General features: G+C 36.6%; 1 protein-coding gene across 1 annotated transcript; it reads right to left on the bottom strand.

The window, feature by feature from the left end:
• Window positions 1–58,225: 58,225 nt before the first annotated feature.
• CDH7 (cadherin 7) lies at window positions 58,226–130,406 on the bottom strand. Its single transcript, XM_072851312.1, has 11 exons — window positions 130,197–130,406; window positions 100,325–100,619; window positions 92,722–92,841; window positions 90,248–90,415; window positions 88,666–88,853; window positions 77,936–78,189; window positions 73,732–73,868; window positions 71,586–71,707; window positions 70,020–70,137; window positions 67,709–67,960; window positions 58,226–60,194 (listed from the first exon to the last, which is right to left on the bottom strand). Exons 1-11 carry the CDS (start codon window positions 130,404–130,406, stop codon window positions 59,701–59,703), a joined length of 2,358 nt encoding a protein of 785 aa, XP_072707413.1. The 3' UTR covers window positions 58,226–59,700.
• Between the last annotated feature and the right edge of the window lie 13,773 nt (window positions 130,407–144,179).

Below are 144,179 nucleotides of genomic sequence, written 5' to 3'. Positions count from 1 at the left end.
GCTTAAATATTTGATGAATCAATACCTTTCACTTACATTTTGGCCAATTAAAATCTAGTGTCAACATAGCTTCTAGTACCTAAAATTAATAGCTGACAAGGCTCAAAGCAAGTGAAATGGAACTCAAGTTACGGGGGCCTAGCTTCACAAACATTTTAAAAATTGGTTATTGTTGTCAATTTCGGAGCTTTGTTACTATATTGACAAGCTTGTAAGTGAATATCTGCCTAGATAATACCTGATAGACAAAGAAATGCTGATTCAATCCCATTTAAGTAATAGGGAACAGATGATCAGGAAAAAAGCAAGTTGAAAAAGATCATATTAGAAACTTCTTAGAGAGAAGGGGATGAGTGTAAGTGTGTTCATTCTTACAGTTGTGCCCTGGACAACAAGACATCTCTTACAATTTTTGTATCTATCAATTACATTCAAAGGACAGCGCAGGTCAGAAGGGAGCTCATAAGGTCTCCAGTCCAACCTCCTTCTCACAGCAGGGCCACTTCTGAGGTCAGACCTCTGATTGCTCAGGGCTTTTTCCAGCTGGGTCTTGAAAACCTCTAAGGATGGGGATTGCACAGCATCTCTGGGCAGACTGCCCCATGGCTCGGCTGTTCTCAGGAAGAAAAAGCTTTTCCTTATATCCAGCCTGAACACCTCTTTTCTCAAGTTATGCTCATTGTCTCTCCAGCCTGCCTAGGTCCCTCTGAATAGCAGCCCTACCACTGAGTATACTGACAACCCCCACCCCTAGTAATTATCTGTATTATAGGTACATATCATCCCAGTCAGGCTGAAGCTGGGTTTATGTTTCCTGTGTGCATAATTTTCAGATGTTTCAGACACTATGAGTAAAGAACCTGGGAAATTGTCAAATCTCTCTCTGTTAGTATCACCATCTTCTTTCCCTTGAATGAGACCTTCCCTCTCAATTGTGTTAAGATTTAATTTAATTTTTCTTCATCCTTAGATTCCTTCAACAGGGTGACAATTTGGAAGTTGGAAGACTTATGCAAGAACCCAGTATTAAAAGAAGTTTTTGACTTTCTGAAATAATCAGCTCTCTTCCAGCTCTTTTGGGCCAACCTGTAAGGTTTGCAAAGCTCTAATTGGGACATGACTTCAAATTTCACCTCAATTACTGTTTGGCAACATTTCTTTCTCTCTTGAATATTTACACAAATTATAAAGCATTAGTTCAACAAAAATCTTTTGTTTCCCCCCCCCCAACTAAGGGAGGGTCATGCTTGCAATTTTTCCTCCATGCTTTAAACTCAAAGGTTAAAATATGATGTTTAAATGGTGACAGAGAAGTCTCAATGAAGAAATTGGGGTCTTTGACCTCAATCTCTGCTGCTTGGAGTGGGAGGGGGGGAGAATCATTCTGTTTGCTAGCTGAACCACAGTAACCTGCACCTGACAATTTAACCTATTAGGTTTTGAGCATTTTCAGATCAAAAGCATCAAAGTCTGTGTAAATAACAAATAACAATTGTCTCTCATTTAAAACTAAAAACAGAAAAACAACTACTTAATTACAAAATTAAGTACATAGCCTGTGAGAAATTATATATAATGTATATTTTTAATAATTTAATCTCCCACCTCCTAGATGAGTCTCACCATATTTCCATATTAGATTTGGTTTTAGCTTGTATGTGGTCATAGGAAATCAGGCATTGTAGTGATTGATATCAGAGGAGTAGGCAGGTTTAGAACAAGGTGAGATGATTAAATTATTACATGAAAGTCAAGAGTGAAGTAAAAGTAAAAAACTTCAACTTAAAAACCATTTAAAATCCCATTAAAAGTGCAGAAAGGGTTTGGCTTTTTAATACTATTGTTCAGCAAAAATTAGTCTTTGTTGTTTGAAGTGTAGATAGTGGAAACACAGAAGTAAATTCATGACCCTAAGACAAGTTCTCTTACCAATATACTAAATTATGTATTTCTAGAAAGAAAATTCCATAATCTATGCCTAATTTTGCAGCCTGACTTGATAAATTGTGAATTAGAAAAAGGGGAGGAAGGACAGGCATTTATCAATGGCTAGCTTTGCTTCCGAATACACTGAAATACGTTGAAATATTGAAATATATTGAAAATCAAGTTTGGCTACCAAATTAGACAAATGGTAACTCCCATAGCAAATAAATGACTTGTTGGAATTCTGCTGTGCCTCAGTAAGAAGTAAAGGCAAATCTGTAAAAAGGACAGTCACCTAATTTGCTTTCTTTTGTGCATCTTTTCTCAGTAAGGTCAAAATTGAACACATGTGATACAATAAGAAGTCATATTTGATCACTACTAAATTGTGCTTCAAGGCTTTCTGTAGCTCCATTTGAGAGATTGTATATATATGGAAGGGCTGGGGTTTTTATTCTAGTATCTCTTCAAAGTTATAACTGAGGTTTTCTGTCACAAGTTCCTTGCAGGGAATCCAAGCTGCTCCCTTTTTATTTCCAACAGTTGATTCATGCTTCCTGCACAGCTCGGAGGTCAATAGGTGGGGACACAATAGTTTATGAGACAAGAAAGAATAGTTGGGACTTGTGGGAGGTGGGCACCTTAAGAAAGTTCTGTTACTGAAGTAACTGGAAACTCAATACCACAACCAAAAAGTCATTGTTTTTTCTGTTGTACACTTCTTGATTTTATAAGTCATTGTTTTTCATTCTGTTTTGAAATTAAAACTTGTTTGAAGTATTGATATATTAGGAATAATATTCCTCATTCTTATGCCTTAAAAAAATGCTTTCACTATTCTGCTTGTCTGCTTTGCTTGTATAAAAGAGGTACTTTGCACTTTCAGTGTCTTTATGCTCTCCTGAAAATTGATTTTGGAGTTGTCCTCTTAAAAAAAATCTAAAACCAGTGCATGATAATTTTTTAATTGTTTTCTAGCTTCAAGCATAATTAGCAAGTAATCTGCAAGAACACATACTTCCTTTGCTCTAAAATTCATTAATAATGCAGTCACATATTCTGCAAGGTTATACATGGGACTTGCAAAATGTGGTATCATGGGGTTTATTTAACAAATTAAAACAGAGGGGGGTCACAGTTCAAATAAATTTAGACAAATATTAATATGATCAACATTTGTTTCAATGTACTATTTTTCAAGGAAGGAAGAACCAGAAAGGACAATGTAAAGAGGAGCAGAACAGAGTTGAAGAACAACAAAATAGGCAATTTTTTTTGTTGTTTAAGTACAGGTTTTGAGAGTAAGGGGAAGTGGAGAAAATTAGGTGGAAGAACATGAAAACAGAGAATGAAGAAGAGTTATGGAAAATATGTGAAAAGGAGGAAAGGAAAAGGGAAAGGCAAAAAGAAAGAGAAGAAAGGGGAAATTATCTAAAAGAAGACTAGAATGGTAGAAGAGGTGAAGGGAACATTGGTATGTAAAAGCACTATCAAAAATATCAATAAGGAGAGATCTTTTACTTCTAAACTTTACACTATATAAAATCATAACTTTTTTTTCAGTCAAAATTCCCTATAATTAAAAAATTCCTGGTTTTTTTTTTCCAAATGACTTTATTTTTCCATTTCCCAGAAGTCACTTATGAGTACTGCCATGGTTTATATAATTCAGCATGTTAGTCACTAAGGATAGTAATATCTATTAGAAGGTATCATAATATTCCTTTCCCTTTACTAAAAGGCAAAACCAAAATAATCTATCCTGTATTACAGGCAACAAAATAAGAGATATAATTCCATACTGTTCCAGATAGGAGTCATTCAAGATATAAAATTCAAATTCACAGGTCCACATCCCAGGGCTGATCTGTGGCAGGATTTTACTTTAGCTCTTCTATTAGAGAATAGAAATAAGAGTACAATTTGAAACTCAACATTCTAGGGCATTTAGGAGAGATGGATTTGTCTGAATTATTTTCTACTGTTAGCCAACTCTGTCTTTGGAGAGACAGAATTTCTTCAAATTTCAAAAATTAAAAAAAATCAAATACAGAACTTGATTACGAGGGAAATCTGAGATGTAAAGACTAGAGTATTACCAGTACTATAGAATCATCACTAAGCAATCTGTGGCTGGACATCTCATTTTTAAGTATGCAAACCTTTGTTTAGAACAATAGTGGCCAACGTTCTGTAACTACTTAAATGCCTATTTATATTTTAGTACCTTCTACAAAGTCTTGTCACCAATGCAAGATTTATTGGTGGCTTCTTTTCCTGTGCTTTTGTAGGATGAATTGTAATTTACGCATATTGGTGAAGGTAGGAGGAATAAAATAGCCAGACAAAACCACTGAGACTATGAAACACACATATTAACAAAAGAATTGATTAACCCAGTCAAGAGTTCTCTGTAGACTTCTTTTCTTTCACCAGGTGCAATATACTGTCTGAACAACTGGTGAATGCTGACAGCTCTATACAGAGTAACCAGGGCACTGCCTGCATTACATAGCAAACTCTCCCAAAGACTGGCAGAGAGAGTTATGTGATCCACCCAGGTAAGTCCATCAGAATGCTTTGCACACATTCCAGATGCCATAAGCCATCACACTGATATGTAATTTGTTTTTCACATGTTCCTCTTTGACAACAGAAGCTCAGGAAAACGACATTGTTTGGCACAAGATTTCCCCACTGAGCAAAGATCTATGGATTGTACTCATGTACTAATTGAAGATGCTTAATTATCAATGAGAATGTGGAAACAGGTATCGCTACCACTACAAAAGGATTCAAGCAATTTTTGGAGTCAACATGATAAATATTTGTTAACCACTTAGAGCCTTCCAATGTGTTTGCTGGTGTTACTAATTATTGACAAATTTAGTTGTGATCACCAGCTAAGGATATACAATGAGTAGTTTTGGAATTCCTTTTTGGGTACATATCATCCTAAGAAGTTATTGTTGACCAAAGTGAAACCCAGGTTATTATTCCCAAATATGCTAAACTTTGCAGTTTACAGTATCCTTTTATGCCTGCAAATGAAGAAATAAAATAAACTACACTGTCTAGGACTTTGTAAATACACTTGAATTAATTATTGATTAAATATAGGACATTTTGTGTTGTTCTTACATTGAACAGTGAATTCCTCTTTGTGTAGTGGTTTACTAGTGGGCAGCTTCAACTGAAAAATTAAAACTCAGAAATTAAGTAGTTTGATAAAGACTCTTACAATCTTCATGTCTGCTGTTAGTACATAACACAAGAATACCTTTCTGTGATGGAATTGTTTTAGCAAACTTGTTCCTGAGCTGAAGCACTATTAAAAATGTGTAAAAATGACTCCCAGGTTTCCAGTAAAGTAAAATATTATTGAATTCTGTTTTAGCTGTCTTTTAATAAATAAATAAATATTTTTCACTGAATAAAGAATAGCGCAGCATAGACTAGAGGTCATATGTCTATATGACTATACAAATAACATGGATGGACAAATGACCAATCAAATGCTATATTTTACATAAATGTGTCCAACTGAGGCCGGGAGAGTGGGGGGTGATTGTAATAAGTTTATAAAGTGAGAAAAGTAATCCATGGAACCAAAGGCGCATTAGTTTAACATTAATCGTATATAAAGCTTTAGAAAGAATTTGGAAGAATAGAGCAATTAAAAGCACAGATGTACATGGAAAGTAAAATAAAACGCGTTTTGAATAAAAATTCTATTTTATCAAAGAGAGATACTGCTAGATTAATCTAACAAGTTTGCTTTGATAAGACAATTAAATTTTAAGCTAAGAAGTCCAACAGTACTCATTTACCTGGACTTAAAGACTCTGCCATATTGGCACAAAACATGTAACAGATCTTGAGCATTAAAAAAATTCATGAGGTCAAGAGGTAACATTAAGAAGGAAAGTTACAGGTTGCTATAAAATCGTTGAGAATCTTTCTTGCTTAATATATTTTATTTACTACTATGATACAAGTAAGTAGAATGAGTAGATGAAATTTGTTCAGGAAACAACCACAAGAGAGGGTTTTTTTCCCAATACAGAAGCAGCCTGGGATATCACCAGGGAAAAACAATGTAAGAGAAAATCTTGAAATGCAATAGAATCAAGATTAATTTCAACAGTCCAAAACATTCCTGAAGAATAACACAAATTTTAGCTATGAACTAGGAACTAGTCATCTGGAAAGGACCAGAGAAGAAAAAGGCACAGGCTTACTAGCTGAATATAACATGTCTATGAAGCATTAACATGATGCATGCAAGGATAGTCAGATATGTTTGTAGGTCACTGAATTAATTTTCGTAAGGATAGAAGGTAGTTTAGTGTCATTGTGCTTTAGTGCTATAGGACACTTCATCTGGACTATTGTGTATAATACTGATTATCCAAGGCAGATGTTTGAGAAAGTTGATTTTACAGAACTGTTCAGCAAAGGGCTATATTGTCATGAGAACAAAGTACCTGTACACCCATAAAAAGGCCGTGAAGAAAATTAGACTGGGAACAAGAAGGTTTATAACTAATTGAATATTAAGACTGTGGAAAAAAGTCTTGTATTTTCAATCAGGTTGGTAGAATTCCAACATGTAAAGATTAATCTACAAAAGCTTATGAAAGACAAACATATATGAGATGATACTTGATGTAAAGATGAAATGGAACTGACAAAACAAAAGGTCCCCTCCAGTCCTATGCTCTTGTTTTCTCAATAGTTTCATACTAGGCTCTTCTCCAGTTGTTTGTATTACTAAGAAAACTTTTACTGGTGTTAACTCTGAAACATCATCTTGTTCCTATATTTTTTTGTACCTATTTTATAAAAAAAGCTAGTGTGTTATTTAAGAGTATAGCCCTGCACCATAATTCTCTCTGTTTTCCAAGGTATGTTCTAAATTAAAGTTCCCTTTCCTTAAACACTGTATCATTGAATCTGAATCTTCTATATTAATTCCGTCTTTCAATTTCTGTTACATGTCATTCTCCTTTTACAGAGAGGTTCAGACTTCCCAAGAGTATGGTAAATATGAATAATTTTCCATGTTAAAACCAATCTAATTTAAACTAACTGAATTTTCTGTCCTCCCTTTGATGATGTATGTAGCATATTTCAAATATCACTAAGGAAATCAGCATTTGTCTAGTTCATGACATTTTAAAATTATAATTGTTCTTCATGCTAATTCATTTTCTGAAAATCTTGCTATGTTTATACACTCTTAAATGTCATGATGAAAATATTAACATCATAGGCATTTTTATTCATTATTTCATGTAAGCATCCACATGGGGATTATTGAATATAGTGAAACACATCCATTTGTGTCTATTCAAAGTACTAGCACTGTGCCTGAAATGAATTAAAGAACTCCAATATTACAGTCTTAACCTGAGTAGTATTATACTTACTTGATGAAATATTCAGAAGTTTTATGCTTCAAATTTTATTTAATATTGTGAATTAAATACAACAGTTAAAAATTTTTGCACAGATAATTCTGAATGCAAGTTAACTGTCGTTCCTTACCAGTGCCACTTTAAAATATGAGTCCACTAAATATTGCCTATTCTCAATCAAAAGTCAATCTTATTCTATTTTCACTCACTAATTCCTGACCCATGCCTGTGTTTCCACTATTCTGATTACATTAAACGTCCCTCTTATCTAATAAATCAATATTACTTATACAAAATTACCTAAATGTACTTGAATATAGTGATATTAGTCTGATAACCTCCAGTTACTGACCATCTAAGATGTTCTTTTTCCCCTGTCATAACAGAGCAGACTATAAGAAGATAAAAAAAAATATTTGTCTTTCAGGAGTTGCAACTCTCAGCCATTGTCTCCTCCAAAACAAATCTCATAGGGACTGAATCAATATGCATAGTTAACAAATCATGTTATAGAAATCATTGATTCAAACCTTCTCTTGCATTGGTACAATGCATCATGAAGTCACATTTCTTCTGGTAGCTGAAGCAGACTTACCGGACAGAAAGCAAGAAGGAGACAACAAAGAAATCAAAGGAACAACTGCATTACTAAAGGCATAAACTTGCTGAGGAAAGAAGAGAAATGCTCACGGGGGGCAGCCCTGGTAGAATTCCAGGCTCACAACCCACAACATTGTTTAAGTTAATGATATTGACAATATGTGAATGCCAAATCAGATGACAAGCAGACAGAAATCATTTTCCAGACTTAAGAACAAAAAATTTTAATGAGCTTATGATTAATTTGTAGTCCTCTACAGGGGTGAAAATCACATTCTTTAATGTATTTGACAGTTGATCATACATGAGACAGCTGATGTGGCTTTACTGCTATTTTTTCCATAGACATGACTGCAACCACGTTTGTGCCAGACAACTGTCTCATAAAAAACTGTTACACTATCCCAATGGCTATTACTGACTACTAGCATATTTAAGTTAGAAGGAAAGTTTCAGTGACTTCTCATTAACTACCACTAATTTTAAATATTAAAAAAAAATAATGAAGGACTATGCTAGCTATATTATGAAACTAGAAATCTGCTTCTTATTATGAGTTGGTGGTCCTCTATCTGGAAGCCCTTATATTCTCTTGGAGAGGATGAAGCAGGCCAGTTGCATTAAGAAAGGAATATTTCTCTTCCTTGCTCAATCAATTTTGCTTAAGCATCAGCAAAAAATAGAATCGTTCATTGTACAATGAATATTTGATAGGCAGTTCTACTTTTACTGAGCCCTAAGTGGAAATGAACTAGTGAGGAAGAAAATTATCAGATTTTACATATCTAAATTATATCATCAAAGTGCCCCTTTCTGCACAACCCATTTGATTCTAAGTTTGAGAAAAAAAAGTTAATGAGCTTTAGTACTGTCTGAAACGTGTGAACATTATGGAAAAATCTTAAGTTTATATCTAGAATTCCACAGTCATTTGCTACTTTCTTTCCAAAACAATTACACTGGCATTAACAACTTTTTTTTTTTTTAATACACCAAAAATTAATAATAAAACTTAGTTACTCTGCAGAGGCTGCCATATTACTATCTAACGCTGCGTTAGGATTTGAGCAAACCAATATACTTCCTACTACAATAGATGAAGAACAGGAAACTTTTCTTTTGTATATTCAAATGCATCGTTCCCTCTCGGTGCCATAAAATACTTATTGTTTTTTTACAGAATTAAAATTCCTGGCTTTGTTAGCACAAATGTTTATTTACTTTTTTCTATATTAAAATGCTTTTGCAGAAAAACAAAAAAATATGGTAAGAATCTTTATATTAACAAACAGGAACAAAACACATGACAGCATCATATGAAAGAAGTGAATTATCCAGAAATATAGAAAATCTGATGTGTTCTTTAATTACAATGAGGGTATATTTTTCCAACTTGCTTTCACATAAACTCAAAATGAGTAAATATTTATAGTGTATAGTGCAACCAACTGAAGTAATACTACATATAGATTTTTATCAGGAAAAGGGTTATCAATATTCCCACCTCAGTATATAATTTTATTTTAAAAAATCAACTCAAATATTTGTCCTTTCTACCTTGAGTTAAGTTGTATTTTCCAGTAGATGTACTTCCAGTATGAAAATCACTTCCAGTATGACTCAGAATTATACTAACCATGTTTCTGCTCTGTTTTGAATGGATGAAAACTTAAGTGAAGTCTGAGAAATTAGTTCATGCTTCTTTCAATATGCATAAGATCTTCAAGGACACAATTTTATTGTTAACAGGAGACTTGTCTGCATATACTCAATGTCATGAGGTAAGAACAATATCCCTGATATAACTAAATAATTCTCAAAATAGATATGTGAATGAATCTCTGGATCATGCAAGAGAAGGTAAAACATCATGGAGAGGTCATTGCAACATCAACAGCAACATGTGAGGACTCACAATATAATCTAGCTACCACAAATGATGGCTCAAGACAGTATTACCTTCCAGATGGAGGTTACCTCTGCTCAGCTAAGATGAGGTAACTAAAAATGTTCCTGTTGTTAATGAATAAGACCTTCTTGACAGTGTTTTAAAATATGTTTTGCATCTTAAAAGTGCTAATACAGTTGAAGACTATTTGAGAATTGTAATGAGTATTCTACTGCCAACCATTAATCCAATACTGGGTTATGTAAAAACATTTTTTTACATTGCAATAAAGTAGAAATGTATATACTACAAGTTACAGGGTTCAGCATGAAAGTTTAAAATGGAGGAGACAATAGACTTCACCTTAAAAATTTGTTAAACTTTTCTAATATATTGCCAAAATATGTTTAATATTTTGTGGAGCTTTTTTTCTCAAATTCAAATGACTAAGAATAATAATAATGAACTGGTTAAAACTTTTCAGACTTATTATTTTTCCACTGAAATTAATCATGTTGCCAAACCCATATTTTCCACACAAAGTTTGTTTTAATAAGACTATATATTTATAATTTTTAATAATATTCAGTTGACAATTTTATTTTTAGTTTCAAACATTCAATTTCAAAGTTTGTTGTAAATAAACTACTGCCATTAATGCAAATTGGAATAAAATAAAAATATTTTCAACAATGTTGAAGTCACCAAAAGATTTTTAAATTAGAATTACTGAATTTGAATTTGAACTATTTGAATATGAATTATTATTTTCTGTTATGGACCCACACAACAATAGAAAGTAATCATCAAAACTACAAACAAATTGAAGGGGTAGGAAAAAGGACTTTGCAAGAACAACTGTGTATGCTCTGACAAACTTGCTATGCTACTCAAATTCTTCTTATACTTTCTTTCATAAAACATTAGATACATTTTAGCTTATTTTTGTCAGCTATCAGCATATTTTGAAACACATGACCAGAAGGGACAGGGTCTCCATGACCAAACATAATAATAAACAGCTCTATAGCAGTCATTAATCTACATTGATCTATAAGAAACATGACAGTCCCTCTCACATCACCAGCCACACATCATTTTCACACCTTGCTGAACACTCAAACACCTTAGCATAGGAGACAGAACCCACAAAAACAAACCTCATGCTATAGAATGAGCAAGATATGTCAGGAATACATGAAAGCCACTTCTTCCATTTGTTCGGAGCTATTGCTTAAAATTATTTCAGTTCTTTTAGGAAGAAATGAATAATACAGATGGAGGAGAACAATTCCAACAGTACTTATTTATTCCATCCAGGAAAAATTCTTCCTGATTCCAAACCAAGTTTTTTCTGGCTGAGTAAGCAAAATGCAGAAATTAAAGGCCCCAACGACTTTTAATGTAATTTTAACTTTGATCCCTTGTGTCCCACTTTAGGTATAAAGAAGCTATCATGTTTCAGGGTAAATGAAAACAAGAAGTTGAAAGAAAGGATAGTTTTGAGGGAGATAAATTCCTAAATGTTGTCTTAAATACAAACAGTTGAAGCCCTGGAGCACTCTAAAGAAATTCCATACATACAACATAACTGTTTTCCTGTTCTGTGAGTAACTCTAAAAATTTATTCATTTTTAAAATGTGGTATTGTAGTTTGCAATTTTCCCTCTTGAAGAACAAGTTTAATATTCCTCCTTGATCATGTTTTAACATTGCTTAAATAGAAAATCACTTGCATAAAATCCTTTCTTTCTTATTTCTTATAGGAAAGGAATGCTGGTTGTCTTTTTATACGTATCTCAAGTATTGAAAACAATGGATGTACAGTTGGTAACAAGCAAGTAACACTCTTAATGTAATTAAATATACAAAAAAGTAGTGGCTTTATACCAACTAGCTTCACATTTCATGGCTGGAGATGGATTCATTACTTATGAATACCATGGACATTAAATGTCACTCGGAGCCAGAAATTTGTTTAAACATTTTAATATGTTTTTGAACACTGAGCATTTTAATAATACCTTTTTTTGTAGTGAAACATCTGCAGTCATTTAGAAGACATTCAAGAGGCTGCTGTGTCTGGGCAGAATTATTAAGTTGGAGTAGGGTGGAACAGACTTTCTGTAAAGCAGATTTAGCCTGTCATGGAAGCAACGTCACAGCCCCCTCTCCCTTACAGAACTAATGCTCTGTGCACACATACCTAAAGTATCATACCATTTTGAATGGTATCATTGCAATTGTGAAATGCAGTCCTCTGATACATGGACACCTGTATCAATGTAGGGAAGCGGGACATCAGTCGATATAGGTTCATAGTAGAATAACAGACTTGAAGATCACTGCCATTAGTAAAACTGAGATGTTATTTTGATTTTTAAATTTTTAGGTTAACTTGGTCTACCTTGACTCTACACAGGTTTAAAAAATTTCACATTCACCCCCTATTTAATAATGTAACTTATAAAATGTAATTATTGTTTTTCTTCAACATCCCACTTTAGGAGACCCTTGTAGCAATTAGTAAATGTACATAATAGTCTTTTTTGATTTTGTAAACCCATTACAGGAGACATTCCTTCTTTATATTCCCTTATCTTTCATATTTCTTCATGCATAGCACAGTGCCACACTGCATTGAAAGATAATAGGTAAACTATAATTATATTTCAGCATTTAATTTTTGGCAACAAATGTTTCTTAGAGCTACATTTTGTCATGCTGTTAAGTATATTTGGATAAAATCCCTGGAAAACACTTATGAGCATAGCTGATTAAGAACTTAATTTTCCAAACGTTGGAATTAAAAGTAAAAATAAAAACTGGTAGACGGTACATTTCTTTTTATGGCATTCCTAAGTATAAAACCAGCATGTCACATGTAGCTGCTGTCATAATCTTGCCATATCTCTGAGGAGAATGTATTATAAATAGCAAACATAACAAGCGGATATTAGAAACAGTATCTGCATTCTATTGAAGGATATGAAGACAGTCTGCTGCAGGGCTACATAACTGGTACTTTTCATGCCTATTACATTAAAAATAAAGTAATGTGGTCACTAGAAAAAGTGAGTAGTATCAGCTACTAAATTTTATCCCATTTATAGAGGCTAGTAATCGATTGCCATAACTATGATAATTACCTGGCACATGTTAGCAAATGTTGACTTTATTAATAGTAACTATTAAAAAAAAAAACAAAACCAAAATCTTTATGCTGCACTGTCCTTCACTTTGTGTAATAATGTTATCAGTACAAAGTGAGTATAAAGCAAATGTAAAATTCTGCTAAAACAGGAAGTTAGTGGTTTATGTTCACCTTTCAATTATTTGCCATAGTGTAATACAAATGTCACAAGATAAAATATAAAGATGAAGCAAAACCAAATAGACAGATTCTAATTGTGTATAAACTCACTGTGATCAACCCTCCCAGTCTGTATGAACTGCATGCTAAAGCCTTCCCTCTACCAAAAGCCATAGTATCTTAAAAGAAGGGTGTTTTAGAAGTAGCTAGGAAATGAATGACACCTCTTTCTGCTCTCCTGCAACATTGAAAAGGAGCCCGGGTTGGGTGTACAGCTGGAACCTAAGTGACGCCAGCAATATCAGTTTCAGCAGCTCTTGTTAGCTGACTTCAGCCCATAACTGAGGATTTGAGTTGCCCACCTCACTGCTTTTGATCCAGATACGATTCCAGAAGCACAGGTTGCTGATGTCATTCCTTCCTCTTTGCTACCCAGGAAGAGACTCTCATCAAGATTACTCTCATCAAGCTGTAGATTTCATTTTTTTTCTCTCTGTGCTACTAATTCAAGTAATTTTTGATGTTGCACTCCACTTACTCCTTGGAAGTTATATGCACAAAGCCAAATGAAAAAAAATCTTCTGACCTCATACTGTTGTATACAGTTAGTTGATTCAAACAGGGAACACAGACAAATAACAATCCCCCGTACAGCATGAAACATACTACTACAAATTGTTACAATTATTACAAATGTTAGGTGTCTGAGAATGAGAAATGTATATAGTAGAAACATAGAACAATTCAGGTCAGAAGGGACCTCCAGAAGTCATCTACTCTGATCCTCTGCTTAAAGCAAGTCTAATCAAACCAGGTTGCTCAGACTTGTGTCCAGCTAAGTCCTAAACAACCCCAAGACTGGAGACACAACCTCTCTAGGGCCCTGTCCCAATATTTGACCACCTTCAAAGTAAAATAAAAAAACAAACGAATGAATGAATAAATAAATAATTCCTAATACGTAATTAGAATTTCCCATGTTTCAGTTTGTGTCCATTGCCTTTTGTCCTATTGCTTTGCACTTTGAGAAGAGTCTGCTCTGACCTTGTCTGTGCCCATGGCTGAAGTAGTTCCTGTCAGTAATAAGGTCTCCCCAAAGCTCTCTCTGCTCCTGGCTGAACAAGCACTTCTCTCTCTCAGTCTTTCCTTGTATGCCATCTGCTCCAGCTTCCTGACCAGCTTGGTGGCCTCATTCCAGTAAGTCAGTGTCTTTCTTCTGGTGGGGAGTTCAAAACTGGAGAGAGTTCTCCAGATAACATTCCCAAATGAAACATTATGTGCATTTAATAATTTTAATTCATGGAACTAAAAATAATCTTGAAATGCCTTCAGTTTGGATTTGAAAAGTGTAATGTTTCCAACATTGTAGATGTCAAAGCAATTTCACTGGCTGATTCAGCTTCAATTTTGGCACAATCGGCAGACTGGCATCTTGAGCACTTAGAACTCGACCAGAATATGAAGAAAGAACAGCTTGTTAAGCAAAGAGAATTCAAGGGCAAACAAGGTCTGGTGAGGCAAGAAACATTTTAAAATTGATACTGAACCTGCATGGAAAACAACAGAGTGAGCTGAAAAAGCTAGAAAATGTGCTGAGTCATCTCAATGTTATTATTTAGGTATGTGGAAAATAATTTGACCTTAATGGCACTGGAAGACCAGTAAGAAACATAATTAAAGATGTTCCTGATCTAGTAAAATTATGTGTTTGGTTTAGATACATGAAAAAATATATAGAACTACTTACGTGGCTAAATGTAAGGGCCATGAAAATTATCAGAGGACTGGAACACCTCTCCTATGAAGAAAGGCTGAGAGAGTTGATGTTGTTCAGCCTAGAGAAGAGAAGGCTCCAGGAAGACCTTACTGCAGCCTTTCAATATATAAAGGGGGGTCATAAGAAAGATGAAGAAGGACTTTTTACTAGGGACTGTAGTGACAGGACTAGGGGCAATGGTTTTAAAACGAAAGAGGGTAAATTTATATTGGACATAAGGAAGAAATTTTTATGATAAGAGTGATGAGATACTGGAACAGGTTGCCCAGAGAAGTTGTGGATGCCCCATGATTGGAAGTATTCAAGGTCAGGCTGCACGGGGCTTTGAGCATCCTGATCTAGTCGAAGATGTCCCTGCCCATGGCAGGGGGGTTGGACTAGATGATCTTTAAAGGTCCCTTCCAAACCAAACCATTCTGTGATTCTGTGAAATGTTAGTATGTTGTTTGATTGTGATCCATCAAAGTATTTTAAGTCATGGCAGATATAGCAGCAAACAAGCTAGGCACATATAGCAACTAGTGCTAAAACTGTATTATATATTACTGTTCATTATTATATAGATATCTGGGTTTCACAGTTCTTTCTCCATGTCATCAGCAGGTTCCTAATCCTGGGTACAATTAATTCACCACTAATTAAAAACTCTGATATAAGTTCCAAGATCAGTGGAATAGTTTCATTTCTTTCAGTGTTGTTTTTAATTTAGCTAATCCATCTGGCACTACTGGACATATAAAAGACAGTAGGATAATAATGGTTTTATTATATATTGAAAAAGCCAGGTAAATCAGCTTTTTTTTTCTGGACAGCAATGAAAGTCTGGATCACCCAGTCAAACCAGAGCAGCTAAAGGCAGCAGACAGATAACAAAGAATAGGAGACTTATAACAGAACCCCTGGGACACCTCAATACATGTTGGACATAGCACAGAAAGGCAAAAATACAAACTCTCAGTATATGCCAAGATTTAAAGCATTCTGAATCACTGCCTGAGAAAAATCTCCTCCACTGACAACCTCTAGAATTGGTTCAGGAATCCTGCTATTGAATAGCTAGAAAAGATGGGACTTGAAAATATGTATTGTTTTACTGAGGATTGCATTACATAATTTCATTTATTTCAAACAATTATTTTCTTCAGGAGAATTGCCCAAAAATAAGGTAGTACATACAAGCTGGATGATTAAAACACCTTGACAGTCCAAATAAAATCAGAAAAGTAAAATAAAGTGTACCTTGAAAAGTCATACTGAATTAAAAAAATTAACCACATGTTTAAAGTCATTCCATAACATTGTTAGTGTGAAATATCTTAACTAAACATTTTGTTACCTATCAAACGTGTCAGTGAAATTATATGTTGAAAAATTAATAGCATCATTTTGATACATCATTTTTCTTTTCTTTTCAAGTATAAGAAAAGTGACAGTTAAACAGGTTAAATACTTTTGAACTATGGGAGCACAGAGAATAACTTGTGGATGCTAAACAAAGGGCAACATGATATTGTAGTCTTTGTAAATAATAAGTCTGTGGAGCTAGAGATTATGGGAGGTCTAGGACTCTAGATGCCATTGGTTTTGGAATGATATACTGATTGAAACTGTCCAGTAAAAAGAGGAGAATTCAGAAAGAGACACAGCATAATTTAAGTCTATCCACAAAAAATAACAAATTCTGTTGTGCATCTACAGAGGGTAGGGATCCTCTGAAAAGAAAGACCTTACACTTCCTCTCTTGTTGACTGTGTTCTGTCTCCAGGGTAAAATGGTCAAGAATTCTTAGAATTAAAAGAAATGTTCTTGGTGGTACACAGAAAAATCCAAATCAGGAGAGCAGGTGGAACTGTATGGTTTATCTCTTTTTGGTCTTAAATTCTAAAGCTAGCACTGTGGTTAACATGCAGGTAGCTCCAGATAGTTTTACTTTCTGGAGTTCGGTGATTACAAAGTGGTTAAAAAAAAAGGAAAATTACCCATAAAGGAAGGCTCTGCAGAGAAAAATCTGTGAAAACATAAAAGGTTTCTGCCTGACTCATAAAGGTGATTTAGGTTCAAATGCTTTAAATAAATGGATTAGCATAAATGGATTAGTTAGACAAGTTTTGCACACTACTTTGAAAAGATATAGGCATCATACTTGTTCCTAAATGGCCTGCATAAGTCATGCAGAAAATATTTTTCTCTGGGTCAGTTAACTAATGAGATATGATTCCATTCTTGGGTACCAAATAATGTTGACTTAGCTGTTATATGAATTGTGTGTCCATATGTCCGTAAGTGCACATCTGTTTGTATGTGATGATTATATAACTATACAAATATTGTGATTAATTTATTCTTAACATCTTTAGTTATTGTTATCTTGGTCTGCTAATGCTTTCCAACAGGTAACACTACATAAATAGTTAAATTAATAAGCACATTATTAGTAATTGTAAGATTCATTTTTATGATGCTTTCAATTAACATGAATCAACTGGTTAGTTGGAAATGTCCAACTGCTTGCACATAGTGGAATCATTTTATATTAGTCAAAGATAATGTAATAATGTAATAAAAAAAAGGATAAGACACTTCAACAAAATTATAGATATGCCCAGAGAATTAATTTCTGAGTACCTCAATGTCTTCTGCAGAAAAGGAGCAGAGTTCCTAAGTTAGTAAGACTGAGACCAAAGGAGGAGTATTTACTACCTCATGTCTTGTGATTTCCATTCCAAAACTGAATTCAGTTGTTAATTTTCTTAGAAGATGTTCTTACAAACTTTTTTCCAGCTTATTTGAGCCTTCCCTGTAGCAAAGCTTTCCAATAGCAGGAACATATTTAGTAGACAATCTTTAAGCAATGCATTCTCTGTGTGACCAATTTTCGTTTCATGTTTTGTATGCCATTGACTTTGACCTTGTAACTAGTGATAATAAATGCCACAGTCCTCCTTGACTGCATCATATTTCAGGACATACTCTCAGAAAGCATCTCTCAGAAGCACGTTACCAGTGCATTATGTGCCATATACTTATGTATCTATTAGCCATGACAGAGAAGGGAGTGAAATCAGACCCTGGAGAATAGTTAAACCATTGTCTTATGCCAAGACAAGCCAGAGTCATTGGACTAGTGAGCTGACACCTTGCATGTCTGTAGAGCTTCAGGGCTCAGGCTGAAGGGACAAGGCATCTAGGAGACAGTAATGTGGTACTCTGCAAGAATGCAAATGCTGTTAAATCAGGGACAATCGTTTGAAGGTTTACAAGTTATACCTTCATATGATGCCTGAATTGAATCCACTCCTGCATAATACCCCTGTAGGGTTTTTTTTAATCATATATTATTAGTGTGCCTCATTCTGATGATATGTTACAGCGATAAATCATCAGTTTGCTCGTGCTCTGATGAGCTGTTGCTTCAGCATACGATTGAATCTGTCATGCAAATGATGTATTAATAAGGCATACCAATGGTGTGTTCTGCAAAAGATGGCACTGCCCAGAAAACAAAGGGTTTAGGAATGTATTCAATATGATTGCAGGATAAAAAGTCAGTCAGCATACAGCATGCTAGGAGCTGGTTTCCCAGCGACACTGTATAATCTTATTTTTCCAAACTATTTCTGGCATTATGCTTTTGCAAGTCTAATTTGCAGGAAAGAGGCAGGGGAAAACACTTTTGAAAAGTAATATTTCAGTTGAGATAAGACAACCGGTATAAAAACAGCAGCTTGCTTTTTATCAAGCAAGAGGTTTTAACATCACTGTACAAAGAACAAGGTAGAAGAGAAAGTATACAAACGCATTAATTTAGTTCTGTGATGCAGCTAAATGAAGGAGTAGAAAGCTGCTTTGATAGATATGAAACTTATATACATATTTAACTTTGTCCATGAGTAATAATCACAAGATCACATCTGTTACTGTGACCTTAAAATTATGTCCATGATATAACTAATAACATAATAAATCTTATAAAAAATTATCACATCTCCACCCCAGTCCTTTATTTTAATCCAGATAGAATAAAATAAAACAATTAACAGCAAAAGCAATCTGTGATATTTGTAAGCACTTTGCTAAGTATTAAATTATGATGATAGATTGAAGGCCATAGAATTTTCCTGGTTTTAACTTCTCTTGGTTTTTGCTTGAAAAAAATTAATCTTTGAATATCAGATACCTTTGAACTCTAAACATTTTGGAATACTTTCCAACAGACCATACTAGTAGAATCATACCTCTATAGCAGTGAAACTTAGTTTAAAGAAATTATAAATATTCCTCCAAAATTCTTGAGATTTAAGTTAAATTTGAATAATATTTATCTGATTTGGGAAAGCATTATGTAGAAATCTTAACTAACCTAAGTTTGTGTGAAAGAGTATTTCAGTAGCCTTTAGAATTTGCAAGTCACAGAGTTTTCCAGCAGACAATGAAAAAATGTTAACCTACTTTGGACACAAATCTGGTATTTTGTCAAAAAAGTATTGAGTATTATATAGGTGGGTATATATTTATATATATAAAATAACTATATATTATTATATATTATGGGTAAGAAGAATATATATTATGGGTAAGAAGAGTATATTATTATATATTATGGGTATATATATAAAAATTATATATTATGGGTAAGAAGAATATATTATTATCTATTATGGGTGTATATATATATAATTTTATATTATGGGTAAGAAGCACCTATTCTGGATTACACATAATACAAGATCTGAAAAAAGGTGATAAAAATTGTTCATACCATAATTATATAGCTAATGGTGCCAGAATGGTGCTATATATCACAACTGACGTAGCTTCCCAGACAGAGCTCTGGTGGGACCACGCTGCCAGCCAGGTGTCAGGCTGCAGGGTGTGCCCTGCCCTTATGGCAGTATCAGACAGCAGCAGTGAGCACAGCTCTGGGAGGTGTGCCCAGGTAGAGGAACTCCTCCACTTAGTGACAGAGCTCTGGGAGGAGGTGAGTAAATTAAGGAGTATCAGGGAGAGTGAGAGAAAGATGGACTACTGGAATCACACCCTACCTTCCCTGGGACAGGCCTGACAGGCAGACAGGATGCATGATATGGAGGATTCCCTATCCTCGCTCTGCCTGGCTGAACACAGTGACTTAAGGGATAGGGGCAAGGGCGATGAGTTCCTGCCTGGCACAGCAGGTACATCTCCTCTGTGACTACCCCACCTTCCAGGTGCCCTTGGATAACAGGTATGAGTCTCTGCAAGTGGAACCGAACAGTAACGAGGACCATGGTTCATCTAGCTTGGAGGTGTCACTGAGGTTAAGTCAGCCTATGCCCTGCATCAGAACTGCTTCCATAAAGAAAAAAAGACGGGTCATTGCCATAGGAGATTCACTCCTGAGGGGAAGAGAAGGCCCAATACGCAGACCGGACCCACTTCTTAGGGAAGTCTGCTGCCTCCTTGGGGCCACGGTTAAAGATGTGAAGAGAAAGCTTCCTACCCTGGTACGGCCCTGAGACTACTATCCATTATTGATTCTTCAGGTAGACAATGATGAAGTTGTAACAAAAAGTCTGAGGGCAATCAAGAGAGACTTTGGGGCCTTGGGATGACTGGTTAAAGGATCAGGAGCACAAGTAGTGTTCTCCTCTATCCTTCCAGTTGCCAGGAATGATGAGGGAAGAAACAGGAAGAGCCAGTAGATCAATACCTGGCTCCAAGCCTGGTGTCACCTGCAGAATTTTGGGGTTTTTGATCATGGGTTGGTTTACACGACACCAGGCCTGCTGGCAACAGACGGGGTATACCTGTCTCAAAGGGGGAAAAGGATCTTTGCACAGGAGTTAGCAGGGCTCATTGAAAGAGCTTTAAACTAGATTAGAAGGGGGAAAGGGATAAAACCAGGCCTGCTAGAGATAAGCCTGGAGGTTGCATGCCAATGTTTAAGGTGCAGTGTGCTAGCAAGATCTTTCAGTCTGCCATCTCAGTGGAGGTAGGGGATGGAGATCCATGCAGCAGCAAAGACACGAGGATTATTCATGTGTTAGAAACCACGGAAGCACCTGAGAATGGTCACGTAGGAATTAGGGCTTCTCCCCTCAAAAAGGTGACAGGATCAATAGCCCAACTGAAATGCATCTACACCAATGCACACAGCACGGGCAACAAACAGGAGGAGCTGGAAGCCATTGTGCAGCTGGAAAACTATGATATAGTTGCCATCACCGAAACATGGTGGGATGATTCACACAACTGGAGTGCTGCAATGGATGGCTATAGACTCTTCAGAAGGGATAGACAAGGAAGGAGAGGTGATGGGGTAGCCCTGTATGTTAAGGGGTGTTTTGACTGTCTAGAGCTGGATGATGGTGACAATAGGGTTGAGTATTTATGGGTAAGAATCAGGGGGAAGGTCAACAAGGCAGATATTGTGGTGGGAGTCTGTTACAGACCACCCAACCAGGATGAGGTGACTGACAAACTATTCTATAAGCAGCTGGGAGAAGCCTCACGATCGCTAGCCCTTGTTCTTGTGGGGGACTTCAACCTACCAGATGTCTGCTGGAAATACAATACAGCAGAGAGGAAACAGTCTAGGAGGTTCCTGGAGTGTGTGGCAGATAACTTCCTGACACAGCCGGTGAGTGAGCCAACTAGGGAAGGTGCGCCGCTGGACCTCTTGTTCATGAACAGAGAAGGACTTGTGAGCCATGTGATGGTTGGAGGCCGTCTTGGGCAGAGTGATCACGAAATGATAGAGTTTTGATATGTGGAGAAGCAGCGGGGGGGGTCAGCAAAACTGCCACCTTAGACTTCCGGAGGGCAGACTTCGGCCTGTTTAGGAGACTGGTTGACAGAGTCCCCTGGGAGGCAGCCCTAATGGGCAAAGGAGTCCAGGAAGGCTGGACATTCTTCAAGAAGGAAATATTAAAGGCACAGGAGCAGGCCGTCCCCATGTGCTGAAGACGAGCTGGTGGGGAAGAAGACCGGCCTGGCTGAACAGAGAGCTTTGGCTGGAACTTAAGGAAAAAGGAGAGTTTATGACATTTGGAAGAAGGGGCAGGCAACTCGGGAGGACTGCAAGGACGTCATGAGGTTATGCAGGGAGAAAATTAGAAGGGCCAAAGCCCATCTAGAACTTGACCTGGCTACTGACATAAAAGACAATTAAAAATGTTTCTATAAATACATTAGCAACAAAAGGAGGCCTAAGGAGAATCTCCATCCTTTATTGGACGCGGGGGGAAACATAGTGACAAAGGATGAGGAAAAGGCTGAGGTACTTAATACCTTTTTTGCCTCAGTCTTTACTAGTAAGACCAGTTGTTCTCCGGGTACCCAGCCCCCTGCGCTGGAAGACAGGGATGGGGAGCAGAACAAAGCCCCCATAATCCAAGGGGAAATGTTTAGCGACCTGCTACACCACTTAGGCACATACAAGTCTATGGGGCTGGATGGGATCCACCCAAGGGTCCTGAGGGAGCTGACAGAAGTGCTCACCAAGCCACTTTCAATCCTTTATCAGCAGTCCTGGCTAACCAGGGAGGTTCCAGTTGACTGGAGTTTAACAAATGTGATGCCCATCTGCAAGAAGGGCAGGAAGGAGGATCCAAGGGACTACAGGCCTGTCAGTCTAACCTTGGTGCCGGGGAAGGTTATGGAGCAGATCATCCTGAGTGCCATCACGTGTCACGTACAGGACAACCAGGCCATCAGGCCCAGTCAGCATGGGTTTATGAAAGGCAGGTCCTGCTTGACTAACCTGATCTCCTTCTACAACAAGGTGACCCGCTTAGTGGATGAGGGGAAGGCTGTGGGTGTTGTTTACCTAGACTTTAGTAAAGCCTTTGACACCATTTTCCACAGCATTCTCCTGTAGAAACTGGCTGCTCATGACTTGGATGGGTATACTCTTCGCTGGGTAAAAAACTGGCTAGGTAGCTGAGCCCAAAAAGTTGTGGTGAATGGAGTTAAACCCAGTTGGTGGCTGGTCACAAGTGGTGTTCCCCAGGGCTTAGTATTGGGGCCATTTCTCTTTAATATCTTTATCGATGATCTGGATGAGGGGATCGAGTGCACCCCCACTAAGTTTGCAGACAACACCAAGTTGTGCGGGAGTGTTGATCTGCTTGAGGGTAGAAAGGCTCTTCAGAGGGATCTGGACAGGCTAGATCGATGGGCCGAGGCCAATTGTATGAAGTGCAACAAGGCTAAGTGCTGGGTCCTGCGCTTGGGTCACAACAACCCCATACGATGCTACAGGCTTTGGGAAGAGTGGCTGGAAAGCTGCCTGGCAGAAAAGGACCTGGGAGTGTTGATCAACAGCCACCTGAACATGAGCCAGCAGTGTGCCCAGGTAGCCAAGAAGACCAATAGCATCCTGGCTTGTATCAGAAATAGTGTGGCCAGCAGGACTAGAGAAGCGTTTGCCCCCCTGTACTCAGCACTGGTGAGGCCATGCATTGAATACTGTGTTCAGTTTTGGGCCCCTCACTACAAGAAAGACATTGAGGTGCTGGACCATGTCCAAAGAAGGGCAATGAAGCTGGTGAAGGGTCTAGAGCACAAGTCTTATGAGGAGCGGCTGAGGGAACTGGGGTTGTTTAGCCTGGAGAAAAGGAGGCTGAGGGGAGACCTTATCGCTCTCTACAACTACCTGAAAGGAGGTTGTAGCAAGGTGGGTGTTGGTCTCTTCTCCCAAGTAACAAATGACAGGACAAGAGGAAATGGCCTCAAGTTGCACCAGGGGAGGTTTAGATTGGATATTAGGAAAAATTTCTTCCCCGAAAGGGTTGTCAAGCATTGGAACAGGCTGCCCAGGGAAGCGGTTGAGTCACCATCCGTGGAGGTATTTAAAAGACGTGTAGACATGGCACTTAGGACCAATGTTTAGTGGTGGACTTGGTAGTGTTAGGTTTACTGTTGGACTTGATGATCATAAAGGTCTTTTCCAACCTAAATGATTCAATGATTCTATGATTCTATGATTATGTTGTTGCAAATACTATAAAATGTTTTCAAACTACCAGCATTCTGAATGCATTTACTAAAACATATGTAAAAATAATTTTCAGTATTTTCTGAAGTGAATATTGCCTGTTAGTGATAAATATATAGTTTGTTCTGGTACTTACCTCCCCTCTTTCTTGTATGAATTACTGTTTTTATTAATTTATTTACTTTTCTTTCTGCCAAGTTTGAGCATTTATAGAAAAGACGGAATAATAAAGGTCTAACATGAAAAATCTGTTTCCAGCTGTTGTTATAGCTTCAAATTATATCTTTTCAGTGAAGCATCAGAACTAGATATACAGAAAATTTAAAAGATAAACAAGTAAAATAAAATAAATCCTTGACCCTAAACAAAAATGTTTTAAGGTAATGTTTGCAAAAGATTTTGATTATTGATTTCATTGCTTTCTTTTCCAAAAGTTGAAGTGTGCTTTCCTATCAATATGAAACATTCTCTGTCTGAATGCTGAACACATATTCTTTTGGAAGTAAGTAAGTTTGAGCATTTTTAAGTTTTCTGTGAAAGAAATCAATATCAAATTAGAACAAAGAAGTAAAGCCTGAAGGAAAAATTGCCTCTGCCTGGCCATGGGCTAGACAGCTCACTGGTGAACATTTAAGAACATAAACTACCTTTGCAATGTATGATCTCCCAAAAAGCTATCAATTCATAATACTGATTTTCTGAAATCATCCAAATCCTAGCATTTAGAATAAATGTGGTTTCTTCTAAAGATCTCTCTGCCATTTTACCTTTTTTCCTGTTTAGTAAAATTTAAAATACTTTGCCAACAGTATAGCACAACAACAATACAAAGAAACTAGAATATGCATGACAGTTTCTTCCCAAAGTAAATATTTACTCTTTCCTTCAAATCTAATACAGTAAATCAAAAGGAATAAGAATTATCAGAGACACCAGAATGCCAGCACTGAGAATAGTTTAAAACTTAAAATATAGAGAGAATCTGAAAAAAGTTTTATAGGGAAATGGTCTTTTACAAATTAAAATGTAAATTTCCTTCTTAAAGAATACTGAAGTAGAATGCTTTGACAATTTTAAATTTGCTCTCAAAGTTTTACTGAGTTTTTAATCAGGACAATAGTGTGCTGGGAATTATTTCGGTTTTGACAATTCATTTACTGTCAGAAACATTTCAGTGAAAAATTTCCAATCAATCACTTCATAAGCTCTCTACTAAATGCTAGCATCTAATTTCCCCATAAAATGGCATCCATCAAAAATGTGCCTGGTTCTTCTCTTTAGCTAAAAAACAATAATTTTTTTTTTTAATAAAAGTTTCAAGATTAGATGAAGAATCTCTGAAAGAAGATGGTTTGCTCATTTTTCACAGCTTACAGACTCCATCCAAGATTTGGTTTGTTCTTTTCCTTGTGATTCCCATCCATGAAATTTCTGGATAAAAAAGCTGCTGTCCATGTTATTGCCTCTTTATATCATTTCTGGCTGGATGCTTGCTTGATCTTCTTTCTACTTTCTGAAGGTTTATGTAGTAGTTTGGACACTTCCAGTATGTAGATAGAATGAAGCATCCCATCTATTATCTTACATGGGGTGTCTAAATGTTAGGGAACAGTGAGGGTAGGTGGCTCTACAAGGGAGGCGAGCTGGCAGCCAAGGGTGACAGCATGGCTGGTAGAGCAGGGACCTCATGGAGGTGGGATACGGTCACACAGCTCCCAAGCAAGGGAGACAGAGCAGGACTGGTGCCAAAAAAACAGGGTCAGATACAGGATGGCTGGGCAGGTCTGTGGGGACCATGGCAGTGGGCAGGGGTCCAGGTCAGCACAGTCCCCCCTACAGTGCAGTTTGGGCAAGGGCTGAGGGCCTGAGCTCCAACACAGTCTCCACTGGAGGAGGAGAGGTCCTATGGAGGCCGATCACAGACTTTCCTCACTGCAGCCTTGTCCCAGGTCACTGCCACACTGCAGCAGAGATGGCACTCATCTTTTTCATAAACAGGTATTTTTTTATTTACACAGTTCCATGAATAATTTTCTTAGTTATTATTGTGTTCCCAAAGTCTGTCTTTCAAAAATGCTTTCTACAGAAACCATAACAGCAGTCCAGCTGAGGATGACTGGCAGTCAGGCAGGGGTTTGTTAGGGATAGCATGCTGTCTTCCTAGTCCCTGAGACAGACTTCCCAAAACTCCCTCTTCAGAAAAACCTCATGTCATTCTCCCATCTCTCCTTGCTGTACTAGAAAGGAGGAAAAATGTGCAAAAAATGCAAGTTTTAAACATTTTTTTTTGTGTTGTAATCATCTGAGTGACAGCTAATTTTTTCTACAACTGAATTCAGCATAATATTTCTATTTTCCTATAAGCTGATGAAATGGGTACATGAAGGATCACAGCTAGTGTATAGCCTTGCTCCAACTGTAACAAGAAATAAAAAGAGATTTGGGAAAGTGTAGGTAGCTTCTCACCACCAAAAGTGTTCCACATACTCACGGAGTCATTAAATGCCTCTCCTGCTTTCCTGCTCACTCTTGAAGGTATTATGAGTAACTCCTAAGATTTTTCAAGAGCTTTGCACTAGAGAAAAAGCACACTTTCCCAGAGAGAAAAATGAAAATAGATGTCAATAATATTTTAGGAAGTAATTAATATATTGGGAATGAATTGGACCAGTACATAAAGAAAGCAGAACCAGAACCACAAAATCACAAATCTGAATTCCTTTTCTTATGACATTCCAAAATGTGGGGAGAAAAATGCCTATTTTCTAAGAGTCAATTTCAAAAATACTTCTGAAAAGGACATTGGAAACTAATGTCTAAAAAAAAAGGTTTCACTTAAAAAATGTTGGCACAAAATTCTTTCTATAGCCAAATCTCTGAGACTCTTGACTCTCTACTTTTTGTTTTTCCTCATTGAAACATTGGGAGGCACAGGGTGTCTGGCCAATATTCTATAGCAAGGGTTTAGAAAATTAAGTCTCTCCAGGTTTTAAGACACCCTGCTGCAGAGTCAGAAACCTAAATTCTGAAAACCTCACTACAATCTGGTATCCATCAGTATCTCAGGGAGTACAGCTTGTGTTACGAGTGCCCTACCTTTAGACAGCTTAGACATCAGGACTGTTTCCCTGTAACTGACAATGAAAGCCACAGCCACCCAAATCAAAGGCATTGCTGAAGTTACAGAATAGCAGAAATTGGTGGATGCTACTGAAGCCTGTTTGTGGCTAATCAAAAAAGTCAACAAATCAGGCCAACTCATGGAAAATTTCATTTATGATTACCTTATATTTTCTAGCAGAAAATTAGTAATTTGAAAAATTACAAAGATACTCATATTTTGCCATTGATTTTATCCCTAAGATTAATGTTCTGTCATAACAGTAGCAAGTATTTGTTGGGGCGGGGAAGCTAGAAAATAACACCTGAAGAGTTTGGTACAGAGAATCATAGGCAAGTGTAAATTGTACATGAAAGGTCCTGTATAAAACTCCCAGAAATTAGTGACAGGATAATTCCCATCTTCTCTTTGCAAAACTCAGGTCAACCCTCACAGATAGAAAACATGTCATCTCTTCATTATAAGTACTAGTACAGTAACAGTTAATGTCACACTGAATGGAAGAGTTTGCTCCTCATGTTACCCTGGAAATTTCACAAGTGTCTGTTCAAACACTATGACTATAATGCATTTCCTATATACTGAGGAAAGATGCAATAATCTTTAAGAAACTATGTCTCTGAGGTTCCTTATTTGAAGGACCTGACCTACGTATCCTTTCCTGTGGAGCCATCCTATGTGATATGATCTGTATTGCATATTTAAGAGAGTTTCTCAGAAGGTAACTGTGCCATTTCATAGAAGTTAAAATATATACAGCAGATTATGTACTTTCAGATGCAAAGGAACCTGATGTCTGTATGTGAGGTATAATGACAACTGGCATATAGAAAAGATGCAAACAGTGTGGACACAAGTTGAAAGCTAAATTAAAAGAAAACATTTGGTTTCCAACAGGTATGTTGAAGGAATCTTTGTGTGCAGATTGGCTAGTCTTTTATTTTAGGCTTGAGTAGCTGCCATACAATAGTCATTCTCAGCAGATATATTAGTCAATGATTATGTAGGAAACAGGTTTTTAAATATGCATTTCTGTTAGTATAGATGAGAGCAAAACATATCCAATAGGAGAATTTTTTCTCCTTTGAGGCGGAAACAAACAGCCTTTCTCTGCCCATTATTGTTTTGGTGAAATTTCTTACATAAGCTAAAATTTTCATAAATTTTGATAAATGTAATAGTGTCAATATTGAAGAAAGTTCTTACAATGTTGATTAGTCAGAAAAATCTCCAGAAGGCCAATTCTTGGTCCAGCAGACTAACCCAGGTACTTGGAAAGATTTATTCTTTACCTGGGGTTTTCCAAAAGTGGAAAAATTATTTTGTTATATTTATGAAGCTAAGCAATATTATACAAGTTTTCACTATGATACTACTTTCTCGAGAAATCCTCTATGATTTTTTTCATATTCTGCAAGCAGCAAAAAAATAAAGAAATATATGTGGATGAATACAGTTTCTCTGTAATGGACAAAGCAAGATAAAACCAGATATTTAAGAGCAACGATAACTGTTCAAATGATATTTTTGAAGAACAATACAAATCAGCCTCTAGTGAGCAAGATTCATATTTGTTGAATAAGAGCTACTTACAGTATTAAACAAAATTAATTCTTTTTATATCTTAAAAGAAGTGTCCTATGCATTCATAAGAATATTTCAGATGTTGCTTAAAAATAAAGTGGTTTCCATTATGAGTGCATAAAGGAAGAGGAAAGGTTGCTGGAGTCTGCTAATTCTATGGCAGCCAATTTGTCTGTTTATTAAAATGTTTTTATTTATCTTTTGAAAAACACTTTCACAGAGAGAATATGATTGCACCTCTTCAGAGATGAAATGTATAAATGTATTTTATAAATATAAAGGAATAAATAGGAATTTATTATAAAGTTTTATTCCTCTTTCTTATACGATTGTTCCTTTCCTAACTTGAGCCTAACTCATACCAAAATCAGAACACGAAGATTCACACACAGTTTCTCTCTCTCTATCTCCCCTCTGTGTCTCTCCCCCTCCCACTCCCCACTCTATTTCTCATCATTTGGATGACAATGTTTGGCAATATAATGCTAACTAGTAAGCAATAAGCCACTACGAGATGTCTCCATGATATGATCTGTTGTTCACATTTTATAGCTAAACTTCATATGAATATTCCCTGCAGTACAAACATATGATTCTATTTAGCATACAATAAAATATTAATTATTTAAAAAAAAAAAAGTCCTGTTTAGCCTGCTGGTACGGTTCAGTGGAAAATACATTTCCTTTGATTGATCACTACTGCAAGGCTGGAACTCAGGTTTCATTCTCTCTCTCTGTGCTGATCTCCCTCCTTTTATATTCAGGTGAAGTTAAAATTATTAGCATGATGCTGACAGAGATGCTGACATGAGGTGTTTGAAACAAAAGTTTTTGAATTATTAATGAAACTACAAGGGCAAAATCAGACGATTCAATGGAAGTTGGGATCTTAAAAAGACCAATAATGGGTACTAAATTTTAATGAAGTTCCAAAGTAACACTGAAAAGCACCATTTCATTTGCCATTAACCTTTTTGATATGCTGCTCTTTGGACTTTAACTTCCTTAATAAAGGGTGCCTCCTAATGACAAGGACAGGTGACATTTAAGTGAACATGTTTAACTGGAACATGGCAGGGGAGTTAAAATCAACTGGGGTTAAATATGAAGGGATAGAGCAGGTTTAGAGGATATCACCAAAGACAGAAAAGGGAAGGAGGAGCTGTGCAGAAATAGATAACACTGGGTTTCCTAAAAAAAAAAAATCACTCTGAAACAGAACAAATGTAACTTGAGAGATAATAAAAAGCTCTAAATGTCTTCTCTGAAGAGGTGCTGAGAAGACTCAGTTCTTAAAGCTCTTCATGCAGAAATATGCCTAGCACTGATGAGGAAGAGACAACACACTCTAATGTCACTTGAAGGCTTAAGGCTGGGCACTAACCTCATGCTGTGTTGCAGGACCTGGCATCTGTATTCAAATTCTTGCCTTTCTGTCTATTTGTAAACAATCAGTAAGAACTACGTGTATGTTTAGAGAGCGCCATATACCTAGTAAGCAATACAGTTAAGACTTAAACTTTAAAAAAGGGAGGGGGAGGGGGAGGGGAAAGGAGTTTATAACATTGGTGGAATACTATTCTACCAAATGAGTCCAACTTGGTTAAGTTTTTAAAGCAAAATTGTTGGGATTTTTATGAAAGTTTGTAAGTGAAATTACAAAGGATATTTCAACAATTGGCATAAAAATGAAGAGTCCTTACTGTCTGAAGTTTTTCTGAACATAAAAAAACTAAGGTTTCAACAGCTCCCAAAGAGCTGTTTCATAGTCCTCTGATTTCTACTGGGAAGTTTGTTGACCCTGTGATTTGGGGAACTTTGGGGGATGATAGTTTTCTTTATGGAAAAGGCATGAAAAATTGATGACAGATTAATAAGAAAAGTCTTGCCTGAGACTAACCTCTATCCTTCAAAAATGTACCCATTACAGGACAGTTGCTGCTGATCCTTCAAACTGTAGGGATATATACATAGCTGCAATCAGCAGCCCCAGAGGCAGCTTATTTTCACTTTTTAATCATTGGCTTCAAAAACTACCCTATTGTCACGTTGGGTTATCTCCAGTCCTCCACAGGTGAACATTTTGTATTTATTCATTTTCTATTTGGGGTCTTTTATCTGAGGTCTTTGGGGAAAACTTCTAATGCTTACACCATTTTTTTAATTACCTCTGACAATGTCCTGACAAATGCTATCATTATTCCTTCTTTATTCTCCATTTTTCCTCTTGGTTCTTTTGTGTATATTCTTTTTTTCCTTTTTGTTCCTTTTCTTTCTAAAAAACCCACCAACTTTAATGATACAGAAGAAAATTATATTGGAAAACTCTCTCACTAAACTGCTAAGGAATTATGTTCAATTTTTATTTTCTCTATTTCATTCAATAATTCCAGCTTTTCTGCCTTTGGAGAATCATAAACTCTTGACCTATACTCTTTATATACTTCATAATCTTGCTGATGGGTTTGAAAAACCTAGTTACTCAAAAGGGACAAATAAAATTAAATTTTCTGCAGCAGATGTGATTAAGAAGAATCTCAGTTTTTACATGGATATAATTTCTTACTTAATATGAATAAGCAGAATTAGGAATAACTAGGAAGAGCGTCTCTGCTAGAGGTGTGTGGTGATTGAAAGACAAATGACTACGAGATTAATTTGGAAAATAGAAAGGAGTGATCAAAATGTCTATTTCCTAAGGTCTCCTCTCCTCTGTGATTCGTTTTTTAATGGTTATAGATCCCATTGTCCACCTGGAGATGAGAAGTTGCCTGCTTTGTATTAGTATATGTATGTATTAGTTTAAATTGTCCATATAAAGTCAATTAAATATTTAACAATGAAAAGTTTTTAGAAGTTTTTTATCTTTCTAGGAACACTGAATCACAGCATTTACAATTTCTGACCAGAAACCAGTGTAAGTGATACAGGAGAGGAACATGCTAAATGAGGAGAGGTTATGAGTCCGAAAGTCAAATAGAAGAGGGATTCAATCACAAATATGAATTTGTCTTGGCTTATAATTATTACCCACTCTGTTCAAAATATCTCTTGAAAATGATTTTGAAAAATTAATCTGAAGTAGGGGAGATTTGATGGAAAATCTGTAAAATCCTCCACTCCAAACCTACCACTGTTAATACTTACTGTAGGTGGTTTTAATCAATAGACACATAAACATCCCTTGCCGGAATTTACTACAGTGCCTAGACACAGGGAACTTTATTACTGTATTAAAAGCTGATGCTGCCTAATAAGAACATTTATCTACCTCACATCACTTTTACAGGACATCAATATTTAACTATTTGCATAGTGTTCCTTTTATTGCATAGTCATACGAGCCTTATCCAGAAACACTTCAGTTCTGGTTCAGTGACTATGAGCATGAGAACTGCAAGGCGCTGTTAAGAAGATATGTAGCATTCACAGCTTCTACACATTTTGAAGGGAACTGTTTTGTAAGATTAGAAGTCTAAGCAAATATAACAAGACCCTCTCTAAAACATGTCTATAGTCAAATACAAGCACCTTTACTTTACAAAAATGTATATAATGCCTTGTAGACATATCAAATGAATAGTGATTTCCCAATGCTGCTAACTAACAGGAGGTCAGAAGTAACAGTAAATTAGGTGGGATTATACCTGTGAAAAAGTTCAAGAGGTGGTATTCTCTCTGCTCCCCATATGTACCTACTGCATCTTGCAACTGGAAAGTGAAAACTATTTAAAAACGTGGCTTGTTACACTTATATGCAGCTTTCTTACATTATCATCTTTTTATTGCTTGCACCTAGAACAAACAACAGCCTTTCTTGCCAGCTGTGACAGTGTGCTCCCCCCCCCCCCAACCTGACTTTTATCTCCAGTAACCCTGCTCAAGCGATAACCACCAGTGGTGGTCGTAATGGCTGCATCTGGTCGTAATGGCTGCATCTGGTCGTGACGGCTGCATCTGGTTCAAAGTGGATTCACGAGACAGATAACAACACAATAGCCAAGGGCTGTTGTGCAATGTGCCCACTAACCACAGTGAAGAAACTGAAATCTGTGGTTGGCATGCAAATATGGCTATGGGTCAATCATCTTACCCCCATAAATAGTGAGCAGCCCAAGAGCCCTTGGAGCCCTCCTGCACAGCAGTGGGCTGCATGCCAGGATCTCCCCTTGAGCAGGGACGCCTCTCAAGGTTACTTCTCGAGGCTGAGAGATTCCTTGCCGCAACAGATCCTCGGTAAGTGACTAATAGAATGCTAAACTTTGAAATCTTAGCTAAGTGATAGAAAAGAATGATTGTGCATATATAATCCTTTAGACACAAAACGTTGACCAAATCTGGGACTAGGATTGGATCCAGCTGCACCTAGATTCCTGCCTGAGAGGAGGTTAGAAAGCAAGGGGGTCCTTTCTGAATCTCATGACTCAACAGGAGGGTCTCCCTGACGGTTTTTTCCTGTCCTCTATGCAGTAAATAATCAAGTGTATCTTGCCATTGAATCTTGTTAAACCACTGTCACATTTACCATTGAACCTTGTTAACTCACTGTTTTATATGAATAAAGTATATTTTTGCTTCTCTCTTACAAGTGAAGTGCATCACTCCACCACGACACCAGCCTTAAGTTATTCAAAATATTTGCATATTTTTTGCACCTAAAAAGTGTCATTACCAACACAATTATTGCATGTGTTTATGTAAGAGGATGGTTACTTGTTAAAAGAATGGAGATCTGCAAAACTGATGAAGGAACAAGAAAGTGCACAAATAAGAGGATTTGCAGTTGTTGTGGTTTAGCCCCAGTTGGCAATTAAGTACCACACAGTTCCAGCTACGAGGAAGAAAATTAACTCTATCCCAGCCTAAACCAGGACAGTAGTCTTGGGCTCCTGCCTGTGTTTAGTGTCCCAAACAAGTAGCCTGCCTTCCATAATCTTTGGATCCTGATGATTTTACTGGGAAGTGCAAGAAACCTAATCATCTTAATATTCACTAAAGATTAACATTCATCCTATACCTTTTACTGAAAACTAAACACAACACTGATTTCTACTAATTCTATATTCAATGAGGGTTTCTTCATACGCAGACCATCTGTAAGAAGCTCTTCAATATTTATCTCTAACAAAGGAAATGTCTTTTTTTCTTACATATCTTTTTGAGTGCAATGAAACATTTGATAGTTATCTCCTTTGTGTGATAGGATATGAAAACATAGAAAATGAGATTACTTAATATTCTTGTTTTGGGAAATAAATTAATGAGCTCTTTATGGCTTTATTTCCTCCTAACCTAATTCTGCAGCATATTTGCTCCAATTTTCAAAAGCTTTAGTTAGTAACCCTAAACTGTGATTTATAGGTGTGTCCCAAAATGAGATGTCAGTAATGTTCTTTCAGTATCTCTAGGGCTTTTAAAGGCTTATGCATTCAAGGGAGACTTGATTGTTTGACAAATATAGTGTTAAAAACGAGTTGAAAAACTCACAGAAACATAAAAATGAAGTGATGAAAGGGGAAATCTGGTGCAAAAAATACTTGCTGCATTCCCTTCCTAGTTACAGTATCTTCAAAAGTATGAAGCTTCTATGTCTGATGTGGAGAGAAAAGCACAAGAAAACCAATAGCTTGTTAAGAAAATTGTTGGGATGTCAGTTAGTTTCCCAAAGGATAATTCCGTATGAAAGATTTTGTGAATGACAGCTGCTCCTGTCACCAGTAACTGATGAAATGGAGGTGACTGCTCACAGAACAATAATGGCAGTATTAGGGTCAAAGGAAGAAACATGTCAAAATGTATAAGTAATATAATTATGGGAAACCAGAAGAAGAAAAAAAGTGGTAAATATACTGATTATTACAGTCTCAACTCTTTCTATTCTTCAGTTAATTTTTAAGCAAAAGAAAACAACATATCGGATGAAATACCAGATATAAAATGCAGTAGAAATTCAGTAAGTCATTTAAAATTTGAGATTAAAATAAATTAAAAATAGCAAAGGTCACAGGGTTTTGAGAATGAGCATTAAATTCACTACTGAAGAGAGGCCTGTCCTCATCAAGTCCATTATAATTCACAGAAGCATAGATAAGTTTAGGTTCAAAGGAAAACTCTGAAGCTCATCTAGCCCAACCTTCTGCTGAAAGCAGGATTACATTCAAACTGAGATCAAGTTCAGAATCTTGTCCAGCTGAGTTCTGAAAAATTGTCAATAATGATAGCAATAATGATAGCAGAAAAACTGGGAAATTCCAAAACTATAAACATGAATTTTGACAGCTTGAGCTAAAAAGCCAATCTTTTAACAAGTCTTATGTACTTATATATATTCTTATTTTTTTGTGAATTGAGGAAGGTTGGGTGCTTAGCCCACATTCACCAGTCTGCTACACTTGTAATTCATCTTTAAAAGGGATTAGGTTAGCTCCAGCCTGTACTGTCTATAAAAAGTCTTGTGCCATACAACTAGGTCTTGTAATGCTGAGAGTTATGCTGATGAGAGCAACTTTAAATGTGTCTGTACTTGACACTATATACAAAAGAAATGGAAGCCCAGCAGCATACCAGCTGATTGAAGGAAATGCTCTGATTCAGAATGAAATTTGGGGAATAAATTAAATGAATCCAAGGACAGGAGAAAGTAGTTTACATTTTAAAAGTGAGGAAGACCTGATGAGACAGCAAATATCCAGTAGAGAAAATTCATTGCTCAGACATCTCAAAAAGTAAGAGGTAGAGGATAAGCTATTGCTAAGGAACACTCCATGTTCTGTTGTCAGCACAAGCATAACATTAGCAATAGCAGCTGGGGAAAGATATTGGCTATAGAAGAAAACTCAGAAACCTAAAAAAAAAAATTATATTGTGAAGTGCTCATCCAGAGCCAGGTTTGGTAAACTTTTTTCAGGTTTTTTTTTTTTCACTTTCAGTGGAACCTTTTTTCCCATCAAAACATTTTTTTTTTCCCCTGAAAATTAATGTTGTAAATCAAAGGCTCAAAAGGCTTATTCTTTTTATGCTGTATGTATTTTCCCCCATCCTTTCTCCAGTGCTGCTGTTAATGTTTCTGAGACGATAATTACCCCTCCTTGTTCTGCAGACTAAAACACCTTTCTTACTTCTCCCATATCTAACATTTTTTTCTCCTTGACACAAAGGAAGTCTGAAAGCATATTAAAAACAGTAAACATAAGTAAGTTAAACTCGGGGTGTGATTTGATGTAGTTCTTTCCACATTTGCTAGTTCCCAAGGCTTGTAATTATTCTGGATCATTTGACTCATCTGGTTTATACTGGTGGCCTACAAGCATTTACGGGCACAGCTGAGGCACCCACAAGTTGTAAGAGGGACCTCAAGAAGGAAAAGCCAGGGGCATGAGAAGCCAGAGGAAGGCATATGACCCTTAACAGTTACTACCAGCCTGTCCTTCGTCTGAGGTTTGCTTCTCTTTTAGATACAAAGAAGAGGTGATGGGTTCTAAAGTTTAGTTTTCATAACTACATTATTTTTTCTAATTAAGAACATTAGTTGTCACTACAGCCTTGTCTCACTTTCTTCTAAGTGTTTTTGTTGAGAAAGTGTTATCTTCTCCTCCCTCATTTTAATTTCAGAATAAATATTGTGATTTTCAGTTGCTAAAATCCTAGCTGCAAAACAGAAGAATTGAATGGCATTCAGTTGTTAAAAGCAAGGAGGACAAGTTTCTCTTATGGTTTTGACTGTGTCTTGGTTTTGCTTGAATTCTTGTAATTAATAAGATAAAAGTATGTTTCCTATCAAAACTTCCTGAAATGTAATTTCCCAGAAAGCTTCCCCTTTTGTGGGTTTTTTTGAGGTAGGGGTCCCTGGGCTGAGACGACGACTGCAAACTGCACTGTCCTTGTTCTGCAGAGCCCCCTAGGGCACCAGGGACCTTCACGCAGAGCAGCCACCACACGCCAGCAGAGACCAGCCTTGCCTTGGAAGTCCAGACCCTCCATAGCTGGAGGAGAGGAAACGAGAAAAGGGGGCCCCACATCACACCTGCCCGAAGCAGGGATGGAGGGCAGCCTGCCTGGACCGTGAGTCAAAGACCTTCGTACAGATGTACCTCTCCTTGAAATGATCACAGCAGCGCCATTCTGCAGGGCCCAGAGCATGGGGCCTTGCCAAGGACTGAGGCCAGCTCAGAGCTGGCATGGCTGAGGGGGGCTTGTCCCTCTGGGGCCCTGGAGAGAGGCCCCGATGCCCTGCGGGGACACCCTGCACTGGCCTTAGCCCATCCCTGTCCCCACAGCTCTGCCTTGGGCTCCACCAAGCCAAACCCATCTGCGGGCCCATGTCCCAGCCCAGCCTTGGCTTGTCCCTGTCCCCAGGGAGGTGCCTGATGCCCAGGGCTGGGGCTGCCCCATTATCCCCCCTGCTGCCCCACTCCTGGCTGGGGTGGTGGGACAGGCCCTGGCTGCCGGGACCTGTCCTGACGTGGCCCCCAGCCCTCACAGCACCCTGACACACTCCTGCAAAGAATCAGGAATGAAACTGCAGATTACTTTCAACTTGTTTTCAGCCTGTGCATGAACTTACTATAGTAGTAATATCAAAATTAAATAAACTCTGAAGAGGAACAAGAAAATGGGAGTTACTTAATTATTTTCAATTAATTTTAATTGCTGACATTTTGAGCAGCAATTTAGTTTCCTGAGCTTTCCCCTTCCCCCTCTCTGGATGACATTGGGACTTCTGCCAGATTTTTATTGCTTTGGGTTCCCTCAGTGCTGTTTGAAAAAGAAGAGATTTAACAGGTGAAAAGTTTAAAATCCATTTAGTCAAGTGACTACATGGAGGCATGATAGCATTTGAAAGCTTAGCAGTTTATTTTGGGGAGGGAAGAGGGATAAAAGGAGCCAGCTCATCAGCAGTAGACTGAAATCCACCTTGCCAGTTTTGTGTACTTATGTTATATATAGCCACTGCAGCCGCACACACATCATGCACTATACAAGAACAGCCTTTGGAATCATTTGGACTAATAAAAAGAAAGAGGTTTGTCTGGCATAAAAAGGGGGTTGGTTGTTTTTCCTCTCTTTGGCTGCTGCCGCTGTTGTTAAAATAGGACAAACGTTTTAAGGTAAATCTTATTAGACAAGATGGAAGAAGACCAGCAGCCAGAACTGACAATAAAAGGCATGTGGAGTTTTAGATACCATAATCCATTTATAGGTATAGTCATTTTCAGATGAATATTTCTTAAGAAGCCACTTGCAAACATTTGCAAAACTTCCTGCAGTTGTCAGCTAGATTGGTCCCACGTACCATCCTACCCTTCACTGCGTAAATGCTGACACCCTGCTTTTTTCTTAAATCCACAAGCCATTAACTACTGACAACTTGCCTTCTGTCTCTGAGGTACCTTGGTGACTATAAGATCTCTTCCACATTCAAAGTTAACCATCTTACGTTATGTCAGGGTTTTGCTGCTGCTGCGGTTGTTTGCAGATAAATAATTGAAATGTTCCACCTGTGTCATCTGGATCAATGTTCCTGTTTTATTCTACCTGTACAGCTCCACAATGCTGATAGATTTTATGGTGCCAGTGTTTCCAGCATTATAGCCAGCATAGTTGTTGACTATACGCATTAGCCATCATGATTGAAAACTCTGTTAATCTGCTTGTTTCCTGTCAAGACATACTGCTAAAAAAAAACCCCTGTATAGCCCTCATGGTCAAAAATTGCTAAATGGTCAGTTATTGGTTCACTGAAAAAGGCAATGAGTCATATTGATATTCCTGAAAGGCAGAATTTTTCTGTATTAAAAATAAATAAATAAATAACTGAACATTCCTATAACTTAGTCCTACATTTTAACAGTTACAAAATGCTTCTACAAAATGTCTATATTTATAGAAAATGGTCACATACTGTTCTTACATAAAAGCGCAGCTGGATATTTATGAGGCACCAGTTTTCTATAAATATAGAAATTCGGTAATTATCACTGTTGTGCAGTAGTAATAAGCACAGCTGGGGAATGCTGCTGGTGTTCTTTCATTGGCTACAAAGCTAAACTTCAGATTTGCAGGTCCTCTCTTGTTCTCATTTGCTTTCTTATTCTACATGGGAAAAAACAACTTGAGGACATCAGAGTTAAATCTATGCCTAATCCGTACATCTGGTTGTCAATGACACGTTCTGAGGCAAGAGGAGTCAGTATGACTGCTTTGCAAAAAGCTGAAACTATAAACAATGGTACTTCTATCCCTGCCAATACCTAAATTTCCTAGCTGTTATAATAAAAATCTCTTAAGTCTTGCATGCTTGCTTCGTACCTTTCTGTCTCCTTCCTTCTTTCATTTCCTCCTTCCCTCTTTTTTATTGAGCAATCAAATACCAGTGGTGTTGAAACTGAAGGGCAGTATAGTGTGGAAGAACACTAACTCTACAGTGATAAACAGCTAACCTGAACTAATATTCAGGAGACCCTAATTATTTTGAAATTATCTGGACACATAGGCAGCTGGTGGCTAACATTCCAAATTGTCACCTACTAATTAAATGTGAGACATTCATGTATAGACTTCATTTATAGGTTGTAGAGCTTGAAACTGCCTGACTTCATAGAAATTGCAGTATAGTAAAAAAAAAAAAAAAAAAAAAAAGGCATTTAATTGAGGTATTTCTGTATTTCTTTTTATTTCCTCTCACTTTGGACTTCCAGAACTAACAAGGGGCTGGTGTCTTTTGTCTACTCCCTCCAACATGCTGTGATACTTAAGAGGGTCAGATAGCCCTTTTTTGGAGTACATCCTTCATGATCTGATACAATTATCCTTAATATCAGAATTTCCTTTATCTATGCACACCCCTTGAAAAACAAGATGTCCCCAAAAGCTGATTGGAAGAGTGGCCTTTGCTGTCCCTTTTCACGGGCCTTCCAAGCTGGCTGGCTGTGCAGAAGACAGCTGTACTTCACTCTGTGAAAGCCATTGTAGATGTATTTCATTCCACTTCCTTTTCCACTTTTATAAACAAGAAATAAATTTTTCTTATTGAATCTGTGCCTTTGATGCATTTTCAATTTTCTCCAAACTATGTAGACGGAGGAGTCATGTAACCACCAAGTTAGACTAACCACTGAACCTCTACTGGATTCCACACAATGATTTTCAAAATAATCCTACAAGATCTATGAAGTACCAAAAGCCAGAATGAATTGGTTTCTCTTCACGGAAGGCATCTTGTTTAATGGCTGTTAAGGGAAAAATTTTTGGAACTTGTTCATAGTCTGGCTGTATTTCAGGTTTCGTCATTCTTTCTTGTAAACCTCTAGGGCTGGAAAGTGCTATCTGTGAAACAAATGTTTAGGGACTACATCTTGATTGGTTATTTGGGGTTTGGGGGTTTTTTTGTTTGCTTTGCTTTGTTTTGTTTTCAGCTCATGCAGAAGGAGGATATATAATAAAATAGAAAATAAGAAGAACAAAAGAGAAATAGAGAAGATAGGAAGTAATGTCATAACATAGTAGCAAAAATGTAACAAAACTTAGTGCAGGCCTTCTAGGGGGGAAAGATGATTTTATTAAAAACCAAACCAAAACAAAAAACCCGACTAATTTAACTCATTAACACTCACACTGATACTCACATACTCACAGGCACCAAGATCTTTGTGTCTTAGCAGCCTCTCCAGCGTGCAGTGACCAAGGTGCTTGTACAATAGCAGTTGGTCCCAGGATGATACAGATTCCAACGAACAGCAGCTACTCATCATCTCCTCAGTTTCTCTTAGGTTAGTGACTACATGCTAGTTTTGCATGTGTCTGTGGGACTCTTCAGAAATTGATCTCTCCATCCTGTCCAATCTCTATGAGTCTTCAGAATTTACTCAGTTATTTGTCTATTGATATGGATGTTTTGAGAATCAACATGTAGGTGAGTGTGGCTTTTGATGACCACCTGATAATCTACATGCTATCAGCACATGCTATTTTTATAGGCCTCACTTTCTTCTGCTTTTCCTTCCATTGCTTCTATAGCTGAAAAATCCAGTTCATTCTCCATTCACACCAATCTTAATGATTTTACTGCAGTTCCCTACAAATGAAAGTTGCAGAACCAATTTCCTTTGTTTCTGTTTGTTTCCCTGGTGTCAACTAATAGATTAAAGCCATTTCTCAGAATGCAATGGTATGGTTTTTACACAGTTTGTAAGAAAACTGTGCAAATTGGTAAGCATTACTGTCTGGTCAGATGTGACAGCTGACAAATATGAGTGAACTCGTAATGGTCCATGGTTCTCTGACTAGTAAACTGATCATTACCAAAGAATATGAAGTTGCTGAAGGACAGTATGTTTATACAATGTCAGGAAGATTGTTTTGAGGAAAACAAAGTCTGACTGGGATAAAAGGCAAGGAGAACATATCTGCCGAGAGATGTGAAAGCACTTTCCGTTCCCAACTTTCATCTGGGTGGTACAGACAAGGACATATCAGCTGCCTTGAGTCCTGGAACTGCAATTCCCATCTCAAGGTTGAGAAAGTCTTTTGAGAATATTTCAGCACATCATCTCCTTGCTAGGTTTCTTCTATATTAATTTTTCACTTTTGATTACAGGGCCTTTAGTCTAAACTATGGCCATTCTTACATTCTTATGGATATTAACTTCCTAATCTGGTCTGTGTCCTGACATACCTCTCCAAATTTTCAAGGTTTCTTTGAATGACATCATCTTCTTCTTACCTAAAATGCTGATGTAATATTAAAAATTATTCAGATAAATATATTGTAATTTCTCAAAAATACAGCAAAACATGGATATTTTATTTTCTCTGCAGTTTCATCTAGACTACAGTTATTGCCACTTAAAAGCAAGAGTGTGTGAGGGGGGAGGAGAATATAAATGATGGATGATTACTCTCCGTTATAGTGGTGAAAGGCAGCCAGTCACATCTCCCTTGACTGTAGGCCTCTACTTTCAATCTGTGAATGAAAAATACAAGTATGAATGAGAAACAGTTAATCACATCTTGTAAAAGCTTTTGTGGGACCTCATGCAAAACAAGCCCACAAAAAACGTTAAAATTGCAAATCTGCACTCCTTCACTGTAAACCACCTTTAGAGTACGTGACAAATCAACTAAGGGGCAGCAAGATATACTCAGAGACTATAAAAGGTTAACAAGTAGATGTTCCGTATTTATTCTGTGCATTGTTAGATATTTTAGTCCACTAGCACCCTGAGCAAAGTTCTAATAGGTACATTATAGCACCCAAAAGGAATACAGCAGGAATCTAGTTTTCTAAATCTGTGCATAGGTTTTAAATAAAACCTCTGCAGAGATGGTTAAGTAACAGTTTTTATAGGTATGCTACAAAAATGTAATTTTAAGTGGGTTTGAATGCATTGGTAATCCATTGGAAAATTTCATACAGTTTGAATATTTTAACACCTGCCTGAATTCATAATTAAAAATTGATTAATGTTATTGCAAACACTGGAAAAAAGATACAAGCTCATGAAAATGCATGTGTTTGTTATTATTTTGTATTTTTTCACTTAAATATGGATCATAAGGAAAGAGACCTCTTCCCTGTCTTTCTTGGTCTGATTCAACACTACCTTAGGTAATCACTATCTTGTGTGCAAAGAAGTGTAAGTATGGTCAGAATAGTGGTATTTTACATGCATTCTGAAAAGCAATAAGAAATTACACAGGCTTCAGGCAGTAGAGAATTGTATTCCCTGCCTACGGAGCATTGCGCACTACTGGCTAGTGCCCAGTTTTGCAAAGGTAAAAGATGCACAAAAGATTTATTGACAGCTGTTTTGTCAGGCAGTGAAGCCTTAATCAAATACACTTTCTTGCTCCTCCTGACTTTCTTATAAATTTATTTTTGTTCTTTTTTTTACCAACATACAGAAGCACAGATAACTCTATAAGAAGCAGAGATAGAGATTGCCAGAAGACGGCGCTTATTTTCCTGGCAAACTTTTGCTTAGTGATTATATAAAAGCCTGTGACAAGGAAAAATTCACCTAAAATAACTAACTGCTGGTGTTAGAAATGTTATAGGTCTGAATGTCTTTCTGCACTGACTCATCCCTTGAAAGTTACACCTGCTTTTGGGAATTACTGTTCAAAAAGGCACATTGTGTTACCTCGGAAACAGCTGCGACTGCATGTGTATATTTAGATAGAAGGTATTTCACTTCCTTCACATTTCTGCCTGATATGCCATTTACTTTTTATTTAAGCTGTTAATGCAGTCAGTCCTTTGCAATCACATCTGCTCTCTTTTAAGTCTACTCAGCTGCAAAAGATGGTGCGGTAAGGATGCACCTCTGGTGACACATCCAACATTTCTACAGGAGAAAGAGTAAAAGAATATTATTAACATATTTAGGACCAGAAAGATAAATTCTATGCACCATCTGTAGAGGATTCAATATTTCATCAAGACAGGTCGGCTAATAAAATCATACAAGGTGACTTCATTTCCTTTCATTTCACTTTGCCATTGAGAACAAGGGTATTTGTCTATAAGACAGGTGTTTGGCAGGAATGAGGTCTAGCTAAGAAAAAAGGAGACTTAAATTATGGAATCTTATTTTAGTTACTGGCATTGAATTGTTGTGTGGCCTTGGGTAAGTCACTTAAACTATCTATGTCCTGATTCTTAGTTTTTTCTGTGTAAATAGACTTCTAATACTTGGCTAAATGCTATTAAGCTTGAAAAATACTTTGAGTTCTTCACACACAACACATAATATAAATGTAAAGCTTTATCACTATGATTATTATTCTCATTCCACACTGACCTTTCTCTAATTAGGGGAAACAACTTTATTACTGATTTAAAGGTAGCATGATTCAGCTGTCAGTGAATCTAATATTATAAGGCATTCTGCTTTCTGTAGATGAATGATATTTATTTCAAAAATATGTACTTTGTAAAGCTATTATGTATAAATTACTAAACATTGCTTTAAAACAGACAACAAAAGAACTGAGAAAATATAACCTACAATTTCCTGATACTTTCTTGTCATGATAGAGCAGAGAAAGCAGTGGAGAAGACAAAGATTAAGAAATAAAAAGTATTTTCATACAAACCTGTTTCTATACTGGTCTACATTTCTTTATTTTTGTGTATAAAAATAGTAAAACTGCTGACTGAAATTATGAAAATCTTATGTTTCCTCCTCAGTATTAAAAATATGAATTTCTCTTTGCTTAATCTTAATATATCACTTTTTTTTCTCTCTAACAAAACCTCTTTACTTTTTCCCCCATTTTTGTTCTGGAGCACTGTACAGAAAAATACTGGAGATGCCTTCTGAATTTCTTGCTCTTTTCTATACAATGATATATAGAGCAGCATCAGTCATGACAACTGAGTGATAAAGATTCCTGTGTGCAAATATCACGAGGCTAGAGCCTGCCAGGGTGAGCTGTCTTTTCCCAATTAACTGCTGGGGAAGTGGTCTTGAGTGGCATACAGTAGGGGAATGATAACAGGTGGTTTCAGATATTCATCCAGAAATGACAGAAATTGGGAAAGATAAGTATCAGTAAAGGGAAAAAAGATAAGTCAAAGTTGCTTAACTAAAACCAATGATTTTGTAGTTATATACATATGCAGTGGTTAAGACACTCTAACAACTAGAATTTTGTTCTTTACAATATCAATCCTAAATTTTAAAATATTACATGCATTTCATCTAATCTCAAATCAGATTTATACCCATTCAGTAACAGGAACCCCAAATGTTGCTTTAAGGCCCCAAAGAACAAGAATTACACAAATTGTGGTATTGCTTCTGTTATCAGGTTGGAAAAACAGTCAATAATACAGCTTAAACTCATAAATAAATACAAATAAATAAGGAAACAGAGCTTGCAGAGGAAAAAAAAAAAAAAGAGCTATAGTAATAGAGTCCAGTGCCCACCACTTATAGGTTAAAGAACATCTATTTGGATAGGCATCAAAAAACCTTAGCTGAATGTCTCACAAGTCACAACACTATCTTCTCTCAACAAACCAAAGACTTCAGTATTTCATCATCAGATCAAAAGCTACAAGAATGTACAGAAATATAGCTGAGAACATCAAGGGCATTGACACTGTTCTAGATTCCTGGAAGAATGTGAGCATTTGTTAGATGAAACCATCTAGGTAAAGGACACTGCATAGCAAATTAAAACAAATTTCCAATGTTTTCTGCCAGTTAGTCTTTGGGACAACTTCCTGACTACTAATTTAATGATATGTGGTGATCACTTGAGTATCTAAGCAGGAAATACCATGTAGGCACTTGAAAAATTTTCAATATTACTAGAGCCACTTGTGAAGCTGTACAGTAGCCTGTGCCCAGTCTCCAAGTGCTTTTTGGGATGGAGAGTAAAAAACAAAACACCAAAAAAGAGCCAATTTATCCATCTAGGAGGCAATCTCAGCAACCTGTAACTTCTGTGTAGTACCAAATAAATAGGGTTCATATTTTTGATCAATGAATCATTTAAGTTTATTTCAACAGCCTTGGAAAATTTAAATGAGTTGAATACACATATTCTTTCATCATGAGAATTAGGTTGGATGTATTTTTGTCTTATGTGATCCCTTATTCTATAATCTTTTCCACTTTTGTGTTAAAGCCAAAAACATTAGACAGGTTATCCCAGGACCTTACTTAGAAACATCTTTCTAATTGTGATGACAGAATTATTCATGACCATTTTGTATCCATATGGTCATGTATAGCATTGTCTTCTAAAGCAGATCATTCTTGTCCTTATATTTGCACACTTACAAAGAGAGTAATCTCTCAACATTTGTTTTACTATTTCTTCTAGCATGATTTCATAGGGATTTTTGCATTCTCATAGTCATCCTTATAACCTTTTTCTGCACCTAATTCGGGTTAATTTCATCCTTATCAGATGAGTAATATTGTACAGAATATTTTGAGCAAAATCCTGCCAACATGTTACAAAATGGGAACAGTGTTTTCCTGTCTGTACTGAGAATACCTTGCTTGATGCATCCCAGGATATCATTAGCATTTTCACAGCCATGTCACACTGTCACATCCTATTACTCACAAATGTATTAAGATTTTTCTTTTCCTTTATCACATACAATTGATGTAGTTTACGTTTATAGGCACAAATTCTCATTAATCCTGAAGTATATATCTTTGTACTTTGTATTATAAAATCAAATTTAATTTCCATTGCTTTAGTCCACAAGTTCATCCGATTCTTCCATTTATTGATCTCGTCTTCCAGAGTATGGGTAATACTTTCCACTTTGTATCACCTGCACATCTCAGAGCACCCATTTACTTCCTGCATGAAGGTCTGTAATGAAAATATTAAACAAACCTACCCCAAGAATCACAACTGAGGAAAATCACTGTCTAATCTCTTTCCAGCCTGATCTGTTTGATGTAACTTGTGTCACTTTACTGTTACTTAGCTATTCATAATTTCTGATGAATATAAGTCCATTTGAAATATCACTTTCTATAGGGAGCTGTCTGAAGTGCTTTTGTAAGTCTAGATAGATTGGACTGACTTGACTATGATGATCTAATAGGTAAGCTGTCAGGAAATATGCATATATATATACTTGCAAACGTATATATATATATGTGGAGTGTATCTAATGTGCTATCTCTTTAATACAATTTTGTAACTTACTCAAGGGTCTGCAGAGTTCCACAGATTTGGTTCTAAGCCGTTATGGAGCACTGAGGCCTATTATGTACATACATCTGATGTATATGCAGTGTTGTATTTGCTGCTTTCCATTCAGAGAGCATTGCCATCACTCATTCATAGTACTGGACTTTCAATTTCAAGTGATGATTCTTTTAAGGAACAGATTCTTCAGAGATAGAGACTAAGGGACTATTCTTATTTTGTTAGAATATGCAGTCTAAGCTTTGTTTCCATTACAGATATCCTAATTTCTGTTACTTTTTTTTTTTTTTATGGTACGTTACCATTATTTTTTCTGTATAGCAGTCACATTAAAAAAAAAAAAAATCCGAGGCAAAAATATTCCTTTGGCAACTGGAATAGATTAACCTTGATCTTTACTCCTTTCTGAGCATGTATTAGTATCACTTTTCTTCTGTTTCCTATCCCTGCTCACCCTTTTCTATATTTATCTTTGACACTGACAATTGTAATTTTCTTTAAAAAGGTTTGCTTAACTATATTTTGACTATTTTCACTTTGTTTCTGTACTTCCTTGCAATGGTGTCATAGGTACCCTCCTTGCAGATTCTTTTTCCATAATCTGTGCTTGCCTTAATATTCTTCTGGACATGTTTGAGGTTGTTTTGGTTTTTTTTCATTCAGTAAGTCTTGTACTTCTTCCATATCAGTTACTTTGCCCTCCCGCTTTGAATAAAAGATTCTGTTCAAATTTGTCCTTTTTACAGAAAATAACTTTTTGCTTGTTCCACATTCAAATCTTTGTGTTCCTCGTTCAAGCCAATCAACATCACCAATTAGAAGTAAGAAACTAAAAAGTCAGAGGCTTATTTTTGTCTTGCATTTCAACACATAAGTCACAGATTACTTTCTGTGGCTAATTCTGTTATAAAAATACTTTCTGATCTAAAAGAATTTATTTCACTGTTTCATTTTAGTATTTGGTGGAGATATCTACCAGCTCCATGTACAAGAATATCTTGTCCCTACAGTTATTATATCTATTTCACAATACATGCCTAGAAAATGGTAGTTTCATAATTATGTTACTTATTACTTCCAGAATTTTACTGAGATTATGACATACTGAACATCTACAATTTCATATAGGTTAAAGGAAAAAAAGTGTAAGAAAAAAGGAAGACATTGGAACTTTGTTAAAAATTGAATGTAAATTCTATCTAAATACATAGATGGTTTAATGATTACTTTTTACCTGATTTGAACATAACTGCTAGAAGTTTTGAAAATTGATCATGGCGGCTGATTAAATATCAGAAAGGTTTTATGACTGACCTTAATTTGAATTATCTTTGCTTATTCAACTATTTTCTTTTGTTTCTAATGCTATTATAAAAATGCTGAATTAACAGTCCATTAACATCTGAAGCTTTCTTGATCTTGTTCTGTGATGGCTAGTACAGGTTTTCTTCACCAGTGGAACTAAAAAAAATGACCTAAAGGGAACATTTTGAAATCAGATGGAAAGAGGGAGGGTATTTTAGTGTATATGTTAATTCAGTACTTTTTGTCTTTACTGAGACTGCCGACAAAGATGTTAAATTAATGGTCAGCAGTTATGTGAAGACTTATTCTCTATGACCTAGTTTCAAAACACAGTTCATTTGACATAGGCTCCCTGATAGCCAGCTGAGAGTAATGTAATGTCTTTCAAATATTATTGGCTAGCATCTCCTTCCCACTCACAACTCACTATTAACTTCCTGAGACATTAAGTCCTTTTTCTTACTCTGTCCTTTCCACTACACAGTACCACAATTTCTTGAAAAGTTTTTCTTTTAGAATTCATAGAATACAGAGGCAGAAGGAGAAGACATCAGGCAGTGTATTGGTTCTATGTCTTTTGCCTGTCTTTTATAAGAAATAATAGGCAAAATCCTGAATACAAGTAAACACTGGTAGAGAATTTTGTTCTAGGTGGATCTAGAAGGCAGCATTACCAGAAGCACTGATTAAGAAACCCATTGTTGCAATCTAATTTTGCAACCCAAATAGTCAGAGTACCTAGTACATCTTGACCTTTTAGAGATTGAGAGGTTGTATAATAAAAGAGGTATTAAAAGAGGAAAGAAGTGAAGGGGAATGAGGAGAGGAAAAATAACAGAGAAAGGTGAAGGAGTATGGGTGTAACAGAAGTCTATAAAATCATGTGACCAGTCATCTATTATTCAAGCTGTCAACATGGCCAACCTAAAAAATACTGATGGACTACCACTACTAATTGACCTTTAAATTGTATGCTAATGTTATACTCTATATCTATTTTAGAGCTAGGAGAATGTTAAATTTATTTGCTTGAAGACTATAATTTATATTTTTAGTCTCCCATGTTCAATTACATTTTCTGAAGTGCACTAAGTTCAATAATTCATACTTAACAGCTCTCTGATGAATACACTCCATTGTAAACAAGATGTCCTGTTTCTAAGCTGGTTAAAGTTGCATCCTTTTAGTCTAACATCATGTTATCTTGCACATAATCACTCTTCTGCCTGTTGGCTGTAAATAACACGTGTATCTAGCTCCTTGGGCAATATGTATAAAAACTATTAAATTTTCCCTCTGTCTTGTAATCTAAAGGTCAGCACGATCTTATTTATAGAAAAATCATAAAAAATAAAAAGAATAGGATGTTTCAGGAGCTATTACAGTTTTGTCCTAAGCCCAGCTAGCTTGCTATTCTTCTAAACACAAGATATTCTGATTCTACACTTCAGCTCACACTGCGTGTCAAAAGATTAGGTTCTATTAAAAAAAAACCCAAACAAATAGTAAAAAGATAAGCTTTATTATTGACCTACTATTATTGACCTACTGCATGACCTTCTTCATGCAACAGGTGGAGAAGGAAAGCATAGCAACTGAAAAATAATTAGAAATGATAAAAGACTTCATTGTGAACTACCAAAGATTCCCAAGAAAAATCAAGGAGGCTTTCTAAAGAATTTAGCTTATGCAGTTTTAATGGGAATTGTGCAGATAAAGTTTCATGTAATGCTTTGGTCATTTGTACATAAAAGACTGGTATGATCTCTTTCACTATAATAACAACATATAAAAAGTTGAAAGTTATATATGACCTTTTTTCTCTTATAACTAGATTGCCTAAGGTAGAAAGTCTTGTCACATTTCACTGTCTAAAAAGTGTTGTGCTCAGATGTCTGGTCTCCAGGGAATTTAGAAGATGAGGGAACAGTTCTGATCCTGGCCCTTTGAGGTGTTTAGCTGCCACACTGTCATTAATCATGTGCCTAAATACCTTTGAAGATCTGAACCTGGCTTCATTCACTGAAAGACATCTTGTTCTTGGTGTCAATTCATTGCTGCTCTAGTACAAAATTATTGCCACCATATTGCACATATTCTGAGCTGCTGGATGACAAATAAAACAGCTGCTGTAGTTACAAAAAGTCCTCTTTGAGCTCTTTGAACTCTTATGTCTTCTGTTTCCCTGACCTTTTTTTCATTTAAGCATGTGAGGTCCCATTTAGTTTAGAAAACAATTTTGGTATCAGAGTATTGGCATCCTTTTTAATTCACTCAGCAAAAATTTGAGCAGTCCAGCTTTATTGGCCTGAATCTTGATAAATTATTTCACACAGAATATTTTTGGACAGTATGATCCAAAAATGATATGATGTATGATCTTTAAAATTAATGTATCAATTTTGTCTGTATCAATTGGTTTATATCATTTCCATCCACCATCAAATTACAGAGATAAAGTGATAGAGCAAAACCTGTTTTGCTAGTGAAGTTGATAGCTTACCTGAGCTGCCTTCACTTTGGTTTTCTAACAGAGCAGTGATTCCTTATGCACATGGCAGATAAACTTTAGAGATATTATTCAATGAGGTAGCCTGTTCAAGACCATTAGCTTTTCCCAAACATTGCTTTGCCAGTATAACTTGCTAGTGAGGGAGCCTTTAATTTCCCATTTCCAAAGGGAGGACAGATTTTTAAATTTACAAATCCATTGGGTTTTTTTTGATTGAATGGCAAGAAGGATGAATTAACTTTCCCTCCTCAGATGGAGCTTCCATGTCAATCAAGTTTATATTTATTAATCTCAGATTAGTTAAACCATAAGGTTTACAAAGATACATGTTTTACTTTAGGAATGGATTTTAACAAGCAAAGCTGTGAAAGTAAATTAGCTGAGGAGGATACACACTCTCAAAACCTTTCCTGGTTACTTGCAAATATGGCTTCTTCCATATTAAAACATTAATTAAGTATTTGTCTTTATCTACTTGTATACTCAACAGAAGGATATAAAGCTTTCTTTTACCTCAGAACAAAGTATATTAGCCCTCCAATATATCTATATGCCACTGTTTCATTGTGGATTTGAGAGAACACTTACTTCAAAGACAGAGTGAATAAGCAAATTGATTCAATCTTTCTTTGTCTGAAACTCTATGGAACACCAAATGTATGAAATGAAAGTATTGGCAACCTTTATTTGTGTTTTTTTCCACAACATTCCATCCCACTGGTATAACTATCATATTGCATTCGTATGCCTTCCTATTGCCAAATCATTCTCAGGAATGCTTGTTGTCTCTTGATGCTCCCTAGACATCCCATATACAACACTGAAATTATGTTGTTGCTGACATTGGCTCAGGAATGGTTTACTCCAGACTTATGCCAGGACTGAATTCTATCCACAAGTATATTTCATATTTTCAATTTAAAAGAGAAAACAAACAAACAACACTTATTATGTAGATGTTACCATACTATTTTCATTCTCCAAAATATTGAAAACACTTTGTTCCTCTTCAGGCCTTTATATCAACAGATGACAAAGACAAATGAATCAACCAATGTCACAGAACAGTTCAGTCACAAAGCTGGGCAGATAAAGACATTCTGATTCCAAGACCAACAATGTCTCTTTTCAGTGGCATCATTAATATTAGTAGTTAGAGTAACGGTAGTATTGCTGTGCTGTTTCGAAGGCCTCATCATCATCTGTGACCAATTGTATGAAGCACCGTACAGAGAAAATTCAAAAAGATAAAACTTTCCTCTAGGAAACAGCAGCTGGAGAAAGAGATGAGCAGTGGATATATATAGGAAAGGATGAAGAATGAGACAGCAAGGCATTGTCATTCAGCATGGTGTCTGCAAACTATCAGTCTTAACTATATTGTAGATGAAACAGACTGCCAGTCATCCTCAGCTTTGGTATGTATTTGCTTTACCTCTTCATGAATGCAAATTCACCAGAAGACAACAGAAATCTTTTTGGTTTCTGAAGTTGTGTTTTTTGTAGTACACAAAGGCCAAACTAAAGTAAGACAACTCTTAATGCAGATGACAATAATTGGCTAAATGAGACTGATTAGAATACATGCCATTGAAAGATACCTCCTCTGCTTCTGTGTTTCTTTCAGTTGTAGTCAATTGGATTTATGTACATATTCACCACAGGTGTTAAATTCTAAAAGCTTCCCCTTCCTGTCTTCTCTGTATATATCTACCTGTTCCCAGAAGGACAAGAATTCTGGATTGTTGGTTACCTCTGTTTATTTCCAAGGAACTGTGGCTTTTGTTTGTTGAAATAACCCCACATTTCACAGTAGCTATTTGAATTAAAATCCCTTCATGAAAGTGCTTTGTGCATGAGCCAAGATGGTCTATGTTAATCTTTGAGTCCCAATAAAGTATATTGACCTGTGATAAACCACAGTAAAAAAAGTCATACGTAATATATTAATCTATTTCTTATGATCAGCTGTTACTAAGTATCAATTTTTCATATTATTTTATTTTATTATCATATAATAATTTACACTGAAAGAGAAATCATAGTTCTACCTCAAAGCTAGTTTGTCAAGGTCATATAAAAAGAGTAGGAAACTATTAAGTCTTTTTCCTAATTCCCAAGCTTTGACTTTGACACTGGCTTGTTCTCCGTTTACTTTCTACATATGATTGCTACAAACAATAATGAATATGTACCCAAACCAGCAAAATGATATATTAGCAAAAGCTTTAGTGTCATATATTATCTTTGAGGGGACAGAGGATGGAAGGGGAGAGAAGAGAAAGGGGGAGTCAAAATGTTAATCTTTTCACTAACGTGTTTTAAATAAATTATTTTTTACACTGCTTGAACCTTCACAGTGTCCTTGGAGGTAAATATACCGCACTTGTTCATCACTGTATTTGTTTTCTATATGTCACAGTCAAACTCTACTAGAAACTGAAGGGGAAAAAGAATATGAACAAACATCCAGCCAGAAATAGCAACTGCACCAACAGGTTGTAGGCCTTATGAGAGCTCCATTCATGTGTTCAACATACATAAACTAGGAAAACTTATTGTTTTTAGCAATACCAAATTTCTTATTAAGCTTATCATTTAGATATTTAATCTTTCTCCTTAATAGTTCTTTCTTTATATTTGAATAAGAATATGAGACCAAGCCAAGTACTGTAGACTGTTGGAAGATATTGTTCCACAGGAAGGAACCATTTTTAGCTCAGAGGATATTTCGAGTAGCATCTGGTAAAATGTTATTTTTTACATCATTAGTTCATGTATGAAGCAATAAAAACACCAGGAAAAGCTTGATACTCTTAATTTCTCTGCCATTTTGTTGCTCCAGCCCCTTTCTATGTTAATAAAATCTCAAGAAACAGCAAGATAGCAGACTCCAAAACAGGAAGATTATGATCCATTTGGATTGTATCTACAGTCATGGAAGTCAGCAAAGCTACAGATGGTCACGCAGTCTGAGGAGAGGTATAATAATGTGATTTTATAACTCAGAAATTCTATATGTTCTTAATTTTAGTGAGAAAGATTTTTTTTTTCTTCAGTCGGTATTTCACCATTGGTACTTCATCAAGTGTAAACCTTTTGTAACACTGTCTGTATTTTGCATGTGCACAGAAATTATCCTTGTGAGCAAGGGTACTGTTGTTACAGCAAGGTTATGTGTACTATGATGACAGTAAGTAGTTTATACCATGAACAACATCCTATTAAGCTACTTGCATTGCCGTTAAAGGACACAGATTGTAGCTTCTAAAAAGGGAAAGTCAGTAGAAGAGATTGTGTAAAAAGAAAGGGTATCCAGCACAAATTAACAGTCTCTCTTCTTGATGCTGTAAGTGGTCATTTATCAGTCTCCCCTAACAATGTATAAATCTTGACACCTCTTGAAAGTCATAGGGAGATCTGCCAAGTGCTTCAACATGATCAGGATTTCACCTAACATTTTTTAGGTGCAATAGTAAACACCTTTTTCTCCATATAATTTCAACAGAGTGATAATAATAAAAGATGTTTTGATCATTAAGGAAATATAAGGACATTAAAATTCAGCCTGACCATTCTTGTCAGACTCGAATGGTCTAATGTGGCTTGAATGTCTGGCTGGATATCACACTTATCCTAACTGATAAGTAGTTAGTCTCAATGAGAAGAAAAGCTATCAATGTATTAGGGAGTGCTGAGGTAGAGCAATAATTAAAACACTGCATTAAAAGTCAGCACACATAGGGGCATTTTGTACTTGTGCCGTTTTACTTTTGTAACTTTTCCCTCTTTTTCTGTGCATCAAGACCATGATATAAATAATAATGATGAAACTGAGCTACAGGTAACAAATGTTGACAATTCTAAAATTTGATTTTGCTAAACGTGTAAAAATCGCTGATAGTACTGCCAGAAAATGGCAGTATATTTTAAAGTTGTAAGATTAGACCCATGTCATGATTTGAATGGTGTTAGTGGCAGCTTAACTATAGATTGTGAGCTCGTGTTTAGAGAAAGTGACAGATTAGTTTCACTGCAATGTGTTGATGCTATGTTTAGCTTTTTCTCCATAGCTTCTTGGCATGAAAGAGAAGGAACATCTCAGGACTTTCTTTTGTGCTATTAACAGAAGAGAAAACAGTTGGTTTGAAGTCAAAACTAAAGAAAAATCAGGATATACCTGGCTGGTATGTTTTTGATCAAAGAAAAAGAAAAACAAAAAATACAATGAAAAAAGTCAACTCATCCAAACACAAGTTTTTCACCAAGAATACCAGTTTTAACAATAACAAAAGAAAAAAAAAAACCAACAACTTCACAGATCTCAGTTAGCATGACCTAGGAATCAAGACATCATCAGGCAGGAATAATTGAAGAGAATGACCTAGTAAATAGTCTTTTAGCCTTTGTGAGGAGGAGACCAAGATCCAATTCCCTACTGTGTCTAACTTAGACTCAACATGAGTTTGCTTTCATGTACAGTGAAAAGAAATTCTGACTTCGGCAGAGATGGTGGGGAGCAGAAGGAGAAAATAAAATGATTGACTTTTTTCTAGCCCTGATTCAGCATTCAGCTTGTTCTTATGATGCACAATAGGTGTATGACTTTAGTTAATCAACCAAATATTAAACTCCATTAAACTGTACACCATTTCTAGGAATAGGAATTTAAATCTGATACCATTTTATCATAAAATAACCTATGGCTTTAAAACATCATGGAAATAGCAGTCCTTGCAATACTTCTAACAGCTTCTAAACTATTTTGGGTCAAAATATGAAAACAATTTGCTTTTATTGTGAGAGCAATCTTAAAAGTTTTGCCTAAGTCTAAACTATATTTTTCTCAATTGGACATTAATGGGGATAGACAAAGTTTCTGAGACTAGGGTTAATTTTTTTTTTATACTCTCTAGTTAAATAAGGTATTTTAAAATAAATAGTGTGTGGGTGGAATGTTTAAACAGACATATAATTTTAGGAAATATGTGTTCACATATGAGATAATAGAAGACGCATGCATATGATATGCATGGTGCACAGTGAATGCATGAAGCACGGTGGCTTCAAATCAGATTTTCTGATTTCCAAGAAATTCCTATGCTGTTTTCTGCTTTCATTGTGTTTGATTATATACACAAAGATTCCATGACAATTTTGTGTCCTATAATGCTTAGGTAAATCAAATTTTTTCAACCAATATGTTTCTGTCTGCAATTGTATGGTCTAAGGTTTCACAGATTTTATGTACCACATTGAAAGATTTTTTTTCTCTTTTATGAGAAACGATAAACCATAGTCATAAAGCAAAGTATAGCATTCATATATGGATATTTTTTTTCATTCCCTTCATCTAGGAAATAGATTATTTCTGTTGCGTACTGTGATTCTCCTAGTTTAAAGAACAAAACTGTAGGTAGATATCCATAAAAAACTTTCCAGTAAACAATATAATATGTTTTTAGCTACACTGATACTGAGCAGAGGAAGAATTCTTGGAGTGGAAGAAATGGTGCTGGGGTGTAACTATATCTCAGGATGTATCTGGGAAACTTAGATAGATATCTGGGAAACTTAGATAGATATCTGGGAAACTTAGGGATGCCATAGTTAAGACTGCAATTTGTAGTCCTGTGGTTATCTTGTAGACTTTTCTGTTTCTGTCAAATAAATAAAATGACTTTTATATCTTTTGCAAATCACTTTTAGAGTCACAGACCAATAAAAATATACTTCATTCCATCTGACTATCACTAATGAGGTGAATACAATGTTGTCTCAAAGCAGTATTGTTCTACATAGATTTTAAAACAGAAAAATTCTACATATAGAAAAATAAAATCAGCCACATGCCAGGCTGCAACTAAGAATTTAACACTAGATTTGATGTAGGTAATTGTGTTTACCTTTCAACTCTTTAATGATCTTAAAAGTCAATGTAATTGTATGCTTTATAGTATATTTATTTCTTTTTCAGAATGACAAGCTACTACTTTTCTTTATATCATACAAGAGCACTTGTCCATAAAAATAAGATGCTGTCATTTTATATTTCATAACATGCTTTCATCCAAAATCTCAAAGAAATAAAAAGGACAGGAAATATTTTTATATTGATGAGTGCCAGCACCTAAAGGATAAATAGGATAAAATAACTGACAAAAGACCTTAACTTTAAAGGGAAATTTCCCTTTAAAAACAACAAAGAAAACAACAAGTAAAAAGGAAACTTTTTTTTCCCTCTTAATTCTTAGGGAGAAGGAGATGTTTTGGTTGGTATCATCAAATTTCATAAGTCCTGCAGTGATTTTATTAACCCAGCCATCAGAATTAGTAGGCTTAAGAAGGCCTGTGCTATGTCTTAGTGGCGATATAACTTAATAGAGTAAGTACACTAAGTTTATTCTTTTGAATAAAAAATGTAAGTCAGAATGCCCACTGTTTAACTTTGTTGAATTCAGTAGATTTTACATTGGTCAAAGCATAGTAAGAAGTCTTGCCTTAAATCTTTTTCAAATGGGTTAATTTAAGTGGGTTTTTTTAGTAGCACTCTTACAACCATACACTTTTCAAGGTGCTTGGAAATCTCAATTTAAAGTAACCCTATTCAAATGCCATATGGTGGAAGGAAAGAGCTGTCGGCATTTCACTATAAGATGGGAGTGGTTGCAGTGTTTGACATACTTTTTAAGGAGGACTTGTGGCCTCTAGTTAGATACCGGAGCTCTTCAGAAAGTTAAATAAATAAATAAAATGGGAAGTCTTTTTAAAAGGCCTTTGTAATTAATTTGCTCCAATAGTTTCATAAACTTTCCAGGACAGAGAAAATATTTCTTCTATTTAACACTGTTTAGTCAGTAGAATATACTTTATGACATCAGGCTATACAATATAAATAACACTCAAAGACAGAATTTGGATCCGATTATAAACTGTGAAAACCTAAACATATTATGGTAACATCCGTCATCAAACACAAGGGATTTCCACCTTTCTTTCTTACTTCAATAATATAATCAGCAGGTAAGCATATATAATGTAACAACAAATTTACTCAATTATTTTAGAACTGTGCAACAGAAAACATATGCAAGAGTTTTTATGGCAATAGAGTAAAGCATATTTCTTTCCATAGCAAACACACCAAAAAACCCCAAACCCTAACATAGTTTCATAACAGGGGAGCTTTTTGGTTATTTACAGATATAGAAAGTGGAAAAGCAAGGGAATTGTGTTGTTTACTCTAAATCACATTTAAATCTCCTTTGAGTGTTACGTGTTAAAATCAGCATTTTTGACATCTTAATCCAGATGCATGAATTATCTTCCCACAAATAACAAGGAGATTAATAAAAAACTGTTCTCAGCACCTTGTTGATTTAATACCTGCTTAACTCCTGCAGCATATCTCGCTCTCATTAAACTGCATACACGTGGTTAATTTTCTTTTTTTTTTATTTTTTTTTATTGAAAATCATACATGTATGACTAAAAGTCATGAGCAATATCTTTCAGTTCCATTACAAAATCTGTCATATATATATATACACCTATATATATATATTTAATACAACTAGAAGCAAATCTACTGAATTATGAAACAATGATTGTCTACCAAAATGTAACTCAAATTAAATATGTTGCAGATGATTTTTTTTTTTTTCTCTGATGGAGCTGAAGGCCACTTTCACATAATTAATTGATAATGCTGGGCTGCAAAAATTACAAAGCCTTAATGCTAATTCCCATCTCCCAGCCTGGTGTCACCCATACATTAGGATTTTACTACCAGGATCCTTCTTTCAGGAAGAAGTAATCTTAGAGTGAGCATCATCCTCTGTGGAGTACCTTCTACTCACAAACAGTCCTGCAAACAGTTCTGTATGCCTGTCCGTAATCGCAGGCAAGTGAAGTCATTTCAAGTTAAGTACAAGCAAAAAAGTTTGCAGGAGCAGAGCCTAACTTAGGAACTCATTTACAGATTATCTAAAATAAAACAGTCTGAAATAATACTTAAAAACTCTATTTTACTTGAATATATGCCTTATTATCTAGTAATAAATCATGAAAGATGAAGTATAAATATTGTCAGAATCATAAAAAAGTTGTCTTATTCTAAGAAATACTACTTCAAAATTGTACAGTATTTTAAGCAACAGCAGTTGTCCTTCTGTTTTGGCACTCCTGAACCAGTGTAGAAATTATGTGTAGTGAAAATTATGAGTTAACACCTTTGGGGAAAAATACTTATGTGCAGCTGGATCTAAAGATGATTTCTGGAGTTAATAGCATTACATTGCTTAACAAAAGAAAGAAATTGAAAAGAGTCTTTTACTGTGATTCATCAGCAGCAAAAGAGAAGAGGAAGGAGAAAAGTAAGGTGTTTACAGTCTTTGAAGCATATAGCATGTTTAACCTTGAAAATTAAATCTTGCTTTAAAGACACTCCCAGCTACCTCTGTAGTCTTCTTTCCAAAAATTCAATGTACAAATATTTTATTTAAATGTCTCAGACTTTGTAATGGCTCAGAAGAACAACTGCATGTCCTTGTAGCTGCTCTCCTTTCTGAGAGATGAATGGTGGGCGAGATTGCTTTACTGTAATTTCTCCATTTCCATGCTTCATTTCCTACATTTATCTGAGACTGGAGAAAAATCAGCATGTTCTGACAAGTGTAATACCATGAGGCAGTAAAATGGACCTGAATTTAGTGGAGATTGGAGCTCCAAAATAAATATAACACTTTATGTCAAATAATAATAAAAAAGGATAAATTCTCCTGTACAAATCAGAAGAGATAATAAAAAATAGCAAATAGATAGCAACTTCTTTTCTATACCTACATGGGCATCACAAAACTTTCCAACTATAAGAATACCACTCCATAGTTCTTATTTTATGTGGCTTGTAAACTACTTCAGTAAGTTGATGACAAACATTGTGGAATTTCTTAGTACAAACAGTAATTTTTGCATAAAACTACCCAGAAAATTACAGAGACTTCTAATTAAATAGTTCTGACAACAAACAAGGAGAAGAAAAAAAATGATCTGCTGGACTTTTGTTTGTTTTCATGTCTGTCCTCCTGTTTTTGGCCTAGCAAGCTGCATGCAACACTGTAAAGAAAATTTGTTAAAAAAACCTTGCATGTGTAAATACTATATATTGTAATGTTGTATTGAATGATATATTATATTTGTAAATTTGTTTCCTCTTACACTTATCTCATACCAGAGACTTGATGTTCTAGACATAGCAATTCTGCGAAGGCATTACAGAGTATCATTGGCTCATTGAGGTCACGGTGCATAACATGCTCTTGAAAGTGAGTTGCCTCTGCAGGTATCTGAGGGTTGCTATCTATTTGAAAGTGGCTGAGCATTTCATTTTATCAAAAATGCCACCAAATGCTCATATTCTGTGTGGTCAGTGCAGTCCCTAGGACAAGTCTAATGAAGATATGTTCCACCAAGGCAAAAAAACCTAAAAGGTTAAAAATGGAGAAATATTTACAACTTTCTTCAGTCTGTAAGGATGAGTTTTCTGTTTTAGTATTCTTCAGTGCATTTTCAGAGAAAGGTTCCAAGGCTATGAGTATAAGCAGTCTGGTCCAGTCCCATACATATCCGCAAGCCTTTTAAAGCGAGGGCCCCAGTCACTGAGGTAATCGTAGTTCTGGTCAGAGTTTGAGCTGATCGAATCTAAAGAACTGAGCGACTCTGCCACCGAGCCATTCCCCTCAAACGCGTATGTCTGCAAGGAGTCGTAGGGTGGTGCACAGGGGTCCACATCAGCTTCTTTTAGTCTTTCCCAGATAAATTCCCTAAAAATGACATTATCTGGGATGCTTTTAAAAGTTGGTCTGCTCAAGAACTGAATCTCAGGTGTCACATCCCTTCTGGTCTTGGTGTCTCGGATAATGTTGAGGTTTCTCAAGGCAGCCATGTCAAAAGCCTCAGTGTCTTCTTCTCCACCACCCTCATCATCATACCTGACAATGTTCTCTCTGATATCTCTCTCTTCATCAAAAATGAGGGGCTCTTTTTTCCGTCGCCTCATGGTGACAATCAGTAAGACAAGAACTGGAACACAGAAAGACTGGAATTTTAGCAATGCTAAAGTTTCCTCATATTTTTCCTAGTGGTGGAAATACTCATTGATTTATATGGCAAAGACCCAAGGAAATAGCAGGCAATTTATGCAGTTAGATTTGAAACCTAGCAGGTTCTGAAACAGCTTTTAAACCATAAGCTTTTTAGATGTTAAAGAATCTATTTCCAAAACCATTCTGGATTAACGTCTTCATCTCTAATTCTATATCCTATGCTGTCCGCTAACCATAAATTTTAGGACTGGTTCAGTCTGACTATTAGAATTTCACAGCCATGAAATAAAAAAAGACCTTTTCCTGAACTCTTAATTGCCCAAGTGATAAAAACACATTCATAAAGTAACTGAATAGAATTTAACAACCACGGTTTGGGAAGTGACTGAATTAAAGTATATGGTCAATCTCTGCTGAAAAAAAAATATTAAAAAATCATAGATCAGAGAACACTGAATTGTTAAGCAATGTGTAAAATGAGACTGTCTTAGTTCATGGATTAAAAGTATCTCTATATAAGACTTCACTTTCCTATAAAGTGCAAAGTACTGTACTTGGGGTTTATGAATTTCATCTAATGAGAACTGCTAGGGCTGGAGTTTATTGGATCAGCCAGTGCTAGAAATGTAATTATTTTTTTTTAATTTTAATCCTTAAAGTTTCTTTCAGCTTGAAAGGTAATACTAAACTGCAGTGACAGCCAAAAGAACTGGGAGAAACTAACTCAGGGCTCATCTTGTTAAAATACAGTTTTGGTAGAGAAACATCATTGCTGACACACAAAATATGGAACCAGTAATATGAATATTGCACCCATCTGTAGGACATGATGGAGTGTGAATCATCCTCCTAGAAAATGGTTAATACTATATTGTAGCATCTGGATAACATTTGCTGAGTTAATGATACTCCTAGAAAATAGCAGGCATTACTATGACTGTAAAAATAACAGTACGTTGAAGAGTAAGTATCATTCCATATTCAATTAATCTCTTCTGATTTTATGTTTATTTTTAATCCTAAGAATATGTGATTATATGCATTCATATGTCTAAGGTTTATAATCTTTACTTACAGTACTTTGATAAGCCAACTAAATGCTGTATAAACATCTGGAAAAGCAAAAGCTGATATAGATAAAATTAAGCTTGAGCTTCCCTAGGTAGTCTTAGAAGTGACCTCCATAAATTGCATGACGTAGGACTGTCATTCTTGAAAGCCCTTCTTTTCATGGAGGAATTTTTAAAATCAATATCAATCTAGTCATTGTGAAGCATGATTGAATATTGGGATCACTTGGTTAGAATAAACCAGTCATTCAGAGACTGTACATGCAAAAAACTGTATCATATGTCTACAGACGTTATGGTACCATTTGGAATTGGCTAAAGCATAAGATGACTTTAAAGGCAGACTTGCTGCAATTCTTTTTATTTTCCTTTGGAGACATTTATGTCTAAAAATAAAACTGGAAAAAGTTCAATTTTTTTCTAAACTTTTTGACAAATATATTAGGCAATATTTTTTCCCCTTTTTTCAGTAGCTACCAGGCACACATCATGATCTGTCTACTAACAGATGTCTTGTGACTCTATATTACTGCAGCATCAGCATCACTTTCTCACTTTTTTGCCCCTGGCCTCTCCCTGATTCATGCTTTATATATTGAATTCAGAAGCCACTAGTTTGGGGCATTTTGCTTTGAACAATATTTACATAAGCAGTTTGACAATATAAGATTTTGACCTTTAAAGTGGCTTTTGTGAAATTTCAAAACATTCTGATATTTATACAATACAAATTGAGCTGTAAATTATACAGCAGAGAACACAAAATTGTCATCACAGAGACAACTGCGCTCCACTCTTAATGTTTTTCCTTATTATAAAAGATATTTTAAAGTGAAAAACAAATTAGCTTGCTGACAGTACAAATATACATTTAAGACAAGATTGTTATTGACATAACTTTTTAATTATTATTTTTAACATTTACTGCCACAATTTTTATTGCCATATAAGTAAGGAGCGAATAATTTCCTTTACTCGAGTGTAAATGCATTTTCACACCACTGTTCCTCTTAACATACTTCATTTTGAAAGTTAAATACCTGCAAATAAGTGAAAAATATGGAACTTAGTAGGCAGGTCTGCCTAAAGGTACAATAAAAATCAAGATACAATGAATGTTTTATATAGTATTCCTTGTACATCTCACACTTGCTTGAAGCCAAGAAAAATATGGAGTCTTTCTAAAGGTTAAATATTTTAGCATTCAGATGGCTTTATGAGATTATTAATTTCTAGCCTTTCCAACAGCTATGAACAATAAGTTTAACCTCTAAATGAACAAAGCTTTAGCTACATTGTAGGAACTGCAGAGATGAATACAAGCGCAAAACAAATTTCACTGATATCTAAATCGAGTGCAAATGGTTTTAAAGCTTATCCATTTCTCATTAAGTCATGGTGGGTTTTTTTTCCTATATTTATCACAAAATTAGAGATTAAGTCAGTAATTAGTGACTGGCTGAACATCTAGAAAACCTAATTTTATGCTTTTTAGAGAAGAAATAATACAATGGAAAAGCTTTAGGGGCATACGTATTGCATATTGAGGCCACTAATTTGGCTCCATACTGGTACACCGAACTCATGGTAGAGAGACAAAATGGCAACACTGATTTCATATGTGATTTAGCAAATAAATAAACCAATCAATATTAGAAGTAACTAATTATAAAGACTACATAACCAGAACTAATAAAGATAGATCTAAACTAACTTTTTTGTTCTGATTTACCTGAATTGTTAGAAATGTTGATTTTGTTTAACAGGTACAATAGCGAAGAGAAAATGTCATTTGTATTTATATTAGCTGTGGTAATACATCGTTTTATCCTTGTGTCAGTATAGATATAATGATAATATTAATAGTTTCAGTTCGCCAAATCAGTCTCTTAACAAACAACTTTGAATATAAGAGTGAATTTCTGCTTTGCCATTTTTCAGTGTGTTTTATGGAATTATTATGAAATTTCTATTTTGGTATGATCTGGTAAAAAATCGGGTTTATGTCACCTGAGCATATTTCTCTGTTTTAGTATTAATCTTTCCTTTTGTACTCAAGGCAACTGCAACATAATTGTAAGGAAGCCATAAAAGCCCTGAGAGAACCTGAAGGGGAAGACTACATGCAGAGCTATACAGTAAGGGCAGAGCTAAATCAGAAGCATTATCATGCCTCGTATACGCTACACCCCTAAGCCTGGCATTTACTATAGTAATAAGCCACATCAGCTGCAAGCAAATCTGCACATTGGTTTATGCCTTAGGTATGTCATGATTCATAAAGCTGAAGATTGGAGATCCTCAGCCATCTAAGCAGCACACTAATAACCTATTTAGTTGTACCTTGCAGTTGCCAGTACAGTCAGATGAGATTGGGGAATTACAGAGGCCAAGACTCAGGAAACCTGCATTTAATTCCCAGTTAACAAGCTTCATATATAACTGTTGTTTAATCAGTTTGGATTGATATTTGCAAAGTGACTGTGACCTTTAAATGCCCACACTGAGTGTCCCTAATAGGCTCTATAACTTTCAGAAAACAGCTTCTGCATTGCATACTCAACCACCTTTTGAATGACTTAATTTGGATACCCCGAAGTTAAAACAGTTATAGATTTATCACTTTTAAAACTGCAAGACCAAACCCCACACATACTACGTAGTCACCTTCTGTATGCATTTTACCTATTTAGAGAATAAGATCCTTATGACTAGGACTGTTTCTTCTCATTTACGAATCACACAATTATGTGTGCTGATTTAATTGGGTTCTTGTAGGTACTGTGATAATAGTAACAAATTCCTCCTCTTTTAACTGGAAACATAATAATTTAAATCTGTATTTTGAAGTTTAATCAGCGTATTATTAACTTGTAAACTCTAGTACCACACTAATAGGAGGCTTTCTTAAGAAAGTGTTACCTTAGTTAGTACTTAGATTAGTACTACCTTAAGAAAATAGGTAGTACTAATAGATTATATTCCAATGTATGGAAGATAAAAATAATGAAAAAGCATTATGTCAATCTTGCTTTCCATTGTTTCAATGTAAATAAAATCTTTAACCTTTCAGATATGATTGGGTTATCTACAGGTGAACATTCTTTTTTTGCGTGATTTTATGTACACATTTTATGCTAAACACTTGTTACAAAAGCAATTATTGTGTCTGGAAGATGCTAACTGAAAAACAAATTACCTTGAATTAAATTACCATATAATTTTCAGAGGAGTTAAAAAAATCCTACTTACTTCTCTAAAGATTATGTACAGTCTAAAATGAATACAAACTAGCTTATCATATGCTTTTTATAGAATAAATTGCAAGCACTTTTTTTTTTATTTTTTTCTTTAAAACATTGCCTCACTGCAGAGTGAATAAATTTGAGTAATTAACAAAGTATTGTAACTTTCTTGTGGAATAAAATTTAGAATTCAATCTCCATCAGTCGATAAGAGGAGGGGAAAAGATTTTGGTAAAATATTTTTAACTGCTAAAAATTATTTTAGTTTGAAAAAATAGTCTACACCATGTTATATGCAATTATAATGAATAAGTATGATTTAGTAACGTTCTTCCTTCTTAGCGTCAGTGAAAACATTGTGCTTACCTAAAATTAATTGGTTGCTTAAGTAAAAATAATAACACTAAGAAATCCCACTGAGATGATCTGAGCCTTGGTCAAGACAAATGGTTATTTATTAGACAAAGGGATGTATGGGGCAAGAACAAATATCAAAGTATATCATACTAACTTTAAGAAGATAAGAGCTTGTTGAGAATTCAAGATACTAGTGCCAGAATGCATGTGTCCATGACATTTATGCAAATCTCATGCCTCCTCCACTTTACAATTGGCACTCACATTCAGATGGCATTGATGAATGTGACTGGATTTGCACTGTGTGTTAATCTTGGGTCAGAAAAAAAATTTGATCTGGTAGCCTGTCTCCTCTTTTCACTGATAAACTCTTACACAAAATTTGCATCCCATGGTCCCAGCCCTGGAACCACTTGCCAACAACTGAAGCCTATTTTTTATGCTGTGTTAGTGGATCTTCAGGTTATTTTCTCAGGAATGGATGTGAAAAGAAAAAGGGAAAAAGAAGAAAGTAAATTCCTAGCAGTACTACCATTCAGCTGATCCCAGAAAATGTCTTCTGGGAACAAATGGGAGAAGAAGAAAGGCTCTGGGACCAGAGAAGCAACAACACTTGACTGGGGTTTCAATGGGCAGCAGTGATGCTTAGGCATCTCTTCCTTGTGAAGACTGGCACCTGGCTGGGAACAAAACAGCAGCAGGATACAGTACGCAAATGCAGGACTCAAAGCCAGATTTAGCATACAAACGCAACCCAAACTGTGCCTGCAGCTTTGAACTGTACCCAAAAGGAACAGTTTAGATTGGAAGTGATGACAGCACATACAAATGTTTATTTGGATAAACAGTGGTGATGCATTCAGACAGCTATATTTGGAAGTCCAATTCTTTGACAAATAAGATCAATGGTAAGGTGGTCATATGCCAGATTCCCCTTCAGTCTACAGCCTATTATTCAAACATTATGTTCAGAGAGCTTATCCTTAATTCTTTAGCAAATGCTTGTTCAGTACATTCTAAAAATGACTGGAATAAAAACTCAGGTTTCTTGATTCATTGGTCGTATTTGAACCCTGGTGTACTGAGTAGAATAAGCAAGTTATTGCCTGGTAACAGGCTGTGTCTCCATTCAATGCTTTTCTTTAAGACTTATGGCTCCTATTTAAGAAAAGCTTATGCCCAAACCAGGCTGCATTGTATTTACAGTAGTTTCTTATGTAATCTTCAGAAACTCCCTTTTTATATATAACAGAAATGGTGACATTTCAATTTGGGATGAAGTGAATTGCTATTGTTACAGAATTTTTCTCCTTAAGAAGATAGGACCACAGTTTTAAATAGGTGTTTTTCCACTGATGCCAATGCTAGTTGATGTAAGAGAATCTTTTCTATATCTTTTTGAACTTTACCATTTAGGTTCATGTTGAAATAAAGTTAATTTGGGTTTATAAATGGCCTAGAAATGCTACTAGAAAAATGGTATTTAAAAAATGTTCATTAAAACTTTTGGCAATCATTCCCTTCTATTTCTCCTTAAACCTAGGCCTAACCATGTATTGAGTGAGTTTAAACAATCTTATGTTCTTAGGGTTTTTTCTCACAAAGATGGAAAACTCTGGAAATGCCACCCCCTATACATAACAGCTATTGAGTAAGTTGGTTGGGTTCATTTCAGAGGTAGTGATTTTTCTTACTCTATAACAAGAATGCAAGAGAATTTCCTTTTTTGAGTCCTTTAGAAATGTTTGTAGCAGAAGGGACATTTCCTTCTAATGGTTTACAGTGAGGTGAATCAAAGTCAATAAGAAGAGAAATCTATACATTGTTGAAATGCTGCCATGAACAGAAGTGTGGACAAAAGTATCTTGATTTGACCTATTCAAATTACTTGGATAACAGTGACAGATAAATCACCCCTGGGATTATACCAACCTGAGGACACTATGGGCTTACCCTTTCCCTTAGACTGATATGTACAGCCAGGGAACAGAAAAATCTCTCCATTGATAACAACAGTCAAGAAAATTCTTGTGTGCTGAATCGGGGTACCCTTGTTAACATGTGATCTTTCTAACGTTAAGTAAAACTGCACTTCTGCTCACCTGCATCCTGCAGATGGTCCTTCATCTTTACTCCTTGATTTGAGCCTTTACTACGACCATGTAGTCATTTTGTTTAAGGACTAGGCATGAAATGAGAAATGCTAACCAAACTAGGATGTTGACACTGTTCCACTGTTTTCCACTGTCTTTTATCTAGCTGCAGTTTCACTGCACAACATAAAATCCAACTGTGCTACCAGTTGCAGAAGTAACAAAAGATCATTCTGTAGAAGATTTTCATTGAAATATGATGATTCCCATCAGTAAATTACATCTGTTGTATTTTCTGAATGTCTTTTGTTCTATGCAAATCAATAAATATTTAAAAATAGTTCTATCTCTGAAAAAGGGACACACACCGATACTGGTTATACAGTAAGTATGCTAAACCAAATATTTCCATGAACTGCATTGTCTATCTCTTAAATATTACATTCGATGCAAGTGATCTTTTTTTCTTTTACTATTATCTCCTATATACATCTGGATGCAGCTTGGCATAGAAAGAAAGTAGAAAGTATCTGAACTTGAAAATCCCAAACTGAAAATTTGTGTGGCTCATAATACAAAATGCTGTTCTGCCTGGAATGTTAGGTGTCCCTATTTACAGAAACTGAGGGCCGGGAGGGGGTGCTGAAGCTTATATACATATGTATATATCTATCTTTTGCTACTATACATTGAATGGAAAATAAGGGTAACAGGAAGAAGACGTACCTAGCAGTGTCAAGACACAAGCCAATATTGCTATCAGGGCTCCAGTGCTAAGTCCTGCAGGCAAGATATATGCTTCTGCATTGCATGTCTGAGCAATACCATCTGCATCACAATCACAGACTCTGATGGTGAGGGTATTAGTGCTACTAAGTGAAGGTGATCCACTGTCCACAATGAATATTGGCAAGTAGAAAACAGACTGTTCCTGTCTCCGGAACCCATTTCTTCTGGTTAATACTGTTGCAGTGTTATCTAGATAAAGGAATAAAAAGATAAATATAAAATACATGACCTTTCTAAAACTCAAGCCTATAAATAATACAGACTTTTACTTAAAAGACTATAAACACATTTATGTTATTTCAACAGGTTTATCTTTCCTGGTCATATATTTTTGAAGCTGCAGAGATAGGATCAGCTGAGAAATTATATGCAACCAAAAAAAAAAAGATTTCGGTTTTCCAAGAAAGACTGTTTCAAAATTGCAGATGTCTATTTGGTTTTAGTTAAGCTCACAGTTTCACACTCCTGATAGACAGTTGAAGATGAGATCATTACACAAAAGAAAACATTCACCCTTCAGTGATCAGATTAAGTATCTATATACCTGTTTCAGGCCTAATTTCCAAGGGTTTGTTTCAATTATTTACAGATATAGATATCATATTAATGGAAGGGATGAACATATTAATAGGAGAATAAGTTCTGAAGACCAATGAAATATTTTTTGAACGCAAAAAAAATCCAATCGGTGCACAAATACAGGTAATTACACATCTAACAAAGACACACACTTGTTTTCAGTCTCATCTGAGAGTCAAGATGACTAATATAATCACTCTGAAATGTGTTGTTTGGTGCTGCTCTGAGTCAGGTGATTAAAAAGGCCATGTGTTTCAGAAAATATGTGCAAAACTCACTGTGTTCAATACAGGTTGACAGCTCCTGAGAGGTAGGGAGTTACTTCTCCTAGAATGTATAGAAAAGGTCGGTCGGTCGGTCTGTCTATCTGTCTACTTATCTATCTATTTATAGACAGATATATTGATAGTCCTGTAAAGTTATCTTCTTGTGTCATCTATTATGACCTATCTGGTAAAATATGCAAGCACTTCTTCATATAGCATCATATGAGATATGCATAAAATTAATTAACATCAAAAGAGGCAACTGGTGCTGTGTCTTGTAACTCCATCAATTTTACTGTTATTGCAAAAGTCTATTATTACATTTTCCAAATAATAAGTTATCTGGAAGAGGGCCTGTCTTTTCATTAAATACTTCACAGTAATTGTAACAATGTCAGATTTCTAAATAAAGTCTTATTCTAATACATTTTTATTGTTTTCATCATTATTACTATTACAGTCTTTAGTTTCGAACTGCAAGCTGCTTATATGAAGAAAATTAAGCATGTCAGCAACTACATGCAGGGTAAGGCAATAAATAGCTGTGTCAGAGAACTTTATTAGGTCACATGTTATACTTAGTGAATGTTGTTCAAAGTCTGTCTGTACAAACAGTATCCTTTAGTCCACCATATGTCTGTTTTTCTTATTTCATTAATAAGGATGACTTTGTAGCTCTGGTTTAGTACTGATCTATAGAAGAGCAATGCAAGACTAACATAGTGTCTATTTAGTTCTATTTGCTTCAGCTAATAGCTAAACTGACTGATACATGCCCAGATGCCATACTATGCGGTGCAACTAATGAGAACACTAATTAGAAGCATGTTCTCAGATATTTTAACTAATAGAAACGTGATGTCAATGGGAGTCTTCGCATAAGTCTTTGGGGAAATAGTCATAAGAAGTCTGTGTAAATATTGTAGGCAACTTTCATTATCAAAAGCATTCTTCAGTAGGTGGTATACTTACTGAAAAGATGTGTTTTTCTAAGAAAAAAAAAAAACCTCTGTTTACTGTGCACTCATTTTTTATGCCCTGAGTTATATTAATAAAACATGAATTCTTGGACATTTTTCAGTCACTGCCCCAAGGTAAAATCTAATTTAGACAAAAACCTATAAATACAAGGAAAAACTGTGAGAAGAGTGACTTCTGGGGGGGGGTGGGGAGGAAGAAAAGAAAGATTTAAAGCTGCTCTGTTTGGCTGAAGGCTTTAAACAATTCAAACAACAGTTTAATTCCCTTGACAAATAATCTACAGATAAAATTATTTTGCAGGCTGATTGTACTTTAATTTATGTCCTTACCAGAATAGAAGTTTATGTAGGTCATAATCAGCACAATATATTCAAAATGAAACGTGTTAGTGGTGAATATTTTCCCCAAAAAAATGTCCTTACCTTTGTTGTCCTGCAGTGTAAAATTGTGGTTATTTGCTGCCTCTGCTGTTAAACTGAAGTAGAACTGATGGCCATTTGGTGGGTCATCTTTATCAATTGCACTGATTTTCTGGATGACCTGTTTTGACATACATCGGGGTTTCATTGTTTGGAATGGGAAGAAGCATAAATACATGTACACTGTATAACCCTTCTATTACCTAACAAAGCATCAACCCTCTCTTGAGTCCTGTTTATATCACATTTTGTTTTTCTAATCTCCTAAGCATGTACAGACACCATTAAAACTAAAATGTGACTCAACACTTTACTTTCCCTGTATCAACTTTATTGGCCAAAAACAATATCTGCAGGGCCTGTGAGAAAGTTAGGTCCTGTCATTGATCGGGGCAGGGAATATAAACTGCAGAGCAGTGGAAGAAGTGTATCTTCTGGATGGCCCTTAATGTAGTTGTCAGTGGCTGCAATTAACATTGCATTGTAAACTTTCGCAAGGAGAAGGTTATGATTTTGAGCATTTTAATTCATTTAATTTTTTCTTAAAGACATGAAGAGGAAAAAGCCAAGTCACAAGTATATTTTCTGGGTTTTTTAATTATCATTACTATTTTTCCAATTTTATTTTCTAAAATTCTGACAAAATCTGTTTCTAGAAAAAGGTGTCACCATTGCTTACAATCCATAAAGAATGAATACTCAGAGCTAACAGTTCTGACTAGATCACAGGAAAAACAAACAGGTACTCCAATAAGAGCACATGTATTCTGTGTTTCTTGTGAACGCAACCTAATAACGGTAGTGTTTTCTGTTGAGGATTTAAATTATACTGTGATTTTGAAATGTGCAATAAACGACATATGCCACAGGAAGGACAATATTCTGGAAGAAGGACAAAAGTGCAAAGCCTCCTAAGGAATATGTGGGATCTATGTGAAGTATCGATTAGTTTTCTGGGAGAGATAAGAGAGAATGAGAAAATATATTTTTTTTCTGAGGTCTTACAAAGTAGAGAGGAAAAGTCCAAGTATGGGAGACACCAAGGATAAACAACACCAGATACTTTTAGTTGAGTCTAGGACTACTTGGAAGACATTTGGGGAGCTAAAAACACTGGAGAATTTGGTAGGAATACATCTCCCTTGTGAAACTGTGGCCTTATGGCCACATATTTCCTAAGGGAAATAAAAGCGTGTACTCATTTTAGGAATGGTAGGCCTTCAGTCTCAGAAGAACCTCCATGTTAAGACTTCCCACTTCCAGTACAATTAGGAGGAAGTATGCATTCTTAATATTATTCAAAATTAGGTGAGGTTGGCAAAATGCATCCATTATGTCAATAAGAAAGCCATAAATTTTAACAATACCTTCAACAGGTAATTTTTACACCTGAGTCTTTCTCTTCAGAGGTATGGTGAAGATGCTAGGGTTTGTTTGCTTGTGCTGCACATTAAAGCATCATTTTTACTGCCATAAACTTATTATATTTTATCTTAAAGCTGTCAGGCTTTCATAAAGAATGGCTGGCTATCTGATAAAAATAAACATAAAAAAACTATCATGCCATACCTGACCAGGCTGAGCATTTTCACAGACAGTTGTCTCATACTCCATGGCAAACTCAGGGGCATTGTCATTTATGTCAAGGATACTGATGGCTACATAGCCTCTCCCAATCTGTGCTGGATTCTCTATAGGAAAAGAAGCCAACAAAACAATCAAGAAAACCTCCTTGCAAGTTATTCTTTGGGTCAATAAGTTTTTCATTTGCAGTCTTCTTTTGCATATACTTATCAAATCAATTGCAATCCCTCCTAGAAAGACAAAGGAAGCTCTTGGCTTGATCTTCTGGACCTAGTGGAAACAATGTTTATGTTTCCCAACAGCTTTAGTTAAACTAAGATTTTTACTCTCCAGGATAAACTGAAAATCTAACTCACTAATCACAGCATTGAATTACATCATATGGAAGGGTAAGAGCAAGATGACATAAAACCATCGCCAAGGAGTATAACTAGCCAGAACAGCACTATTCATATCAGGACCAGCATGGTTATTATGGGTTAAATAAATTTTTGTTGCAATTCAGATTGATAAGACTATTAAGGAGTTAAAAACAGAATTCCATCAGCTATGTATAACAAAAAAAAGAGGAAGCTGTATTCCCAAGCAAACCCCAAAGTATTTAAAGTGCACACACAAAGTATTTAAACACTGTCATTAACATGCTGGACACCTTAAATATGAATCACATTCTTAAACTGATGCACATTTCTAGCTAAAATATGAAACTATGCAGGGTCCAATGTCATAATTTAATCTTCAACAGTAGATATTTTGGACTAAGTATAAAGGACATCAGTGTGTGCTATACTTATTTTGCTAGATAACACTTCTGTTTTGGAGCAGGGAAAAGAGAGCTTGCTTTTTTTTTTTTACAAGTGGTGATATTAGTGATAAAGCAGAGCAGAATGGAAAACTGTACAAACCTTCTTTTTATAGGGTTTTGCAACCACATTTTAGTCAGTATTATAAGTATTACAGCAATGCATCCGAATGTAGATCATGCAGTGTTTCGTTTTGTTTTTTATTCCACATGTGAAATACCAGAGGAGTAAGCAATTTTGACACCAACTTTTTCCTCTGTTGACCTAAGCTTATTGAAAACCAAGCAGGCCATGAACATAAATTAAAGCCGTGTTAGGTATCGTTGTGGTTTAGCCCCAGAAAATTTTAGCCCAGAAAATTAACTCTATCGCAGCTGAAACAAGGACAGGTATTACTTGTGCTCCTAGCCTCTCACTTGTGTCAGGTATGCCCTTTGTCTACCTTGTCAGTTTTGTTACTACACAGGAAAATTTTTGGTTTCCATGCTGGCCTCCTAGACCAAAATTCTGCTCCTGAGAATACAAGACAAATTCATATGGACGCTAAATGATAAACGTTTGTTTTCAGGTTAAACATTAAATTAACCTCACTGAAAGCAAGAAGTCAGGATTTTTAAAAACGCAGGTCAGAGAACTGCTAACTCTTTTATTATCACAGCCCAACAGAGTAGTAATAAGGATGAAATTTGAAGAAATAAATTCTTCAAACATAAATGCAAAAATATATAGTTTTTGACAGAATATTTTCAGAGCTGAACAAGTTTAGGTTTAAACTTGCATTAACAGAATTCTTGTTGCATGTGCTTGAAGAGTTCAATTCTTCAACACTTTTCATCTTACACCAGAAAAGATACCAAGTACAAAATATCCTCTATAGTCTTACTTTAGAGTCAGGAAAGTGAAACCACACAAGCATTCACATCCCCTTTCCTTCATACCTTTTAAGAATGCTGTGGCTGACCAACAGGAATCAACTCTAAGTGCGTGCCATCACTAAGATGGTCTAACTGCTCTCCTCTATACTTCATATCACTTTTTCTCTAATGACACTTGGCCTGAGACTGATGACTTAACATATTTCGTCTTCCTTTGTACTTGTTTTTCAGAAGTCAAAAGACTACACAAAGTGTGAGGCAAAGGAAAGAGCAAATACTTAATCTGTTGTATTTCTTAATTTTTATCACATAGGTTTCTTTTACATTGAGTAAGAAGTTATTTTTATCTGCCACCATTTGAAACTGTCATAATTTCTCTCAATGCAGCTGATCACAACCAAGCTGGAAGTTTTACACATAAACAGCCAATAAAATCTTTAAATTGTTACTTACGACTTTCCATAGCCAAAACTGTGATATTATGAACAGCATTAGTTTCCCTGTCCAAAGATTTGGCAGTTGTAATGACTCCACTGTTGGCATCAATATTGAAATACCTCTCCAGGTCTGTGTTCCGATCTATTGAGTACCTAGGTAAAGGATGAAAGAAAACTTTTGATTTATGTTCAGTTACAGCTTGTAAAAATATTTCATTTATTTCTTATTAGAGAGAAAAAGTTTCCACTGTTTCCTGATTTTGAACTTTGTTTTGTCCAGTTTCTCTGGGGTGTTGAGAGAAGCAAAGCCATATGAAAAGGCAAGAGTTATGCAGCGCCCTGTGCTGACCGTGGCAGGCTCTGTTCCCACAGTGCCCTCTTAAATTAGGTTATAGGTATCCCACTCTCTTTTCTTTCTTCCTCTCTGCTGTAAGGCAAACTTTCATTTATTCATGGAATAGCATCCTCTTGAACCCCAGCTAAGAAGAAAGTGAGTTGGAAGTTTGCTATGTGGCTGTACCAGCTGGCTGCTGCTCCCGTGGGGGCTGGCAGTCTGAGCACAGAGCTTTCTATCACCAGCAGAAGAGCCCCTGAATCACCCAGAGCTGCAGGGGCAGGAAAAAAAAGAGACATGATGCAGAGTGGGTCAAGGGATTGCATGTCATCACTGTCAGCTCCCAGTACTTTACTGTCATTAGACAAACGCAGGCTCATGCCCTTAACTCTTTGGCTTAACATATCTTTTACCTCCAAATTTGTTTTAGGAAGGGGAAATGAGCTCCTTAGCAAACAGAAAATAGCATAAGGGAAAAAGGTCAAAATGCCTGTGGGTGTTTTGCTTATAACCCTTTTGAGAGAAAGGGATAGTTGATTAGGCAGGTTTAGATTAACTACCGGAATATTCTTGACATTCGATTTAATATTGGGTCAGATTCTTGCACTCTCATTTAGATCAAGTATGTGCTCCAGAGCACTTCCCTACACTCAGGATCAATTAAAATGTCCAAATCAGACCAAGTGTGATCATTACAATTACTGTCACACTGATGATATATTAGATTATTGATATAACATTAACCAAACCCTTTGAACAATGTGGAAGGAAAGAATTATGGAAGATAGTTAAAAAAACAGGACTTCCCAGATATAATGATCTTATGACACTATTTGTTTGTTCTGTGTTGTAATATACCTTCTTCTACTTTGTTGTATTACTGTGTTTTTATCTATCCCTCTCAGCTGTAAAGTCTTAGAGCAGAGATTTGTTACATAATTAGAATTTTTTTACCATATAATGTCACAGTGAGAGAGAGAATGGAGTAAAGAGTTGTAACAACAGTAACAGCAGTTTTCATGGATTAAGGCTCTCCCTCTTTCACTTTTTTTTTTTCCATTTTATGTTAACTGTAGTTCATTTTTTACTTTATTTCATGCCAGCACTGTTTATTTGGTCAGTAGTGCTCTTCAGCTCTTTTGTGGCTGGCAGGCTTCCCCATGAGACTATGCCTGTCACCTCTGCTATGTAGTCAATCTTGGCAGGCCCTGTAGCTGGGATTTAATCTCCTGCCAGCCCTTAGATTTCCCAATTATTAACACCATCACTATGCAATCTGAAGAGCCAAAGACCTTTCTTAAAAAAATAGTAAGAAAGAAAGAAAAAAAGAGAAGAAGGAGGAGAAGGAGAAGGAGAAGGAGAAGGAGAAGGAGAAGGAGAAGGAGAAGGAGAAGGAGAAGGAGGAGAGAGGTGAGAAAGACAGAAAAAGGAAAAGAGAGCAAAGAAGCAATAGAAAGAAAGCAATAAGAAGGAGGGAGGGAGAGGAGGGAAGGAAGGAAGGAAGGAAAGGAGGGAGGGAGGGAGGAAGGAAGGAAAAAAGAAGGAAGGAAGGAAAAAAGAAGGAAGGAAGGAAAGAAGGAAGGAAGGAAGAAGGAAAGGAAGGAAAGAATGAAAGGAAGAAGGGAGGGAGGAAGGGAGGGAGGGAGGGAAGGAAAGCAAACAAGTTATATAAATTGGACAACAGATTCTTATTAAATGAGAAGAAAAATAATTTTTATGCATAGGAAGCAAGCAGTTTCCCTTAACTTATTTACAAATGTATCCATATTCAAATTCTAAAAAACCTATTTTAAATACTTTTAATCCTTTAATTCCTTGCAGCCATTAATACTTGAAAATCTTTGAGCTGCAGGAGTTTTAAATCCTTTATTTAAGCTAGTTCATACATCAATAGTTCTCTGGTCCATAAGAAATAACCTCTTATTTTCAAAATGTTTATTACTTCCTCTGTCCCCCCTCCCCCGCATTGTCAAGGTTTTAATTGTGTCTGATCTTTTAATTTCAACATTTTCTGAATTGTAACAAATCTAATTTTTAATCAATATCAATATAATCCAATGTTTGGAATTTGGAATACTTATTTATAGATTAATAATTTAAACTTCTTAAATAGATCATGAAAAGTATTATGCATTAATCCTCCTTAACACCTTCCAATTTTAGATGAATCTTGCTCTGATGTACATCATAGCAGATGCAGGACAGCTTTAAATGATATAATCTGTCAGTACCCCTGACGATATACATAGCAGGTTCACAGGCATATAGATAAACCCTTACTATTTCTCTTTTTCCTCCCTCTCAAATTCCAAACAACTTTGAAGCAGAAGAAATCTTCAAGATGTTAGTTAAGATGGTTTATGATGGAATTATAAAAATTAACCAGATCAAGGCAAATAAACTCATCCTTATGTTTACACAGGAGTCAAAAACATTCTGAGCATGGACTGCATTTATGGAACTGGATTTAATCCTACTTTACATGACATTGGTAAACCAGATATTATACACCAGATGCTAACATCAGTGCCAGAAAACACTGCCACAGCAGAGAAAGAGCTCAGCAACGATAAATTTCACAAGTAAATCCGTGCCAGCTATCCATCTAGGACTTGTTTATACATGATAGGAATCAGCTATTTTGAATATGTTGCAAATATGTAATGAAAGAGAGAGAGAGAACACTTACGTCACCTCTAGGAGTGAAACATATGCTTTATTTTTACAACTTAAGATTGCTGCTTTAGAAATTACAGAGCTACACTAGAGTCCCAAATTCATCTTCTCTGCATGAAAGTAAAAATTTAACATCACCAAAAAAGGTGATATCCAAACGAGTTCTGTGCCTGTGAAGTTCTTTTCTACATATCCCCTAAATGAAAAATAATAACAAATGAAACTTGGTACTAACTTTTAATTGTGTATGTGTTCCTCCTCCTGCAGATGTTTAAGTTCACAAAATTCCTGAGTCAGAAGTATTACCCTCTAGATCCTTTGCATGTTCTTTTGACAATTAATATTACTACTCTGCATAAGAAAAGTAACGAGTAACTCATTACTGGTTTAACTTAGGTGGTGAGTCTTTGTCCTTGAGCTTTGACCTTAGATACAGGCAAAAATAAGATCAATACTTTGTGTTTTCTTATGGTTTCTTTATGATCCTGGGCATTAGATTGTGGAAAACTTGCAGGTATTTCAAACACTGAAGACAAAGGAAGAGGCTCTTGACAGTTTTCATGCGTCTCTAATGTTCATGTTTCTTCCCATTCAAATGGAAGACATTTGGCTGCAGCAGAATTTACAAAAGCCAAAAGATTATTGCCTTTAACCATCCTGACTAGGACAGGACATGTCTTATCCTATCTATTTCTCACATAAAGACTTTTTTCTAACGTTTTTTTTCTATGGGACCTCAGCTCTGGTTTACCATGCAAGAGTCTATGTGCTATTACATTCTTGGGCATGGTGCACACAGAATATGAATCATTATGCACACACATAGAGACATACACATATAAGTATATTATATATATATATATATTTTAGTCCTGGTTGATTTAAGAGAACATAACTTGTTATAGATAATAATAGATTCTTCCTAAACTTAGAGATAAATAAATATGAGTAATATGTTGAGGTTTTCTTCTTTGGAATCCTGAAATTATATCTTTTCTTAGCTTCTTTGTTTTACAGAGATTTAAATATATTGTTTTTCAAAGCTTCTGTAGTTCAGGAGTATAAAAGTCAAAATATGTAAACTCTTAGAACATCTCAATCTCCCTTTGGAAGGGAAAAAAGCTAATTGCTTTCAGTGTAACCAACAACAAAATGAACAACTTCGATACAAAGGCTAAATAAATAAACAATTAAGGCATCTTATAATTACCTGACAGGACTATTTGAGGCATCTGGATCGTGGGCCGCTACAGTTCCAATGATAGTGCCAACCTTTGCTGCTTCAGACACCACCATGGAGTACAAACGTGAAGTAAACACAGGAGGCTCATCAACATCTTCTACAATTATCTTCACTGTTGTCATGTCACTGAAGGGTCCCAGACTCAGGAAACGAGGGTCAACATGCATATTGGCTGCTTCTATCCTCAGGGTATAGCTTGTCTTGGCTTCAAAATCGAGCTCCTATACAGGTAAAGTTATTTGGAAACTTTATTATCCAGCAATGTTGCCGCAAAACTGTTTCACTTGCAACTGTCAGTAAGTACAAAATGAACTTTGCCATTTGTATCTAGCCAGCACTTTTGATTGGCAGAACATAGTTGATGGCTCATTTTTTAGCTTTCTCAAAACACTATTTGCAGTGTCTCGCTAATGAATATTCAATTACTTTAATGGTAAACGTAATTCTACCCTGTGAATGAAATAAGAATTCTTTGAGTTAATGGCAAAACTTTCTGTGACTTCTGTGAGGATGAAATTCTCCCCCATTATTTCACCATTGTGAATGAATACTTCTTTTTGTCTTATTCGTGTTTCATCTAAGGTAATGTCAAATAAAATGTGCCATACTACCCAGATGTAAGAACTCGATATAATATTCACTGGTGAAAACACCTCATTCAGAAAATTGGGGGGTTGGTTTTTTGCATAACATTGGGATTCACTAATCAATTATTACTCCAAGCTCTGTATACATTTGTGTAGAAAATGTGGCAATTGGTTAAAATACATTGTTTATATGACAATATTTTGTACTCAGATGCAGACTGGAGATTGTTTTCGTTTGTTTTGCTTATAAAAAAAAAAGCACATCAATTTTTTCTACCTTCATTCTGTTTTAATTTTCTTTGTTGAAAGTATAGTTGCTTTGGGAATAAATAGTGCATTAGAACTAAAGGTTACACCCCACAACTAACGGGATATCTGTGATCTGGAGGACAGTCCTGTAGAAAAAATTATTTTGGAGGCAAAAAAGCATCTTACCGCACAGGCAATTATTGAAAGAAAGCATCATGTTAATATTAGCACCATTTACCCTATATCTATAGTCTTAGTTTGTCAGCTTGCAGCAAATGTCCAGCTAACTATTCCTTTGCAATTCCAAGTTTAATCATTAAGAACAGCAACAAAAGACCCAAGCATTTCTAAAACTGCAGTCTGGTGACAACTATCTTTTCAAACTATAATTCCAAGTGTATAAAACAGATTAAAAAAGGTTTTCCACAGTTCTGATTCTGAATACAACATAGCGATCTGAAAAGTGCTTGCAAAATAATCTGACAGCATCTGCAAAACATTCTTGTACTCACTCTGAGGAGCAGCAGAGGTGAAACACACATCTGTTGACCTACAAACGCAAGGGTCTAAGTTCTCAATCAAGTTACAGTAGGATAATTCCCAAATGAGCATCTTAAAGTCAGTGATTATGCTGACATTACAATACAGCTGTAAACAGTCTAGATTTAAAAATGAAAAATGAATTGGAACACATCACGCTCAGAAAGGCACTGAACTTTTATAAACTCTATGTGGCAGTAAAAGGCTTCTCTGAATGGGAATACATGTGATCCTCATTGTCTCACAGGAAACAGTCCACGAACTTCTCCAACGTGAGTTCTTCCATGGGCTACAGTTCTTCACTAACTCCTCCAGTGTGGGTTCCTTCCACTGGGTGCAGCCCTTCAGGAACAGACTGCTCCAGTGTGGGTTCCCTGTGGGGTCCCAAATCCTGCCAGCAAACCTGCTCCAGCATAGGCTCCTCTCCTTCCATGGGTCCACAGGTCCTGCCAGGAGCCTGCTCCAGCGCAGGCTTCCCACAGGGGCACATCCACCTGCTCAGGTGTGGGTTCCTCTACGGGCTGCAGGTGGATATCTGCTCCACTGTGGACCTTCACGGGCTGCAGGGGGACAGCCTGCCTCACCATGGGCTGCACCATGGGCTGCAGGGGAATTTCTGCTCCAGCGCCTGGAGCGCCTCCTCCCCCTCCTTCTTCACTGACCTTGGTGTCTGCAGAGTTGTTTCTCTCACATATTCTCACTCCTTTCCATCTGCAGTTGCACAGGTTTTTTTCCCCCTTCTTAAATACATTATCCCAGAGGTGCTTCCACCATCGCTGATGGGCTCAGCCTTGGCCAGCCACGGATCCATCTTGGAGCCGGCTGGCATTGGCTCTATCTGACATAGGGGAAGCTTCCAGCAGCTTCTCACAAAAGCCATCGCTGTAGCCCCCCCACTACCAAAACCTTGCCACACAAACACAATACATTCATGTTATGCAAGCACTTACTTCTTGCACTGAATCAGAGCTGTAGTATCTGCAGCTCTCCAAACACAAACATGCCATAAAAGAAAGGGTGTTTGGATTCTGGTCACTGTACTGGATACAACTGGTCAGTATTTGTACTACAGTACTGGTCATTATTACTAAAGCATGTTTAATTGTTTTTAATGTTAATTTTGGTTTTATATTTAAAGTACAATCTGTGTGCTATGAAACAAACCTCACAGCCATAATGCAAATGTAATGTGGCCTTAGGATGATGAAAAATGTCTCAGAAACTATATTGTGTGGTGATAACAATTAAGCAACTGATATGACCAGATGAGCAACAAGGTTAAGGAGAAGACAACCAAACACACAAATATCTTAAGACTTCTTATTTTCCAATAAAAGCATCATATTAACTAAAGAAATGATAATCTAAAGAATGTCAAAGACAAAAGGCTGAGATTTGCTGAACTAAAAAAAAAAAAGCAAGCCTTTAGCAAACAGTATATTTTCAGTCAGAATATACAAAAATATGTAGCAGAGAAGGGAAGGCGGATTCATTCTTATTAATCAGTGATATCTGTTGAAATTGGATGATTGAAATTACAGCAATACTTAATCAAATATATGGAAACATCATGAGACTGCAGAAAAGATAGTTTCTTATGATATACTATTGTCAACACCACAGTCATCCTAAGAAAAAAAGATTATGAAAATTCTGATTTAATAGACAAAGTGCATAAAGCACAATATATGTAATTGGACAAATTATATAAATTTTAATTTGAATCCACTAAGCACTATAATAAAGAAATATTATTTAAATTAAATTTTTAAAGATATTCCCATGTTTCTATATTGATTAAAGAAGACTAAATTAGAACTTTAATAATTGAAATCATAAAAACATGTGTTTTCCATGTGAACATTTATCACAAGGGCTGACACACACTTTTAAATCATCATATTTCATTCTTGTAATGTAGAAAGAGGTCATTCTTTATTTGACTGGATTGCAGGAGTGTTAGGCTAGTAGGGAATACAGAAAAAACACTTTCATTAGAAAGGTATTTCCTCACAGAGAAGGATGCAAAACTAACAATGGTGTAGATGCATATTGTAAACAGGTTTGCTTACTAAGAGCAGGTTTCACCTTCTCTAACTTAACCATGTACATCTGAGAAAATCACCATATGGTGTTTACTATGATTGTACCAAAATTCTAGGGAAGAAATCAGCTGGTCTACTTATGAATGCCTGTTTTTCACTAGTCACTAGTAAGGGATTCTCAATAACTGGAAGAAGTAAACATCTGTTTTCAGCAACATGAATCCTGCCTTAGGATTCCCTCAGATATCTTCCGGTACCCAATGCTGCTGATAGTTTCCAAAAGCTATAAGGGTCCTTGTTAATGAAAAATAAATAAATAAAAAATCTGACATATGTATATATACAGTGGGGAACAGTTGGTGTTCAGAAGAGGGGAACTAGGCATTGGCAAAGGGGTTTTACAATGTCAGATGGTATTGTGTTATACAGGGGCAGTACTGTTGTTTTATTTTAGTTCTTTGTAGCAGAGTGTCTCCTGTGGGGTGTGACAATGTCTATAAAAGCTACAGTCATCATCCTCAGTCTGTTCCTATAAGATACACATCCTCAGATCCTATGGTGAATACACACATACCAAGTTTTGAGTTCCCAGTTATAATCTGGGAAAATAAACAAAATCTCTAAGATATGATTGGTATGCAAGAGTTCTTGACATGGTGGAAACGTTTCAACAATTCCTAGATAATATAATGAAGACATTACATACTACAGCCACTAATGAAAGACTGAAAAAGTGAACTGAAAAGATTTCCTTTTTTTCTTTTTTATCTAATTATCACTGATGTCTTATAGAGAGAGCATTATTTAACTGGCCTTCGGATCATGCCTTCATTATTTCCTGCTATAACAAAAGCACAAGATTCCAATAATGGAATACCAAGTCAACACACTACAAATCACTACATCAGTGTTGAAGGTTAAATGGATAACAGTCGTTCAGTACAGTGCACAGGGCTTGACAGCTTCATTAATGTCTGTGCATTAGTGTTATCTGATTAGATCCTTTAATCTTTCTCTCATTTGGGGGTTTGTGGGGTCTTTCTTTCCTTTTTTTTTTTTTTTTTTTCTTTTAAGGGGTAAGAATTTTACCCTGTCTGAAGGAAATTACAAAACAAGTCATCTATATTACAGAGGTTGGATATGAAGTTATCATTCACAGGAAGACCATTTTTGTAAAGTTCATATTTTATTGTATGGTAACTTTGTAATAATGTACTTTTCAGAGGCGAAAATCCCATTTTTAAGCCCAGTTGAGGTTTTATATTGAAAACTGCAGCACATCAAACAAATGTACATTATCTCTCAAAGGAACCATGGAAGCCTCAAGTTCTTACATTGTAAACTCTGATATAGAATTGAAAGCAAATTTTCTAGCTGAAAAAAAAAGTGAAATGTTAACAGTAATAGAAAGATAACTTTTCACTCAAAAGCTTATGCATAAACCCCCCATTTTTATGATAGACAGTATTACTCTTAGAACCAACTCAGGTTTTAGAATAATCTCTTAGCAGTCAATTTCTATGAGAAAGTACTTTGCAACACTGTTTTCACATTTTTCCCTCTAACTTTCAAATTGGTTGGTGATATTGGTGGTAGGGCTATGTATTGGGGGGAGAAATGAAGGCAAAGTGAGCAAGAACTGTACTGTGGGAAATCTTAGTGCTTGTCACTTGCTATAGTAAGACATGACAACACTCTCTCTATAGTCTTCAGTCTTTGTTTTGCACTTAAGTCCACTAAAATCTCTCCATAGACTTCAAAATGGCTTAAATCAGATCTCATAACCTTCCAAAAAGTCATATGATACATATAATAAAAATATACCTTGCAGCCTTTTTTATTATTAAATTACCATTACTACTTTAAGCACCAAGTATTTGATAAAGTTGTAGGTGGATACAGTTCATCTATCAGGTTTTTATCTTAAGATGTTTTGCTACTAAGCTATTATTATTACTGAAGTCCAACTATAGCCTGCAACTTTGTGAATAAAGTGAGATCTGTACTTACATGAAGCCTTTTTCAGTGCACTATTTTTAGGAATAGTGCCCTGGAAACTACAAACAATATGATCTTGTGTATGCATTTTGCTTAGAAAGTGAAGCCAAGATTCCATTCATGTGTATGACACTCAGGATTCTGTGAACACTCAACATGAATTCACTTTGAAATTGTACACATATAGGTTTGCACGGACACTTCAGAATTTGTTGTATTAAATGACTGAATTATCATTCACTTCCATAAACGTTTCTTCAATTCTAAGGTTGCTATACTGCAAAGACAAATCCAACACATTTTTTAAAACTCCAATATATTCAGAAAAATTACACTTTTCTTCCAAACACCCTCACCACTGTGAAATGTAGCTATGCAAATGATCTGAGTCCTTACTAACAGAGCATTGATAGCAGAATGTAAATTACAAATGAAGCCACAGGAAGGAATTGATTCTACTCTACAGATGGAGAACTGAGTCACAGTGTGAACTAGGATAAATTTTTCAAATACTTTTAAGAAATATAAATGCCCAATTCCTTTTCAAAAATTGCGCAAGACTTTTTTTTTTTTTCTGAAAAAATCACCTAAGATGGATGTTTTCCTAAATCCTGCTTAAAAGTAACTTACACATCTAATTTAGCTTTACTTAGGAATTCACTACACAGAGTGTGCCTACAGGGTGGAGAATAGCCAAACTCTCCCATTATTTGCAACATCAGAACTCTAGCATGAGGTTTGAGTAGGTGGTATCTTTAGACTGCTCTGTGCAGGATAAAAATAAAGGAAGAACTTTCTTCTGTTTCATTTGACAAGCAAGAACCTTTCATTTATTTGTTATTATTATTAAATAAAAGAGAAAGTGGGAAAAGAAAAAAAAATGGGAAGGTTTCCACAGTGACTTGAAACTACTAGGCAACAAATTGTATGAACATAGCAGGTTACAGGAAAAGATCCCCACTAGTTTTCCTACCACTTTCCCACCCTTCCTGTAACCTGAGAATACAGCTCTGAACTGTGCTTATGGGTCCCATTCACTTGTTGTTTATACCAACTTCTGGAATATAAAGTTTGTCTTCTAGCATTTTTCATATCCTCTTGCAGGTTGGAAACAGGGCAAGGCACCCTAAAAACAACTTACACATTTTTATCTACCATCCTATATACATGCTGGATAAATTTTTTGTATATTAATTCAGTCAATAAATTCAGTTAATATATTGCAGAAGAAGGTAGACTTTACTTTTAAATGCTAATAAGCAAGTAAATGGTTCAATACTGTTTTTAGTAGCTCCTGTCATAAAATGAAATTCTAGCTTCACTGATCTGACAAAAAATCAATTCTACACAGACTTAACCTCTTGTTATTATTTAAGCCATATATTCATAAACAAAAGTTAGTCCTTGTCCCAAAGAATAGTTTTAAAAAGTTGTTTGTTTTTTTTTTTCTGGAATGCACTTAAGCAACTTGCTGGAATACATGAACTTCATATCTCATACATTTAATCCTGATTCAAACATCCTAACCAGGATGAAAGAAAATAAGGGGTCACAAGTATGTGAAAAGCCATATAGCAGCAAATATTGTACAGTGGTACAGCATGCATGCTCCTTAGTTGTGCTGCATAAGGTAGTACAATCCTATTCTTTACTCTTTGGAGAGACAAAGACCAAGTGGATAAAAACACAGAGAAAGTATTCCTCCCTTGTCTGATTCTGTATGGTTAAGGGAGTTATTATAAGAGTATCAGCCTACTGTCAAAATGTTACCTTGAACTGATGTTTAGTCTAGTAGCTGGTATATACTGACATTAGGCACTAGGCAGCAACAGTACTAAGCATCTTCAGTAACGTGTAATCCCCAGTCTTGCCGTGGCTATAAAAACTGTGAGCAGAACTACTACTGTTTGAAAAATAGCATTGTTCTCAAACTGTTTAGAGAAAAATCCATCCTGAATAAATCTTGCAAGCCAAAGAGATATCTGGATTTAGCAATGCAGAAGACATATAAATGAGGGAAGAATATACTCGATATTTCGATGAATATCACTGTTAGAGTAAAACCACAATTTTCTTTTTCTGCTGACTTTTGATGTTTTGAAGTCTCTGTGTCATAGTGTGCAGAGAAGAATTGTGTTCAAATGTGCATGGAAAAAAACCAAACCAAACCAAAAATAAACACACCCAAATCTCATTCACCAATTTTGCCACCTTTCAACTCAATATATGTATTAGTCAAGTCCATTACATACAAGTAATTTTGGAAATACTTAGCCATATAACATTTTTCTCTTTCTAATATCACAATTCTTGGTATCTGTCTTTTTCAAAAACATTAGTTTTCCTGCATTTATATATATAAATAATTTATTTGCAATTTTTGCTGATCCTTGGCAGTTTCTTTCACATTCCATCCAGTTAGAGCATACAAAAATCCTGCTTTGCTCAATGAATTCTTAAATCTCACTTCTCTCAATTTTTTTTTATGAAAACTTTTTTTTTCTTGATGATCCTTATGTGTTAAAAAAAGTCTTAGCTTTTAGTGAGAAAGAGATCTTTTCAAATTGTCTCAAAATGGTTATCCTTCTAAAAACAGAACGTAAACCCCTCAGTTTGTGTATGGAACTCTGATAACCAGGTGCCAAACTTTCTCCACAACATCCAGCACAAAAATGAATGGAATAGTGCCTTCAGCTGCTCAGAGATACTAGTGTTGATTTTCATGCCTCGTGTGCTGATTTGTATGTATGATTGCAGCAAAAGTATGCAAAGCTAAGGCATGCATTTGCATTTAGAACCAAAGCATGCCTTTTCAGAAGTCTTTGCCTTGGCATTTTACTGCTTGTTGTGTGCACAGACATGTCATCTGAGCATATACATACACATGAGTTTAAAATGATGGGCATGCATTTGGAAGCTGAGCTGTTTCTCAAAGCCTCAGCTGATTTCAGGGACATGAAAAGGAGAGAGCTAATTGCGCTCAGAGGTGTACAGAATGTCACGTGTCAGACAGTAAAATGTTTAGGCAGATTCCAGGCTACAGACTTAATTTCTTCCCTGATACTAACAAGCACACATTATCATGCAGGGATAACTTCTGCCTGACTCCATGGTGATCTGGCAGGTTAGGCTCGGTGGCTGAAGCCCATTTAACCTGCATACACTGTCATTAATGGTCTTCTATGTACATGTCCTCCAGAGAAGAGCAAGGCACAGTTGCTTGTTAGCCACTGTGCTTGAGCTCTTCACTTTCTTTCTTTCCTCCTAGCCAATGTTCTCTGCCATTTTATCTGCAGAATTGGCAGGGAGGATTTTTCAGCCTGGAGCAAGGTACCAAGTTCCCTGGAGTCCAAATGAAGAGCTAAGGGCATCCAGAGGTTTGGGAGGTGCTCCTCAGCGTGGGGACTCCCCTTTGGGTATGGCAGGGGAAAGTCAATAATAGTATGTAAGTGAGAGAAATGTTCTAATGCTGCAGAGAAAAAAGTCTGAATTCTTGTATCAAAATACAGCAGCATCTAGGTTTAAAAATTATTAGCAAATTGGATCATTTCATCAGCTCAAAATTTTGTAACCTCTTTAATGTAGTCTAATAGCCATTTCATAGAGCACTTCTCAGGATAAATGTTCAGTACTGAAAAGTCCAGTTCAGCTCCCTGGCTAAAGTGATTATAGAAATAATAAAAGGCGATTCTTTGGCCCACTGTACAACACTAGAATCAGGAGATTCCAGGAACAAACACCATAACTACAAGAGCATACTACAAATTAAAATGAACTAATCAGTTCTCAAATTAGATCACTGAAGCCCCCGACTGATTCAGTGTTGCTCACTGTGGCACTGACAAATGCTCTCCCTCTAGATAGGCATATTTCTTCCAGATCTTTGCTCCAAAACCTTAAACAAGAAAACTGAAGGAGAGACATTGAATTTGGCTGTTGAACAAAGAGACGACTAACTTTTCATCACTTGTATTTCAAATATGTTAAGGAGAAATTAGCACAGTTTGCAAGAAGCCTAAGATGGATGCTTTTGCCTTGAAAAAAGATGATTCACATTACACATATTAGAGTCTGATCTTTCAAGGGTGCTGAACATTTGCTGTGACATCTATGGATGCTTACCAGCTCTCAGCAGGTGTTCAGGATATCAGAGAATTAGCCCATTGCTTTGCAACATCATGCAGTATTAATTTCTTTTGAAGGAGTAATGTTACTGAAGTTTTATATTGCTTTAGAAAGGAATTGATGCACCAGAGGAGGGAAAAAATCCCAAACAAACAAAGAAAAAACCCCACAACCAGTAGGTGAAGTTTACAGAGATTAAAGAGTATATAGGGAAGAAAAATCTGTTATGGAATCATATTACTACAAACATAGGTCCTTGTTCAGGAACATGCTTACACATATTCTAAAATACCAAGTCAGTCCCACATTTCAGGGGGTATTAAAATGCTTAGCAGTGTTAAGGCCATAGATTCATTATTGTCATTGCCAAGCATTCACACATTAAGAGTATGAAATTATATGAAAGGAGATTCTTCTGTCTAAGGTGTTGGGGTTTTTTTTCCTGTTCTCAAAATCTAAATTTTCTTGTAAAATATTTCAGCACACTTTTCTTTTGTAAAAGGATGATCATTAAAAAGTGTTAGAGCAAGGTAAGAATGCTGAGTTTTAATATTTTTATATAAACATGATTTTTCAGTTTTAAAATGTTAGTTTTCTAACTGTACATACAGAAAGCTAAGAAAAAATCTTTAAATATTTCCATTTTTAAAAATAATATTTTTTATAATATATTATCTTGCAAAACAACTATTCTTACTGATACATAATTTTAACGTTAGTAATGTGTGCCTCCTGAATAGAACAACATCACCCAAAGACAATTAGATTATTTTTTTTTAATTACATTGGGGATCCATTTTGTATTTTGAGTTTGCATTTTAACTGTAAGATATATTTTCACATTTTCTCTTTAATACAAGGACAAATGAGACTACAGCTGAGATTCTGATCCAAACTTGTACGTGCAGAAGCTTTAAAAAAAACCTCATCAAAACAATACAGCTATTGCCAAAAAAACCCACAAGAATTTTCAATGTAAGTCATTAAAAAGCTCAAAATCACACACACATGCACACACTGAAGTCACGATGAAATATGCTTATGGAAACTTTTACAGCAGATAAGGCTCTTAAGAAACAAAATCTCATACTCTCATTACCTGCCCTCATCTTGCACAGACCCAAACAGAATCAGTGAGAAAAATCAGACTTACCTTCTGAATTGTTATGATTCCCTCCTGGGTGTCTTTGTCGACAGAAATTTTGAATACTCCCAAACCATCACCATCCACAATCTTATACTCCATTTCAGCATTAGGTCCCACATCTGCATCTGCAGCTTTTATTCTGGCCACCACAGAAGCCACTGGCAAAGACTCTGGGACGTTATACTGATATGATCCTGTGAAATTTAAAAATGTAATGAATTCAGAATCTTCTGGGACTGTAGGCTAAAAAAAAATCTAACCTTCTTAAAATCTACCTTCCTTTAAATCATGCATTTGAATATTTACTCAGGCTACTAGACTATATTCAGTTTAAAATAGAATTGCCTTTTTTTGCTAAGTGTTCCTCGTGATGGACTCTACTTTAAGTACTACGGACATAATTTCTTATGACGAGAGAAGTACAAGGCAAAGATGCAAAAACATAATTCAGAACTTAAGTGCAAATCATGAGGTGAATGCCTGGTACAGAGTTCCAATGCAGAAAATATTTTACTTTGTTTTCCACAAAAGAGGAAAAAAAAGCAAGTCAAATAATATCAATATAAACTCTTATTCTTTTATAGCTGTGTATCTTGATTAGGCAGCTTACAACCTGAATATGACCAGAAACTGGTATATGTTCATTTCTTTAACAGTAAGTGCACCATCTGCATTCTTGAAAATTCCAGCTTTTTCATTTAAGTAGAAAATGATACATATGCTGTCAAAAGGGCACCTGAGTGCAGTCTGTCGCCAATAACACCCTCACCTTCAAAAATAACTTCAGTTATTCTATTATTATTTCAAGCAGTTAGTGGCTTGAAATAACAGGAAATCTATTATGTACAGATCTATTTTTTATATCATTGGAGGTGAGGCTGGAGTGGACATGAATATATTCTTCACATTATTTTAATTCTACTTTGCAAGGACGTTTTTGTTTTTAAGAAAAAAACACCCCAGACAGAATGCTATTAATAAACTGAGCTCTTCAGGTTTGAGCGTACAACTGTGTACTGCTTTCTTTGGTTAGGATGAGAGCCACCTTGGTCAAAGAAAGTAAATGGAGGGTAAATGACTTTCCTGCTCTTTTGTGATTAACTCCTTAGGAAACACTGTATGCACTACAGAAATCCTGCTAAAATGCCAAAGGAATATGAAGGATTAAGAGGTAAGTTAAAGAACTATGCATCCTGAAGTCCAGCTGGCAAGAGCTAAATATCTATTAATTTGTATCTTTTTTTGTCTTTTTATTCATAGAGAGGAAGTAAAATATATTAATAAATGTACCTGCTGTACATCACTTAATTGCAACTGATCTGAAACATATTAGGTAAAGGAAAAAGATTCTTCCAATGTAGTAGTAGTAGTAGTAGTAGTAGTAGTAGTAGTAGTAGTAGTAGTAATAATAATAATAATAATAAATATAAATAATAATAATAATATATACCTTGCTGTCAGTGATTCTCAAAGTACTTAATATGGAAGCTGAGCACTTTTATCCTTTGTTTAGAAATAGTATGACATGTAAAGAAAATAACAATGTTTAGAAATAATATTACAAGTCATATTTTCCAAAGTAACTTACGTCGTGGAAAGCGGGGTGGATTGTCATTAACATCAGTCAGGGTGACAGTTACAGATGTAGTCCCTGATAATCCACCATTCTGCCCAACCATGTCCTTTGCTTGAATAACTAGTAGGTATTGGTCCTTGGCTTCTCTATCCATATTTGGAAGGGCAGTCTTGATAACACCTGCAGTAAGACAAGATATGTCAACAGTTGCACAAGCAAATACATTACTGTGAAAGCTGAGTTTGCCTTTAAAAGGTAACAGTGGATCAATGATTGCAATAAGAGAGGAAAGAATTAATTTCAACACTAATATCACAGGTTTTGACTAGCAGCTGAATTAACATACTACAAGCTTATTTTAGGTAGTGACCAAAACCCACTAATTTTTATTTAGTACTAGATTCTTTGGGTAATGCCATCCATGACTGTTTTATCCGAATATCTTCTCCCTGAACAATAAACTTCATAATGTCTTGGGTAACTTTCCCTTCCCTGGAAGATATCATCTTCTGTGTTTGATTTTCCACTCTTTTAGAGCTAGGAAGAACAGAATATTCTGCATTCATTTTTAAGATTCCAAGGTCAAGATTCATTTCACAATGTCTTGAATAATCATTCACCACATTAGCTCTTACTAATATTGATATCATGCTACACTCTGCATATATATGAAATTATCTTATTTTACCATATATTTTGCTTTAACAATACCCACTTCTAAAGCATTAGTGTAATTAAGAGATTTTTTTATTTATTAATGGAAATACTGTAATATCTGAAGTAGTTTTTGTTATATCCATTTGATGATCTGCATACTATTTGTAATTAATTGATTTGAAATGAAAACCAGAAGAAAGCTTGATGTTTCATCCTTTCAGTTCTGTTGATATAGATCAGAAAATAAATATACCTTCTCAAAACGTGATGACTTTATGAATATTTCATGTTCAGTACACAGTACAGCCGCTAACTCTGATTTCCAGAGAGGCAGCCGTTTACTGCACCAGCACTTAGTGTCAGCAGCAAAGGAAACATAAACAAACTAAATAAAGGAGAGGCACATTGGGACACATATCTCTTAATCTGATATTTGTTGAAGGTTTAGTTAGAGTTTTATTTCTTTCTTCCCTTACAAACGCAGGACTTGCCATTAATCACCTCTGGCTTGGAACATTTATTTCACAAACAGACTGGCACTATTTCACCTGTTTTACAAGACATGTTAAAATACAATTAATATACAATTTTGTAATGTTATTGTTTTTACATTGCTTTTTCTGGCTTGCTTGTTTTTCTACCATAGTTAAATTGCCAGGCAACATTAACCAATCGTTTGGAAGCTAATTATCATTCACATAGGAAATTTGAGTATCACATCAAAGTGAAAACGTATGCAAACATTTCAGTCTGAATCCTTACAGATTTTGATTTAGCAGAAACTACCATATTATTATTCAAGGACTGTCCACAGTCATTATGACAATATACATTGTACATACATATACATGGAGAGAGAGAGAGAGAGAGAGAGAGAGAGAAAACCACTATAAATCATACTCATTACAGGGAAAAATAAAGTTCTATATATCCCTGCTGAGGATGGACCTGTTGCAATATAAAGATAATTATAGTACTTATTTCTGCAAATTTAGATGTTGTTAAATGGAGTGTGACCTTTTGGTCATAGCACTGGGATTGAGGTCTGATTCACGTCACAGATTGCTTATGATAAAGAGGGTAAATAGTTTGTTTCTCTTATGTCTCAACTTGTCCATCTCTGAAATGAAGATTATAAGTAAGTGAAGGCTCAGGCACCAAACTGAACTGAGCAGAGTGAGAACTTATTTTCCTGCTCTATGAAATTATACTGTATAATGGTAATTTTTATGAAACCATCAGAGGATTAAAGGGTTCATCTTGTTGTGGCTTAAAATATTCACAAAACTTCATTAAAATAATAAAAAAAAGTTCCACCAGTAATTTTTTTTGAAAGTGGCAGCAAAATGTTATGTCAGATAAGGATAGGAAGCACAGTGCTTTCTTCTTCAAACTAATAAAGAAACACACATTTCCCACAACAAAAACTTCAGTTTAAAAAGTAGAACGGAGAAGTGATCATGCTGTAAATCTATACTTAAGGAAATCTGGCTATATGACATTTAGATATTTCTAAAACAAACGTCTGAAAAAAAACTTGTTCACAGCATCTTGAAATTTTCATTGATCAGAAAGACAGCAACAGGCAGCAGACCAGGGAGCTGGCAGATTGACAAGAAGATAAAAATTCCCATTCCAGCAATTTCTGCTTATCACACAGTTCAGATGTGTGGCTTTCATAATCTATTCTGACGAATAAGAGATTAAAAGATCAACAAAATCCAAATGTATTAAATTAAACAAGAGACCACATTAATAAGTTCCTAGCAAGGTTTAATGCACATTTTCTTTTTTCTCAGCATTACTGCTGAGAGTTTATGGAAAGTTACCTGTTTTTGGCTCCACAGAAAAGTAAGGTTGTCCTTGCAATATGCTGTAAACCACTCGAGCACTGTTGCCGTAAGTAGGATCATCTGCATCAGTGGCTGTCACTTGAACCACAGAGGTACCTGCAAATGTTTAAAGGACTATTGTACGTAAAAGATCCAAAAATCTGAACTACACTTATTCAACGTGCTGTGCCAATACATATCTGGAACAGCGTGAGGTGGCTTTTTCACAACTGTTCATCATTTCCATGCTAATTCAGCTGTGAGTATAAGGTTCTCTTTGTAAACCAGTAGTATCGGCCATTACAGTGTTCCACCTTCCCAAATAGTCTCAGCCTTTGACTCACAGCAATAAAAACCACCTCATTCAGTAGCTCCCCCTCTCTATCTCTGCCTTTGGTTGGTGAAGGGTAAGTGAACAATATTTCTTAAATGATGGTGATGCCTGAAGTATGCTTAAGTATGAAATATAGTAAGTTTCCCTTGAAAGAGAAGTCTGCATGCTAAAATTGTAATGAGTAGTTAGAGATTCAAATATACACACATATATAAGTATTAGATATTTGATAATTGTGCATGTATACATATAAAAATAATTTTAGCCTATAAAATTATTTACCCTTTTATAAAGAGATGGCTGAAGAGTTTCTGTTTCAGCTCAGACAAAAACTGGTAAGAGCTGTCTCTAATTTCCTTTTAAAAGTACCCATTTCCTTCAATAAGCTGCAATACTTTAGTAACAGTTGTAATTATCTGCTGCATAAACATTTCTTGAGCAAGAAATGTCTCTACGTTGACAGCAATAAGAAAGCAAAATGTCTAACTGGCTAGCAAGAAGGGTATATTTTGTAAGGATCTCACTCTGCATCCAGCTCCTATTTGTTATGTTTTCCACGTCAGTTCCCATTTGTTTTGTTGTATACAACAGCTTCCATGATGTATGCTGAGAGCAGAATAAAACAACACTTGGGAGCCAGGGCCTTGGCCATGGTCACAACCTTTTGATAGCCAGAAAGGATTTTTTTTCTCACTAGCAGATTGTCTGGAACATTGAGACCTTCCATTCAACAGCCCAGGGACACATTTGGAGGTTAGGTTGCAAATTAATATTGTAGTGATTTGGCAGATGCCCAGTAAAGGTCTTGAACAGAGGATCAGATTCCTTCATAAACTGGATGTAGACACAAGATTAGAGGAAAGCATTTGTTAAAGAGAGTGTTCATTTTCCAAATGAACACATTTTTGACAAGTGAAAATGAGAGCAGCAAATCTAGAAATCACTCTTTAAGATCAAACTGCAATAGCAAGTATCCAGGATGAACTGAACATAAGTTGTATTCTGGTCAGTTTTATGTGGATTTTTTCAGGAAATGGATGGGAGAAAGTTCTGAAATTCTTCATGTCTTGTATAGTACGTCCCCCATCCATTTTCCTCAGCTTTTCAACTCTCAGTTAAGTATTTATGATATAAATGGGTCCTGGGACCAGGCTGAAGGTTTGGAGACAGAAAGGATTAAGTGCAGCCCTCCATAAAATGGTACAGATTACAAAGGACAGGACCTACTTGAATGAATTCTGACCAGAAATGATCATTCATAAGATAACTTTATTCACTTAAGTTATGGCCTAGCTAACCCACATTCCTGATCTCTCTTCCTGAAGTATCCATGACAAAGTATTATGATTGCAATTCTATTTTAAATGCAATTTTTCTCTCTTGTGGACTGTCTAATTTTTTTGGACAGGGAAAAGGTTATCCTCAACCTGAAATTTCACATGCGACTATTAAGTAGATGGAAAGTTTAAAAAGAAAATTGGTAGTTAATCCATCAAGTCATTTATCAGTTATGGGACTTAAAATACATCAATTTTCTGTTCACCAGTAACTAAGAGCTTTGATTCAGTATGTCAAACTGATTTTACAGATTACTCTATAAAGTAATTTCATACAGAGACCTATTTTAAACTTGCCAGAGTCTCTCCAGCTTTGGAGTACAAGGGTATCATAATGACTATTTGACATCCTGTGTTCTTTGTGAAAGCCAGGCTTACCACATTTACAAAGTCCCTAAGCCCTGCCAATGAAGCTAACAATGTCTGCAAATATTGGCAAAAGTGCTTATAAACCTCACACACACGTTATGTCTTTGCTCCTTGCTCTTGCTGCTTTCAAGGACTCTAGACCAATACAAGATCAAAGAAATTACAGACTCTGCAACCTAAACACAGACATTTTGGAAATCCTGCAAGCTTAGAAGTGCTTGTTTGCTGTAAAAATCTATTGATGCAGCAAACAAACCCTCTACATTGCATGAGATGAGTAAAGTCAGTATCTGAATCTAGTTGGCTCTTTCCTAAAACACTTAGATCCTTTAGAAAAGGGGGGTTTTTTGGTACAAATTCTAACACCAAATCTTTCTGCACTCATCCCACTTGAGAGTAATCAGCAACTAAAAATCAGTGATACTTTTATAGTCCCTTTGGGCTAATCAACTTCTCTCAAACCTCATGGGGGAAAGATCTTTTAAAACAACTGCTATTTTCATTATTTCTTTACCAGTTGCACACAAAAACTTTGAGCTTCCAGAAGTCCCATGCTGAGAGGGAGATTTCTGCACAATATGTTTTTTAAAAAGAATATGCAAGCTAACATAAGGTATGCTAACTATATGAAAAGTCCTATGTGTAGGAAATCAGTTCCAAGGAAACATAATGCACGGAAAGATCAGTATGTGAAGATTTCCAGAGATTTTCCCAGAGGAAACAGATTTCACTTGAAGAACAGGAATTCCTTCAGAGGATGATCATTGCAACACAGAGCTGTCCTAATTTTTCTTGCAATGGATTTATGTCAAATTCATATGCCTATTTTCCTTTAAAAAAAATGTAAAGCTCTATGGATACTCATGGATAGTCAATAAATCTACAGGTTGAGTAAAAATGGGTGGCTGCATCATAGTTCCAACTAAATCATCTTACAAAAGGAGAGTTTGTGTTCCTGCACTAAAATTAAGTCTTTCTTTTATTCCTGAACACTTTGCCCTACCTCATAACACAGGCGGTCAGCTGTCATACATGCATCCAAGATTAGGATTTACAGGTAACATGGGACAGTCAACAAATGGCACCACACCTTCACTCCATCCAATGAAATGAGTGTCCCTGTAAATGTTGTTTATGGCAGCATTGTTCAGAGCCCTAGACTGCAGTTGTAAACAGGACACTAACCCTACCCCAATCTTTCATTAGTGACTTGTTATAACCTGTAGCTTCACAACTAAAACTTTAAATATTTCTTACAGTTTGTGTATCTGATATGGGTTAAAAAAATAAATAGGGGCTATTTACTGAAAAAGTGTCTTTCCCTCTCAGATATGGATTCCTTTACAATTATTTTTCTCTATAATTATGTCTTTGTAACAAATCTTCAATATCAGTTCATTAAAAAGAATTCTACATGTAGCAATTTCATAAACTTTTTCACCAATTGCAGGAAATACTGAGGGAAAATCCATGCTGCTAATCAAAGGGTGTTCCACATATTTCTTTATTGATACTAGCTAATAACACACTGAATAATGTGTGACTGGCACAGATTTCTGTTTTTTTCCAGAATATTTAAGCTGTCATTTTTAACCTAACCTTCAATAAATATTGGTAGATATTACAGAATTGCAGTAATCTGAGAACTTGACCTATTTAAGTTCTGATATTAGAACAAAAGGAAGGGAGGAGTTTTTTGCAGAGAGGACCTTGAACTTAGAATGTTATTTGTACTTTAATTTACCCAAGTCAGGATTCAGCAATGTTTCTGACATGTTGCAGAGATCTACCTTTCCTGTGATAGGGTCAGATAAAGGTAAACTGCTTGCTGAAGTTTATTTTGAGTTGAAGATCTTTCAAAGGGATCCTTTTTAAATCTCTGAGTTTATTGTTTTAGAAATCTCTACACAGAGCATTTTAAAAAGCTTGCTAGTAACTTGTGTGGTATTTTACCAAAGTTTTAAAATGAGTTTGTATGAGAAAGGATTGTGTGATTTCTGTTTTTAACATTGGTGAAATTTTATAAGGTAAAACTGGTTTCTGAAACTAGATGAACTTAACAAACACTTATTTTTGAAACTGCCCAAACCCTTATCAGCTGAATTGTAACCACTTAACAAATTAAAAATAGACCTTTAAAGGCAGTCAGTTATTAAAGGCATTGACTGATATCAATTAATGATGTATAAGATGTGCAATACACAAAACAATTCCATGATAGCATCACATTTCTATGTGATATCAGCTGCTACTAGAAATATTAAACACCTTTACTATCAAGGTATCCACAATATCTGCTTAATCTTTACATGCAACAGCTCATCTGGGTTCTGCTCCGTACTATCTGGTATTTCTGTGCTTCAGCCACTAGCCCTCACCCAGAGCTGATGCAGCAATGCCTCCACAGCCTTTTCCCTCCAGGAGTGTGAAGGGGGAGAGACAGCACCTGGAGGCAGGTTCTACCCTCTTCGCCTCCCCTCTCTCCTCCCACAGCCTTGTTACGTTGCTTTCACTGGGGAACAAAGCCCAAGACTGGTCCCAGCCCAGCAGCAAGGTCAGGTAAAGTGAAGCAGAGGGGGTTTGTGACTGGACAGACTCACTCTCCCTTCATTCAGGCTCTCAAAACCCACTAACCACCTGTACCAAAGATTGAAGCATGGTATAAAGCTTTTTTTTTTCTTTTTTTTTTCCTTTGGTATAAAAATCAAATGTTTCTATCCATGTCAATTAGAAATAATAAACGTGGCAAGAAAGATATTTATTGTGTTGGGTAACAAGCAAAGCTGTTGATACATCTGGAGAGTACAGAAGATTAAACAAAACCAAAACTATGTTGGGTTTTGGAATTTTTATCCCTAGTTCCCTTGGCTATAAGCCAAACAGATCAATATCTCACATCAGCTATTTTTTTGGTCAATATCACAGAAAGACTCTTAATACTTTTAACTGTAATTTGCAATCTTTTTGTTTGAGATATAACACTGCTAGTTTTTTTAAGTAAGAGACATACTTTAAAAAAAAAAAAGCCCTATGATTTTCAGATAAGCCATATCTTTGAGGGTTTTGCTATGAATAGCTTTACAAGCCATCAAGATATTTACCCTGTCCAGGACAATCAATATAATTGGGCCTGAACCAAATATAAGTTGAACCTGACCCAAAGTCATTTCAAATAATACAAATGATTTACTTCAATTAGCCTTAGATAATGTCCTAAAATATTTGTCAAATAAAATACCGAATCATTACACTTTCATAACCACCCTCTAGGTTAAGGGTTATAGTTTTAGCTTTATAGTTAATTTGGGTTTATAATCCTATGATCTCTTTCTTTTTGTTTAATATCCAATTAAAAATCCTTGTCATGGATATAATTTGAAACAAAATAAGAGAGAGATACTTTGTTTCTCCTTAATATTTCATTAATGCTCTAGGTGATTAATTAAAAATTGTGTTATATGAATAAACTATGAATTGATGTAACTATGTAAGACAAGTGCTACACAGGCATTTCATAATAATCCTTAATTCAGTAACAATGCGGTATTCGGTAGTTGTATGATACAAACCATGAAGACGTTTTAAATGTACAGTTTCAGGAAGCTCATGAAGATGAAACCACCCTTAGTCGACACAAATCCTAGAGAGTGCACAATTCTCAGTTAACAATTTTGCACAATATTCCACCTAAGTTGAATATATATTTGGTGCTGCAGTCCGTATGGGAGAGAATTTCCGTCAGTCATTTATGTGGTAAAGATTCAACAAAATATGCAAAAGCAGCTCATTTTGAAAAATAGTCTTTATGTTCTCCACTGCACACTGTGCACTCCCCACAGATTGATTCCCAATATATTTTTGGAACAAATGGAGCATGGGTGAGGGGTAGAGGCATGGATTTGTGTGTGTAGGTAAACCTCATATATCTGTAGTAGTTGTCCATATGTCAATATGCCAGTACAGGACAAGATAGAGGTAACTCATGCAAAAGGGTAATGTGGAGATATTGCTCTTCAGGACACAAGACAAAGGTGCAAAAATCTAATGATTGCTGCATGCTACGGCTCACTTAAATAATCTAATTCTAAAATAAAACAGCAATTTAAAAAAAAAAGATATATTTTCTACAGAACATATTTTTGAGGTGCTGAATATTTAGGTTTTACAGTCTTAGATTATCTGATTATCTCTCTTTTTCCAAAGTGCAGCAGTAAAAAGTTCTCAGCAATGTATCACAACTTCATCTTCTCCCTGATACTCCTCAAAAGCTGTGGTGTCCATCTTTCTTTTCAAGGCTACTATTGCCTCTTCAGCCATCCACATAGTGTTCCAGTGACAATGAACAAGTGACAAGTATCAAATGAGAAATAGTGTCTATGCTCACTGCTTAGTAAAATAAATAAATAGAAAACTCATTAGCAATGTTTTACTTATCTCCTATTGGCTCCTAAGCTGAGTTTCAAATATAAAAGCAATGTTGACTGATTGCTGCAGGGCTCTTAGGCAGGGAAGATTCTTTTTCTCTAGCTCTAATTTAGAGGCATTGTTTAACGCCCAAAGACACAGGAGATGGTATTAAGTAAACTATAGCAAATTCTATATGGACAGTCTTCCTGTAAAAGTATCAAATTCTGATATGGTTTAAAATCAGTCAAGCAAAGAAAATCCAAATTTCAATCACCATATAACTCTCTTAACCTGAAGTGAGACTGCCCATACATGTATTTGCACTGAAGTAGATTAAGTTCTTCTGCTGTTTTTTAGCTTCATGCTCACATTTACAATTTCAGGTTAAAGTAAAATTTACCAAAATGTCTCCAGGCAAAACTCCTATCTGTTCTGAATCAGTCAGCTTTCAAAGGAACAGTGGCACCTGACAACAGATGAGCATTTAGTCTCTTTAAAATGAAGAGATAGTGGATTTGATGTTGAAATTCTTCCCTAATTCAAACTCAGGAAAAATTAGCGTTTTTTTTTCCTAATAGAGTGTCTGAAGCTTCTAAAAGCCATTCTTCTCTAATTCCACTGGAATTTTGAAACTATCTCAAGTTGTACCCCAGTCCCTGCTGCTTGCATATATTTCTCAGAGCTGGATTTCAGTATTAGAAAAGATACATAGTAAACTGTTACTGATACATGCAACACTTACTTACCAAAAAAACCTATGCTATGCACTAGCAGGAATTTGAAGAGTTTGTTAAGAACGGACTTTATCTGAACAAGATGATATATTATCACCTCTGAGTACCATAGCATAGGTGTGAAACTTATTATTGTTAATGAGAATTATAAAACAAAGCCCCTGGGCACTGGAATGAGAAATGCACCATAAAATGCTTATCTGAATCCCTACATAGCTATTTGAGTTTCACAACATTTTTGAAAGGGTAAATACTTAATCTAGCATGTTATTTCCAGTTAGGTCTTGAAATATCTAACTGTTGCAGGTGCCTCATAGATAATTAAGTAGCTTAGTGCGATACAGTAAAAAATAATGAAATTTTTAAAAAGGCAATAGGAACAAATTTCCCACAACACCAACAGTGTATTTCACACTTACCCACAGGAGACATCTCGGGAACTCCAGCAGTGTAAGGACCATCCAGAAATTTTGGTTCATTGTCATTGATGTCCTGAATCTTAATGACGAACTCAGATTCTGGTTCCACGGGTTTATTAGTCAGCCTATCTAGTGCTTGTGCTCGGAGCGTGTAGTAGGCCTGCTCTTCTCGATCCAGCCTCTTTGTAGCATGAATATCCCCCGTGTTCTCATCAATAATGAAAATGGAACTTGCCCCTTCGCCTGACAAGATGTATTTGATGGAACCATCTCCTTTATCAACATCAGAGTGAAGCTGGTGAAAAATTGATGAGAGATGAGATTAACTTACAAGAGAGTCAGTGGCATGGAGATATGTAAAAATAATTCTTATGTCGAGCAGTAGTACATGAAATTTTATTGTTCTTGGAAAGATAAGCTGAATGTTTATTGTGCACAGCATGTGAGGGACCATTAGAATCTGTCAGCTTGCTCTTTTGAGCAAGACAATTTCATTCTTTCCTGCAAACAGTCTCATTTTCAAACGCATTTGATATCGTCTTACAGTCTTCTCATACCATAGTTTTACAGAGCCACACACATACCCACACACACACATATGATTATAACCATGACTTCATTCCTACCTGAATTTAACTACATTGTTGGTTTCAGCTTATTATCCTACTGAAGGGTGAGGCTTCAAATAAATGTCACTATAAACTTAATGTCAGAGTGTGTTTGCTCCTGTGCATGTATGGGAAATTACATACTGGTTTCCTCAGTGTTTACTGTGTAGATCAGTAAAACATCTAATGAATTAAAATGGATTGGTTGACAGATTGCTCACTACTATCTGATGAGCCGGTAACTTCACTTCCATATCTTGTTTTCCATTATCTAATTTCAGAAAAATGCAGAGTCTGGGAAAGACCAAGAAGTCTCCTTGCACCACCTGAACTACACAGCATCAAAAGTCAGGTGTAGTTTCCCTGGGACTACTTGTAGCAGGCACTGAACAAATGTACCTCAGTAGGTCAAAATTTATCTTCCATTAGAATTGCAAGACAGATTTACAGAAAGAAAATGTCTTCCTCATCACGCAAGCTATTTTAAGTTAGAGAGCAAGATTCCACAGGTTTTGTAGCTCCTTTATGTCTACTGAGTCTCATCTTCCTGTTACAGAACACAGACTCAAACAATTGTCATATACTTTTCAAACTTGTATCAGCATTGTAATTGATCTGGATATCACGTTAAAGACACACACACATGATATATTTAACACGGTACGAGTGAAAAAAAAATCAGTAAAATTCGAAGTATTTGCTCGTTTGTTAAAAAGTGGATTATTACTTGTAAATAGCTGAGGACAATACTAAAGATGTTCAGATTCTTTATGTGTCTTATCTACTTTGTACCTGCCCTAACTCCACGTCATGTTGAGTTTGGAGGTAACTCTACTGTCATCATGATCATAATTTCCTCCACTAACATTTTTTTTTCTCTCAGCTGGGAGTATCACTGAGACAGTAATCACTTCCAGAATACATGCAGAAAATTGCTATCTCAGGCATAACTTAGCACAGCTGCAAAACCTTTTCCTATTTCAGCAGGGAAGTATTCGTGACGAGTTTTGAATTTTTCAGCTGGATAAAAAGCTGCCTATTTCTTACACATTATTTCACTTCCACTGTCTGGATATCTCATACTTATGCAATTACAGTGCACTCCCTCTCTCTTTTAAGACAGAAATGGAGTCTGAGCTTTGGACTGGATCAAAAAACAGAACTAGGGCATCTAAATCAGATTAGCTACATTATTTCAAAATATGGCATATCCTCATTCTGCTGCTACCTAACTCCTGAGATACCTAAACAAGCCTGATATTTCTCTGGTGTTTCTGAGAGTTCCCCAAACGTTTAAAGTCCTACTTCTCAGCACACTCAGGAATAGTCAATGCTGACTCTGTGAGCAGATCAAGGTAAAATGTATCTCACATCCAGCCTCTTTCAAGATCCACAGCACTCCATATTCCTCAGCCCTAATGGCTGGGGGTTTGTTCAATAAACCATAACTCTGTTCATCTCACAAATCTGGCAGTTGGGGCTCTTGCTGCTTTTTCAAACTTGACTGCAAGAAGTACCCATCTTCCCTACAAAGGAGCAGTAGCCTATGCAAGTAAGAATCTGTCTGGCTTGTGTTTGATTTTGTTTTACTTTTTTTTCCTCTTTTCTTTTTCTAAGACCTACTTCAGGGTGCTTAAGTCTCCTTTGTGCTACAGAGGCATTGCGTGGGTTCTCCTACATAGCCAGAATCCTACAGCCTAGACTGAAATGCTGAGCATCACATTACCCAAGAACTGAAGTTATGGGATACAAAGATTCAATGACTTTGTCTTCTTGAAGTGATTCAGTTTTCTCCATATCCCATATTCTAGCAGAGCATTAGTCTTTCTGTGGTGGCTGAGACTCTCCCATTCTCCCTGGAAAAGTTATTCCACCTTTTGTGGCATACTTAAGGATGTCCTGGATGAGAGAAAAGCAGGTGACACAGGCATACCCAGGAGTTTATCAGGCAGAGCAGTTTTCTGAAAGTTAGAAATGTGCAAGTAGATCTCTTCAGGCAGAGAAGGGAAGGGATTCCATATCTCAACTTGCTGAGAGTAGCATAGTGCTCTTTCATGAGGGTGGAGCCGAGTCCATCTATATACCAGAGTGTAGCACTCACACCTGGGTTTCATGCTACAGGGCTGCACATCCTCCCTTTCACCTTGTATTTAGATCCAGCTCTATCCTGAATAATTTTCTAGCAATGTTTTGAAATAAAAGAGACCTTCAGGGAGAGGCCAGAAGTGTAAATCCTCAAGGATGCACTGAGGAAGTCTTTCACATCCCAGAGAAAGAAGAAATTCTGTAGCTTCAGCATTTCCCATTTGCTCACTCAGTGGCTCGCTGATTAACGCATTGTTTTTTAAGGAGTCCCACTCTGAGGTCCATAAATCTCCTCACAGATTACACTAGAGTGGCTGGTGCCCTGGAGTGAAATGCTGAACAGAAGCCACTTTTTGGAACGATGCCTTAGTAGAAAACTGCTACTGCACAGATAAGAAAAGCGATTAGCAATGACCTTTGTTACTCCAAGGTTGATGGTCTGGGAGAGTAAACTTCTTTGTATCTTTTATTAAAACTTTGTTCAACTAAGCCTTTAAAAAACAATGCTGGCCCATGCTCAAGTTAGTAAAGTACCATTCTTTATCTACTTAACCCCAGGAAGGTGATATAGCTCAAGATTTAGTTAATCTTTGGCACTATAGTACAATTAATTCTGTGTAAAGCACTCTAAAGAATTTTTTTCAACATTTTTATGTGTGTTTTAGTGTGTATCTGAGATAACTTAAATGTACAATACAGAAGAACAATGCAAAAATAAACTAGGCTGACAGAATCCAGATGTATATTTGGCGCAGTTTTCAGACCACTTTTATTCCAGTTCCACCCAATATAATCCTTCCAAACAGTGTTCTTCAAAGTCATTAATGTAGAGGCATCAATGATTTGCAACTAAGAACAAAATTTTTGAATGCAGCAGTCCTATGCCATATTTACACCTCTGCTACCACCAAATGTGACTTCAAACTACCTGTACTTCCAGCTATTTAGTTTAAAATTCTAGGAAGTGAGAATATTTTCCTTATGATGTTGGCTTTAGAAAACACTTTGCATGTTCTTTTTTGTTGTTGTTTTGATTTTGTTGTTTTGTTTTTTCCCCCTTTTTTTAAGAAGAAGTACATTTAAGAATGAGACCTAGGACTTTTATTTGCTCTTGTGATTAACTTGGTGACAATTATATAGAATGATATTAGTTCTCAGGACAGTTGTACTTTACAGGAAGGCTCCAGAAAGCATCTATGGTGGTGTCATCTACTAGCTTGTCTATCACTCCTCCCACTTTCTACAGAGACATTCATGTAGGAGACAGAACTGCAGCTCAGTCTGTAGCTGCACATGGGGACTATGACTTCAGAAGTAGAGAGGATCAAGACAAAGGCAGTTTCAAATTCTTGTTTCAAGAGACATGGAGGATTCAATGACTCACTGGGTAAATCTCATCTGATTCCATTCTGGAATATTCCAGAAAAATTTTCTTTCAGAATTAGTTTGCAATAAATATTGTAAATAAAATTCCCCCCTCTGTTTTCTGAAAAAGGAGTGCCATCGGTAAAGATGGTTGTATACTTCCAATTCATTTCATCCATTTATGGATGAAACTCCACGCAATATCCATGATGGTCACTCTCCAGTTTGCCTTGGCTTTCAAGTAACCTTATTTCCAGTATGAGATTCATGATCAAATTATTATATGCTGATCCTATTGCTTCTTTGTTACATTCCACATACTTTTAACCTGAAGATTTTAAGAGTTTTGGTGTTGGGTGTTCCCTACATTACACCATGTACAAGAGAGTACATGAGAACAGAAAAGGGAAAAAGCAAACTTCTGCAGAGAGATGATGCATTTTTAACAAGAGGATAACTTTTGATGTTCTAGGAAAGTTAGCAGAGAGTGAATAAATCTAATAAGAAAAGCCTCATAAGCCTTGTGGAGGCAGAGAGGGCCAGTGTATATAAGGAGTGTAATTTTTTTTTTTTAGAAGATAGTTTACTGAGTGTCCTCTACTGTCTCTGAACTCAACCTAAAAAGAGGTCACTCATCTCTTCGTAGGTCCAACTCCTAAAATTGCTCTCAGTTTTAGAAAATGTTTGTTTGGCTATGTGTGAAAGAAGGAAGCAGTCAGCTTCACTCAGTAGCAAAGGCACTATTACCCTAACTCCTTTAATGAATACAATTTTGTCCTCGCATTTTTTGGTCCTGTAGCAATATAGCTTAGTATAGGGTCTTGCCTAATTCATTTATGTTTACATGGACCCTTAGGATGATAATTATTCTAGGGAAACCTAAATAATACATTTCCTTCAAGGTTTCTAATACTCAATAGTTTCTGGATTTTGTCTTATTTGTATGTACAGATCTGTACAACCAAAGATGATGTAATTTTGCATCACTTGCCATTAAAGTATGCTAATAAAGTATTTCCAACAAAGAAGGACATTTATTTTTATCAGTAAGCAGAGATACTGCACTGCTTTAAAAGCAATTTATCTGGCCACCACTGATCTGTTTGAGGTCTGAATGAGAGGTTTGCTCTTTCTCTGATTTTCAGTTCAGACTCCCTTAAAGCAGGTACAATGTTCATATGCCTCTCTTCTCTGTTTTTTCTTCCTCAGAGATCTATCTTTGCAGTTATTCCTCCCTGTGGCAGCATGGCTGATGTTTCATTGCAGAGTTTGCAGATTCTGGGTGAGAAGAAAAGCACAGGGAGAACATGGGGAGCTGCCAGGTTTTCAGCACCAGCAGGATCACAGAGGTAATGGTGAGAAAGAGACAGACAGAGCAAACATGAGATGCTTCCATACAACCTAGCTCCATAGCTCCCTGAGACCACAGGAAATGTGCACATGTTTGCAGAACAACTGAAAAGTTTTCTGAAGGAGGAGTTACCTTGCCTGCACCCTTTCCTTTCTCGCTGTGAAAGTAACTAGAAAAGGAGGAGAGGAATTAAAACTGCATCCTCATGACTGTGCAGGCATCCATACTTCTTGGTGATATGGAACTGATGCAACTGCAGCTTTACTCCTGCCTTCTCACTAGAAGCAAGGAGGGACTAGGAAGCAAAAAAGGACAAAAGGAAGACAGAATGCCAAGCCAGGACCAATATTCTTGCCCATTTTATAACCACAGTCTACTATCACAAAACAACTGAGAATTGATTGTGGGAGGAAGACACTCTTGTCTTCAAATACAACATGCCCCGCCCCTCCTTTCTGGGAAGACTTAAAAAGGGAACTTGTCAGGTGTATACAGATTAAACATGTAATTGCCAGAAGACAAAAGCAAGCAGGTGATTTGAAACAAAGACTTAATTTGACTATTTCTATTAAATCTTGCTCATCACAACAGCCAGGTTCTTAAAACTTCTGTTCTTGGATTCAGTATTTACTGTGGTTGCACCTAGAAGGTTTTGAAATCCCTTTTCCCCCCAGGTTATCACTGCTAATAAGTGTTTTGAATTGTGATAACTCATTAAGTACTAGATATTTGTATTTTTTTTCTTCTTTTTAAAATATAACACTATATTTTTTAACTATCAGCATAACTAAGGGTTCAATGTTGCTAATTTGGAACAACTTCAATGCAAATGATAACTAATATCTAAAATTCAGCATAGACAATGGATTTAACATTTAAGTAAAATCCAGTGTGCACACATACCACATTTCTTCAATGTTTAAGGGCCTCACAAACACATTAGTTACGAATACAATTGTTGTTTTCAGAGGAAGCTATGAAACTCTTACTCTTGTAACCATAAGGTAACCATATTTCAATATCAATAGCTTAAGACATCTCTTTTAATTTCCTTTTCAGTCTCATTACAGAAGTCATGTGGGACAGAAACAGATTCCTCAACATTTTATTGATGTCAGCAAAGGCTTGTGATTCATATAATTGACTTCACACCAAGGCACTAGTGAAAGTATTATTCAGCAGGTAATGATTTTCGTATAAAAGGTTTTTTTCCAAGAAACGTTGAGAAAGTGATAAAGGAGCTCCTGGAGAGCTTTTGTTTTCTTTTGGTTTTATTAATTTATGTAAAACTATACTACAAGCCTGGGCTCAGAAAGAGAGATGCTGGTCTATGTTCTGTGCTTTCAGCATAACAGTTAATACTGAGGACAAGAGATCAAGTCAATATAAATGGCTATACCCAAAACCCTAACATTTTTAATTAGAGTTTGAAAAGAAGGAATACGCTTGTAATGCTGCCAGACTTGTTGGCAATGACCTTGTCTCAGCAATGTTGTCAGTATAGTAGGGAACCAGCATAGACAACTGTGCCACAGTGGCACAATTTGCCACTTTGACATACTAGCAATTTCATGCACTGTTTTGTTGCCTCCAGACTTTCTCCTTGTCAGGCAAGTGCAGAGACAGTCATGTGGGAATACAACAAGGTCCCATGCTGTAGACCACAGTATAACCACATTATATTTATCTAACACAAGCAGATGCTGACAGGCTTGCTCAAAACCCAGGCAGCCTAGACAAGACTTCTGTTCTTTGTTGATCTAAAACCCCAAAAATTGTGTCTAGAGTGCTCAGAGCTGACCAAAGACCTAAGCGCTGTTGAGACAACAGAGATCTCTTCACATCCAGTACTGTCCTTATAGGCTGCCTGAACTCAGACTGTCTCCGAATCATCACGTCACATGAGTGCATTTCACATTTAAGGTAAAACCAGGGCACATCCCTTTGGGAGTACTAGCTGTGTCACCCCACAGCTTGTCCTTAATATCGCTCCTGCAGGCAAATTGTATGTCATTTGGTGTATTTTGACCTCCGAGTTCTTCATACTCAACAGCGTATATAAAGCCAGTAAGAACAAAGGTTCATCCACAATCAAGTTATTCATGCAGGTGCATGATTAAGAAAGCATAGGATAAGAGAGAAAATAAATAAGGATAAAGAGGGAAGAGAGGAAACTGAGCTTAAAAAAAACAAGGTAAAAAAAATCCACAAACCAAAAAACCAAAGTGGATGAGAACATGGACATGTCTGAAGGACCAGGAGAGAACTGGAATGGGAAAAAGACTGATGAAAGACCTCAAATGAATGCGATGAGACAGAGGAGACAGGGCAAGAGGAAGACAAAAGGAGACAGGCAAAAGGAAGAATGACAAGTTGAAATAGGAGGAAACAGCAAGTAAAAATAAAAAGTACAAATGAAAGAAAATGCTGAAGTAGTAAGTGGAGCTGATCTTAGGTGACTGATCAGTGTTAGGCAAGAATAGTATTTGAGAGTAAAGCTGTGTAACTTTACCAGCATCTTCTTCTCATGCCCTGTTTAATGCAACAGGAATTTAAAAGGCTGATAACCTGAATCTGGTCAGGTGTCATTTTACTGAGGGTGTGTATTACTACTACTCCAAGATCACAAAAAAAAAGCCTACTCTGAAGGGGGAGGAAAAAAAAAAGAGGGTGCAATTTAAATTGTCATTGATTTTAAAGTTCAGGAACCAGAGGAGCAAACATAAGAAACATGATTGACGGTCAGGGAGAGTAGGATAAGTGTCAGCTTGTTCTGAATGAACTAGGCATCATTCTTTAAAAAAAATAAAAATCTTGATTTCCCCTATTAATGTAGTTTCTGAACTTTTTTGCTGCTACAGAATGTACATTTCTGTGCCTAAGAAATTAAAATAGTAAGAATTTTTATTAATTTACTCAGACTTATTCTCTGCCATGATCAAACTTGGAATAAGCAGTTAGGCTTTACTATCCCCTCCTTCCCCTGTGTTGTTCCCCTAGTAAAACATTCAGAAATGTTAGTGGAAGAGTTTAGTGAAAAATATATAGCCTTTGTACTCTTAAGGGACTATCAGTGCTCCAGGAGGATAACAACCTTATCACCTCAGCCACATGAAGTGAAGTGAATATTTAATTTTGCTGACCTTTTGAAAAAGGGGGGTGAAATGGGAAAAAGAACAGTGAAACTTCTTTAGTTCCTTGATGGTTATTGTTTGAACAAAATTCCAAACAGAAGTACCAAAATTCTAAAACTTACACTTACAACATTTCAGTTAGTATCTAAGTAAGCCCTCAAGGCTTCGAAGTGGAAGACAAAGTTCAGATGAAAGGTTCCTCTAGGAATAAGATATACTGTCATCTAAAGGCTAGTGAGTTGAATAATTAATAGGAAATACTGAAAACTGGATGTGATAAGAGCAACCATGTCACATTTTTATGACATTTTTTCTCTTAATAACACTCAATTGTGTCTATAGTGTTCTCTCTCTCTCTGTGTATACTTATACAATTTAGCTCTTTATATAGACAGTGATATAGTGATTGTATATATGTATACAACGTATGCATACATTTAAGTGTATGCATGTATACATGCACACACGCGTGCGCACACACAGACACACGCGTACATTTCCTTATTCTGTCCTCTTCTTTTCCGATCTCTGCAGATGCTGTATTCACAAATCTGTGCCTTCTCCCCCCCAGTTTTAATAAGAACATGAAATGCCCTGTGGCAACAGGGAATTGTGCAGCCAGCCCATTAAGATTAGTGCAGCTACAGGAGAAACTCAGAAGCAGCTGCTGCTGTAGATGGAGCTGAGTGGGCATATGTAGCCAGCTGAGTATTCTTGAGGAGTTTTAATGGGCCATCATCATGACATGTCACTCTCCAAAATGACTATTTGTCATTCACACTCTTAAAAAGACAGTTTGGCAGCTTTGGGAGGTAAAAGCCATCTGTATACTGTGCATCATCATGTACTAATTGCATAATATTTATTGGGGGTGGGGGGACAGCAATACTGTATTGTAGCACCACCAAGAGCCTGCAGGCAACATAACACGTTCAGAATAAGAATGGAAAAAAGAGACCTGCTTTCCCCTCATACACACACTTCAAGCTTTTCAGAAATTATCTTGCTAGAATTTAGAATGGGGAAACAGACCACAGTGTTTGTAAACAATAGGCACATTGGAATCCTTACACACCTGTTCAATATCCAGCTTTGTTTTGTTTTGTTTTTTCCCAAACCACTCTCAGTCCATCAGTATTTATTCCTTGGAGTACTCATTCTGAGTATTTCAGTAACAAAACTGCATCACTGACAAACTAAGCCATAGGCTAGTGGATTTGCTATCTGGCTTACCATATAAAAACTGCTTCTGTTTTTCCCCAAATAGATTTAATTTTTGATTAAAGAAACCAATTACTCAAACCTCATTTATACAAGTGCCTAAACCAATTAAAACATGTGAAAATACCACTGGAGTGAAATTCTATTTACAAATTCCTGAATGTTTATCCTTACCAGCTGTATTTGGGTCTCTGCATTTACTTATTCTCCAGTAAAGGGACTAAGTTCTCTCCCATACATACCAACAGTATTTTCACATGATCCATATCTATTCATAATGCACCATACTACTTGCTGTTATATACTAAACGAACGTATTTACTGGTCTAGTGATTTGATTTATTTTGTTGCCAAGAATCACTCAAGCTGTAAGACAAAATTCTCTTAAAGTCACTACTCTCTATTTCAGATGTGTAATAAAATTGTGTGAGGATGCTCTCTCCCTGCATTCCCCCCATATAGCTTCTAGGAAAGTGATCACGCTTAAAAAACGTAGCATGGCAAATAAATACCAGAGACCCTAGTGTACTTCATAGAAGAGTATCTCTGAGCTAGCAGATGTCCATGGGCTTGAAAAGTTTATGGACATGTAGCAGCTTACAGAACAGAGCCTTCAAGAAACTTCACTCATTCTTCTTCTCAAATTACATCCCCACTACAGATGAAACAATCTCTGCTTGCACAATATTAATACACATACAGTAACAAACTGTTTCTTGAGCATACACTTTTCTTGAATGAAATACTTACATGTATATATGCATAAATACATATATATTTAGTGATATGAATATTTTCTGTTCTTATACCACTATACATTGTAAAAAATATGTTAATAATTTTATTAATTATTTATTATTCTTAAGTATTATTTATTTATTTATCTTTATGACCAGAGGATGCATTAATGCACTTTGCCTTATGGCACAGGAAAGATGGAAAGAGGGGAGATGAAACAAGAAAGGTAATAGCAGAATTTATATACCTGCAATACTGCAAAATGAATGCTTTTACTTTTTCCCTGTTCTTGAAAACAGAAATAAGAAAAAAGAATACAAATATGCTGATTGGAAAGTTGTTTCTCCCATATTGCTTTTTCTACTTAGCTGCGATAATTCAGGCCTAGGATTTCAACCACGGAAAATGAGAGCATATTAGAGGATCTATTTTTTCGTATCTAACTCTGTAATCTAAAGAATTATCTGTAATAGCACTGAGTAGAAAAATAATCATACACACTTCTTGTTTGACTACCATATCAATAATACCAAATTTACAAACAAAAATTCATTTGGTATTAAAGTCTTTTCTGAGATAAGATATGTAGTTATAGTGAATGTCTTTATTTTAGAGTGGAAATTATACCTCCCATATTGTCTCCTCTTTGTCAAACTACTGATCTATAGTTTAGAGTGATTATCCTGTTTCTGCTTCAACTATCTAAAATAGCTTGCAGCATTGCTTGGTTGATAATGATTTTTCTCATAGGAACCTGCTTCCAAAGAACATTAGTACCAAGGAATAGATACCCAGAGGGTATAGAGCTTTTTTCTGTTGTTTTTGGTTTGGTTTTATGCTGTATCAATTCCTCAAACTTCATTTGCTCTTGAAAGTTTAATGTTACTAAAAATCCACTTATAATCTTACCTTGCATGTTAGTGGGAAGTGCTGAAACCCTGACAGACTAGAAGACAATGGTAAAATATGTAACTGTAAAGCAGTTGAAGTAATTATTGTGACTAATTGTATCTGTAGAATCTTATAATGTACTGGACTACAGAAGACAGCATGATCTGATCGTTTTAATTATGAAAGATTTACAATACAGAAAAAATGTAATTAACTGGGTCCACAGCCAGACTAACCTGTAATTCCCTGAAAACAGTCAAGGACTTGTTAAAGAAAATTTATGAAACTATTAAAACAAAGCATGTTGGTCTATATCTCCATTTTTAACATACCTAAATATACATGTCAGGGCATCAGTGCTTGTTATTGTGTTTTGCTTCTTACAAATTAAATTCCTATTGTCTTTCTTTATAAAATTTTATGTGTTTGGATAAATGCAATACTTAGTGTTGACTTTCCTGAAAGATTTATAGTCAACTTGAAATTGACAATTCTTCATATGATCGTGTTGGTTATATGTTATAAAAAGTTTCACACCACTGGCATATTTCTCAAAGCATTTCCACAAATCTAATCCCATAAGTATTTCCACTAAGATCAATGGGACTACTCCTAGATTTAAAGTGCAAAATTAAGAATTTGACACAATGCCCATATCACACATAGTTCGTCCCTGGGAAGGTATGTTGGGGAGAGAGTCATAACTGCTCAGAGCTGAGAGTGGGTCAAGGAAATAAAGCAAGAACAGAGAATTTTGAATGTAAAATTTTACTATAACATTCTAATATGAGTAAATTATTTCATATGAAAAGGGCAGCAATGAAAATCTATAGTAAAGCATTAGTTTCATTGCTACTATGACAATACAACATGAAAAAACAATGCATGACCAAATAAAGTGCAGTATTAGATATCTTCCTGTACACACTTGTCTTGTATCTTAAAATGAGTTCACTTAAAAAGAGCAGAAGAATCCCTTGGTTAATTTAACATCTTAAAACACAAGTTACTGTTGTAAGTATGTTTACACTTAATTTAGAATCTCTTTTTCAGTCTGGCTTGATTAAACACCCTAACATTTCTGTAGGGCTTTCTATTAACTACTCTGACTGATTACTAACGCTGCAATTCAGTAAAGGTAAAACACTGAATGACAAATAAGTTGTTATTTTTTCAGTGGGCTATAGGACCATTTCTTTTTTTCTCTTTTTTCCCCTACTCTTACGTATTTCACTAAAGATTGTTTATCACATTGATTTTTACCCAAAAGTGTTTCTAAAATACATATCCATCCATCCACATATACTTGCCATCCATCCATATACTTGCCAGTTAATTAACAGCCCATTGTTCAAAATTTACTCCAGAGCAGGGAAATTTAACCCTGTGCTACATCAAATTAAATCTCTGTTTTAGAATTCTCTAAGTTATGAAATCATCCTTATCTATGTACAGCATGCCAGGGCTTGCTTAATGCTCATGGAAGTTGGTACTAAGCATATGCCTAAGCGCCTTTCTGAAATAGAGCCTTAATCCCTGTGCAAAGGAAGGGTGCTTTAATGAACAGCAATGTGCATCACATAGACTAATTGTAAGAAGCAGAACTGAAAGCTTAAGTGATTCTATTATATAAATTCACACTGTAGCTGCTCAGTATTCAGAACAAGCTGAGGTAGGGTATGCACAGTAAATATGGACATTTGAAAGTCTGCCTTAAACTGTTCAGATAATTTAAAGTGATCCTTTGCGAATAAATACTTTAAAAGGTTTGATTTCTTCTTAACTTTTTTTTTAACCATTCAAATTTGCAGGTCTGCCAGGGCTTTCAGATATAACCAGACTGATCTCCAGATAGTAATTCATATTTTGATACGCACTTTTATTCCATAGGATTAAGGACTGGGAAAGAAATGCTTTTAATGCCTGTGTTTTGTGGTGTTTTTCAGAAAACATTTGAGAGGGAGGATAATGCATTACTATTTCAAAACCATAACAAACTGCCTTAACATGAACAATACTAGGTTAATTGTAAAGCCTTCCAGCTTAGAGGGATTTTAACAGCTGTATGTAAAGGGCAGTGCTCTCCTGGTGCCTTTTTCTATTTTGGTGACTGCGATGAGTATTTAATAAAGACAATCTCATCAAATTCCTATGCAGTCATTACACCTTGTTTCCTTAAATCATATTTTGACATTTCAAATAATGACAGAAGATATTTATGGATTAAAATTGAATTTCATTCATCATTTTCAAAAAAATCCATAGATATGAGTTTTGCCATGTACAATGCTGATGCCAACCCAGGATTTTTTCATCTGTTCTTTGTGTTTTCACCAGAACACATTCTTGCTGTGTTTCTAACTCACTGCCATTACATGCTGCCAATACAATCAATTTATGTGCCATTGATGAACAAATGATGAGAAAATACTGAAATGGCTGGTGTTATTTTATGTTGGTCATGTATACTTGCTGAATCTACATTAAAATTCAAATTGTGCAGACCTGTTTCTAATTCTGAAAGCCATCTGGATTCTACTGAAAATGTTCAAAGTCTTCCTTCAGAAACTCATTTCTGAAGGTTCCAGTACTTCACATATATTAAGAATTTTCAGTTTACATGAAGACCCCTCTGATTATCTGAAACAACATGTCCTTTTGCTGCTATAAAAGACGTTGCATAGGGTACATAGTTCAAATTCTTAGATGGTTCCTGATGAAATTAGAGCCCTCTTATCCAATGACCGTTTGCACGATCTGAGTGAAAACTTCTGAGTGAGCTCTGGTTCAATAAAAATAGAGCACACGATGAGTTCCTTATGAGAACACCTCCTGCTTCTGAAGCATTGTGGTCAACATGAAGGTACAGGAGTTACTAGTATTGTGTATTCCATTAACTGCAAACAAGATCAGTCATCTGAATTTACTCTCATCCACCTCGAATGTTTCAACTCCGATGACTGTTACTAATTTGTCTGTCATACTTCTTGTGTATACCATCAAACATCTCCTAAAGGGATCCTTTATTACAGTATCTGATCGTTTTATTATAGTATTTGATCGGTTTTATAACCGAATCCAAAAACAATTAATTACTCTTGGAGATTAGAGTTTAAATAACTATAATACTTGCCCCCAGCATTCAAGACTGATCTGTGCTAAGTTTCACTTGACACAGCATGTAAACTTCTCTACCAGATTGTCTGAGCACTCTCAAAACTTAATTGATCCAATTTGCATGTCTCATCCCGGCAGAATTGTGCATCATTTCTATCCTCTTGGACTAAGTGATCACAATCTAATCACTTTGTATACAAAGCAGATGGAAAGTTTCCAGCTCCTTTGCTATCCCCTTGTATGCATCCTTATTAAAGCAATTCTAATTCGACAAGCAATCTGATCTTTCTGTATTTTTATAGGATTACTGTCTCATTGATTGGCCTTCTGTCACCAACTGTAATGTTCAGAACTTTATACTCAAGGCATTGTCACTTTTGTTTCACACCTTCTGTGTGGTCCATTAAAACGATCGCTTAATTTAACAAACTGTGCTAAATATTCCCCCTTAGGGAAGTTCTATGCGGCTTGGTATAAATCAGCACAGCTCTGTGCACGGGAAGGAGAGAGCAATTTCCATTCATTGAGGATCTGCTCCTATATTTCTAAGGGAAAACAAATAATTATATCCCCATTCATAAAGTTCTGAGCTTGTACATTAATAGATATTGCCAAAAAATTTATATCTTTTAAAAGGAAAATGTTATTTTAAATTCAGTAAATATTTTCCAAATGGTAACTGTTTCTGCACATGAAACAGAAATCTCTCATTTATGTTATTTTTCTATACTTTTTCCCTTCAAAAATGTGCAAATAGTCATTTAAATACAATGGCATTTTAGTAAAAAGTTATATTGCTCATGAATAGATGAAATCTAGCTTGTGAAAGTAACAAAAATAAATAAATGCGTCTGCAAAGAAGTCACAAGCAGATCAGTCAAACTAATGAAGATCAAGGATGTATAAATTTCAAATATCATTAAAATCAAACTTTCTGAAATGAACAGAAAATTCTACTTAATAATCTCACTTGTATTTCACAGCTGGAATTCAGGTGGGGAATTCCCCACCTGTCTCTAGTTTTTATACATGTTCAAAGGTCATTGTGTTTCTTCAACCGTACTCTATTCCTTGCCTTCCTAACTGGTGAATCCTTTGTCCTCCTAAGGGTCCCAGAGATCCTCTGCTCTTCTGGGATTTTGTGATTGGCTAGTATTGGCTTATTTTTTTCTTACATACATCCTTTTTATTACTTCTTCCTCTTTTGTTTTCTCCATTAATCTCTATTCATATTTGCTCAATAAAATTTACAAGAAGGCAAAAAGATTGTTCAGGGGTTTTTTTAATTTGTTTTCAGGGAAGAATACATGAGAAACTCTAAAGCATGTTGTTCACAGAAGTGATCAAACACTGGTGGTCAGTGCTCATGACAGCACAAGGTAAGGAATATCCTTCAGTCTGCTCTGCAGCTACTTTTAAAACAGATGGAAGACTGGAAGGCAAAAACAATGGCTATATAAGAGAACAGAGGAACCAGAATGCACTACCAAATTCTCCAATTTTTATCAAAGAGAAAGCATGCCAGTTCAGTAATAGAGCCATGTTGCTGTGCCCATATATATACAAATATAGCAGTACAAGTGGAAGCAGAGTAGTTGTTCAATAGCAAATCTAGTGAATTCAATGTTAACTGGTCAAGAACAAACTGAATTAACCAAGTAAACCAATTTAATCATAAAAAAGGCATTAAGACAGTAAACAGGCTTTCTATTAATGTGCTGCATGCCGAAAAGTGGTAGTATAAAACCAGCAATGCCTTTCTGTGACTTGCATTTTAAATAGACTCAGTGGACAAGTCATAGGTAAGCTGTTTGTATTGCAACCTTGGCTGAGTCTTGTAAAGACAAGCTCTTTCTGTCCAGGAGACAAATTATGCCTCCGATTACATAAGTAAATAAAACCCCTACTATCTTCAGATTCTGTTCTCATTGTAAAAATGTATGGTTCCATAGCTTACTACTAGGTTGTGCAGGTGTAAGTCAGTGGAACATAACAAACGTGTGTGGGTGGCACTCAAGAAACGATAGAATGCAGTCTGCTGTCTCTCAGCTGTGTTAGCTCAGTAGGACTAATAGCAATAATAATAAGAGAAAAAATTATCACCAGAACAGGCAGGTGTGACTCACATGTAGAATTCATCTACTGAGTAACGAAGTATAATTGTATACAGTCACTTTTCAGAGCAAATATTCTGCTACTCTGTAAACAATCAGACACATACTAGACCATTGTATTTAGTAAAGATATCCAGGGTTTCTAAGCCAATGTGAAGACTCATGGCCTTTTCCATGTGGCAACCTGCTGCTGCTTCTGACAGTCCCACATTCCACCCTGAAGGCATTTAAACCTTCAGTTGAGGTAAAAAAACTAACAGTATTGAATGTTTTCCTTGAGCGCAACCTTACAGCAAAACATCAGGAAGGGTCTATTGATTAATGAGACACACAACTTTGGGAGTATGAAGAACAGAACAACTCTTACTTTGCCTTACAAAACATAATTTATAAAATAATGTTATCCTCTACCAAACATTATTAAATAGCATCTTAATGTTTTAGAGTTTAAGAAAGTCTATCTTATTTCACTGCATTACTTCTGTTGCCACCAACAAAACCAAAAGTGTACTTTGATTTTGAGAATAGATTAGGAAAGCTCATCAGGAATGTTCATCATCACTTGTTTTTATATTTTCAACAGATGCAAGTAATTATGGGGAAAAAAGACCTGGTTTCACCCTGTTACTCTCTACAATGGCATTCGTATTGGTTCTGTCAGAGTTCTGTTATCAGTAAAGGTTATTTACAGGTGCAAAAGTGTTTGACTCCAGGAAAACTTGCGATATTGCTGATCAGTTTGTTCACTGTAATAAATGTAACTCTTCTGACCTTGACAGTTAAGCTGCAACGTGTTTCTCCTGTATCTTGCTAATTACCTTACAAAGTAATTTTCCGGAGAATTGAATCTGATCCACAACCTGTTAGCTCATCCTGCTACAGTCCAAAACTGTGTACCAAATTGGTCTTTGCAGTTTAACGATAGTACAAAGAATGCATGAAATGGTCAGAACTGGAAGGTGGGCCACTGTATCTAATACACAGAAGATAAAATTATTTCAGAAGAAAATGTAAATATCTTGTATTTTTAGTGTAGTCTGCCGATACAGACCCTTATATCTCTAAAGGTATCAGAAGGATCTGTCACCAAGGTGGACATATGAATCCTTCTGTCTTCCGCACCTGCCTTCCTTGCCTGCTTGGCAGATATTTTGGAAGCAAGATAAAGCACCTGGGCCCTCAGTCTGCATTTTCCCACATGAAAAGCAGTCATTGATTTCATTGTGTCCTGCTAGAAGTAAAATTAGGAAAAAAAACATTCTGGAAGGATGATTTTGTCATCAGACTAGCAGAATGGACCATCAACTTCTACTGAGCTCTATTTACTAAAATAATAGATGAAGGTAAATTGTTGAATGGGATACTGTGGTTACACAGTATGGAACAAAATCTAATCTTGATAGGACATTGAAATTAGTCTGCAGGAAAAAATTCTCATGTAGCCTCCAAAGAAGGAAACACAGTTACATGAAATGATGAATGTCAAAATAACAGTCTAGAAGGAAAGATGTCGACTGAGGTTCTGAAAGACCTAGAAAACCCATTACTGTCATTATTTCATTCCCTTAACTCCAAAGACAAATTTAATTTGTAAGGTGTGGGCTGCTTTCCTTAGTGGTAGACCAGAGCATTAATCAGTTTGATTTTCCCCTCTTAATTTGGAAACAGTCTGGACATGGCCCAGTTGCTGCCCTGACAGCTGCACATATTCGCATTCTTCTTTCCATCTGCTGAGAGCTGAGACTTGCTTGGACTCCTCCAGATCTGCATGTTGCTTTTTTGCTTATCCACACTCTGTCTTGACCCTGTAATTCTTGGAACCTCTACAGATGGAAAGCTTTTCTTTCTTGTCCTATGTTGTTTGGCACCATATTGTACACGTTTTAGGCTTTTTTGGGTCAAATTCTGAATTCTCTAGCCCTCTCGAGTAGTGTTTTATATTAAATATTTACATCTTTCCTTTTCTATCCTTTGCTTTCCTATTTCCAGAAAAGAAACAGAAAATCACTTTTCTACTAGTTTTTGTCTTGATGATATTTGTTTTTTTCTGCTGTCTTGTATCACAGATTACCTTGATTTACATGGCATTTTCCTCTTTCGATTACAAATGAGCTTTACTTACCTTTTTGTCCCTTTCAACTGCATCTGCTAGTTAACAGACCTAGTCTCCTGCACATTTCTCAAACCTGGGTGTTACTGGATCTCTGGCTAGCTGCCCTCTTTTCCCGTCTGTGTTAACATAACTAAGCCAGCTAGCATTGGTACCTACAAGGCCTTCTTTATAGAACCCCTGCATGGTGGATTGATGTGACTTAAACCAATGTATGCCCCATATCCACGCATATAGCATCCTTAGCAAAGAACAAAGGGAATCAAGACCTATACATATGATTGTTATACCTTAATCCAAATTAATCTTTTCATTGTTTGCTTTGGTATGTTCTTTTCAGCTTTACATCAGGCTCTGGAGTGAGAAAAACATAACATATACCTTCATCATGGTCCTTGCATTCTCACACTTACTCTTTGGAATGCTTTTTCTTCTCAAACTTTTTCTATCTCTTTTTTCCTGTACTAAAATCATTAAGACTAGAATCTTTACATTCTCATTCAATCTTAAGGTAAATCTGAATTTAATAAATGTGTCAGTACAAGTGGGAATTATTCCTCAATGTAAGGTACCTCCATTGTTTCCTATACACATACATGTACGCACACATTTATGAATATGCTCCATCACTGCTATCACTCCAATTCCTGCTGGTTTCCTCCATAAAACCTCCTTTGACATGGCTTCATTCAGTTTATCAGTCAAACAGATAAATGGAAACAACTTTTTAAACAACTAATACTTCTTTTGCTCTCCAATTTTTTTCAGGAGGGATTGATACGCACTCCAGAGTATACTTGATTCAGCAGAAAGAATAAAACAGAAAAGCAATAAGGCTTTAAGATCCTCAGATTAGTAGTGGACATGAGCTTGCAAAGAAAGAAACAAACATGAATTGTGCAATTTAAATCACACAATGAGACAGGAAATAACAGTTTCACTTGGCTTATTTCCTGTTTAGCTGAAGGTATGATAGAGTCCTTCTGTTCATGGCTTTTTATTGTCAGGAAGATATTGAAAAAATAGAAGGAATGAATAAAAGATCAGTAAAGATGAATAGGACTGCAGTCCTGTGCTGCAGTGCTGACTAATGAGGAAAACTTTTTAAAAATGTGAAATATGTATTGCTTGCCTAAGCAACAGTTAAGTGGTAAAGGGTAAAAGATGGGTGAGGTGGACAACAGTCTACACATGTATGAAGATTGTGAACATCCAGGACCAAGAGGAATTATTTAACAGTTTTTAATATAAACACTATGCAGCATTATAGCCCTGCAAGTTAAAAAAGAAACATAAAAATATGCCAAGTACTTTCCCAAATGCCTACTCTGCCTGTATAATGTGTGTAAATTGTATAAGACAAGTTAAGTATTTTGCTAATTTATGGCATTGCATTTATACCATGATTGTGGAAACTTAAGAAATGACCATCTGCTTTTCCCAACTGTGTCTGAAAACTTTTCATTGTTACAGAATAACAAGCTAAACTTTACCTAATACAGCACCTGCCTACCTTGTAAGGAAAATGAATTGCTTGATTGCCTAGTTAGCAGGGTTACGATTTAGTACCTCGGTATGAAATGTTTAAGCAGCTTATCATCCTTACACATGAATCCAAGTACCAGATTTTCCATATTTTGGAAGCATTTCAAATGGAAAATAACTTTGTGGGCTCAATTATTCTCACACACACTCCACAGCAGCAAAATTGCATGTCTGTATAGTCTTCAAGGTAATTTCTCATGATTTACAGAAACAGGAAAACTAAATCCGACAGTATAACTATGGTAACATTTTGTGGAATTCATGCAGCAAAATCTCACCTGGAAAATTATATTAAATTTATTTCTTTCTACTCAGAGAGGGCCAAAGAATCTCCTGTGATGTAGGTAGAACATTATGTTGGACCGCCCTTAGCTGTTCTCAACATATACCCTTAGCTGTTCTCAACATATACCCTATTCACCCATATGAAACACCATAATGCAGGCTTTCAGTGCTCTAAGAATACTATATGACTATATGAAAGGAAGGCACTATTTTTTCACTGTCAAAATGTGGAATGTGTTGCTACCTGTTGTCAATCAGTCCTCATCATCCTAACATCCTACCAGTTGTCAATCAGTCCTGATATTTTAAAATATCAGTTAAAAATTCAATTTTAAAACGGCCAAATAGTTGTATTCCAAAATTAATATTCTCAAATGGTCTACTAGGGTCAATAAAACTGATCTCAAGATTCTGGATTAAATCTTTAGTTACTCTATGAATAGCACAACTTAATAAACAACACATATTAAAAAACTTTTGCCTTCTTCTCCAATGTTTAGAATGACCTTCTTCTCCCAGGGGAGCATTCTGAAAAAGACAGTCTGAGACTGAGCCAGTAAGGCATATTTTGTATTTTCTGGTACATGAAGAATTGCACATGAACTACTATAAGCAAAAGAGCTATATTTGTCTTGCTATTCCTATTTATCTGAAAGATAAACTAATGTTTATTCTTCGCTATATTGTTTATGATTTATAGAATACTACTACCATACTACATGCTTTACACTCACATAAATAACATCACTTTTGTAACAGCACAGGGCTGTAGCACCAGCAAATATTTGAATATGGAAAGAACTATTAACAGTAGTAATTTTTTAGCTGAGTCAAAAACATCTGCAAGAATTAATCCTCAATATACTGTATATTTTTATGAGCATACTTATTGATTTTGGTGATCAGCATCTTTTCATGATGTGTTCTTCTGTTGTCAATGGAGCTTCTTCATTGGCTAAGTTTACACTTAGCCTGGGAAGGTTAAGGTTGTTCCCATTTATAAATTGAGGTCAAGTGATCTATAGTTAGGTGTTGACAACATATTTTTAATATCATGTAAACAAAAAAACCCCCTATTTTTAACTGGCTGATCTTCCTTCTTACAACCTTGAAGCTATGAGAAATTAAGCATTATGACCTCCTCAAACTTCTGCTCGTGGTGTAGGCTGGTATTCATACCACGACCATGGTTTGGACAGTTGGGACAGAATTAGAGTTCTCCTAACAGCATAAACATCACTGCTTTTTCTAAGAGCTACTTGTCTCTAATTTACATGACTGTAAGTGTCTCTTCCAGTGCAAAGTGACAGAGAAGATGCTTGTAGCATAAGGTAGCTAATAGTTATTCTGAGAGAAGTGAGAAACCTAGTGTATTAACTTATTTCTTCTCTCAGCAGTTCCACCATTTGCATTTAGCTCAGCCACCTCTTCTAGGAAAATACATAATGCTGAAAGAAAAAGATTATACTGCAGAGATTTTCCAGGACTTACTACCAGTATATTTATGTAAAAGACAACTTCTTGGACATGAAGGAACCATGCCCTGATTTTTTCAGGATCTCTAAATATGTTGTCCCAGGTATTCCCCTTGGTAAAAGTTAGCACTGAAAAACTGACATGTGTGCACAGGTACTATTTTATTAAGTGATTACTAAAAAAAAAAGGGACAAGGATCTTGAGAAATGTAGTGTGACTTAAAAAAAAAAAAAAAACAAAAACAAACCACACAAAAAAAATTCCCCAATAATGTGGAGTAAAGAAGAAATTCAGCAGAATTGTGACAAGGCAGCAATAGTCCTGGCAGCACTTTTAGACTGTGACACATGGAAAATACTAAATACAATGAATGAATGCCCAATGGGTCTGTAGACAGGCACTTATGTCTAACAGTGCAGGTATAAGAAAAAAGGCAACATGGAAAAGGTAGTGTGATAGCAGGCTACAAGATGTAAAACTTTAAAGCATATGCAGTTTGATCTTTTGAAAGCAATGGAAAAATATCCTTTATCTTCACTGGTCTGAAAGGAGAAGTAGCCTTGTACTAACACAGATATCAAATAGATCTGCACTTATGAATTTCAACTAACTTGTCATCTATAAAGGATGGAAAATAAAGGCAGGAAAGAACTCCCTGTTATCTGCTCATAATGTTTAAAAATGTTGCATGATTCTTGTTTTCAGAACAAATAATATTCTGTCTTCATAGCAAAGAACAATAGTGAGCTATTGTTCTCAAGCTATTTTCGGGATGTTGGCTGACATCTCCATATTCCTCTGGATTCTGTCTTTGCTTCTTAATCCGCTATTGCCTCTTGTCTTACAAGAACACTGCCTCAGGGCAGGGGTTGTGTTTGCTTGCACTGTGCCTAGCACAGTGGGAATTTGGTTCATGACTGGACTTCCTTAGCCCTAGAATAATGCAAATACTCACAGTTCTTGGTAACCCTAGTTTTACAGCACTGTATTTCCAAAGTCATTAATACACAACTGTGAGACAGAGGTAAAACTGGATGTTGAGTGACAGCCAATAGCATGAACTAGAGGACTAAAAACAAGCTCAGCAGATGAAAAAGAGAAGGAACGTTAGAACATGGCTAAAAAAAGTCAGCTGAAGCAGCATGAGCATGACTGACATCAAAACCAGAAATCTCATGCTCTCATGAAAAGAAGGCATTTTCTGATAACCATCCAAGCATACAGGAGACTTGCATCTACATATTGTTGCAAAATTAGCTTTTACTCTTGCTTTTCTATTTTGTCAGAGACCCATAAAATATAGTTTTAAATAATGCCCAAAAGAAATTCAGAGCAAAGCACCGCAGGTAGAGCCTATTAGTCTACTGAAATACAGAACTGGTATTACAGGATTATATAAATAGCATGGCTGTGCCATTGAATAAAAAGCTGTGATGAGGGCTACTTAATTTATGGATGTTGTCATCACCTTCACTAACCTTCCTCTTCTCTAATGCCACATGTTAAGGATCAATGTTCTATATTATACTAAAAGATCAAAAAGCTGTATGTTCTGGTTCAGTATCCAACCGTAAGTCTCTCAACTCTATTATCACTTCTAATAATGAAATTACATACAAATTGTCTTTTAGTGCTTGAGCATGTGAAATTGTCATCACTTTAAATCCCTGGCATAAAACCCATTTCTGTATTCGTTCAGCTATGTGGGAAGACGACTTCCTATAAAGAGGGAAAGAGGAAATTACACTATAGCTGTGCAGGCTAATGAAATCAACCAGGAAAAAGCAGTAGATTTTAGGTTATCCTTTTGGATAATTCCTCCTGTGTGCCTTAATCTCACTGTTCTCCCCAGAGACACTTTAGCCCTGCATGCTAAGTAGGAAACATTCAGATTGTCAGTCAGCTCTCAGTTATTTGGGGTAATCCAAACAAAATAAAGCATGGAATAACACAAAGCCCACAGTGACTGGCCAGTGAAGAAAAGTGTGTGCTACTAGTGAATGCGTAGTACAAGCTGAGATGGTAAATTCATAGCACTGCTGTACAGTTGAAGCATCCCTTCAACAAGACCTATTCAATCCACAAAGCAGGTAAGCAGGACTTGACTATTTTGTCTGTTCATTTGTTTCATTTGCAGCACTTGTGGTAGAAAAACATTGACAGGAATGGCATGTCCCATTTTACTTAAAAGGTCAACTGTTATCAATTTTCATAGCATAGAACAACAAAGAGTTCCTAAGATGAGTAAATATCAGAAATAGGGCAGATTTGCTTTTTTGCTTTCATAAATGGCCTTTTTGGAATATATAAAACAACGGTGCTTCAAAGATTACACTAAAAATAAATATAACATAAATAGAAAAGGAGCAAAATATATAACAAAGGGGAAGTTTCTCTGAGTTATTATACCATCTTTGTTTTCCACACAGTGTCCACAAAGAAAGATTAAGAATAGTTGGGTTGATTTGGGTTTGGGTTTTTTTTCCCCAAAACTACTTGGGACAGGGGAGGGAGGGGGCAGTGGAGAAAGAAAATCTGTGCAGAGCTGTAGCTACTCGCAGCCAGGAGCTTACTTGCAGAGCAGACGTGAACATTTATCCTGCGCAGGACACTTGGAAGGGTGAGACCCTAGGCTGAGGCTGGGCAGAGAGCACAGGTCCCCATGGGTTGCCTCCAGAGGCAGCAGGAGGGACAGAGCCCTCCAGGGAACTGCACCCGACCCGCCTCCTGCTCCATTATCTGCAAAGGAAGCAGCCTAGCCTCTTTTACCTACATTCAACCTACATAATTTCACCCCATCTCCTCTCCATTTCCCAAAGGGTCAGTAAAGCTGCTGTAGTGTAGTTTCCAGAGATATTAAAAGCTATTTGGGCTAATTTCTATTGAGAGATCCTCAGCTCTTTCATCACAGATGAAGTTCCCTCAGTTTCTCAGCAGCTGATATTCCCGCATATCGGTCTGAGTTTGACTGAGTGGCCAGTGCTGTCACAGTACTCACTGTCTTAAAGTATTTTAGCAAAGGAACTTATTATCCAAGTCAGTCAAAAAGTCATCAGCTGCATCTGAAAGTATCAGGCTATGATAAAAGAGCCCTACTTTCGTCTACATCCATATGGCTTGATATAAGGTCACACTACAGATAAATATAATATGTGAATAATTCTATCACTCTATTGACACATTCACTAACACTTTTGGAAAAAAAAAAAAAACCAAACTCAAAAAACCAGTATCCTCCCCTGTCTGGCCTTCTTCCCTCCAAAATGATGAGGATGGCAAAAACAATCCACTCTATGCCAAGAATAACATACACTTCTTGTTATTTTGCTGCTTGAAAAGCCCTTTCCCCACCCTTCCGTGGTGCAAACCTGTAAATTTTCTTAAATGCACCAATTTTCTAGGAAATGTTTACGTTCACTGCATTTTTGTTTATGCTTCACTCATTCTGTACTACTCCAGAAAATAATAATGCAAAGATTAGCTTTTATGCACTTTGGTCCATGTTTGAAAATTGAATCCCACAAGCCTTTTTATGTTAAAATAGTGAGAAGAAAAACAAAGAGGCAGGTAAAATGGAATTGGAAGGCAATGACTGTGAGCTCTAACAAACTACATGCTCTTAGTCCACTCATTTAACCTTTTTTTTCTTGATTTTACCATCTAGAAAATGCAGGTTAGGATTTATGCTTTCCTTCCCCATACATTATAAATAACAGGGCACCTTACAAGTTCCAAGTGTTATTTTTGAGAAGTACCAGCGAGCCTCTCAAAGTTAAATATCAACTTTTTGGGTTTGTGCTCAATCAAGCCTGTGTCTTTTGCTCTTTTATTTTCAGCCCTTCATATCTTAGTGAGGTTTCAGGGAAAAAAAAAAAGAGTTGAACTCAGCAAAGAGCTTGAAGCTGTCCCTGTCTTTAACTATACATAAATTTAGAGTCATTGGAAAAGGAGCTTTGGTTTGGATCCAAAAGAAAACAGTGAAGCCAGCCATCAATCAGCATCTCACATGGAGTTCACATCCTTGTTTCATTTCTTCAGGTTATTTGTGGTTTCTTTTTTTTTTTTTTTTTTTTTAAATAAGAAAAATGAAAGGATTACTGGCTGAGACTTTGTGTCATTATAATGCTTTTGAGGAGACTGACACTCTTGCAGCAGAACACGTAAAATGAAATAAAAAACAAACAAACAAAAAAAACCCCCAACAGCAACAACAACAAAAAAACACAACCAAAACCAAACCCTGGATGTCTGATAGTTATGTAACAAAACCAAAAAAGATATCAACAAAATTTTAAAGTTCTACTTTAACTGCACCCCTTTTTGCCAATGTGTGCCCATATAGACTTTAATTAAAGGATTGTATACAGCTTTTCAAATATTCAATATAATAGCATACACTTTTTCCTAATTTTAGGTGTTTATGCATTGAATCATTTAAAACTGCTATGTACTATTATTTTTAAGCCCAAATAGATTCCATTAAAGTCATTTATACGGAAAACACAGAGTAAGGCATTTCACAAGATGTATTACCAACCAATAGTAAACATTTTCTGGAAAACAGAAGCCACTTATGCTTCTAGTTAAATTAGCATCATAGTTAACTGCCTCATCTCCTACATAGCATGTCTGGAAGATAACAGTGCCTATCGGAACACGTAAATGGGCTAAATAGTTAAATGCTTCAGCCCTTTAAGTGAACACAACATATGCTGTGCTGACGGACAGAAAGAAATTGTATATGGTTCAGTCCACAATCTGATTACATGTTAAGCACCTCCCAAGAGACACTCAGAATTACTCGGGATTGAATCCAAGATGATTAAAATTCATACCATGGAGAGGAAAGACCTACATTAAAAAAAAAGCAAAAAACCTCAGTTACCTCTGACTCCTATTAGTGTAAAACTAATGGAACTCCTCCAGAGGTTTCTCCAGAGTGACGTGAGAAACAGGCCCCTGCCACCTTAAGAAAATAAATACATTTTTTTTAAAAAAAACAAACAAAAAACATTCTGCCAATAAATGGATGTCAAGGATGCAAGAAGGAAGGCTGCAATATACCTCAGGTATGGATCTGAAGTCTTGATAAACAAACATGAAAACACCGAAAAATTATTTTAAGTGAAAGACTTGTCTTACTGAGGTGAATAGGAATCCTGTTACATTATTTAAAAGGAATAGGATTTTACCCTGTGAGATCATGTAATTAAAGTGTCAGAATGCACACACCCAGGAGGACAGAGTTAAGGGTGAACATGGAATTAACATTGGTGTTTCATGACTCTTGAGTGATTTGCCATGTAACCCTAACATTCTCCAAATGCTGCCTTCCAAACAGAATTGCCTAGGGCTTTGTAAAATTGAATAGCGGCGGGGAGAAAACATTCCCTATTGCAGCTCCATTTGCCTGAGTGTTTCTGAAGCATTTTTATCTCACAGCCCTTAAAATCGGAGGAAGGCTCCTCGTTCCTGGATGTGCAGTTAGATTGGCACCCTGCAAAGCATCCTGAACGTAAGATAGTGCAGGACTGACCTCCCCAGGAGCAGAGGACTCCGCAGAACACAAGGCAGAGTCTGGTTGCTGCTTCCACTTCACTTGATGAGAGAAGTGAGTTATGCCAGCTTTTTGCTTGCTGTAGCTTCCTCACCAAGGGGAAAGAAATAAAAAAAGAAAGAAAAAAACAACCAACATTCCTATCCAAATCTCGGTCTTCTCACCCCCTACCTGCCTGCAAAGGATTTGAAACAAGAACAGCAATATTTTTAAGGGGAGAAGAGGGGGAGGAAGGCGACTGCTGCTCACTTCAGAGTGGTGCTACACATAATATGTTAACATACAGAAAGAAAATCACTTCTTCACCTTTTTGCTCCCCTGCGTGGGAATGCAGCTTCGGTCATGATTGCACCTCAGGAACCACACAGTAAAAAGCCTCTCCAGTGAGAAGGTTAGGAACTGGGCACGTCTTATCTTATAAGGTGCTCAGCAAGGGCTCTGTTTCCAGGAAGATGGGCTTCCTTTTGCAAGTGCAAATTTTTATCTGCTTTTCCTACAAAATGAATTGCTGGTACAAATGTGAGTTCCTGAGCCAACAATTCATACTGCTGATACAAAAGCAGGCTGGGCACAGACTGTTTCAGAAAAAAAGGTTTGTTTTTCAGAAGATATCTGCTTATGAATGCTAGGACTCCTGTAAAGGACAGGAAAGAGCAGACTGTGAAGCTAAAAATAACCACATACATGCAAATATCACGTACTCTAGCACTACAGCAGCAACTTTGGCCATACTATAGTAATCGAATGAATATGAGAATTGCTACAGATCAAAACCAGTCTTCAGTCGAGTATTTAAAGGCACTTCTTTTCCAGGAGACAAATTCTAATTTGCAAGCTTCTTTACACTTCCTTTTTTATCAGTGTGCAAGAATGCCAAATATGCCATTTTCCAGAGGCACAAGAGAAGCTCCAACCCGAGAACAAATTTGCCTAAAAGACAAAACTCACAAAGCCAAGCAGCAGCTGCATGGCGTCAGAATGGAAACTTCTACATAACCTAAAACTTAACAAAAACTTTCAGGACCACTCTAATAAGAGATGATATTTCTGATTCTAGCACATCTTTCTTAAGGGCTCAGTTGTTCAAAGTACCAGCCCCAGTTCAGTAAAGCACCTAAACACAACCATAGCTGTAATCATGAGAGCAGTTCCCCATTTAACTTGATTATTCAGTTGGCATGATTAAATTCTAAGTAAGTGCTTAACTGTGTTAACACAAACATCAAGGTTTTTGTCTCAGTAGGACAAATTAAGTAAGCTGAAATTCATTGCATGCGTATATTTGAAGTGGTGGATTTCAGATTACTTCATCTCCTTTTCTGTAAGCATGCCTTTTTGCCAAAAGCTGTCACTCCCTTGTTTTCTATGCATTTGCTATATTTTAATGAGAAAATCTATTTATTGATTCTGACATTACACAGAAAAATGGGGTTTTCTTTCAGTAAGATGATTACACATAAATGTTACATAGAAACACAAGAGGGTTTTTTGTTTGGGTTTTTTTTTCCCTTCATAATTGCTGAAGGAAGCATATTACCCACCAGCACAAGGCAGTGAATGAGCTAAGGCCCAGATTCACAGCTGTGCTCAGTGTGCTCCACGTGCAGCAACGGGCGCTCGAAAAGAGCCATTTGGGATGCCCTGATGTAAGGGCTTGTTCTGCACTGGCCTGGTGCCCATCAGAGGGAAGGTAAAGCCACAAGGCTGTGCTATGCACGGAGGGCAGCGAGGCCCCCAAGGTGCCAATCTGCCAGCAAGGCAATGTCAAAGCAAAGCAGTAATGCAGACATGCCCTCCTTTTTACTTGTCACACCCTCGGATGCCTGTTTCTTTCTCTCTTGACTTCAGCAGTGCTGATCTTTAGGGAGCAAACAACATAACACAGAACTTCTATTTTCTGGGACTAGCTGTTAGCTCTTATAAAAGAATATTCATGGTTATATTTCTCTATTCCTATGTAAAAAAAATACATCTAATATTAGTAATGAAATATTTTATTTGTATCAATGGTGGTAAAACACTTTCATTATTGCACTCCTTTAAAGAAGTATAGCTAATATGTGGAGCTTTTAAAGAAAATTGCAAGAAGAATCAGGAATGTAATGTGTTGCTGTTTCGAATTGCTAAACATTTTTCTTTTTCAAACTATGAAATTTTGTCCCACCTTGGCTTAATTCAACCACACTGACAGAATTTCAATTTTCAGGTTACACCATATAAACACGTCAAAAAGCAAGCACCTGCACCCTCCAAAGTTTGTTTTTAAATCCCCTACCTTTCCTACATAGAGTGGGTCTGTACCCATGTATTCTTCCAGCACAAAGAATTGATTCCACACCCAGCTGCGTTTCGTTCTCGTCCTCCCTGATTGAAAGTAGGGCTTTGACCTGGACCTTGAGAGCTCTGCTTGATTCATCCCAGAAAGACACAGGAAAAGAGCTAGTATCTGCAGAAAATGGCAGAACTCCACTTTGCCCAACTTCATCTTTTTTTTTTTTCCCCCGTGTAACAAAAAACCTTGATGAGAACAGGCACAATTCCAGTTGTCCAGTAGCTCTAGCCTCCGGCAGGGTGTCAGCTGGGAGTCCAGAAATAATAATTTGTGGAGTGGGCGATTGGAAGAAGTCACCACTGCTGAATAGCCTTCACCAAAGAAATGGTGTAATAGGTACCTATCCGGGAAAAAGACAAGAATGGTTGTCAGAACTTTTTTTTCCTCTAAAGAATGCAAATTCTTTGCAGCTTTCACATAATGCATCAAAAATGTTTATTTATGATTTTTCTCATCATCAACACAGTTGAGTTTACATAATAAGTCTCAGAGTTTAGAGCACGTTCCTTGGATGGCATTACTACTGCTGATAGATCTGTATTTATAGTTATAAAGTTTTCTCATGACTGTTCTCTTAACGCACCAGTTTCCCCAGCACAAAGGCTGATTTTTTTCTTTAAAATAATCAAAGCAAGTGTAGTTTTTTACAGTTATTTGTTTTGATTTTTTCCTCCTCTGTCTGCTACAGTCTGCTTTACTTGCCATTACCGTGATATAATTACAAACCAGATACAAGCAGGAAGCTATATTAATGGAAAGGACATATGCTAGCTTAACTCTCTTCCATATAACTGAAAAGTAAAATAAAGGAGTATAAGATGAATCAGATAAATTTGATTGATTCTTAGTCACAGTACACCAGATGTTATGATTTGTTCTGATCTGAATATGACCCGCTAAAAAGCCCTCAGAGTCTCCCCATTCATTTTTACTACATTCCTAAAGCAAATGTCAGGCACGGTAAGAAGCAAGCTAGACTACTTTATATACTTATACACAAATATGTTCATAAAGATCAGAGGATAATTTGAATTTGTGTTTTCAATGAAACCTTGATTTAATGACAAATGATTTTTCAGCAGTAACACATACAGGTTTTATCTTTTTGTGCATCTTGTCCTTTTTTTATTTCAAAATCTTGATCATTTAGTAACTGGTGAAACTCGCTAAAAAATAATCATTTACAACAAAAAAATCCTCTTCAATACTTAAATAAGTCTTTTTTTCTGCCTTTTATAATTGTGAGCCTTCTCTGGCCAAGTAAAATTTATACTTAGTATAATGTTTTTTAAAGTATAAGTTCTGTCACTCAGAACCAAATGTAGCTTTGCATTTCAGGGAAATCACCTGCATTAACCCCAGGTAAGCAATGCTCACTCTGAAACAGGCATCCTCCTTGTCTGAGCGAGCAATGAGGCAGACTAGAAGTACTTAAGAAGTGCCAAACACAAGGTGAAAATGAGGATGAAATTAAAACAGATAACAAGGCATTCATTTGGAGTGAACTGCTGCTACTTAGGAAGCCATGGAAGAAAGAAGATTTCATCCTTTCTACAGTTAATTAATATAAAAAGACTAGACATTAAATCACATACACATTAAATGCTCTAGATAGATTATTATTATATGCCTACCCACTACTATTAAAACTGAGTGAAATGCGATCTCTGCTATCTGTTTTCAGTGTGTCAGGCTCTTTTAGCTGAAGAACGCCTATGCATCGTGCTGCCAAAGGTACCTAGAGGGCAGAAACATGAAACAAATAAAAAGCTCTTCTGATTACAGACTGTATTTAAAGCCTTTTTATAGTAATCCCTTCTGTGGTACTGCCCTGCACCAGAAAGGCTTTGCTTAGAGACTGGTGGGATAAACCACAAACCCACTGAGCGTGTTTGCTAAGCAGCAGCAATTTGAAAGCTTCCATATGTGAAAATCCAGTGTCTCCCTACAGGCAAAACAAAGAGAATAGGCAATGTCTTACCTAAAGACCCTAATTTCCAAAACGTGATGCTACCGTTATACAAGACGTCTCTCCAACATGGACCAAGATTCTTTTTGCGGCGGGATTAACACGCAGGTGTCATCCTCACTAGCAGAGCACAGTTTAAAATCATTAATCCCAACTAGTCGTAGCTCAGTTTTGATCTGGCCCTTTGGGTAAATCATGACTGTATGACACAGTAATTACTGAGAGGGCTGCCACGAGTGTTAAGGAGGGTAGCTCTGCTTCCTTGGTGATATGTTCACTTCCTACCACTCAGTTCAAATAATATAAGCATTGTTTGTAGTAAAGGCTGTTTATGCACCCTTTACTTTCCCTCTCTGTGTCTAAGTTACATCAGGTTAAAGACACCTGATATCGATAAACTGTCAGTTTATTTCAAAGAGTCAGCAGATTGTTATTTAACAGAGATAAAAATATGAAATGGATTTTCTTAAGAAATGTCAGTAAAACATTTACAATATGTTTGAGTCTTTCCACTAAGCAGTTTGAAATGTCTTGTTCTTGCTCTGAACAGACATTTCAAACCTAGAATTGCTCTAACCTTTATCTCGAACACTGTTCTCTTATATCCTTTCTTTTACACCTGAAGGAAAGTATGAAAGCCACCATATGGAGTGCCATGGTCCCCAGCCACACACCACAGCACAGAACTGAAAAACGCACCCAAAATACCAACTGAAAAACAGTCCATATGCTAGACAGCACAATCTGATGAAAAGCAGAATACTCACACCCCCTGCAAAAAAATTGTTGCTGTTTACTCATTCTCAAATACTTCCACCACACAGTCTGAAGAATTCCAATTATTTTTATTCAGCTGTGTAGCAGCTCTTTCTGCTCTGAAACTCTCTTCCCTCCCTTCCTCCCCTTCTTCAGGATAAGTCTTCCTATTCCTCTTAGAGCCCTTTTTTTTAGGTTTTTATTTATAGTTCTTTCAGCACATTGCCTTTTGGGTGTGATACTTCCCAAAGCAGAAGTAAAAGTGTCTGGTATTTAAAAATCTTTTCTGTTTTGGGAATAATTATTGATTAAATTGCATTTCATTACCTTTCTTACTGATATAGATATACATATTTATAAGGATTTTTTAAATAAAATAAATCATATATCTGTCCAAGCATAACTAGCACTTCAACATCACCTGTTCTATGAAGTCCATAAGTATGAAGTCCACAAGTCCACATAAGTAACATCACAGCATTCACAAAACTGAAAACTAAAAGGTGCTGTTGGGTTTTTTTTCCTCATCAAGGCATAACTTCAGTGTTGAGGGTTGCACTTGCAGCAGTGGATATGACTAACACTGACAGCAATAGAGGGAATGCAGTGCTCTGATTCCAGTGCCTTCTCTGTCATCTGCATTTACAGGCTTGAGTGTGAAGTGAAGGCAAAACTGACCTGCAACCATTTTGTATTTTGTGTTTAAATGTGCTTTTTTTTTAAAACAGTATCACTTTCTGCACAAACAAGACTCAGAGTACACAGAACTGAGAAATATTTGCACTAGTAATTAATGTCATTAATTACGCTAGGACATAAATGCACCTTTACATTTTGTTTCTGGACCTCCAAAATGTTACTCTCCTCCCCAAACAGGGGCAAAATGCATTCATGTCTCCTCATTCATGCTTTGCCTACATAAAAAGTAATTTATGCTTTAAAAATAAAATTAATTTGTCTGCTGGTATATTTAAAGCACTAGGCTCTACCTTTCACATCTAAGCTTGTACTCTCAATTTACTTTTCATATGGTCCTGACAATCATAAATATGAAAAATATAAAGCATAAAAACGGGTGTGTAATTCGAAGAGTATGTTGTGTGATCTGGACTGTGCACGTAGTATGTCTTACCAGAGCAGCAACATGCTGTCTGTGTGAACAGCTATAAAAATAAAAATAAATTTAAAAAACCCGTAAAAAATATCCACTAAATATCTAATCTCTCATGTTTGTGTTCTTAAATAGCTGGTTGATATATAAAACATCAGACTGAAGAAAATACATTTGAAAAAAATAATAACCTTCTTATTCAATATATACCACAAAACTTACATTTTCTCCCATCTGCTGTATAGAAATTGAACTATATTTAAGCCACAGTCTAGTAGCAGAAGTGTTCTGGTGAACACTGTTAATCTGAAAAATGTTACTACTCTACTTTGCCAAAACAATCTGCTAGTGTCAAAAATACATTATTATGCGCTGTCTCCAAGGGGCAATCTTGATTTGTTGAAAACATTCAGATCATGAATAAGATCCTCAGCTTTAAGGAATAGTTCCCCTCACTGTAAGCAATTAAGGGTAATTTACACCCACTGAAAGTCTCTCTGAATATTTTGCTTCGCTCCATAATTTCTAAAAAAACGCATCAAGACTAGTCCTTGCTGTTTGTGTATAGCAGTGAGCACCAGTAGATATGGACAAAACAGGTGTTCAGTATCCTAGATATCCTCATGGAAGCCCTCTTTCCCCACCCCTGAGATTTCCCCAGCCTTGTAGGGCCTATTTGCTGAAGGCTTTTGAGATGATCTTCGTACCACCTAACCTTTGCAGCCAAAGTGCAAATTCCTGCAGACTTCCACTCATACATAGCTACCGGTGTCACAGTGCCAGTTTAATCTATGGACCATATCATTTTTGTCCTTCACCGTATATTGTCCTAAAGGCTTTCCAGTGTGCAAAATTCTTCAGGAAGAAACGAAAATCCAAAACCTTTTCCATTACTAAACTCCACCAGTCTGGATTACATTTCTCTATTTTGAAATCTTGCTGTCAGCTCAGGGCATCCATTGAAGGTGTAACTGAAGGTCCACTCCTATTGCCTTCCCTCTCCCCCCCATCCCCCCTTATTCTCCTTTCATCAGATTGCTCTAATTTTTGATACCATTGCAAAATTTACTATATAAACCTGGACCTCACTGTCTCTGAAAGTGCAGCCCAGACAACACCCGCTAGTAAATCTTGCTTTAGCTTGGTCAATAGTGCAGTTATGCCATGTTTGGGGTTTTTTTTCTCTACTTTAGTCATTCAATAAAATAAGACCCTGTGTGTTGAGATAATTCTGAGGGTGACTGTTGCCACTGGATCTTGAACCATGATCTCTTAAACACAGTGGAATCAGCAGGTGAGCCCCCTGACAGCTGAACTACCTTCACTGAAATATTTATGTTTTGACATTCAGTTTTACAATGCCCATTGGAAAGGGTGTTACTTTCTGTGGCAGAGAAAATTCCCCTTTGTTATAAGCCTGCAGCTCCTCTATGTCACACATCCCAAATATCACAGGAGACTCCTTCACAGGCACAGGAACTCTGTGATCCTTGAGACAAAGGGTTTAGAGAAGATAACATGTCTAATTAGGGTGTAGATTGCAATGTCTGGTTATCACGTTTTTCAGTGAAATAAAAAAAAAAAAAAGAAAAAAGGAGGGTGCCTTGGAGCAAGTGGGGTGGGGACCCTTCCATGAAATGAAGCCCTGTGAGTCAAGGCATTACGATGAAACCTATTAACTCCCTGTGCCAGATGACATTACAACTACAGACCACAACCTCCTGCTGCTAACTGCCCTAAATATTCACATGGGAGATCTGTAAATGTAGTGCACATCCTGCAGTCTGCATCTGGTTATCAAGCAAAAAACTATCACTGCTCCAAACATATGGTGCTGTTACACTAAACTGCTCCAATACCCTCTGACTCAGGTGAAAGGACCTGATGAGACAACAGAAAAAACACTAGGTACACTTCAATAAATGATACGGCTTCAAAAAATGCATAAAGAAACCACACAACAACTTTTGGTCTTTCATACTGCTCTGCAGTTGATCATAAGACTGTATGTGGCTAGAGTGCTGAAGTTGTTTGGGTTGTTGGTGGTTTGGTTTTTTTTACCCCAAGAAAAATTAACAAAAGAAAGATTTTTTTTTTTAATATAATTTTCTCCATGTGAAAGTGCTTTGTTGGTTTTTCACCTTGCTATGGTACACTTTAGAGATCTAAGTTGCTGGAAAGGATTATGCTAATTTGATCAGTTATTGAAAAGAAACACTAGCAGTGGTTGTATATCTGTGACCAATCAAGTCAAATATTTAAATTTCCACAGCCTCAATTTCTGCAGCCTCATTTAAGCTGAGGAACTTCAGATAATACCTAGGGATGACTTTCTTGCAGAACCGCTGAATTCCCAGAGGAGGCACTCCTGCATTACGGTTTAGAGTTAAGCCTGGTTTGACAGGAAGAACCGAAGTAACCATCATCTATTTGATTCACCCTTCCTCAGCTAGAATTTAATGATTTTTATTGCCACGAGAAAACAATACCCAGCAGTAGTATTAAAGAGTACATGAAAAAAAAAATGTGCATGATAAACTAAAGGAAACTGAATGGCTGAAGAAAGGCCTTCATTGAAGAACCGCTGAATACATCAGATATTGAAGCCAATAGCCAGAAACATGCACAGAAACTTACTAGCCAACCTGTCACTAAAACTGACTCCCAAGCAGTACATTCACCTGCAAACCATTTGAAGTTTAAAATATTTTCTGTTTTCATTGCACGTTGGAGACCATTTGTGAGTTGAATACCTTTAAGAAAAGGCTTAGCCAGGTTTATAGCAAAGTAGGATTTTAACTTAGAGTAGAACAACCTAAGGTTTTGCATTAATAATGATTTTCTTCAGTCAAGTCTCTGACTGCTGAAGACACAGAAAAATATGGATGCAACATGCACATGCACACAGTTATACATGAAAAGGATAGACAAAAATCTACATGGATGCTATATCCATTCTCATCAGATAATTAATGGATAATCAGCAGTTATACAAATGCTTTACAATTACCCTTTTATATGGAAAGACAAGAATGCTTTGCTATTAAATCAATAGCAAATAATCAAGAGCGCTTTGCTATTAAATCAATAAAAGTAGACTTAAGAGAGTTGTGAAGCTGTCATCTGACTCTTAGCACAATTCTAATGACCTATATCAGCCTGTAATTACAGTAAAGTCTCCCATTATAAGGGTTAAATGCCCTCTGATTAAAACTGCAATCTTTAATGGCTTTTTTCAAGAAAATAATCTACATTACTGATGTTTGTATTTTCCTTCACATTAACTGTCACGCACTTCTAACATGCAGTGGTAGCTCAGATTATTACCTTTGATATTTCCCTAATATTCCAGGTAGTTTTTAATCTATATTAAGTACTCAAACCCAAGATATTTCACATACTTAACATTAAAAGTTGTCAGAGTCAGCTTTTAGGTCCTTTGCTCTTCTCCCCTTGCTGTGGGTTTTATTGCAATTGTTTTTTAAATCTTACTTAGCCTTTCTTCATGACCCTAAAAAAAGAAGTGTGTCTAGATTAGATCCCCTGGTAGTTACAGGCTGGAGAGCTAGAAAAGTGTGTACAAGCACTTTAAACAGGATGTCACGTTTGGTCCCTAGATCTTTTGGATTTTTTTAGTGGGTTTTTTGTTCTTTTTTCTCCCAAAGATGGTAACACAGCCATTGCACTGAACTAGCTCTAATTAGGCACAGTTGTATTATTTCTAAACATCCTCACTTCACTTTTGCATCTTTAAAACTGTTATGATATTGCTAAGAGCAATCCAGCATCATTTCCCAACTGATCTTTATCTGTTGACCTGTTGTACCTTCAGAAGCTATATTCTAAGCAAACTTAATTTACTTATGCAACTTTCATGCTATTGCCCATCTGAATACCTCTTCACCTGAGATTATGTAGACCTATCTTTTTCAGAAACAGAATAAGTGTCTAGCTTTCACCAGTGACAATTCCCTGCAAACTTCAAATGATGTAACAGAGGAACAATTAGCAAATGTAATAAGGGTAGAAAAATAAAGTCACACATCACTGTGAAGGAGAGCTTGTTTCAGAAACTGGCATTCTTAAGAGTTTGGCTCCTTCATGTATTTACTTATTTGTCCTGGAAAAGCGATTTATTTTCTGCAAAGCTTTACAATCACCTATGGTTTAGCTGAAAAATGGCAAGGCAGCATGTCTTGTTAGAGAGACTATAAAGTATACGCTGCCCTTTCAAGTCTCTACTTTGACTTGAGAAGTTATCTATCAGAACACAAGATTTTATCCTTGCAATGGGAAAAGATTAAAGTATCAACATTTCAGTTCCCAGAATCACAGTGCCTCACTAGTCTCCGTCTCCCATCCCTCCCTAAATCCCCCGATTTGCTGGGGAAGACATCGTTTGCAGAATCCTGGTTCACCTGAACTACCTCACCTTTTGAAAGCACAAGTATAAAGGCTAAATCTTTTCTCAAAAAGGGATATTTTTTCCTCCATTTAGCAACAGGAAGTCTGAGGATCCAGATCACAAACCACTTGCTACCGGTGCACACAACCTATTACAGGAAAGCAGGACATGCCAGTGTGTGGATATGTGGATAGATGGGGTGATGGGGCGGAGGGGGAAGGGTCAGTATCAAACAGCCAAGCACTGCAGAGCTAGCCTTAACCAGCTGAATACTAATCAAAGAAATAAGCTCCCATCATTTCAACATTTGCAAACTCTAGAACATCCTTGACATAAAAGGAGGAAAGCTCTGGGAAATAACTCAGGAAATTTCCTGGCCTCAGTAATCTTTTGCTCTGTAGCATCAGTGCCGGACTCTGAGATCAAGCAAGACAGCCGCTTGGGTCTGGCAGAAAGGACTGAGGTAGTCAGGACTTAGCGCTGCCTGTATTTTGCAGAAGTCTGTGGTCCTCCCTTCCCCCACCCCACCTCCCCGCTTGTCTGTGAGACTTCCCCAAAGAGTCAGAGAGATGCTATTGTTCTCTTATTTTTCAGAAGGTGCACACACGCGTATAGCTTTAGTGCTTTTACTTCCCACGGTTCCCCTGCCGCGTCTGGTGCCGGTGCCCCCGCGGCCGTTCCCAGCCGCGCCGCCCGTGCCGCCCGCAGACGCTGCCCGGGCCGCCCCCGGCCCCTTCCCCGCCGCCCCCCAGCACGGGGAAAACGAAACTTACCGCTGCGCCCGCGGCCGCGCCGCCCTGCTGGCTCCGCGGAGGCACAGCCCCGCTGCCCAGCAGGAGCGGGTTAGGGGCAGGGGGGAAGAAGAACCGCACGCAGCCCTTTCCTGCAACTACTCGCATCTCCCTCTGCTTACACGGGAGGGGAAGGGGGAGAGGAAAGCAAGGAACGGCAGAGGCGCAGCCGGCACTTACCTGTTCCCCCTCTCCCTCGGCTGCCCAGCGCAGTGAGTATTTTAATCCCAAGGGCCGACGGTGCTTCGGCGGCGAAGTGCTGGCGGGGTGCTCCCGGGCGGCGGCCGGGCTGCGGGCGGCGGGGCGCCCGCCTGGCATGGGGGCTGCGCGCCCGCCCGCGCACTCGCCCTCGCCCGCGGAGGTAGGAGCGCCGCCGCCGCCGCCGCCGCTCCGCTCCTCCTCCTCCTCCTCCACGGAGCGGTACGGCACGGCACGGCACGGCACGGCACGGCACGGCACGGCCAGCCGCTGGGCACACGGTGGGAGAAGTGGGCGCCGGTGCCAAGCCCAGCTCCGACTGGGTGCGGATCGTGTCTGCGGGAGGAGGAGGAAGAGGAGGGAGGGAAGGAGAGGGGAGGGAGGGAAGAAGGCAGAGGAGGTGGAGATGCTGCTCTGGGCAGGGGATATCACCGCTCGGCGGCCGGAGCCGGCTGGCAGCTCCGTCCGAGGGCGCGCGGAGGAGGCACCGGCACTCTGTACCTTCCGAAGAGCCGGCGGTGGCTACTGAAAAGGGATCCAGGGAGCAAGCAGCCTGCCCGGCCCCACTCCCCCCCGCCTCTCCTCCTCCTCCTCCTTGACAGGATATACAGATGGAGTCCTTTGGATAAAAATCAGGAGCCAGGCTAGGGGGTGGGGCGGGAGCCAATCTATCTCCCGATTTGCATTTGAAACTCGGAGCTGAAGGAGAGAGTTTAAGAATTTTTTTTTATTCTCCCCCCCAACTTGTCCTAGAAGCCGCCATCAGTTGAGCTCCCGAGGCGTGAAGGCAAAGTCGCAAAACTAATCCGAACTTGCGGGGTCCCTGCTTTACAGTTTTGCCCTTGCAGTCTCCCCAGACTGCCCTGCTTCCACTTGCAAAATCCACACCTCCTCCCCCGGCCCGTTCTCCTGGCCGGCGGTGGGGAAGCTGGGGCCGCGGGGCAGCGAGCGGGCCGGGCCGGGCCGGGGTCCCCTCTCCAGGTCCCAGGGCAGCGGGGCGCGGCGAGGCTCTCCCGGGGCGAGGCACAGGCCTGCCACCCACCTGCTCAAGGGACCTAAAACCCCGCACCCCTGCTGCCCTCCGCCTCCCCAGTGTGCTGTCCCTCCTACACAGCCCCTGTATAAACCGAAGGGAGTGAGAGGGAGGAGAGGATAAAAAAAAATACATGGAATAAATAAACCAGGTGCTTTCATAGAATAAACGGTGGAGTGAGGCGGCTGTGCCCGTGCTGGAGCTCTGCGCACTGGTAGGAGGAGAAGGCGCAGTGTCACGCCGGGGCTGGTGCCTGGCAGCATCCACGCACAGCCCCGCAACCCCAGAGCTGCCCGGGGAAACCTCTCTAGGAGATGAATACCTGCTTTGTTTGGACTTGGTCCGGCTGGGAAAGCGGCAGCACAAACTTTCTGCCTCATTTCAGCACTGCTGAAACCTTTTGGGTCTGCAGAATGAAAGAGGTCTACAACTGAAACATGATCACCCAGGAGTCAGGACGCCTCCTGCAAAAAAGGCAGAGGTTCCAAGTGTTGGCGGAGCTGCTGAACTGACATTTTCCACGGACAAAAATATTTTTAACACCTACTGTTTTTAGAACAATGGATCGTACCAAGGGCAACTGTAAGAAATGAGCCTTGGCCAATGTCTTTTGATTTATAGCCTTATCAGGAAAGCATTCTCAACATACTATGAACAAACTAATAATGTGTGTTTATAATTAATTTTCATTCCTATTATACATTATACTATGAAGTGTGGTGTCAACAGTAATAAAGTAATGTGAGGATAAAGTCACCTCTTAAAAAAACCCCAACAAAATAATTGGTTTAGATCACGAAGGATTTTTTTTTTAATCATTTTAATTTCTGGATTTGTTTGTAGCCTTTGAAGACACAAGTGCAAACATGCATGAGTATTTTAATAAATGCAATATGTAACTGCTGTGTGTTCCTCATCTTTCAGCTTTGTTTTCAGACGTGGTTTCCAATGTCACCCTTCTAATCAGAGAGAGGCGATGCAGCATTTGCGAACAGAAGAAGTGGTTTAAAGAGGGCAGCTAGAAGCAATCTTCATTCTCCAAGTTATGGAGCGTCTGAGTGAATGGTTACAATGTAATAAGATGTATTCAGGCAAGAAAATCCTGGAACATGATTGCACACAGTTGCTTAAGATTGTAATTAAGGATGTTTCTTTCCTTTGTCCTCCTTCCCACAATCCCTAATTCATCTTTCACAAGTTAATCAAAATAAGATTCTTTGCAATGATCCTTATAGGACAAGGTTCAAGGACAGATTATCTTTTTTCATCACTAGATATCACAAACACCTCTGCTTTATCTTCTTTCAAATTCATTCTAAGATGTAACCAGTACTTGGAAACCTTATCTTTTCCTACTTAATTCAGTAGCTATGACTTCAATGGTGAAAATAGAACAGTTTAAAAAGAGAAAAGGAAAAAAAAAAATATTCTTTGGGAATGGGATGACACAAAAAAAGAATCTACAAGGGGTCACGAGCTTTGTAAACTTTACCTAACATCTTCAAACTTTTTCTTTGCTCTTCAGGTTCAAAATAGGGACTAAATAGTTTTACAATCACTTAAAATCTTTATAAAGGAAGGATTCTTTCTCATTAATTTTGATTCTGATCCAGATATTACTAATGGAGAATTGGAATAACCAATTATCACACGATTAAAAAGCTTTCATGTGTAGACCTTCACAGAGTATTTCATGATGTTCTTACTAACTTAACAGACCTTTCTCAAGGATGTGCTTTATGTTCCAAAAATCTATATTCTCTCAAGCAAAACCTTTCATTAAATCGTATGTCTGTGAAAACATTTGAACTGATTTTTACTGTGTTGAAAATAGGATACATATTTTTGTCTGATTATTTTTCTAAATGCTTATGCTGTCATATCAAAATAAAATGTATTAAACCTTTTGACTTTCATGGGAGCAAAACAGCCCAGTGACTCCAAGCAAAACGTGTGACTAAGCAGACCAATTTAATTTCATTGCACAGGCAGAATAAAATATAAAGAAGCAATTATTCTTAGTCACTTTTGGCAATCTACCATTTTTAGTAACATAAGCAAATGTATATTTTTTTAATACATTTTGTTCTTGACTGTCTTGGTGGTGGGTTTTTGCCAATGAGTCAGTCCGTTCCAATACATTGACTGGATCATTTTGGCTGTAATCCATACTTACAGTGCTGTTGTATTTCTTCCTAATATGTTTTGTAGTGCATTTAGTAATCCTGAGAGGAATGGGTGTACCATTTCTGGAGAAAAGTCTTCAGTTTGTAAGAATAAACATTGGACCATGCTAGACTGTCTCTTAAGTAGGCCATGTAAATACTGACTGCAGGCATCAAAGGGTGCATTGGTACTAGCACCTTTCCCTTCTTTTGACTTCTGAAAGTGTAAAGGATACCTCTTCACAGTACGAGTTGTGTTGCTGTTCTGTATAGTGGATCCCTAGGCAGATTTAGGACCACAAAACCTGCTCTGAAACATGCTCTCAATGAGAGCTTTGGTGGCTGCTGCTTAGGGAGGATTTTGACCTGAGGCAGAAAATGGAAAATTTTTATAGTTGTCCGCAGTCCCCTGAGCCGCTGACAGTGTCTCAACATTAATATTTCTACCCATACACTCATAATATACATTCTGAAAAAATTAATGTCTGGTAACTGCTGCCTGTATGCTGGTAACTCATTGACTGTGTAGGCAGAAATAACTTCCATTATGCGCTCAGCAACAGCTTAGAGAGTTCCTTCGATATGAGAATGTATTGCACTCAGAGGCAAAATGCTAACTTTTCCTTTTCCTGAAATACTTTATACTTTATACTTTCCCTGAAAATATATACGGATATTAGGCTTTCATGAGGCAAGTAGGAGAGCTTGCAGTTTAAGATCTTTTTTAAAGGAAAACACTTCTTACCATCACGAGCACATGGCTGCTCTGTACAAGTACTAATGCTTCTATAAATGACTTAGGTAAGGACTTCTGCTGTCCAGAGATATTATTTACAGGTGGCTATAATTCTGGTGTGCATTTCTCACCTTCTGTATCAGATGGAAATCACTGTCCATTGCTGTGGTTGCACTAGCTTGGATTCAAATCTAGAATTGAGCATTGCTTGTCTTCAGTATTCTCTTGTTCTCATTTCTACCAACAGCAGAAGGAAAAACAAAAGGTCTATTGAAACTGAGGACACTCTCTGGCTTTAAGAAGATATTCAACACAGGGATGTTTATGCCTTTCTGTGTCCTACAAGTTATAACTTAATTCCCTATTTAAACTGAGTTTTTGAGGCAATTATATTGTTGCCTATAATCCAGGATTTTTTGCCACCCTCTGTGGAGCCACAGTAATTATGGGGACATACCTAATAGCCCCCCAAAATTCAGCAACCTGTCCTTTAGAAGGTATTTTGCAGAATATCCTCTAAGATTTGGCATCCCAAAAGACATGATAATATGAACTAAATTGTAGCAAGTAACAATAGTGGTGATTCAATTGGTCCATTTATTAGGTGTCTTCCTGTATCCACAATCACCCGTTCCACTTAGGAAGTGTTACCTTATTAACTCAACATTACCATCATGGTTCCACCTGTTCCTCTTTGGTTCTTCTTTATCTTCTTTAGAGTTTCCATGGTCTTTTGATGACATATTTGGCCCACGTATACTG

Source organism: Ciconia boyciana, chromosome 2 (assembly GCF_034638445.1).
Source record: "Ciconia boyciana chromosome 2, ASM3463844v1, whole genome shotgun sequence".
NCBI classification, from domain to species: Eukaryota; Metazoa; Chordata; class Aves; order Ciconiiformes; family Ciconiidae; genus Ciconia; species Ciconia boyciana.
The sequence above is the reverse complement of the archived record's forward strand: the minus strand, read 5'-3'. Positions and strand labels throughout refer to the sequence as shown.

What these genes read in the sequence shown, in the direction of transcription:
- CDH7 (XM_072851312.1), bottom strand. Translation starts at nt 130,406, where the DNA reads ATGAAGTTGGGCAAAGTGGAGTTCTGCCATTTTCTGCAGATACTAGCT. An exon ending in ACCCACTCTATGTAGGAAAG is followed by an intron (nt 100,620 to 130,196) that starts GTAGGGGATTTA and finishes ATTTTTCACCAG; the next exon opens with CTTCACTCTGATGTTGATAA. An exon ending in TCCACCCCGCTTTCCACGAC is followed by an intron (nt 88,854 to 90,247) that starts GTAAGTTACTTT and finishes TAAATTTCACAG; the next exon opens with GATCATATCAGTATAACGTC.